Source organism: Rutidosis leptorrhynchoides, chromosome 2, assembly GCF_046630445.1.
Source record: "Rutidosis leptorrhynchoides isolate AG116_Rl617_1_P2 chromosome 2, CSIRO_AGI_Rlap_v1, whole genome shotgun sequence".
NCBI lineage: Eukaryota > Viridiplantae > Streptophyta > Magnoliopsida > Asterales > Asteraceae > Rutidosis > Rutidosis leptorrhynchoides.
In genome coordinates, this window is record NC_092334.1 from 498,092,795 (window position 1) to 498,236,973 (window position 144,179).

A 144,179-nucleotide genomic window follows, 5' to 3' on the forward strand; every position below is an offset into this window, starting at 1 on the left:
TGAACGTATTTTTCCAGTATTTAATCATCATCTTCATCAAAAATCACTTCAAGAATCAAGCTATAATCATCATAGGAAGAACACTTCACGAACACTTCAAAAATCCCTTCAAGTTTACTAATTTACTTCCAAGCTTTCTAATCCATTCCAAGTAATCATCTAAGATCAAGAAACCTTTGTTATATACAGTAGGTTATCTTTCTTATTCAAGGTAATATTCATATTCAAACTTTGATTCAATTTCTATAACTATAAACTATCTTAATTCGAGTAAAAATCTTACTTGAACTTGTTTCTGTGTCATGATCCTACTTCAAGAACTTTCAAGCCATCCAAGATCCTTTGAAGCTAGATCATTTCTTGTCACTTCCAGTAGGTTTACCTACTAAACTTGAGGTAGTAATGATGTTCATAACATCATTCGATTCATATATATAAAACTATCTTATTCGAAGGTTTAAACTCGTAATCTAGAACATAGTTTAGTTAATTCTAAACTTGTTCGCAAACAAAAGTTAATCCTTCTAACTTGACTTTTAAAATTAACTACACACATGTTCTATATCTATATGATATGCTAACTTAATGATTTAAAACCTGGAAACACGAAAAACACCGTAAAACCGGATTTACGCCATCGTAGTAACACCGCGGGCTGTTTTGGGTTAGTTAATTAAAAACTATGATAAACTTTGATTTAAAAGTTGTTATTCTGAGAAAATGATTTTTATTATGAACATGAAACTATATCCAAAAATTATGGTTAAACTCAAAGTGGAAGTATGTTTTCTAAAATGGTCATCTAGACGTCGTTCTTTCGACTGAAATGACTACCTTTACAAAAACGACTTGTAACTTATTTTTCCGACTATAAACCTATACTTTTCTGTTTAGATTCATAAAATAGAGTTCAATATGAAACCATAGCAATTTGATTCACTCAAAACGGATTTAAAATGAAGAAGTTATGGGTAAAACAAGATTGGATAATTTTTCTCATTTTAGCTACGTGAAAATTGGTAACAAATCTATTCCAACCATAACTTAATCAACTTGTATTGTATATTATGTAATCTTGAGATACCATAGACACGTATACAATGTTTCGACCTATCATGTCGACACATCTATATATATTTCGGAACAACCATAGACACTCTATATGTGAATGTTGGAGTTAGCTATACAGGGTTGAGGTTGATTCCAAAATATATATAGTTTGAGTTGTGATCAATACTGAGATACGTATACACTGGGTCGTGGGTTGATTCAAGATAATATTTATCGATTTATTTCTGTACATCTAACTGTGGACAACTAGTTGTAGATTACTAACGAGGACAGCTGACTTAATAAACTTAAAACATCAAAATATATTAAAAGTGTTGTAAATATATTTTAAACATACTTTGATATATATGTATATATTGTTATAGGTTCGTGAATCAACCAGTGGCCAAGTCTTACTTCCCGACGAAGTAAAAATCTGTGAAAGTGAGTTATAGTCCCACTTTTAAAATCTAATATTTTTGGGATGAGAATACATGCAGGTTTTATAAATGATTTACAAAATAGACACAAGTACGTGAAACTACATTCTATGGTTGAATTATCGAAATCGAATATGCCCCTTTTTATTAAGTCTGGTAATCTAAGAATTAGGGAACAGACACCCTAATTGACGCGAATCCTAAAGATAGATCTATTGGGCCTAACAAACCCCATCCAAAGTACCGGATGCTTTAGTACTTCAAAATTTATATCATATCCGAAGGGTGTCCCGGAATGATGGGGATATTCTTATATATGCATCTTGTTAATGTCGGTTACCAGGTGTTCACTATATGAATGATTTTTATCTCTATGTATGGGATGTGTATTGAAATATGAAATCTTGTGGTCTATTATTATGATTTGATATATATAGATTAAACCTATAACTCACCAACATTTTTGTTGACATTTTAAGCATGTTTATTCTCAGGTGATTATTAAGAGCTTCCGCTGTCGCATACTTAAATAAGGACGAGATTTGGAGTCCATGCTTGTATGATATTGTGTAAAAACTGCATTCAAGAAACTTATTTTGTTGTAACATATTTGTATTGTAAACCATTATGTAATGGTTGTGTGTAAACAGGATATTTTAGATTATCATTATTTGATAATCTACGTAAAGCTTTTTAAAACCTTTATCTATGAAATAAAGGTTATGGTTTGTTTTAAAAATGAATGCAGTCCTTGAAAAACGTCTCATATAGAGGTCAAAACCTCGCAACAAAATCAATTAATATGGAACGTTTTTAATCAATAAGAACGGGACATTTCACTTAATATGTTTATAGATTAGATAGAATGTAAAAGTTGTGTAACATGGCACATGATGACGGTAGGGTCTGTGAATCATCATGTTTCATTAGAAACTCAGCATGACTTACTGTAATATAATCACGTTGATCAAGTGTCATTATATTATACTAACTCATGCTTCAGTTCCCAACACTACTTCAACATCATTCATAATTTAAACTTGAAGGTTTACAGAATATAGAAACTAATAGTTTCCTTTATGACGTAATACAGATAACGTGAAAAGATAACTGATTTCAGATAAGGATAGTTATGAAAATATCTTCAGAAATATCGAAGATATTTATGACGATATTATGGAATTTCTAATATTGAAGGTTGGTGAAGAAAATTCTTTCGCAAGGATTTAGAATAAATAAGGAGCATGATATTCGCTGAAGAGTTCATCAGATACAGAATCATCTAAATTCGTTAAGTACATGTTTAGTCCTTGTGATTTGTCCACAGTCTCCTTCCTGATTTGCTCAATCCGTCTTTCAATTTCCAACTTTTTTTTGAGCTTTGCAAACATACTATTCTTTATCATCACTTTCGACTGTTAAGGTCGTTTACAGTTTTTGTTGCTTCATCGTCAGTTTTCAAAATTTAGAGTATTGATTCGTATACGGGGTGCTTTTCAGAATTTCTGAATTGAAGATTAAAATTCTAAGAGATAAATGTTATATGTATACATATAACTGTCGATATAGCAATGCTGCGAGATCCAAAATACTGATTGCTAATCTCCGATAATTGGTATGACAATTCTCGTTACCCAATACAGATGAGTATTTGCTAGGGTTTCAATGAATATGTATAGTGATTTTTCGGAGAGACTTACACCAGAGAATACTGATGTTGCGGGTACATTTACTGCTAATATGGTGGAACATAAAAGGTTCTCTGGTAATGATGATGAAAGGTAGTTTATAAATCAAGGTTATAATAAGTTTAATCCGAATGAAAGTCGACGTTGATTCGCTGAAGCTGTGTCAAAATTTGCTACTTTGGAAAGGGATTGCAAAGCTATTTTCCGTAATAACAACGTCAAAGGAGCTAGCACAGATACGTGTTAATCGTTTATTCAGGTTCTGAGTGGTTTCAAGTGCATAACTATATGCATTAATATTTTCTTCCGTAGATGAAGTGCGATTGGTTCATCCTCTCGATTGATGTGTTTTCAAGGATCATGAAAGGTTTGAACGCAGGTTGTAATCGTCAAGATACAAATGAGGTTTAAGATGAAATCAAGTGGCAACCATGAAGAATTGTTTAGTTTCATATGTTATAATCAATATTTTAATTCATTTTAATTGTCCAATGTTGGTAGTCCTCAATTGATAGTCCACAGTTAGCAGTTCAATAATTCATATATAATTTAATATAGTATATTCAAATTAATTAATACGTGTCGTGACCCATTGTATACATGTCTCAGACTCGATCACAACTCAAAGTATATATATTATTTAAGAATCAACCTCAACTCTGTATAGCGAACTCGAGCATTACAGCATATAGAGTGTCTATGGTTATTCCAAATAATATATATATATGACGTCGATATGATATGTCAAAACATTGTATATGTGTCCCGATAAAGTGCGTAAAATAAATAACAGAAATTAAATGACGATAAATAAAATTGCGAGAATTAAAAAATTGCGTTAATTAAATTGCGATAATTAAAATGTAACAGGGAATTAGGAACAGTTAGCTAGGAACAGTTAGCGTGGATTCTTAACAAAATTTCTCATAGTTAATTTATTTGTTTCTAACAAATTTTATTTTTGTCCAATGTTTTCTTCATTATGCTACTTGTTGGATTTTGACAAGTCAAAATCCAAATATGAAATTGAATGAAAATGGTTATTCTGTGGTGAACGGATTCGTATATCTGTGAATGTTATTAGGATAGTAAATGACTGTTGAATCAGATTCGAAGAATGTACAGTGTAACTTATTAATGTGAAATCTAAATATTTCTCGGGTATTACCTACCAGTTAAAATATTTTCACCATTAACAGTTTGTACAAAAGAATTTTTAATTACAATCTTTATGAAAACATATATACATATATATTTTCTTCAGATATAATTATGGATTTAATGAGTCAATATGATATTAAACTCATTTGATTTACCGTTAGAACAGAATATATAATCTGTAAAACATTAGAGATTACATAATCGCCATGTCAAACGAAGGTAAATGATGTAGACGTCATGTAAAACGATGATTATACTCGAGGTACAGAATGAGATGTTGAGGCATGGATTGTTGATGGTACTGGTGTTGTTATTGATGGTACTGTTGGTGCCGGTGATGTTGCTGAAGCTGGTAAATTTTGCACCATATTCTCCAAATTGATTACTCGAGCACGTAGTTTGTTGACTTCTTCTATTATTCCGGGATGATTATCGGTCGGAACGAGCGGATGAATAAGGTTTAGAATTGTGGATAGAATATAATCGTATCGAGCTACTCTGGAAATGAGGCTGAAAATGGTGTTTCGGATAGGTTCGCCGGTAAGTGCTTCAGGTTCTTCGCCAAGAGGGAAATTTGGTTGGTGGAAATGATCGCCTTCTTCACGTCTCCATTGATTAAGTCGTCTACGAACCTATTCCCAATTCATCTAGAATTGGTGATGACTGATTTGTTGATCCATTCCGGTTATACTGCTTTCGGAGCTTAGGTGAACATTTATGTCGGAATAGCTGTCGGATTTCGAAGAACTTGAACTAGTGGCGAGTTCCATTTCGTACGATTGAGTAAAGGGTTTTTCGGTATGAAATGATTTTCGGGTATCGGATGGTATTCTAATTACATAGAATATCTATATATATAGAACAAAAGATTTTGTAGATTACGGAGAAATTTACAGAATATGTCAGGCAAAGGTTACAGTAACAGATACGCTAAGATATGAATTTTTGTCTATACACTATTCATGCAATCAATGCAGTAAGATGTGTCTAGACTAAGAATGATAAGCAAGTGATTCCCTAAGAATGATAAGCAGGTAATTTTCGACTAGAAATGATAAGCAAAACTTTTGAAATGCAGCTAAGGTTGAAGTCCAGACTCATTAATGCATCCTAACAACTACTAGTTAGACACACTAATGCAAGACCTGGTTCGCTAAGACCACCGCTCTGATACCACATGTAATGACCCGTCCTAATCCATAAGGACAAATACAATAACATATGATTACATTGCGAGGTATTTGACCTCTATATGATACATTTTACAAATATTGCATTCGTTTTTAAAAGACAACCTTTCATTACATCGAAAGTTGACAGGCATGCATACCATTTCATAATATCCAACTTATAATTGACCTAATCTGTCATTTAATTAATAATAATCTCTATTAAACTCAACGACTTGAATGCAACGTCTTTTGAAATATGCCATGAATGATTCCAAGTAATATCTTTAAAATGAGCAAATGCACAGCGGAAGATTTTCTTAATACCTGAGAATAAACATGCTTTAAAGTGTCAACCAAAAGGTTGGTGAGTTCATTAGTTTATCATCAATATTCATTTCATCATTTTTAATAGACCACAAGATTTTCATTTTCATTTCTAATAAATATAATCTCATATCAGGCATTTCACACGACATAGAGATAAAAATCATTCATATGGATTGAACACCTAGTAATCGACCTTAACAAGATGCATATAGAATATCCCCATCATTCCGGGACACCCATCGGACATGATAAACTTGAAGTACTAAATCATTCCAATTTCCAGAATGGGGGTTGTTAGTTCTCGTAGATCTACCTTTAGGATTCGCGTCAATTAGGGGCCAGTTCCTTAATTTTTAGGCTACCAAGCTAAAAAGGGCATATTCAATTTCGATCATTCAACCATAGAATGTAGTTTCAATTACTTGTGTCTATTTCATCAAACATTTATAAAAGCGCATGTATTCTCAGTCTCAAAAATATATACTGCAAAAGCATTTAAAAAGGGTGCAAATAAAACTCACAATACTGTATTTTGTAGTAAAAATACATATGACGACATTGAACACTGAACAATGCAGGGTTGGTCTCGGATTCACGAACCTATATCATTTATATATATTAACACATATAATTGTAATCAATTAAATTCATATATTATATCTTAAATTATACATCTTATATATTTAATTTGTATATATTTAAAATAGTTAATATTTATATAGTTTAATATTATATTTAAAATCAATAATATGTTATATGTAAATATTTATATACATAATCTTAATATATATAATTATATGTAATATTATGGAAGTTGGAATATATATACTCTTATATAGAAATTATTTATTTGTTATAATAATATTGTTAATATAAAAGTAGTAATAATAATAACAACAACAACAACAACAACAACAATAATAATAATAATAATAATAATAATAATAATAATAATAATAATAATAATAATAATAATAATAATAATAATAATAATAATAATAATGATAATACTATTAATAATTTTTATAAAAATAAGATTAACAATAATAGTGATAATAACAATACTGATAATTATATTAACTATAAAACTAATAAGTTTACTACTAATGATAGTTATGATATTAATTTAGTTGTAATAATAATCCTAATGGTAAAAGTAATAATAATGATAATAAATAATAGCAATAATATCTATAATACTTAATAATAATAATAATAATAATAATAATAATAATAATAATATCTATAATAATAATAATAATAACAATAATAATAATAATAATAATAATAATAATAATAATAATAATAATAATAATAATAATAATAAATTTAAAAATGAGTAAACTACCTCAAATAAGTAAGCCTTTAAAAAAAATGCCTCAACCAGGTTCGAACCCAAGACCTCTCGTACCCCAATCAAACGCGCAACCATCTGCTCCACCTCTCATTTCTGTTTTTATTCGTACCTGTGATGATCGCTCCAAATCCATATGGACGAACACGTCATTCATCGATTTCATTGCGAGGTATTTGACCTCTATATGATACGTTTTGTAAACATTGCATTCTTTTGAAAAGGCACACCATAAATGAATATTTAAATCAAAGGTTTTCGACATCTGATGATTTCTACATATAGACAATCACCATAAATAATAGTTTACAATAGTAATTCGGTTGACAATGCAGTCAAAATAAGATACATGGTGATGATTTGGTGAATGCAACGTTTCCTTGATAAATATGCCATGTAAGACTCCATGCACATAGCTTGTCTAACATATAAGCAAACAGCGGAAGACTTCTAGGGAACCTGAGAATAAACATGCTAACAAGTGTCAACACAAAGGTTGGTGAGTTCATAGTTTTAATATTTTGCATAATCTGTACATAAAGGTGGATCACAAGATTTCAGTTGTTTCATCCAGAAACGTTTATCAAAATATTCTACAAGATTGAGCACCCTGGTAACTAAACTTTAACGTTATAATAAGTACCCCTATTTTAACATACATGCAACCAACATGTACAATACACGCAAACCAACGTGTACTAAACTCAAATAGCATACGTCTGTTTTATAGTTCAGGCTAGGGTTTCTATACCTGGAACAGACGGGGATGTCAAGCCCTATGGATCCATATACTACTACTCGTGCCCACCAGTTCTTATAACTGGCAGTAACTAGTTACCAAAGCTAAGGGATTTTCGGTTCAAACTCAGTGTAGAATTTAGTATGTACTTGTATCCATTGTGTTTAAAATAAAGTGCGTGTATTCTCAGCCCAAAAATATATATTGCAAAAGCATTTAAAAAGGGAGCAAGTGAAACTCACCTTAGCCGCATATAAAGTCGTTCACCAAAATGTGACCGAAACTCGGATTACCAAATAACCGTAGATCTCAACCTAGAGAACATATGTTGGTCAATAATTGTTTATCAAGCTAGGTCAGGTCATAGTGTATCACAATCCTAATGCTCGAGATCGACATACAATAGTTATCAAAAGTTATTTCAAAAAGTCAATCTGACTCCATACAATAGTTGAATGATCATGGAAATCGAATCATTTTAATATTTCACATAATTTTCCAATTCTTGTAAAATTAAACAATAGTTTTTATAAGGCTTTAAAATATGATAAAACAATCAGTTTTGACAATTGTTCAACAAAACGAGACGTGCCTTATATAAGATTTCAGTTACTCGGCTGGTAATATTTAAAAATCCATTTTATCAATCTCGTAAACAAGTTGTTTATATCTTAATTGCAGATTCAAAAGCAATTTCAATTAACGTCAATCATAATTCAGTTGATCATATCTTTTAATCCATTCATCGAAACTATTCGATATCTAAATGAAAAGTTATTGATTTTTCGCCAGCTTTTCAAAAACATGTATATCATATACCTTTTACCAGTAATATATGTATTTAATTCGTGATTCATTATAACTGTTTAACGATGAAATTTAGCATACAAGCATGTATAAATATATATACTCGAGCACTGGACATGGATACACAATTAATATATAAAAGATAAAATATGAGTGCTTACGTATCAATATTGAGATTCAATATTGTAGAAAAGTACGTAAACGTAACGGAGATGATAAACACTAGGTTTGACTTTACGAGCATAATCCCCAAATCATACCCATAACCTCCATAGCTATAACCCATAATTTTCTTAGCTCTATCCCGCTCGAAAAACCATTTTGAAAGTGACACGCTCATGACCTCGTCGTAGTATTTTATGTATAATACTACTACTAATAATAATACTAATACTAATATTAATAAGATTAATAATAATCTTTAATTTAATAATATTAGTAAATAAATAAAATAAATAAAATAAATAATACGGAGTAATATCTATAGATAGATAGATAAGAAACAAATGAATCAGAAATCAGAAAACAGACCGAGTTTAAATAGATGTGGCCTGTCCAGACTTCCCATGCGATCGCATGGGTCTGAGGCACAATGGCCATGCGATCGCATGGCCTCTTTTTCCAGATCACAATCGTTTTGTATTTTAGTTTGTCGACATATTTAAATATAATATATATTATATTTAATTTATATAATTATTTATATATTATATTTACATGCATAGTTAACTTGTAACTTTTGTTTCGATAAGTCGTACATCATCACTCGACTTATGTCCCGGTTCCGGTTTCTCGAACGCATTTTCGTACGCTTAGAAAACTAATACTTTTCGTTACGCGACGTGTACCTTTATCAAAAATTAAACTTAATCATTGACAAACTATGTCACTCGAAGTGTAGCTTTAATCAATTAAGTGTTTTGGTTATTTGCTTCTATAAATCATCGTCTCGTATTATATATATATATATATATATATATATATATATATATATATATATATATATATATATATATATATATTCATTTTAAAATAGTATTTTACTGTAGCAAAGTTACTGTAGCAAATAGTGATTTTCGAAAACACTGTAGCTTTTCGGGTACTGTAGAAATTCGAAAATACTGTAGCAAATTAGTGTTTTACTGGTTCATCTTAAACGTTTTAGTTAACTTATCTAAATATCAATCGAATCAATAATCGAATGTTACTATCGTTTACTAAATAACTTGAAATCATATATATATATATATATATATATATATATATATATATGCACATTAAATTATATATATATTGTTCGTGAATCTTCGAGAACAGTCAAAGAATAATTGATTACATGAATATAGTTCCAAAACTTTCGTGACTCAACATTACAGACTTTGCTTATCATGTCGAAAACATTAAATCATTTAAAGATAAAGTTTAAATTTGGTCAGAAATTTTTGGGTCATCACAGTACCCCACTTCCATATACGTATACTCTACCCAACTGAAATCTCATCTTATTTCGGCCCAACTACTCGATCTCAGGCCCAAGAAACAAAATAGCCCACCTATGAAAGGAGCCCAAGTTAACAAATCTATTTATTTGGTTAAGTGGATCCAAAAAACCCGATAGCTTTTAATATTAGTCGATGGGTTATGAGAGTTGTTGGATTTCGACAGAAGCGACATAAATTAAGAACGGTAGGTCAAAAGTTCATCTTCTCCATCGTTCAACATCATCCTCCTTCATTATTGTTCACCTTCGATTATTATCATTATTATTTATCTTTGACAGTAACCTTCATCAAATCATAAAACCATTCGATCTCGCTATCACTTTTATCATCATCATGTGATTATCATGCTTCATATCAATATTATCATATCATCTTCATGTTTCACGTAATCATCATCTTCATTCAGGTATCTCGTGCGTTAAACTTCAACAGAAATAGGAGCAGAAAAGGTAGCGAGTAACAGCAACATTTAATTTCATTGTAACATCGTTTTTACTACTGTTTTTCTGGGTTTGATTCGAACTAGAAAACAGGCGTATCAGCAGTTGAAGTAGGGCTGTTCGAAGGTGATTATTCGTGGTGGTTTATGGTGCAATTAAAATAGAATAGAAACAGAAACGGTATGCAACAGCAACTGTAGTTTACAAGCCCAACCGTTTATAGTTTGTGGCCTGCGGCCTGATGGAGAAAGATGCTGAATTCGATACAGGAAGCAGGAAAAAGAAATTGGGTGGAAGTGGTAGGGTATCACGCTTTCTTTATTATTGTTCCATCATTATGCATCATCATGATCATACATGAACATCATCATGTATATAAATATCACGATCATCATTTAATGATTATCATTATCATTATAATATATTATCATTATACATCATCAATGTCATCATCTCATTCATCGTATCACCATCATCTCGCTGTATAATCATCATCATTCTCGTTACTATAGCGGAACAGAAATAGAAGAGAAACAGCAATGTTCAACGAGTTGCAAGTGAAGGTTTTCGAATAACATAAGTGGGTTTTGGGTTGTTATGGTGATAGTGATTTATGGTGATTGAAGAAGGGGTTTATAGTGGGTTTTCCACTGCCAAACGGTAGCAATCGATCATGAACAAAAAGGATGTAGCAACAATGATAGTGAATTACAGGTGGGTTTTCGTTGAGGGTTAAGTTATGGTACGATGGAATTACGGTGATCAAATAGGGTGGTGTTTCAATGGTTAAAGGAGTGGTTACAGAAGTCGAGCAGTGAAGCATCAATATAGATGTGAGGGTGATTTGGGTCGTTGGTGGTGATTCATGGTGGAGGTTTAAGGTTAGTTGTAGATGGTGTGGAACCATGGTTAGTGAGGGTGGCGTTTGTTCATTAGTAACATGAAACATAAACAGGAATTAGTAGCACTTATCATGGTGTCTCTAAATTGTAGAATTAAGTGGCCTGGTTTCGTTTAACAGTTCATCGAGATGGGTTCGGTTTTCATTTGTTAATCAAATCAAAAATGTGTTGATAGTTAAACTGTGGTGGGTATTAGGTGTATTGGTGGTTAAGTGGTACTTGCAAGTAGATTGTAATCCTGATTGTGGTGTGATTCATCGGAGAAGTGGTGAAGGGTGATGAAGGTGATTTAAAACAAAAAGGTGATCAAACTAGCGGAACAATATAGAAGAAACTTATATATTTTTGTGGAACAAGTTGGTGATATTAAATTGAAGAAGATCTCTTGGGATTTTTGGTTGGTCTGTGAAAGTATGTAAGATTATTTAAAGCCAAGCAATAATAGTAATATCCAAATCTAATCTATGTCTATGAATCAATTATACGAACTTTACAGTTCATAAAGTAATCAATAATTAATAATATACTAAAACTAATAACATGTTAAATAATAAGAGACAAGATGTCTAACAGAAAGATTAAGACAATTATCTGTAGACATCCAAATTTAGAGGTATTATTTTGTGCTCCGTTGTTAATCAGTGGCGGATAAAAGTATTCAGAAAAATTCCATATTTGTAAATTAAGTATATTTATTTATTTTGGTCATTATGGTATAAAATTCGATCATTAATTTGTTAAATAAGAATTACATCAACTGTCCCTCTCATTTATGGTTAAAATATAAAAGGGTTAAAACTTAACAAATAGTTTCTAAATACATTTTTATTAAGCCTAAAATTTATTGAACTCATTTTCGGATCACCGTTTATTTTAAAAGGTGCATGAGTGGTTTTTGGTTTGCTAAGGGTGGTTGGCTCTTTGCTTGCGCAACAACTTCCACCCGGCATGCCCTCGAGTTGCTGTCCACAAGGTCTTTTGGCTCTTTTATTGAGGCAACGACAAGCGTCGTTTTAGTGGCGTCTTGACTGCAGCTCAGAGCCTAAATTGATTCTTAGGCATGCTTTAAACCCCATGAAAATCTGATTCTACCATTTTCATGGCGTCCCCCCTATATTTTATTATTATTACTATTATTATTATTATTATTATTATTATTATTATTATTATTATTATTATTATTATTATTATTATTATTATTTTTTATTTATCTTTGTATGTTTTAATTTATTTTTTAATTTCTATTTTCTAGTTTAAAAAAAAAAAAAAAAGAGTCTTTTTTTAGCCGGAGGTCCTCACGGAAGCAATCTCTCTACCCTGGAGTAGAGAGGGGGATGAATTTCCTTTACCATGGGTGGAGAATTCTCTCGACTCGTGGTAACAGAAACGACTTCTCTTCTAGTTTAGGGTAGAGGAAGGATTGTCTACACCTTACCTCCCCCATACCTCGCAGGCGCGGGATTGGGTATTGTTGTTGTTGTTGTTGTTGTTGTTCTATGTATATATAGATATGTTTTAAATAATAATTATTATAATATCCTATTTCATAACAACATTCAATATTTCAAATTATACTTCCAATTATTATATATATATATATATATATATATATATATATATATATATATATATATATATATATATATATATATACACACACACACATATCTATTTACAAATAGTTGTTCGTGAATCGTCGGAAATGGACGAAAGTCAAATGAATATATGAAACAGTTCAAAATTTTTGAGATTCAACCTAACAGACTTTACTTATCGTGTCGAATTCATATTAGAATTAAGTTTAAATTTGGTCAGAAATTTCCGGGTCGTCACAGAAATATCATTGTTATTATAAAAGATCATTATTATTATCATTCTAGTATTATTATTATTAAAAATTATCATTTGAATATAATTATTATTTTTATAAATATTATTATTATTACAGTTAATATTAAAAAGTATCGTTATTATTAAGATTATCATGATTAGAATTATCATTTTATCATAATTAATATCATCATTAGTAAATATAAATATTGTTATTAGTAGAATAATAATAATTATTATTATTACAAAATAATACAACTTTTACTTATTATTATTATTATTATCAATATTATTTTATCAAATAAATATGTGATACAAAGATATTTTTACCACACGTAATATAATTACATTAATATTACATACCACTATATTTTATGATATTAAGTGAACTTTATAAATTTTATTATTTAAGATATATAAAAGTATATTTTTATATAAATTTTTAAATATAAATTTTTATTAACAAATGACTTTTATTAATTACTTTAATAAAATCTGATAGATATATTTAAATATATAAAATGACTATATTTATGTTATATAATTTTTGGAAGTCATTTTGGATTAGATGACTTTTGTTGACTTTTGCATGATAATCTCGAGCATTAGGATTGTGATAAACTATGACCTGACCAAGCTTGTTAGACATTTATTTGACCAACATATACTAATATAGGTTCGTGAATCCGAGGCCAACCCTGCACTTGTTCAATGCCGTCATATGCATAAATCACTACGAAATACAGTATCGTGAGTTTCATTTGCTCCCTTTTTAAATGCTTTTGCAATATATATTTTTGGGACTGAGAATACATGCGCTTTTATAAATGTTTGACGAAATAGACACAAGTAATCGAAACTACATTATATGGTTGGATTATCGAAATCGAATATCGCCCTTCAAGTCTGGTAACCTAAGAATTAGGGAAATGGCCCCTAATTGACGCGAATCCTAAAGATAGATCTATTGGGCCTAACAACCCCCATTCATGTCTATGGATGGCTTTAGTACTTCGAGATTATTATTATACAGACGTCGATGTCTGTGGGGATATTCTATGCATTATGGTTAATGTCGGTTACCAGTTGTTCAATCCATATGAATGATTTTTTTTATGCAGATGGCTATATGCATGCATGATGTTTATGAGAAATGAAAATATGAAATCTTGTGGTCTATTAAAAATGATGGAAATGAATATTGATGATAAACTAATGAACTCACCAACCTTTTGGTTGACACTTTAAATCATGTTTATTCTCAGGATTGAAAGAAATCTTCCGCTGTGCATTTGCTCATTTTAAAGATATTACTTGGAGTCATTCATGGCATATTTCAAAGACGTTGCATTCAAGTCCTTAAGTTCATTAAAGATTATGATTAAGTAAATGACAGATTAGGTCATTTATAGTTGGATATTATGAAATGGTATGCATGCCTATCAACTTTCGATGAAATGAAAGTTTGTCTTTTAAAATGAATGCAATGTTTGTAAAATGTATCATATAGAGGTCAAATACCTCGCAATGTAATCATATGTTATTGTATTCGTCCTTATGAATTAGAACGGGTCGTCTCATTTATAACAAGAAAAATAGTAATTGTGATGATAAATGGAAGGTGATGGTGAGGGAATAAATGTAGTTCATTTATTCCGACCAAAGTTAAGTACATCAATGTGTTTGAAAAATAACGAGAAGTTTCTTAGTCGGAATCCGTCGAATCATTAAAGTAAATGACTTTAGCATTTAAATTCACTTAATACCTAAAATATATTATTAAACTGTTTCATTTAAACAAACCCGTGATTTCACGGGACATGTCACTAGTATATTAAATTAAATACTAAAAATATTACCATCATTTTTAATTGTTGGTTAGTGTTTTACTTCTTGTAATTTGACTTTAATAGCATAAATTATTATTAAATTTGTTTATTTATTAAATAGAAGATTCACAATATCCAATCTTTGAAAAAGTTGGTTTCTTTAACTTCTTTTCTTCTTTATTTCCTTTTTCTTTATTACGGGGTTTTATTATAATGACATTGAATTGATGATATTGATGACAGGTGGTTATTAGAAAAAAGACGCTGGTTCATATTTAGCATTATTATTATTAAGTATAAATTAATTAATATTCCAAGAATATAACAATCAGATAATATCTACGCAGTATGACACACGGAGCAGTGGCGAAACTAGGATTTTTTTTATCGGGGGCAAATTTTTTTTTAAACCGTAGCAATTTTTTTTGGACAAAATTTGAAGATTTTGAGGCAAAAGTTGGAGATTTTGGGGCAAAATTTGAAAGTTTTGAGGCAAAAGTTGAAGAATTTTGGGCGAAATTTGAAGGTTTTGGGGCAAAATATATAGGTTTTGGGGCAAAAAAAAAAATTCACCGGGGTCAAAGTCGAAAATTTCAAAATTTTTACACTGAAAAAAAAAAATCCACTGAGGGGCGGGCGCCCCCTGCCCCCACACAGTTTCGCCCCTGATACGGAGTATGTTTTAGTTTATAACTTACAAATGCGTTTTTTAAGCAAAGATTGAAACACATTAGATTAAATAGTGTTAGGAAAATTTTTCAATGGTAAGTTTGTGATGATGGTGTTATAAACTTATAATGTTGGCAAATATCATTTTTTCAATGGTAATATATCATTTTTTTTCAATAATTAGAAAAGTGCAAAGTTGGTTGACAGTCAACAGTAATATTAAAACGACATTAATTAAGTTGTTGGACTTTAAATTCCAAGTCATCCATATAATTCAACAATTAAAAGGTATGTGGGTTTTTAATTATTTATTTATGTGATTTTAGTTACTTTGCTTTATTGATAAAAAAAAAAAAAAAAAAAAAAACGTGTTATGGGCAAAAATTGAATCCATACTCCTTTCTTGTACCAAAAGGGAAGATAAGCTTATAAATAAATATAGGGGAATTGAAGTTTACACAGAAATCATTTAGATATTCTTTTATTTGTTATAAAGAAATTATAACTTGGTAAGGAATACATATTTAATTTTCAATTCCATCGCTGTTCTTTTCATTCAGAAACGTAATATGTAAATTCATTATCAATTAATTGAGTTAGATTGCTTTACGCGTTGCATTCAGTACGAGTTCCTTATCACAGCTGCTTAATTCGCTTGCTGCCGAAAAGCTACTGCCATCTTCACATCATGCTCAACCTACGGATCTCAACCCTTTTATCCCGCAAAAAATCGGCATATTCATTTGGAGGGCAAAACAAGACAAACTTCCCGTTAGAGTGGCACTTGACAAAAAAGGCATCGATCTTCACTCCTTAAGGTGCCCGGTTTGTGATGACGATATAGAAACCCTCCACCACACGCTTTTAACTTGCAGCTTTGCCAAAGACATTTGGGAAAGAATTCGAAAATGGTGAAAAATTGACCATTTGCCTCTTTCTAATGTACCCGAGATCACCAAATGCCCAAATCCACCTTTATCCTCAAATCTTGGTTTAACCATTTGGCAAGCCGTGGTTTGGGTCACTTCATATCACATTTGGTCACACAGAAATGCTCGTGTTTTCGGTAATAACTGTCTTAGCTTTTCAAAAATCATCACGGAAATTCAAAGCAAATGCTTTGAGTGGATAAGTAGTCGATGGAAAAAAGGCTCGTTGAATTGGCTAATGTGGATTACGGACCCTAAAAGCTTCGATGCAACACACTCAAGAGTAGGTGTTGGTTAAGGTAGGTTTTTTATGCCGGATCTCGTCGAATTATTACTTAGTAGGGTCTAAGTGGTTTTAGTCTCGATTGCTTTGTCGCTGCGCTTGACCAGCACTGTTTCTCGAGTTCTAAATCGGCTTGTCTTTTCAAGTTGTTCCTCCTTTGTAGTAACCGATGAGAGAAGGCTTTTTCCTACCATCATTTAACCAACCTAATTTTGTCCATATATATCGTGTAATCCATAGAGTTTCTTTTCCCTTTCGAGTTATAGTTATAGGTTTACATAGTCCCGATGTTTGTAATTAGTCCTTAGGACCTCCTGATTGTTCTCTCTTTTTTTAATAACAAAATTGTTGGCTTTTCAAAAAAAAGAAAAAAAAAGGAATACATATTTAATGAAGAGTTATTTTTCCGTAAACAACTATACTTTTCATGTTATAATATAATAATAATAATAATAATAATAATAATAATAATAATAATAACAATAATAATAATAATAATAATAATAATTATTATTATAATAATATAAATATATAAATTAAAATTAAAATTAAAATTATAAATATATATTAATTATAAGTTATAATTATAATTATTAATATAATATAATTGAGTGTTAATTAATTAATGAATAAAATAAATTACTAAATGGAGTACTTTATAGAAGTGGTTGCACAAGTCTTCATAAACAAGATTTCTACAAAATTAAAAGCATAATGAAATGTCCCGTTCATATTGATTATAAACGTTCCATATTAATTGATTTCATTGCGAGGTTTTGACCTCTATATGAGACGTTTTTCAAAGACTGCATTCGATTTTTAAAACAACCATAACCTTTATTTTATCGATAAAGGTTTAAAATATTACGACGATTATCAAATAATGATAATCAAAATATAGCGTTCTCACACGACCATTACATAATGGTTTACAATAATATTACACAACAATATATGTCTTCGAATGCAGTTTTCAAACAATATTATACAAGCATGGACTCCAAATCTTGTCCTTAATTTAGTATGCAACAACGAAAGTGTAGTGACCCGAACTTTTCCATGTTTATATATATTAAATGAAATTGTAATTTACATGATTAAGTGTTTTCAACATGTTAAGCAATCAAACTTGTTAAGACTTGATTAATTGAAATAGGTTTCATATAGATAATTGACCACCCAAGTTGACCGGTGATTCACGAACGTTAAAACTTGTAAAAACTATATGATGACATATATATAATTATATATATAGTTAACATGATATTATGATAAGTAAGTATCTCATTAGGTATTTTAACAATGAGTTATATACATAAAATTGAGTTTATTGAATTAAGAAACTCGAAACGATATATATAACGATTATTGTTATAACAACGTCTTACTAAATACATATGAATCATATTAAGATATTGATACACTATGTTTAATCATGATAAATGATAAGTAAACATGTCATTAAGTGTATTAACAATGAACTACATATGTAAAAACAAGACTACTAACTAAATGATTTCGAAACGAGACATATATGTAACGATTATCGTTGTAACAACATTTAACTGTATATATATATCATACTAAGATATATTAATATATCATAATATCATGATAATGTAATAATTTAACATCTCTTTAGATATAATAAACAATGGGTTAACAACATTTAACAAGATCGTTAACTTAAAGGTTTCAAAACAACATTTACATGTAACGACTAACGATGACTTAACGACTCAGTTAAAATGTATATACATGTAGTGTTTTAATATGTATTCATACACTTTTTAAAGACTTCAAGACACTTATCAAAATACTTCTACTTAAAAAAAATGCTTACAATTACATCCTCGTTTAGTTTCATCAACAATTCTACTCGTATGCACCCGTATTCGTACTCGTACAATACACAGCTTTTAGATGTATGTACTATTGGTATATACACTCCAATGATCAGCTCTTAGCAGCCAATGTGAGTCACCTAATACATGTGAGAATCATCATTTGACAACTAGCATAAAATATCTCATAAAATTATAAAAATATTAGTAATCATTCATGACTTATTTACATGTAAACAAAATTACACATCCTTTATATCTAATCCATATACCAACGACCAAAAACACCTAAAAATACTTTCATTCTTAAATTTCCTTCATCTAATTGATCTCTCTCAAGTTCTATCTTCAAGTTCTAAGCGTTCTTCATAAATTCTGTAAGTTCTAGTTTCATAAAATCAAGAATACTTTCAAGTTTGCTAGCTTACTTCTAATCTTGTAAAGTGATCATCCAACCTCAAGAAATCTTTCTTAATTACAGTAAGATATCTTTCTAATACAAGGAAATACTCATATTCAAACTTTGATTCAATTTCTATAACTATAACAATCTTATTTCGAGTGGAAATCTTACTTGAACTTGTTTTCGTGTCATGATTCTGCTTCAAGAACTTTCAAGCCATCCAAGGATCCTTTGATGCTAGATCTATTTTTTTCATTTCCAGTAGGTTTATCCACAAAACCTGAGGTAGTAACGATGTTCATAACATCATTCGATTCATATATATAAAACTACCTTATTCGAAGGTTTAAACTTGAAATCACTATAACATAGTTTAGTTAATTCTAAACTTGTTCGCAAACAAAAGTTAATCCTTCTAACTTGACTTTTAAAATCAACTAAACACATATTCTATATCTATATGATATGCTAACTTAATGATTTATGTGATGACCCAGAAATTTCTGACCAAATTTAAACTTTATCTTTAAATGATTTAACGTTTCCGACACGATAAGCAAAGTCTGTAAAACCGAATCTCAAAATTTTTGAACTATTCAAGTACCCTTCGGTTGTTCTCAACGATTCGCGAACCATTACATGTAAATAGATACATATATATACTATAACTTGAAAACGTAATAAAGTTTTAATTGTTTAATACCGTACATTAAACTTATTAGTTTAAATATTTATTTGAATATATATGATAAGTTGGAATATTAATTGTATGAATAACTTGCGACGTATATTTAAAACGTGTTTATGAATGTTGAAAATATATATTAACTTGGTCATAAAACGATTTGTTATTATATATATATATCAACAAATAGCGAGACAATGATTTATAGAAGTAAATGACCAAAACACTCGAAAGTTTAAGATACACTTTGAATGATATAGTTTATTGATAATTTAAGACTATATTTTGACAAAGGTACGAGTCACAAAACGTAAATTGCGAGTTTTCTAACCGTACAAAAATGCGTTCGAGAAACCGGAACCGGGACATAAGTCGAGTGACAACGTACGGGTCATCGGAACGAAAATTACAAGTCAACTATGCACATGAATTTAATATAATATATAATTAATTATTTAAATTATATATATTATATATATTATATAATAATATGTCGACAAACAAGAAAACAAAAATATTTTGAACTGGATCAGGCGGCCATGCGATCGCATGGCAAATACACTAAAAACCCATGCGATCGCATGGGCACCAGATTTCAAAAAGTTGCCTATAAAAGTCCAGTTTCTGCTCGAGTTCTTACACATATATTACTCCATGTGTAATATTATTATTATTTATTATTTATATTTATTATTATTATTATTATTATTATTATTATTATTATTATTATTATATTATTAAGATTATTATTATTATTATTATTATTAATCTTAATATTTTTAGTAATATTATACATAAAATACTACGACGAGGTCATGAGCTTGTCACTTTCAAAATGGTTTTTCGAGCGGGATAGAGCTAAGGAAATTATGAGTTATAGCTATGGAGGTTATGGGTATGATTTGGGGATTATGCTCGTAAAGTCAAACCTAGTGTTTATCATCTCCGTTACGTTTACGTACTTTCCTACAATATTGAATCTCAATATTGATACGTAAACACTCATATTTTATCTTTTATATATTAATTGTGTATCCATGTCCAGTGCTCGAGTATATATATTTATACATGCTTGTATGCTAAATTTCGTCGTTAAACAGTTATAATGAATCACGAATTAAATACATATATTACTGGTAAAAGGTATATGATATACATGTTTTTGGAAAGCTGGCGAAAAATCAATAACTTTTCATTTAGATATCGAATAGCTTCGATGAACGGATTAAAAGATATGATCAACTGAATTATGATTGACGTTAATTGAAATTGCTTTTGAATCTGCAATTAAGATATAAACAACTTGTTTACGAGATCGATAAAATGGATTTTTAAATATTACCAACCGAGTAACTGAAATCTTATATAAGGCACGTCTCGTTTTATTGAACAATTGTCAAAACTGATTGTTTTATCATATTTTAAAGTCTTATAAAAACTATAGTTTAATTTTACAAGAATTGGAAAACTATGTGAAATATTAAAATGATTCGATTGCCATGATCATTCAACTATTGTATGGAGTCAGATTGACTTTTTGAAATAACTTTTGATAACTATTGTATGTCGATCTCGAGCATTAGGATTGTGATACCCTATGACCTGACCTAGCTTGATAAACAATTATTGACCAACATATGTTCTCTAGGTTGAGATCTACGGTTATTTGGTAATCCGAGTTTCGGTCACATTTTGGTGAACGACTTTTTATGCGGCTAAGGTGAGTTTCATAAGATCCCTTTTACTCTCTACATTTTTGGGCTGAGAATACATGCAAATGCTTTATTAACCGATATACAATTTTTATATGTGTGAGTTTCATTTGCTCCCTTTTTAATTGCTTTTGCAATCTATATTTTTGGGCTGAGAATACATGCACTTTATTTTAAACGCAATGGATACAAGTACATACTAAATTCTACACCGAGTTTGAACCGAAAATCCCTTAGCTTTGGTAACTAGTAACTGCCGGTTATAAGAACTGGTAGGTGCGAGTAGTAGTATATGGATCCATAGGGCTTGATATCCCCGTCCGAGCTAGAGCACTAGCCTTTTAACGGACGTATGCTATTTGAGAAGCGTACACGTTGGTTTGCGTGTATTATTAAGATGATTATACAAAGGGTACAAATTATATATACGTTAAGTTTAGTTACCAGGGTGCTCAATTTCGTAGAATATTTTGATAAACGTTTCTGGATTGAACAACTGAAATCTTGTGATCCACCTTTATATACAGATTATGCGAAACACTAAAACTATGAACTCACCAACCTTTGTGTTGACACTTGTTAGCATGTTTATTCTCAGGTTCCTAGAAGTCTTCTGCCGTTTGCTTATATGTTAGACAAGCTATGTGCATGGAGTCTTACATGGCATATTTATCAAGGAAACGTTGCATTCACCAAATCATCACCATGTATCTTATTTTGACTGCATTGTCAATGGAAGTACTATTGTAAACTATTATTTACGGTGATTGTCTATATGTAGAAATCATCAGATGTCGAAAACCTTTGATTTAAATATTCATTTATGGTGTGCCTTTTCAAAAGAATGCAATGTTTACAAAACGTATCATATAGAGGTCAAATACCTCGCAATGAAATCGATGAATGACGTGTTCGTCCATATGGATTTGGAGCGATCGTCACAATTTAAAACCTGGAAACACGAAAAACATCGTAAAACCGGACATACGCCGTCGTAGTAACACCGAGGGCTGTTTTGGGTTTGATAATTAAAAACTATGATAAACTTTGATTTAAAAGTTGTTCTTCTGGGAAAATTATTTTTTTTATGAGCATGAAACTATATCCAAAAATCATGGTTAAACTCAAAGTGGAAGTATGTTTTTCAAAATGGTCATCAAGACGTCGTTCTTTCGACTGAAATGACTACCTCTTACAAAAATGACTTGTAACTTATATTTCCGACTATAAACCTATACTTTTTCTGTTTAGATTCATAAAATAGAGTTCAATATGAAACCATAGCAATTTGATTCACTCAAAACGGATTTAAAACGAAGAAGTTATGGGTAAAACAAGATTGGATATTTTTTGATTGTTGTAGCTACGGGAAATATTGTAACAATTCTATACAAATCATATCCTAGCTAACTTATATTGTATTATACATGTATTCTAATATATTATGTAATCTTGAGATACCATAGACACCTATGCAAATATTTTGATATATCATATCGACCCATGTATATATATTATTTGGAACAACCATAGACACTCTATATGCAGTAATGTTTGAGTTAGCTATACAGGGTTGAGGTTGATTCCAAAAATATATATACTTTGAGTTGTGATCTAGCCTGAGACATGTATACACTGGGTTATGGATTGATTCAAGATAATATATATCAATTTATTTCTGTACATCTAACTATGGACAATTAGTTGTAGGTTACTAACGAGGACAGCTGACTTAATAAACTTAAAACATCAAAATGTATTAAAAATATTGTAAATATATTTTGAACATACTTTGATATATATGTATATATTTGTTATAGGTTGGTGAATCGACCAGTGGCCAAGTCTTACTCCCGACGAAGTAAAAATCTGTGAAAATGAGTTATAGTCCCACTTTTAAAATCTAATATTTTGGGATGAGAATACATGCAGTTTTATAAATGTTTTACGAAATAGACACAAGTAAATGAAACTACATTATATGGGTGAATGATCGAAGCCGAATATGCCCCTTTTGCTTGGTAGCCTAAGAATTAGTAAACCGATCTACTAATTGACGCGAATCCTAAAGATAGATCTATTGGACCTAACGAACCCCATCCAAAGTACCGGATGCTTTAGTACTTCGAATTCGTTTTTATCATGTCCGAAGGATTTCCCGGAATGATAGGGGATATTCTTATATGCATCTTGTTAATGTCAGTTACCAAGTGTTCACCATATGAATGATTTTTATCTCTATGTATGGGATGTATATTGAAATATGAAATCTTATGGTCTATTATTATGATTTGATAATATATAGGTTAAACCTATAACTCACCAACATTTTTGTTGACGTTTTAAGCATGTTTATTCTCAGGTGATTATTAAGAGATTCCGCTGTTGCATACTAAAATAAGGACAAGATTTGGAGTCCATGCTTGTATGATATTATGTAAAAACTGCATTCAAGAAACTTATTTTTGATGTTATATATTCTTATTGTAAACCATTATGTAATGGTCGTGTGTAAACGGTATATTTTAGATTATCATTATTTGATAATCTACGTAATGCTTTTTAAACCTTTATAGATAAAATAAAGGTTATGGTTGTTTTAAAAATGAATGCAGTCTTTGAAAAATGTCTCATATAGAGGTCAAAACCTCGCGACGAAATCAATTAATATGGAACGTTTATAATCAATATGAACGGGACATTTCAGAAAGCTCTTAACAATTACCTGAGAATAAACATGCTTAAAACGTCAACAAAAATGTTGGTGAGTTATAGGTTTAGCCTATATATTTATCAATCGTAATAATAGACCACAAGATTTTATATTTCCATTTTTTGTAAACATCATCCCATACATAGAGATAAAAATCATTCATATGGTGAACACCTGGTAACCGACATTAACAAGATGCATATAAGAATATCCCCATCATTCCGAGACATCCATCGAACATGATATAATAACTCAAAGTACTAAAGCATCCGCTACAACAGATGAGGTTTGTTGGGCCCAATAGATCTATCTTTAGGATTCGCATCAATTAGTAGACTGGTTTACTAATTCTTAGGTTACCAAGCAAAAAGGGGCATATTCGGCTTCGATCATTCAACCATAGAAAGTAGTTTCACGTATTTGTGTCTATTTTGTAAAACATTTATAAAGCTGCATGTATTCTCATCCCAAAAATATTAGATTTTAAAAGTGGGACTATAACTCACTTTCACAGATTTTTACTTCGTCGGGAAGTAAGACTTGGCCACGGGTTGATTCACGAACCTATAACAAATATGTACATATATATCAAAGTATGATCAAAATATATTTACAACATTTTTATTACGTTTTAATGATTTGAGTTTGTTAAGTCAGCACTCCTCGTTAGTAACCTACAACTAGTTGTCCACAGTTAGATGTACAGAAATAAAGCAATATATATTATCTCGAATCAATCCATGACCCAGTGTCTACAAGTCTCAGACTTGATCACAACTCAAAGTATATATATTAATTTGGAATTAACCTCAACCCTGTATAGCTAACTCCAGCATTACTGCATATAGAGTGTCTATGGTTGTTTCAAATAATATATATAGATGGGTCGATATGATATGTCAAAATATTTGTATTCGTGTCTATGGTATCCTAAGATTACATAATATATGTTAAAATACATGTATAATACAATATAAGTTAGTCAAGTTATGATTTGTATAGATTTGTTACAAATTTCACGTAGCTACAACAAGCAAAATTATCCAATCTTGTTTTACCCATAATTTCTTCGTTTTAAATCCGTTTTGAGTGATTCAAGTTGCTATGGTTTCATAATGAACTAAAATTTATGAAACTAAACATAAAAATTATAAGTTTATTGTCAGAAATACAGGTTACAAGTCAATATTGTAAGAGGTAGTCATTTCAGTCGAAAGAACGACGTCTTGATGACCATTTTGAAAAAAATATACTTCCACTTTGAGTTTAACCATGATTTTTGGATATAGTTTCATGTTCATAAGAAAAATTATTTTCCCAGAAGAACAACTTTTAAATCAAAGTTTATCATAGTTTTTAATTAACTAACCCAAAACAGCCCGCGGTGTTACTACAACGGCGTATGTCCGGTTTTACGGTATTTTTCGTGTTTCCAGGTTTTAAATCATTAAGTTAGAATATCATATAGATATAGAACATGTGTTTAGTTGATTTTAAAAGTCAAGTTAGAAGGATTAACTTTTGTTTGCGAACAAGTTTAGAATTAACTAAACTATGTTCTAGTGATTACAAGGTTAAACCTTCGGATAAGATAATTTTATATATATGATTTGAATGATGTTATGAACATCATTACTACCTCAAGTTTTGTGGATAAACCTACTGGAAATGAGAAAAATAGATCTAGCTTCAAAGGATCCTTGGATGGCTTGAAAGTTCTTGAAGTAGAATCATGACACGAAAACAAGTTCAAGTAAGATTTCCACTTGAAATAAGATTGTTATAGTTATAGAAATTGAATCAAAGTTTGAGTATGAGTATTACCTTGAATTAGAGAGATATATTACTGTAAATAAGAAAGATTTCTTGAGGTTGGATGATTACTTAAAATGGATTTGCAAGATTGAAAGTAAGCTAGCAAACTTGAAAGTGTTCTTGATGTTTTCTTGAGTAGTTGTTTTGTATGTTGATATAGGTTACCTAGATTGAGCTAGATTATGAAGGAAATGATGAAGAAAACTTATAACACTAAGAGAGTAATTGAGAGAGAGTAATTTGATGCATAAAAATGGAAATCAAAGTGTGTTTGTGGTTGGTGAAATGAGGCGTGAAAATGGAGTCCATATAGGCTCCATTACTTTATTGTTTTGTTAGATATTTCATGCTAGTTGCCAAATGATTGTTCCCACATGTGTTAGGTGACTCACAAGGGCTGCTAAGAGCTGATCATTGAAGTGTATATACCAATAGTAAATACATTTAGAAGCTGAGTATTGTACGAGTATGAATACGAGTGCTTACGAGTAGAATTGTTGATGAAAATGAATGAGGATGTAATTGTAAGCATTTTTTTTAAGTAGAAGTACTTTGATAAGTGTCTTGAAGTCTTTAAAAAGTGTATGAATACATATTGAAACACTAAATGTATATACATTTTAACTGAGTCGTTAAGTCATCGTTAGTCGTTACATGTAAGTGTTGTTTTGAAAACTTTAAGTTAATGATCTCATTTAATATTGTTAACCCATTGTTTATTATATCTAATGAGATGTTAAATTATTACATTATCATGATATTATGATGTATGAATATATATTAATATGATATATACATTAAATTATCGTTACAACGATAATCGTTATATATATGTCTCGTTTTGAAATCCTTAAGTTAGTAGTCTTGTTTTACATATGTAGTTCATTGTTAACATACTTAATGATATAATTACTTATCATTTTATCATGTTAAATATAGTGTAACAATATCTTAATATGATACATATGTACTTAGTAAGATGTTGTCATAACGATAATCGTTATATATATCGTTTCGAGTTTCTTAATTCAATAGTCTCATTTTATGTATATAACTCATTGTTAATATACATAATGAGATACTTACCTATCATAAAATCATGTTAACTATATATATATATATATGTCCATATATATATATCAACATATAGTTTTTACAAGTTTCAACGTTCGTGAATCACCGGTCAACTTGGGTCGTCAATTGTCTACATGAAATATTTCAAATAATCAAGTCTTAACAAGTTTGATTGCTTAACATGTTGAAAACATTTAATCATGTAAATATACCAATATCATTATGTATATAAACATGGAAAAGTTCGGGTCACTACAGTACCTACCCGTTAAATAAATTTCGTCCCGAAATTTTAAGCTGTTGAAGGTGTTGACGAATCTTCTGGAAATAGGTACGAGTATTTCAACTTCATTTGATCTTCACGCTCCCAGGTGAACTCGGGTCCCCTACGAGCATTCCATCGAACTTTGACGATTGGTATCTTATTTTGCTTGAGCCTTTTAACCTCACGATCCATTATCTAGACGGGTTCTTCAATGAATTGTAGTTTTTCATTGATTTTAATTTCATCTAAAGGAATAGTGAGATCTTCTTTAGCTAAGCACTTCTTCAGATTCGAGACGTGATAGGTATTATGTACATTGGCGAGTTGATGTAACGACCCGACTTTTTCGACTTGCTTTTATGCCTTGTATTTTTGCGAAACTGCGTATTTGTGCATACTGTGCTACTTTATACTCTGGAATCTTAATATACATGGTTTACTTTCATTTATACATTAAAACGTGCCTTAGAGTACGTAGGATACTTAACTTGATCACCGGAAGCCATTATGACCGTTAGTGTCACTTGACGTTTCGAATAAACTGCGAACTGCGCACACGTTTAACTTTTATCATAATCAGAATATTATGACTATGAAATCTTAATTATTATTTTATAATAATAATTACTTGGGTTTATGGATGCTTAATTACGCGTAGTAATTTACTTATGCTTACTAGTTAGTTTTGTTGGACTTTCTACCTTGTTGGGCCTTAGCCCACCCTACACTAGTTAGTGGACTATTTAATTAGTCCAATTATTATTAGCTAGTGACCTATTAATATGTAAGACAAATTCCCATTTATTAGAGGGAACATACTAGCATTTATGTCAAGTATTATCCTTAATGTTGCATGAGATCCCAACATAAGCACCAACTTTAGACAACCATCAACCAAAAAGCAAACTTTTGTCCCCCTTGTCCCCCCCATTTCCAACGGCCACCTTCACCCCTCCCCTCCCTCATTAACCTATAAATACTAGCCTCATTCCATCCATTTTACACTTGCTTTCATTTGTAATTCACACACACACACACACACTATCTAATTCTATCTAGTTCTTTCTCTCTCTAAAAGTGTAAGTATTTTGAATTTTTCTTCTTCTTCTCCTTCTCATCATCACGAATTCATCATCATCATCATCATGGGTCTAGCTTTTTAGCTTTTGATCTTGATTACATCTTGTAGATTCAAACATGGATTTGAATCTTTCAAGAACATGGAAGATTCAAGCTTTCTAGCTTTGAATCTTCACCCACTTTGTAGATCTATATCTTTTAACTTTAAATCTTGTTATTTTGTTATAAAGATTCAAACTTGTGTTTGTAATCTTCATGTAACTTAAAGATCCAAGCTTTATGCTTCAAGATCTTCAAGAACAACCAAGATGCAAGATTTCTAGCTTGGATCTTCATATCTTTTGATGGATCTAAGTTTTCTAACTTACGATCTCATTATTTTGTTATAAAGATCAAAACTTGTGTTTATGGTCTTCATGTAACTTAAAGATCCAAGCTTTATGCTTCAAGATCTTCAAGAACACTAAAAGTTCAAGCTTTCTAGCTTTGTGACCTTAAAACTTGTGTGAAAGAGATTCAAGCTCTCTAGCTTAGGGTTCCATCACTTCATTTGACTTAGATTATGTTCATACTTGCTTGATTGAAGTAAAGTTTGTAGTTTAGTTGTAAATGTAACTTGTAATTGTGTTAAGACTAAGGATATGATGTAACCTTGGTTCATCATCCATCTAAGACTCTTAAATGAGTTATGTTCTTACTTGGTCTTAACATATTGTGCGTTGATGGTAGAATCTTGGTCAAGGTGATGCTAACCCATCAATTGAAAGCACCCGTTCTAATCCACCTGGACGAAGTCATCAACATTTGGATTTCTTATCATGTTGGTATGGTTTAATTAATGTAAATATTAATCTCATAAGTATAATTTGGTCGGAAAATTCCGGGTCATTACAGTACCTACCCGTTAAAGAAATTTCGTCCCCGAAATTTGATAGAGGTTGTTATGGATAACAATAAGAAGGTTTTCATGACAAATATAAGGTGATAATGGAGTTTTATCATCATTGAGTAATGTAGATAAAATGATTCGATTATGCGAAGAATATAAATGAGACTATCGTAAAAGAGTGAGATGAGTAAAATATATTCGTCTTAACCGATAACGTAGTTATGATTAATTTCTGGGATTTAAGGGATTTAAAGAGAATCTTACGTAATAAGATTTGGTTCTTTGGTGATTATGGAAATCAGGATCTTCTTTGATTATATGCAATAATCTGTTTCGATTGCTCTGTCGGATATTTCACTATAAATTCACCCCTTCGTTTCCTTATTTTCCACGACTCACACCTTCTATTCTTTCTCCCTTGATTCTTACTTTAAAGCATTCATCAATATGCTCCATCCAGTCCTGATTCTTGATATACTCCTAACTTTTATATCTGTCATTCTTCTTTTTCATCTACCACCAGAAGAATCTATTTACTTCTACTATACTCTTGTGTTTATAGTGTTACTAATTCTCCCGTGTCTCTATATTGCTATCTGCATCGATATACACGGTTTGTAATTTCGGGGTTATTATCGAAGTTTATATTCTTCATTATTTTTCGGAGCTTCATGCTTTCGTTTTCTCTTCCCGACTTCGAGTCAAGCGAGTAATGGTTCGGAATTCGTAGATATGAAATTCAGAATGAACATAGCTAATGCTCTAAGAAGAAAATGGTAATAGAACGATTTTGATTTGTTAAATTACCAGAATACCCTGGAGAAGACCGAGTCATCCAGAAAAATATTCTCTTGATATGTTTAGAGATTAGATAGAATGTAAGAGTCGTGTAAATGGCACATGATGACGGTACTGTGAATCATCATGCTTCATTAGAAACTCAGCATGACTTACTGTAATATAATGACGTTGATCAAGTGTCATTATATTATACTAATCAATGCTTCAGTTCCCAACACTACTTCAAAACATTCATATTTTAAACTCGAAGGTTTCAGAATTTAGAAACTAACACAGTTTCTTTTATGTTGCAGATATTACGGAGAGATAAATGATCTCAGATAAGAATAGTTGTGAAAATATCGCCAGAAATATGGAGGATATTTATAATAGAACATACGAGAATATCTTAGAATTTCTAATATCAATGGATGATGAAGAAGATTTGTCTGTGAAGGTTTAGAATGAGAAATAAGATGTTTGCTAACGATTTCAGCAGGCACAGAATCATTTGGATTCTTTGAAGGCAAACTTATTCTTTGTGATTTGTCCACGACTTTCTTCATAGTTTCGCATAATCCGCTTTTCGGTACTAAATTTTCTATCGAGCGTTCCTAACACTCCTTTCTTTATCATCAAACTTTTAGCCATTAAGATCATCTACAACATGCTGCTTCGTCAGCATTTTTAAAGTTAACTGATCTGAGTCATCGGTTATCAAATCGAGGTAGTTTCAGGAGAATTGTGTTTTTTTAGAATGATTAATCGCTGATGGTAATATTGTGGAATATAAAAGGTTCCCCAGTAACAATAAAGAGTACGCATATATATCGCGGTTATAATAAAGTTGTTTCGGATGAAAAGTCGGAGTTGACTTGCTGGAGCTGTGACAAAATTAGCTACTTTGGAAAGGGATTACAAAATGATCTTCGGTAATAACAATGTCAAAGGAACTAGAACAGATACGTGTCAAACGTTTACTCAGTTTCCGAGGGTTTTTCAGGTGCATAACTATATGCATCAATATTTTCTTCCGTAGATGAAGTGCGGTTGGTTTATCCTCTCGATTGAGGTATTTTTAAGAATCATGATAGATTTGAACGCTGATTGTAATCGTCGAGATACAATGAGGTTTAAGATGAAATCAAGTGGCAATCTTGAAGAAATGTTTAGTTTCATATGTTATAATCAATATTTTAATTCATTTTAATTGTCCAATGTCATTAGTCCACAGTCGATAGTCCACAGTAACAGTCCAATAATTCATATATAGTTTAATATATAATATACGAATTAATTAATACGTGTCGTGACCCGTATACGTCTCAGACTCGATCACAACTCAAACTATATATATTATTGTAGAATCAACCTCAACCCTGTATAGAGAACTCGATCATTACTGCATATAGAGTGTCTATGGTGATTCCAAATAATATATATAGATGCGTCGATATGATATGTCAAAATATTGTATACGTGTCCCGATATTTAAAGTGCGTAAAATAATTACAGAAATTAAATGACGATAAATAAAAGTGCGATAATTAAATTGCGATAAATAAACTGCGATAAATAAAATGTAATCAGTTAGCTAGGAACAGTTAGCTGGAACAGTTAGCGTGGATTCTTTACAAAATTTTTCATAGTTAATTTGTTTGTTTCTAACAGATTTTATTTTGTCATATGTTTTCTTCATATGCCACTTGTTAGATTCTGGGAAGTCAAAATTCAAATATGAAATTGAATGAAAATGGTTATTCTGCGGTGAACAGATACGTATATCGGTGGTTGTAAGTAGGATAGTAAATGACTATTGAATCAGCTTCGATGAATGTACAATGTAACTTATTAAGATGAAATCTAATTATTCCTCGGGTATTACCTACCCGTTAAAAAAAAAATTCACCATTAATATTTTGTACAAAATAACTTTTAATTACAATCTTTATGAAAACATATATACATATATATTTTCTTCAGATGAAATCATGAATTTAATGAGTTAATATGATATTAATCTCATTTGCTTTTCGGTTTGAGCTAGAATAAGAAATCTCTAAAACTTTTTGAGACCACATATTCTTCGCAGAATATCAATGAAGTTATGGATCAATACTTCATCGTTCATTATTGTTGGTACTCCTTGGTATCTATGGTGCGTATGATGTTGATGTTTGTGGGACAGATTATGATGTCGAGACGTGTGATGCGGATGTTGTTTGTTAGTGGTGATGATGGTATTGTTGATGTTATTGATGGTGGTGCTGATTATGCTGCTGGTGCTGCTGCTGGTGTTTGCAACCTTCGCACCATGTTCTCCAAAGCCGTCACGCGAGCGCGAAGTTCGTTAACTTCTTCTAGTACACCGGGATGATTGGCGGTTGGAGCGAGTGAATGAACAAGATTTGTAATATGGGATAGTATATAATCGTGACGATATACTCTAGAAATGCGAGAGAAAATGGTGTTTCGAATAGGTTCGTCGGTAAGTGCTTCAGGTTCATCCCCAAGAGGGCAATTTGGTGGATGGAATGGATCACCTTCTTCTTGTCTCCAGTGATTTAGTATATTACGAACCCATCCCCAATTCATCCAGAATAAATAATGGGAAATTGGTTGATCCATTCCGGTGACGCTGCTTTCGGAGCCCGAATGGAAATCCATGTTGGCATAACTGTCGGAATCTGAAGAATTCGAACTAGATGCGAAATCCATCTTGTATAATGGGGAAAATGAATTTTTGGTATGGAATAGATTATAGGAGTTAGATTTGGTACTCTTCAATACATAATTTACATATGTATATATAATACCAAAATCCCGTAAATTACGGAGAATCTTTGAAAAGATATCAGTCAAAGTTCGCAATAACAGATATGCTAAGATAAGAATTCATCTATACACTATCAATGCAGTAAATGCAGTAAAACGTGTCTAGACTTATGAATGATAAGCAGGTAATTTCCTAAGGATGATAAACAGATGATTTCTGACTAGAAATGATAAGCAAAACTTTTGACATGTAGACACGGTCGAAGTCCAGACTCATTAATGCATCCTAACAACTACTAGTTAGACACACTAATGCAAGACCTGGTTCGCTACGACCACCGCTCTGATACCAACTGAAAGGACCCGTCCTAATCCACCTGGACGAAGTCATCAACATTTGGATTGCTTATCATGTTGGTATGGTTTAATTTATGTAAATATTAATCTCATAAGTATAATTTGTTCGGAAAATTTCGGGTCATTACATCAATGAGTTGTACACTTGAAGCTTCAAGCATCAAGGATGAGAACCGTGATGAGCATCAAGTACTAAGAACCCCACCGGAGCACCTTACCTACTGTTTTTCGTATCTGATCAGACCACCTGGGCTACTGGAAAGTTTATTTTCAGTTAGTTCGGTTCAAGTATATGATTTTCCGTTTAGACCTCGTCTTAATCCGAGTTACGGTTTAGGATTTATGGCCTTTCGAAAGTCATTACACCCTATTAACCTTGTGCTGAAATTTCTGACCTACTCGTACTTAAATCATCACCACGGTCAAACGAAGACGAGTTTGGTTCTGAAAATTGGTCAGAAACTAGGGGACTCATATACGGAGCCATAGCCACTGATTACGCATCTTTTCGATTTACGTAGAGGTCGTAACAGCTGACCGAAGTCAGCCTATTGTTTCGATCTCTATTCTTGTCAAACTTACTCAGTTTTTATGATGATGAACGATGATGATGATGACACTTAAACTTATTTTATGCACTAATAGAACTTATAAAGACAACCTACTGACCTAGTAACCTTTGATTTAGGTTGACGACCTTTCGGACCGACTTACTACTTGCACACTTTCGTATCGACTTGTATTGCTTATTCACTGTGAGTTATAGCTTCCCTTTTTACTTATACTATTTTTGGGACTGAGAATACATACGCTTTTTATGTTTTACTTATTTGACACGAGTACTTAAACTTTACATATGTGTGGGTTATACAACGGCATAAAGATTTCCCTTAGCACGGTAACGTTTAACTTTTGGTTTTTGAACCGGTAGATGCGAATATTAGATATGGATCCATAGGGTTTGACATCCCCACTCGGGCTAGTCGCGCTAGCATTTAACGGGTGTTTAATACTTCAAGGACATACGCACTCGCCAGGTGTACTTTTAGGGGGTGATATTTATATTTACGTTAAGTCTAGTTACCATGTGCTCACGGTTATACATATACTTTTCATACTGTTTTGAAACATTGAAATCTCGTGGTCAATCTTATATTACTGTTACAATTTAAACTATAGCTCACCAACATTATTGTTGACGTTTTAAGCATGTTTTCTCAGGTGCTTAGAGGTTTGTTGCTTCCGCTGTTTAGACTTGCTGTCTTGATGTTTAGACTTACTGTCTTGATGTTTAGACTTGCTGTGCTAGAATTCCGCTGCATAATCTTAGAGATGTCTCAATCATGGAAGTTTTCTTTTGCATTCGTAGTTTATGTTATTTTCAAATAATGACTTTGTAACGACCTTTGTGTCACGTTATCTTTTGTAAACGTTATCTTTTATGAATGCAAAACTGGTTTTCAAATAGCATGTAGTACTTAACCGTGTAAAGATCCTGTTGTTGACGAATCATACACGATGGTTTTGTACGGGGTGTCACATTTGGTATCAGAGCATTGGTTGTAGGGAATTAGGTTGCATTAGTGAGTCTTGACCGAGTCGAGTAGGATTCGCTAATAGGACTAATCTACAACTTGCTCGTTTACTAGTTTCTTCGGACTGTTACATGCTACTGTTAGATCTTACTGCATGCTACTGCTTATTACTACTGCATGATACTGCTTACTTTTACTGCTATGTGAACTTGTTGTATGCTATTGCTTATTCTCCCTACTGCATGCTACTATCTGCTTTCGATTGCATGTTACTTCTGTTTAGTACTGTTAATATTGACATGCTATATACTGCTGTAGACGATCTAGGTTGCTGTAGTGCCTGATTACGTGCTTGCTTCATGCCTGCTATTCGCTGTACCGACTTGGAAAACTTACCTTTCCTAGTTCAGATATTTTTTTGAACCCTTTTCCCACACGTCTAACCCTAAGGATTGGTATTGTAATCCACCTGTTACTATCGTTCCACCATTCCAGGGATTGAAACGTTACTTCACGCAATCTAGGAAGAGTACCCCTCGGATTACACACCCGCTAAAGTTGATCCTCGGAGGAGGAGATATTGGAGGACTTGTCGGAGTAACCATACCCCGAGCTCACTCTAATTAGCCACATAAAACGTATGAACATTAGAAGGTTGTTCAGTTTCCGCAAGTTGACCCGTATCCCGTACGCTTTCATGACCGTCACTTATCTCTTTCATTCTTCCCCACTACTCGACGATCTAACGACACTTCTGGACTTAGGTCCCCAACACTCTTAGGGATTGGAGAAGTCAGGAGGAAATCTCCTTTCACAAGGTCGTAGTGTCTTCCACTGATGCTCAGCCATACCCAAAGACTTGGGAGTCATCTCAAAACATATCGTATTACTACTTGCTACATGTACAACTCGACGCGAGACCCAAATTGAATTTCTAGAAAGGAACCTAACGACGTTACCTGAACCTGAACATTTTAAAGAAATTTCGGGATATTTAGGCATTGGTGCATGACCTACGGAACCTACGCACCCACACCGAGAAACCGTGAGATTAATTATGTAGATTTGGTTTTGAGATAGCATAGATAAAGCACCGTTAGATGAAATTGAGTAGAACATGAAGTGATCACGTTACATTGACCATATGGAGTAATATTGGAATGAATGTACGATTTAGTACAATATAATGACGCCAGGCCAGCGTGATTATATTAAAGTAAATCATGCAGAAGTCTCAATGCTACTATATAAGGAATATGAAGTGATTCAAAGGAAATTTTGGTAGGAGTCACTTGAGCATACGCATTCTGGTCTGTTAGAGGTAGGGAAAGAATAACCACGTAGCCTAGATACTGTACAAGGAGGGCCTTGATTGCAGAATTGATAACCCGAAAATTTGTTTTAAATATTGACACCCTGGACACTTAAGGGAAAAGTTCTCGAATAGGGAAAACTTTGGGCTCACTTACGGTGGAGCAATCGTTATCTCAGCTATGGAGACTCGCATGGATCCTGATTTTAGTTAGGGTACGTTTCTTCACAACGATTTATCATCTCGGAATTGTTTAATACTAGAGCGATAGAAATCTTATATCTAAGAACCTTAGTGTGATGACTAATAAGCCATTAACAACCATGAGAGTTAAGTATTCTATAGGACAAGCTAATGGCAAGCTGGCAGAGATAGAGGAGTAATTTAAGGTAGTACCTTAAAATTAACAGGTGGATCATTGGAAATGACCTCATGTCAACTAAACTTAGAAGTTTTAAAGTAGTCGTTGGAAAGAATTAGTTACCGACGCACAAGCCGATGTTATTTGAGAAGATTGATAGAATTTTTCACGGCAGTGCGATAAGAATTGGTTGGAATAAACCTTAAGATTAACCTAACACCCATCAAGTTAGGAAGCTTGATGTAATGGTTGGAATGGACTTTAGGATTAACCTAATACTCATCAATTTAGGAAGCTTTGATGAAATAGTTGGAACGGACTGGCTTTCAAGGATGAAAGAGAAAGTTATTTATAGTGAGAAGACTATTCGTATACCTCGCGAGAATGGTGAGCCAAAAACCATCCGAGTTACTTCAACGACCCGAGATCCCACAATGAAAATGAGATGGGATGACAATGGATTTCATCCCGAAACTACCGAAAACAATAGACAGTTATGACACTATCTGGATTATCGTTGACCGCCTCACCAAATCTGCTCACTTTCTAACCATGAAAGAAACTGATACAATGGACAAAGATACATAAAGGAAATTGTATCCCGTCACTTCAGCAATTCAAAATCTATACTACCCAATAATCTTATTTGATGCTCATTCTTACGCAACTCTAAATCCTAACTTATTCCGAGGGATTTCTTATTTGATGATAATCACACCATCACCCTTCTTATGTCAATATTAGTCATACCAGTTCAAAATTTCCAAAATCAATGGGTAGTTAATTCCCATCCTCATACTCTCCCTTTCGTATCTCCCTTATAAGCAACAACTTTACACTTAAGCATTTTTGGTCGAAGGACTTATGCCCTACTAATAACCATCAACCACATTTAAATTCAATAGTTTTCGTTACCTCAAATATCACTCGAAATTTTCAAAAATCTTTTACTCAATCCTCATCAATCTTTTTCCAACTTGTAACCTTCAAAATATGAAAATTTTTGTTGCCAAAATTTTACACACACTATTTTACTGTGCGATCCTCCCAAAAGTTTTATAAAAGTAAATTTATTTTATTTGTCATTCGTGCAAATTTTTGAAATCATATATGTTATATAACATAAAGTAAATGATTACTTATTTTGACAAATACACATGAGATCTTACTTTCACTTTTACAAATCAAATCTTTTATTCAAAAGATATTTTACCTGGAATGGTACGTGTTGTACATAACCCTAGTTTACTAAGAACTTCGTTTCTTTTCTTACATCGTCACCTTAAACGAATTCTATAAAAATTTTTGTTGCTTGTTATATAAATTTTTTTTCGTTGCTTATTCGTATCCAAATCATCATGAAGACTTTACAACCGTCGAAACCGAGGGGTTCATGTGTGTGTATGTGAAGAAGGCACTTACTACCACGTCATGCAGAGCCTTCGGGCATCCATCAACACTTAAACCATTCAAAATTACTACGTTACCCCAGGGATCTTATTCGTCACACCTGTTGGAGCGATGCTCTATCTTACATAACTCAAAGTCCTGACCTATTCCAAGGGATTCTCATCTAGCGATATTAACACCATTAGTATTCCGACTTGAATATCAGCCATAACCTGTTTGGCATATTGCAAAGTCAAGCATCAATTAACTTCTCATCCTCATGCTCTATCCTTCATACCTTACTTTTTAGCAACGGCTTCGCACGTGAACATTTTTGGACCAAAGACTTAAGTTCGGATAATCATCAAAACTACATTTAATTCATTAGTTTTCATTACCTAGTAACATGTCAACCGATGATTTAAAGATTTTTCACTCGATCTTTTTCAACTCGTAACCTCTGAAATACGAAAAACTCTGTTTATTAAAATTTTTACACGTTGCTTATTTGTGCGGTCCTCACAAGATATATGGACAAATGAAAGTACTAAAAATTTTTCAGTCACTTATGCGATTTATAAAATCATATATGTATAAATTTACCCTTACTTATGTTGGGTTAGTACATACTAATTTATACCTTCAAGATAATTAAAAATCGCTCCTTTATTGAGTTGTTTTACGTCAAATAATTTTGTGCAAAATGGTACTCGTTATACATACTTCTAAATTTACCAAGAACTTCGTTCCATTTATGTTGTCGCATCAAACATTTAAAGGTTTTTCAAAACTTTCTCGGTTGATTTTATTAAAGGTTTTCGTATTAGACTACACCATGTAGGGATCACACTTCTTCTCTCCCTCCGTTAGGGATGAAGCTTACTATTAAAATCCTTGTTAAAAACGCTTGAGCCATTTTGGGTGGCAGATTTATAAAAATTTGTTAGGAAGTCTTGGCACTCAAAAAATGTTCCCTTTTAAGGTTAGACATGGCAAAAACGCGGGTCGATAAATCAGTTTTCCGAGGTACACTCAGTGGTCACCCTATCGTAGGAAAGGCATTAGGCGGGTTTCTACTCTCAATATATCCCAGCTAATCGCAACACTCTCGTAAACATCATCTCTATGAACCAGTATGTTGAGGTACAACAATCATTTTTGAAATTCTTTTCACTCGGAGAAAACCATTCTTTATGACCTAGGGTTCACATATCTTCTCATCCGCGCATCCCCTTGAGTATAAGGAAAAATTCAGGACGATCCGCTCGGAGAGTTCACTCTCGTTTAAGGACCACACCTTTCGTACAATTTTCTTTTGGAAATGTAGTATAAAATACTTTAAGAATCTATGAATCTTGTTATCCTCTTGGAAGAGACTGCTTAAAACGTCTGTAACACGGATATGGTTACTCTACACATTCCTTCCTTCATTGGTTGCAACTATATGTTGTTCTAGTCGATGTTAACCCTAACTTCAACATGTAACTGAAAGGATAAAGTTACATTATGGAATTGTGCTTCCATTCCATCTAAGGATAAGTTCACCTGCAGTATGGTAAACTGGGCGATATCCTTCATTGTTCGTTCAGACCGTCCTGAAGACACTATAAATATGGCTTGCATTGCATATAAGTCCGATTAGTAACTTTCAACTAAAATTTCAGTTCATTTAGTCAAATGAAACATTCTTAAATATCGGGTTCTTCATACCTATGGTCTCCTTCTGAAATTAAGGGATTAGTACAAAATCCGTAGCTAACACTATATAGACATCAAATCGCATGGTTAAGATCACCATGTTTTCCATTCTACCTATCAGCTTTGTATTGCGACATAAGCGCTCAATGTTTTAGATGAGTTTGGTAACATTCATGATGCATTCCATGCATCCAACTTACTGAAGATGCCTGTAAGGCTAAAAACATCATCTTTCCTTTTGTGGGTATATATTCAGATGACCTATTCGTGTTAGCAAGAAACGAAACCAAACTGTTGATCTCTTAGGACAAGAGACTTAATTAATGGCATATACCTATTCTTACTTTTATACACCCAAGTACCTTTCAAGGTAAATAGCTCACTTCTGAGCTCACGAGTCCCTCGGAACTTTGATACGCTCCTTCTTATCCAAAAATTGTACCATTGTTGGTCACTCCTCAAATTTCAGGACGAAATTTCCATTAACAGGTGGGTAATGTAACGACCCGACTTTTTCGAGTTGCTTTTATGCCTTGTGTTTTTGCGAAACTGCGTATTTGTGCGTACTGTGCTACTTTATACTCTGGAATCTTAATATACATGGTTTACTTTCATTTATACATTAAAACTTGCCTTAGAGTACGTAGGATACTTAACTTGATCACCGGAAGCCTTTCTGACCGTTAGTGTCACTTGACGTTTCGAATAAACCGCGAACTGCGCACACATTTAACTTTTGTCGTAATCAGAATATTATGAATACGAAATCTTAATTATTATTTTATAATAATAATTACTTGGGTTTATAGATGCTTAATTACGCGTAGTAATTTACTTATGCTTACTAGTTAGTCTTGTTGGACTTTCTAACTTGTTGGGCCTTAGCACACCCTACACTAGTTAGTGGACTATTTAATTAGCCAAATTATTATTAGCTAGTGACCCATTAATATGTAAGACAAATGTCTATTTATTAGAGGGAACATACTAGTATTTATGTCAAGTATTATCCTTAATGTTGCATGGGATCCCAACATAAGTACCAACTTTAGACAACCATTAACCAAAAAGCAAACTTTTGTCCCCCTTGCCCCCCCCCCCCATTTCCAATGGCCACCTTCACCCCTCCCCTCCCTCATTCACCTATAAATACTAGCCTCATTCCATCCATTTTACACTTGCTTTCATTTGTAATTCACACACACACTCTCTCTAATTCTCTCTAGTTCTTTCTCTCTCTAAAAGTGTAAGTATTTTGAATTTTTCTTCTTCTTCTCCTTCTCATCATCACGAATTCATCATCATCATCATGGGTCTAGCTTTTTAGCTTTTGATCTTGATTACCTCTTGTAGATTCAAACATGGATTTGAATCTTTCAAGAACATGGAAGATTCAAGCTTTCTAGCTTTGAATCTTCACCTACTTTGTAGATCTATAACTTTTAACTTTAAATCTTGTTATTTTGTTATAAAGATTCAAACTTGTGTTTGTAATCTTCATGTAACTTAAAGATCCAAGCTTTATGCTTCAAGATCTTCAAGAACAACCAAGATGCAAGCTTTCTAGCTTGGTTCTTCATATCTTTTGATGGATCAAAGTTTTCTAACTTACGATCTCATTATTTTGTTATAAAGATCAAAACTTGTGTTTATGATCTTCATGTAACATAAAGATCCAAGCTTTATGCTTCAAGATCTTCAAGAACACTAAAGGTTCAAGCTTTCTAGCTTTGTGACCTTAAAACTTGTGTGAAAGGGTTCCAAGCTCTCTAGCTTAGGATTCCATCACTTCATTTGACTTAGATTATTATCATACTTGCTTGATTGAAGTAAAGTTTGTAGATTTAGTTGTAAATGTAACTTGTAATTGTGTTAAGACTAAGGATATGATGTAACCTTGGTTCATCATCCATCTAAGACTCTTAAATGAGTTGTGTTCTTACTTGGTCTTAACATATTGTGTGTTGATGGTAGAATCTTGGTCAAGGTGATGCTAACCCATCAATGAGTTGTACACTTGAAGCTTCAAGCATCAAGGATGAGAAACGTGATGAGCATCAAGTACTAAGAACCCCACCGGAGCACTTTACCTACTGTTTTTTGTATCTGATCAGACCACCTAAGCTACTGGAAAGTTGATTTTCAGTTAGTTCGGTTCGAGTAGATGATTTTCCGTTGAGACCTCGTCTTAATCCGAGTTATGGTTTAGGATTTATGGCCTTCCGAAAGTCATTACACCCTATTAACGTTATGCTGAAATTTTTGACCTGCTCGGACTTAAACTGTCGCCACGGTCAAACGAAGATGAGTTTGGTTCTGGAAATTGTTCAGAAACTAGGAGACTCATATACGGAGCCATAGCCACTGATTACGCATCTTTTCGATTTACATAGAGGTCGTAACAGCTGACCGAAGTCAGCCTATTGTTTCGATCTCTATTCTTGTCAAACTTACTTAGTTTTTATGATGATGAACGATGATGTTTATTTTATGCACTAATAGAACTTATAAAGACAACCTACTGACCTAGTAACCTTTGATTTAGGTTGACGACCTTTCAGACCGACTTACTACTTGCACACTTTCGTATCGACTTGTATTGCTTATTCACTGTGAGTTATAGCTTCCCTTTTTACTTATACTATTTTTGGGACTGAGAATACATGCGCTTTTTATGTTTTACTTATTTGACACGAGTACTTAAACTTTACATATGTGTGGGTTATACAACGGCATAAAGATTCCCCTTAGCACGGTAATGTTTAACTGTTAGTTTTTGAACCGGTAGACGCGAATATTAGATATGGATCCATAGGGTTTGACATCCCCACTCGGGCCAGTCGCGCTAGTATTTATCGGGTGTTTAATACTTCGAGGACATACGCACTCGCCAGGTGTACTTTTAGGTGGTGATATTTATATTTACGTTAAGTCTAGTTACCATGTGCCCACAGTTATACATATACTTTTCATACTGTATTGAAACATTGAAATCTCGTGGTCAATCTTATATTACTGTTACAATTTAAACTATAGCTCACCAACATTATTGTTGACGTTTTTAAGCATGTTTTCTCAGGTGCTTAGAGGTTTGTTGCTTCCGCTGTTTAGACTTGCTGTCTTGATGTTTAGACTTGCTGTCTTGATGTTTAGACTTGCTGTTAAGGACCTGCTGTGCTAGAATTCTACTGCATAATCTTAGAGATGTCTCAATCATGGAACTTTTCTTTTGCATTCGTAGTTTATGTTATTTTCAAATAATGACTTTGTAACGACCTTTGTGTCACGTTATCTTTTGTAAACGTTATCTTTTATGAATGCAAAACTGGTTTTCAAATAGCATGTAGTACTTGACCGTGTAAAGATCCTGTTGTTGACGAATCTTACACGATGGTTTTGTACGGGGCGTCACAGTTGTTGAGGTAATTCAAGTCGGTAGGCTACTGGTCCGACACGATCTAAAATCTTTAATGGTCCAATGTATCTTGGATTTAGTTTCCCCTGTTACCAAATCGAACAACGCCTTTCCAAGGCGAAACCTTAAGCATGACCATCTCTCCAATTTCAAATTCTATATCTTTCCTTTTAAGGTCCGCGTAGCTCTTTTATCGACTTTGAGCGGTTTTCAACCGTTGTTGAACTTGGATGATTTTCTCTGTAGTTTCTTGGATTATCTCTGGACCCATAATCTGTATATCCCCCAATTCATTCCAAAAAATTGGAGATCTGCACTTTCTACCATAAAGTACCTCGAACGGTGTCATTTCGATACTCGAGTGGTAACTGTTGTTGTAGGAAAATTCTGCTAATGATAGATGTCGATCCCAACCATTTCCAAAATCAATAACACATGCTCGCAGCATGTCTTCAAGAGTCTGTATTGTCCTTTCGCTCTGCCCATCGATTTGTGGATGATAGGTAGTACTAATGTCTAGACGAGTTCCCAATGCTTGTTGTAATGTCTGCCAAAACCTTGAAACAAATTTGCCATCTCTATCAGAGATAATAGAGATTGGTATTCCATGTCTAGAGACAACTTCCGTCAAGTATAATCTCGCCAACTTCTCCATTTTATCATCTTCTCTTATTGGCAGAAAGTGTGCTGACTTGGTGAGACGATCGACTATTACCCAAATAGTATCATAACCACTTGCAGTCCTTGGCAATTTAGTAATAAAATCCATGGTAATGTTTACCATTTCCATTCCGGGATTTCAGGTTGTTGAAGTAGACCTGATGGTTTTTGATGTTCCGCTTTGACCTAGAACACGTCAAACATTCTCCCACATATCTAGCAATATCGGCTTTTATACCTGGCCACCAAAAGTGCTTCTTGAGATCTTTGTACATCTTTCTCGCTCCGGGATGTATTGAGTATCTGGTTTTAGGTGCTTCCTTAAGTACCATTTCTCTCACATCTCCAAACATTGGAATCCAAATTTTTTCAGCCCTATACCGGGTTCCGTCTTCCCGAATATTAAGATGTTTCTCCGATCCTTTGGGTATTTCATTCTTCAAACTTCCCTCTTTTAAAACTCCCTGTTGCACCTCCTTTATTTGAGTAGTAAGGTTAGTATGAATAATTATGTTCATAGCTTTTACTCGTATAGGTTCTCTATCCTTTCTGCTCAAGGCGTCGGCTACCACATTTGCCTTCCCCGGGTGGTAACGAATCTTAAAGTCGTAATCATTCAACAGTTCAATCCACCTACGCTGTCTCATGTTCAGTTGTTTCTGATTAAATATATGTTGGAGACTTTTGTGGTCGGTATATATAATACTTTTGACCCCATATAAGTAGTGCCTCCAAGTTTTTAATGCAAAAATAAAAGCGCCCAATTCCAAATCGTGAGTCGTATAATTTTGCTCGTGAATCTTCAATTGTCTGGACGCATAAGCAATTACCTTCGTTCGTTGCATTAATACACAGCCGAGACCTTGCTTTGAGGCGTCACAATATATCACAAAATTATTATGCCCTTCAGGCAATGACAATATAGGTGCCGTAGTTAACTTTTTCTTCAATAATTGAAATGCTTTCTCCTGCTCATCCTCCATTCAAATTTCTTCCCTTTATGCGTTAATGCAGTCAAAGGTTTTGCTATTTTGGAAAAATCTTGGATGAACCTTCTGTAGTAACCAGCCAGTCCTAAAAATTGGTGTATATGCTTCAGATTTTTCGGGGTTTTCCATTTTTCAACGGTTTCAATATTTGCTGGATCTACCTGAATACCTTCTTTGTTCACTATGTGTCTGAGGAATTGAACTTCTTCCAAACAAAATGCACACTTTGAAAACTTAGCGTACAGTTTTTCTTTCCTCAACAAATCTAGCACTTTTTTCAAATGTTCTTCGTGTTCTTGATCATTCTTTGAGTAAATAAGTATATCATCGATGAAAACAATGACAAACTTGTCAAGGTATGGTCCATACACTTGGTTCATAAGGTCCATGAACACAGCTGGTGCGTTAGTCAACCCAAACGGCATAACCATAAACTCGTAATGACCGTAACGCGTTCTAAAAGCAGTTTTTGGAATATCATCCTCCTTCACCTTCATTTGATGATATCCAGAACACAAATCAATCTTCGAGTACACTGACGAACCTTGCAGCTGATCAAATAAATCATCGATTCTCGATAGTGGGTAACGATTCTTGATGGTAAGTTTGTTCAACTCTCTATAGTCGATACATAATCTAAATATACCATCTTTCTTTTTGACAAACAAAACAGGAGCTCCCCACGGTGATGTGCTTGGTCGAATGAAACCACTCTCTAAAAGTTCTTGTAATTGGCTCTAAAGTTCCTTTATTTCGCTGGGTACGAGTCTGTATGGAGCACAAGCTATTGGTGCAGCTCCCGGTACAAGGTCTATTTGAAATTCAACGGATCGGTGTGGAGGTAGTCCCGGTAATTCTTTCGGAAATACATCGGGAAATTCTTTTGTGACGGGAACATCATTGATGTTCTTTTCTTCGGAATTAACTTTCTCGACGTGTGCTAGCACAGCATAGCAACCTTTTCTTATTAGTTTTTGTGCCTTCAGGTTACTAATAAGATTTAACTTCGCGTTGCTCTTTTCTCCGTACACCATTAAGGGTTTTCCTTTTTCTTGTATAATGCGAATTGCATTTTTGTAACAAACGATCTCCGCTTTCACTTCTGTCAACCAGTCCATACCGATTATCACATCAAAACTCCCTAACTCTACTGGTATCAAGTCAATCTTAAATGTTTCGCTAACCAGTTTAATTTCTCGATTCCGACATATATTATCTGCTGTAATTACTTTACCGTTTGCTAATTCGAGTAAAAATTTATTATCCAAGGGCAGCGGTGGGCAACTTAGTTTAGCACAAAAATCTCTACTCATATAGCTTCTATCCGCACCCGAATCAAATAAAATATAAGTAGATTTATTGTCAATAAGAAACGTACCAGTAACAAGCTCCGGGTCTTCCTGCGCTTCTGCCGTATTAATATTGAAAACTCTTCAACGGCCCTGCCCATTAGTATGCCCCTGATTCGGGCAATTTCTACTAAAGTGGCCCGGTTTTCTACATCCAAAACAAACTATGGCGGTGTTGTTTGTTCCGACATTATTCGTTCTTTGAATTTTGTTATGCATTGGTCCGTAGATCTCGCACTTTGTCGCACTATGACCATTTCTTTTACACCTGGTGCAAAATGTCATGCAGAACCCCTGGTGATGCTCTTCACACCTTTGGCATGGCTGTTTTTGATTTTTGTTACCATTGTTGTTATTGAGATTGCTGTTGGGATTGTTATTGTTGTTGTTGTTGTTGTTATTGTTGTTGAGATGGTTATTGTAGTTGTTGTTGGGACGTTTGTTGAAGTTGTTGTTGCGATTGATGTTGCGGTTGTTGGGGTAGTTATTGCGATTGTGGTTGTGATTGTTGTTGTTGTATTGGTGACTCTTGTCACTGGTTTCTTCCCACTTTCTCTTAACTTATTTCATGTTAGCCTCTTCGGCCGCCTGCTCTTTAATCCTCCCTTCGATCTGATTCACTACTTTGTGAGCCATTCGACTTGCCTTTTGTTTGGAGGTGGGCTCGTGTGAACTCACATCTTTTTGAATCCTTTCCGGTAACCCTTTTACAAATCGATCTTCTCTTCTTCGTCTTCGAATGTTCTGGGACACAATAGGCACAACTCTGTGAATCGTTGTTCGTATGTGGTGATATCGAAACCTTGCGTTCGTAATCCTCTAAGCTCTACCTTGAGCTTATTTACCTCGTTTCTGGGACGATACTGCTCGTTCATCAATTACTTAAATGCTGACCACGGTAGTGCGTAAGCTGCATCTTGTCCTACCTGTTCGAGATAGGTATTCCACCATGTTAACGCAGTACCTGTGAAGGTATGCGTAGCGTACTTTACTTTGTCTTCTTCAGTACATTTACTTATGGCAAACACCGATTTAACCTTCTCGGTCCACCGTTTCAATCCGATTGGACCCTCGGTTCCATCAAATTCCAAAGGTTTGCAGGCAGTGAATTCTTTGTAGGAGCATCCTACACGATTTCTTGTGGAATTAGTTCCAATTCCACTGCTAGAACCAGAGTTATTGTTGTTATTTTGCATTGCGGCTTGTACTGCGGCTATGTTTGCAGCAAGGATGTAACATCCCGTTTTTCCCGTACGTGACTAAAGGTACGTATTTAACCATTTGTACGTTATGATTCGGAAGCTTATGCGTAATTGTATAGATAAATGTATATATATAATTTATTGTGTGCTAGTTAACATGTGCGTATATAAGTGTACAAATGAGCTTGTGTAGTGTTAGGTCTCGTGAGACTTAGATGTGAGGCTTAGACGTGTATTGGGAACGAGAATGAAGGAATTAGTTGTGGAAACCTTGGAAATTTGACTAACTAGTCGAAGTGGCCAGACCCAGGCGTATGTCGCGCCGCGACAAACGGGTCCGCGCCGCGACCCATCAAGTGTTTCCAGATCAGAACAGGACTTAAGCATGGTGAATTTTACTTTGATTCGTCGCGCCGCGACGTTTAGGGCCGCGCCGCGGCAGGCCTGCTGGTCAGGTTCCGGTTTTAGGTTAAATTAAGAGATTTTGAGGGGCAAAATGGTAAATGGACGTATAGATCAGATGGGTGCATTAAATCTGGTCCACTAGTTCATTTATTTCATTTTCCTTTTTCATTTTCTTTCAATTTCTCTCCCAAAACTCTAACACCCATTTGGATTCAAAGTGAGATTGAGAGAGGAAGGATTTAGGGTTGATCCTTGGAGCAAGTATTAAAGTTGTTCCTTGTGACTCTAGCTACGTGGTGATAGTCTCGGTAAGTTCTAACTCTAAGTTTTGAGTTTTAATTGATTATGGCTAGGGTTTTGGTTAATAGAAGCTTGTATGACCCATTTGGGAGTAAAATGGGTGAATTTGGGTTAGGTTGTTGTAATGAAACCCTAATGGCCATAATCTAGGGTTTTGGTCTTGTAATTGTGAGTTTGAAAGTGTTAATGGTATTGTAAGCATTAAACACTTGTTAGAATTGAAAGAGATGTCATTTGGGTCAAGAATGTACTAGTTGACCTAGTTTGGGTAAAATGGGTGTAAATTACCCTAGGTGGATGTCAATTGAGGCTAGTAGACTTTAATGCACTAATGTTGGTAATTAAAGTCGAGTTTTGGCCATTAAGAGGGCGGTTGTGGTGTGGTTGGGTCATTTAATGCAAAAATTGAGTCATTAAATGCCCAAGTAAATGTAATGTGGTTGATTCCACTAGTTTATGTATTGAATTGGTACTTAATGTATTAGGTACTTGGCTTTGAAGTTTGGAAGCGATTATTCATCATCCTTGCGTCAAGGTGAGTGGAATAATTATGCGTGAACGTATATAATGTATTTATTTGTGTGGTATGAATGTGGAAGTGTACACCACATTCTAGGTAATGAGTAGTATTGTCGCGGTGCTTAAGACACTACTCCTTGTGTAATTGACTTGTGGGATTGTCGCGGTGTTTCAGACACCACAATTTCGCGAGAGTGGAAGTGTCGCGGTGTTCAAGACACCACTCATTGTATTGAATGAAGTGTGGATTCATCGCGGTGTTTAAGACACCACATTGTTGTAAGGGTGAGTTAGTCGCGGTGTTCAAGACATCACCCGGGGGACTAGTGATTACGCGGTGTATAAGTAACACTAGTGGATGTTATGAACTCCAACGGACTTACGTGTACCGTTCTCTTGTATACTTGGTTAACCATGGTTGTGCGAATTGTACTTAGCATATTATATTGTGAACTATATGCTATTATTGTTGCTAGCGTAATGTGGAACGTGAATAGTAGTTTATGCATGATGGATTGCATGTTTGTTGAATTGCTAGCTCGTATGTGGTATTGTGTAAGTGTATGCAAGTAAGTAGGTTATATATGATCATGTATAATTATTGCATTCACTAAGCGTTAGCTTACCCCTCTCGTTGTTTATCTTTTAGTTGCAGGTGAGGATAAAGGGAAGGGGATTGTCGGGCACTAGATGCCCTTGATGATGTGCTTGTAGGAGCTTTTGGAAGTTGGCCACCTTTTGGGTAGTTTAGTCCCAAACCATGCTCGTCGGGTCGTTTGGTTAATAAACTACCATTGTATTCGGTCAAACTTGTATTAACTTAATTAACGGCCATTGTGCCTTTTGTAAACATCGGTAATGGTTGTACGGTTTAATGAAACTTGTGAGTTGGTCTACATATTTAATTGGCGCATAAATGTGTATGTTATAAAAAAAAAAATTTATAGCGTACGGAGTACGGGTTGGGTTGTTTCAAGTGGTATTAGAGCATGGTCTAAGGGATTTAGGCGACTTGAGATAGGTGCCTAGACTTAGACTTTTATGTGTATGCGCTTTTAGGCGGGACTTGTACGACTTCGGGTCGAATCGGGAATTGTAGTGCGTAGGTTTATATGAACTAACCATGCACTAATTGATTTGTGTTGTAGATGGAATCATCGAGCGAGACAGACGTTGTACTAGCAAGTTAATGCGACGTGCTCGTGTAGCAATGACTAGCTACCCTTGCTACAGGTGCAAATCATGTCAAACGAGCGATGTATGATGATTGTTGAGCGAGATGGGGTGGTATGGTATATATGTGTCATGTCTTTGGTTTCGTTGTTTAATCTTTCCCGTTTTATAGAATGAAGATGAGAAACGGACACGACACCGATAATGGGGGCACGAGCGAGGACCCCGAGTTCACGGCCAAGGTTGAGGCCATCTTTCAACGCCAAAGGGCGAATTTTCTTGTTGATATTAAGAAGATGTTTCTAGACACTATTGAAGAACAAGTCGTCGATATGGTTAAGGAACAAATTAAAATTGTTCTTCAAGAAGAGAATGTGGGGAGGCGAGACTTTTTCTTTAAGAACTTCAAGGATGCTCAACCTCCTACCTTTGATGGTGAACGGGACCCACTTAAGAGTGCCCGGTTTATCTCCGATATGGAGGGGGCTTTTCGTACATGTGAGTGCCCTAACGATAAAAAGACAAGGTATGGTTGTAGCATGCTAAGAGGTGATGCCAAGCTATGGTGGGATGCAAAGATTCAAGTCTATGGCGAAGAACAATGCATGGACTTTTCTTGGGATGAGTTTAAGGTGGAATTTTTTGAAGAATACCGAACTTCGGCTGATCTCACTAGGCTTAAGGACGAGCTACGTTCTTTGAGGCAAGGGTCAATGGATTTGAACAGTCTCAAATCCGTGTTTTTGTCTAAGACTCAATTTTGCCCGGAGTATGTCGGGAATGATAAGATGTTAAAGGAAGATTTTTATCGGATCTTGAATGATAGTTATCAAGAGAAGATAAGTGTGAATGTGGTGAAAAGCTTTGATGAATTGTTTAACATGGCCAAGGGCTTCGAGGCGCTTGTGATGAGGAAGAATAGCCTTACCTTGGGCAAGAAAAAGTTTGAAGCTACTAGTCAATCTAATTTTTCTAGCAAGAAATTTAAGAAAGGCTCCGAGAGTGTGGGGAGTGTGAAGAAAGGTGCTTCGGGGGATTTCCCCTATTCTTGTCATAATTGTGGGCGAAGGGGACATATGGCCCGTGATTGCACCAAACCATCCTCTACTACAAAATTCACTTGTTACAATTGTGGGAAAGAAGGACACAAGAAGACCGAGTGTCCCGAGTTGGTTAATGATCATGTCAAGCGGTTAGAGAAGGCGGCGGGTACGGGCCGGGGTCGAAATTATTTGATGACTAATGATGAAGCTAAGCAATCGAACGAGGTTGTCTCAGGTACTTTCTTGGTTAACTCTAAACCGGCCAAGATATTATTTGATAGCGGTGCTAATTTGTCTTTTGTGTCACCTCGATTTGTATCTAAGTTAAATAAACCGCTAGTTAAGTTGAGTCGTCCGGTTGAAGTCGAAATAGCGGATGGCAAGACGGCGCTAGTGGTTGATGCTTGTAAGAATTGTGATGTTGTGTTTGGTACCGAAACCTTTAAAATTGACCTCATTCCGATGACCTTGGGTGAGTTCGATATTGTTGTTGGTATGGATTGGCTCGATCGTTATAGAGCCGATATTGCATGCCATGATAAGTTCATTCGTGTTAGGACCCCAAGTGGGGGAGAGTTGATTATTCATGGCGATAGACGGAGGGGACTCGTACCATTGTGCACGTATGCAAGGGCACGACGTTTTCTCAAGAGCGGTGCCTTGTTTTATCTTGCTCATGTAGTTGATACTCGTGATGAGCCACCACCTATTCGTAAGATTCCGGTGGTTAATGAATTTGAAGATGTCTTTCCGGATGAATTACCGGGTGTTCCGGAGGAAAGACAAGTCGAATTTCGCATCGAGTTGGTTCCGGGAGCTACTCCCATTGCTAAAACCCCTTATCGTTTAGCGCCGACGGAGATGCAAGAATTGCTTAATCAAACCCAAGAGTTGCTTGAGAAGGGTTTCATTCGACCGAGCTCCTCGCCGTGGGGTGCTCCGGTTTTGTTTGTGAAAAAGAAAGATGGAAGCATGCGAATGTGCATCGACTATAGGGAGTTGAATAAAGTGACGATCAAGAATCGTTATCCATTACCTCAGATCGACGATTTATTTGATCAACTCCAAGGTGCTACATATTTTTCTAAGATCGATTTACGGTCCGGCTATCATCAAGTGCGGGTCCGTGAGGAAGACATCGAGAAAACGGCCTTTCGGACGCGTTACGGGCATTATGAGTTTGTGGTTATGCCTTTTGGTCTCACGAATGCACCGGCGGCATTCATGGATTTAATGAACCGAGTGTGCCAACCTATGTTGGACAAGTCGGTAATCGTGTTCATTGATGACATACTCGTTTATTCCAAGAGTATGAAGGAACATGAACACCATTTACGTGAAGTGTTGAAGACGTTGCGAAGGGAGAAATTGTATGCTAAGTTCTCCAAATGTGAATTTTGGCTAAGGGAAGTTCAATTCCTTGGTCATATTGTGAATCAAGAAGGTATTATGGTAGACCCGGGGAAGATCGAAACGGTGAAAAGTTGGAGTCGACCGACTACGCCTACGGAAATCCGAAGTTTTCTCGGATTGGCCGGTTATTATCGTCGGTTTATTCAAGACTTTTCTAAGATTGCTTCTCCTTTGACGAAGTTGACGAGGAAGAATGTTAAATTTAATTGGGAAAATGGACAAGAAGTCGCCTTTCAATTGTTGAAAGAGAAGTTATGTCAAGCTCCGGTGTTGGTGTTACCGGAAGGGATTGAAGACATGGTGGTTTATTGTGATGCTTCGTTGAATGGGCTCGGGTGTGTTCTGATGCAAAGAGGTAAAGTCATCGCTTATGCCTCTCGACAATTAAAAGAACACGAAACGAGATACCCGACTCATGATCTTGAGATGGCGGCGGTGGTGCACGCGTTGAAAATTTGGCGCCATTACTTGTATGGTGTCAAGTGTACGATATATTCGGATCACAAAAATTTGAAACATCTTTTCACTCAACGAGATTTGAATTATCGTCAACGTAGATGGATGGACGTGGTGAAAGATTATGATTGTGTGATACTTTATCATCCGGGTAAGGCGAACGTTGTTGCGAACGCCTTGAGTCGAAAGAGTACACATCCGGCGATAAAGGTGGGATCGTTACGTTTGATTATCACTAATGACTTTCTTGAAAAGATGGGTGAAGATCAAATAGAGGCTTATGTTCACAATAAGCACACGGAACGAATCGTTGGCCAATCGGAGTTCATTACAATGGGCTCGCGTGGCTTGTTGTCCTTTCAAGGAAGGGTATGGGTACCTAAGATGGGGGATTACCGGCGAGTGCTACTTGATGAAGCACATAATGTAGCGACCCGACCAAATCGTCATTGACGGCGCCGTCTACTTAGGTCCCGTTACGTGGTCATAAGTCTTTAAAACAACGTTGACCAAAAGATATGTCGCATTCATTTCAAATGTAAAGGTTGTTCAAGTTTTACAAGAATAGTTCTACCACAAGTTACGATACCAAGTTTAAGTACAAATGAAACTTATGCGACACAATTTGAAAGTATCCAAAAGACGCTCCATGTATGCATGTATACTCGACATCCAATGCAAGTATCAAAATAATGAGCGGAAGCATGTATCATGTATCGTTCAAGGACCTGAGAAAAACATAGAAATCTGTCAACTAAAACGTTGGTGAAATCATAGGTTTAAGTAAGTAAGTACAAGTGAACCACAAGATTTGCATCAATGAAATAATAGTAATACATTCCAAAAGTTTGTTTCACGAGCACCCAATTATCAATGCTTAACGTTTCCTTCCATTGAACCCCATCACTTAGTGCTAGAACATACACTGTTTCTCGAAAATATATTTCATTCGTAAACGGTAGCGAACCGTTTGAATGAGGGTTTGTCAAACCCATATGGATCCATACAACATAAGTTCTCGCTTACACCCGGCAAGTGTAACTAATGATAATCGAATTGAGGATTTTGTTCTAAACTCGTATGTAGAATGTTTGTTTTCCTGTACTTGTGTTCACTTAGTTCAAAAGAATCGTTTATGTTTTCTCATCCCAAATATAAGTTCAAAAAGAGTAAAAGTGGGACTATGATCTCACCTTGAGTGCACGAGTAGTAAAGTACTTCAACAAGTAAACGTGTGCAAAGAACAATGCTAGTCTTGACCTAAACAATAGGTTTGTATCAATAACGGTAAACACGATAGGTCAAAGATGTTCAATTAGTCCTATGGCTCGTTACGACTCGATTATTTAGCATGTGAAATCAAATTGCCAAGTTTCATGCAAGATACAAGTATATAAATAAGTTAGGAAGGTTGCATAATCATTTGGTTAAGTTTGACAAAAAGTCAAACTTTGGTCGGTCAAAGTCAACGAAAGTCAACACGTTCGGGTCGGGTTCCGAACTATTTTTCTAATCTTAGAAATCATATACGAGCATGTTGGCCAAGTTACATGTTAATCGGAGGTGCGTAGCATGCCAAACATTATTCAAAAATTGACCAAGTTGGACAGAATTCTGGCCAGGCCATTTGGCGCGCCGCGCGGGGTAGGGGCGCGCCGCGCCACCCTCTGTGCAGGTCTGATTCTGTTTTTCCAAAGTATGCACGAGCCAAAACCTTTTCCAACCCAACTCTTGACCCGCAAACACTTATAATGCCTATTATATATCGTTGGAAAGGTATTTTGACGAGGAATACAACTAAGTACATTTCATCAATCAAACTTCCACTTACAACAACCAAAAACTGTAATTAAACATTCATAATCAAAGTTTAAGTTCCAAAAACGCATTTTATGATTCGGGCAACCAATTTACATGTACGTTATGCCGTTTCGAAGGTAATCAAACACACATTGCAACAAAACACTTAATAACAATATCTCATAGCATTTGACGCATCAAAAGTTCATGTAAAGCTCATCAAACCCTAATCCAAAATCACAAATTCAATAATCTTGCATATGAAACTAATCCATGTCAACCTACATACCAATTTGAAGCTAGTGATGTTAGGAACACAATTAAAACATGAACTTTCATCATTCAACAACATATGAACACCTAAAACTCAAGATTAAGCAAACATTCTTTCAATATGAACTAGTTACATCAAAATATCAAAAACGAGCATACAAATCACATAAACAAACTAGACTCGAGCCATAGACACTAATTAACAACTTTATAACTTAAAAAATCTCAAGAACACAAGAATTAGTGATTTTAGAAAGTTACCCAAAATTGATGAAATCGGTATGGAAACGAAGAGGAGATCACGAGGAGTTCAAATATGCAATTTGTTTTGATCGAATCCTCCTTGAACGAATTTAGATGATGATTGAAGGTTTGAGGGTTTGAGAGGAAAAGGTGAAGTATTATTTTGGGGGAGGTGATAGAATGAATGGAGGGGAAGGAGTTGACTAGTTGACCTAGTCATCTCTTTCTCCATTTGGCAACTTTAGTCCCTCAACTTAGGAAACGGGTACGGGAATTACCTAAACGAGATAATTCAAACGCGTATTAACGAGATGTGTTATAAACATATAACGGAACTTAAATAGTTAAACGGAAAAGTAAATGGAAAAAGGCGGGATGTTACATTACCTACACCTTAAAAGAAATTTCGTCCCGAAATTTAAGTAGGCGTAGTAGTCGTTGTTTCTTCCTCGAGATCTTGCGTTTCCGAATTCACGAATAGATGAGGATACTTCCTTTGCATTTGATCTTGTCTTTCCCAAGTAAACTCGGGTCCCCTTTTGGCGTTCCAACGGACTTTAACAATCGGGATTCGGCTTTGTTTCAATGTCTTGACGGAGGTGTCCACAATTTCAACCGGTTCCTCCACAAAATGAAGTTTGTCATCAATGGTAAGCTCCTCGAGAGGGATGACGATATCGGGTTCGGCAAGACACTTTTTCAAGTTAGATACATGGAAAGTAGGATGAACGGAGCTCAATTGAGGCGGAAGATCCAAACGATAAGCAACGGTTCCAATACGCTCCAAGATTTCGAAAGGACCAATATACCGCGGATTTAGCTTCCCGCGTTTCCCAAAACGGATTACACCCTTCCAAGGTGCGACTTTTAACATTACTCGGTCACCGACTTGAAATTCAAGATCGTTGCGTCGTTTATCGGTATAGCTCTTTTGACGACTTCGGGCCGTCCTAAGCCTATCTCGGATTTGAACGATTTTCTCGGTGGTTTCGTGAATGAGTTCGGGTCCGGTGATTTGCACGTCGCCTACCTCGGCCCAACAAAGAGGTGAACGACATTTGCGGCCATATAGCGCTTCAAAAGGTGCGGCTTTAATACTCGCGTGATAACTATTGTTGTAAGAGAACTCGGCGAGAGGTAAGTGCTTGTCCCAAGCTTTTCCGAAATCAACCACGCAAGCTCGTAACATGTCCTCTAAGGTTTGAATTGTACGTTCGCTTTGTCCATCGGTTTGAGGATGATATGCGGTGCTCATGTCTAAACGTGTTCCCAACGCTTCTTGCAATGTACGCCAAAATCTAGAAACGAAACGGCCATCTCGGTCGGAGATAATCGATAAAGGTACACCGTGTCGGGCTACGATCTCCTTAATGTAAAGTTGTGCAAGTTTCTCCATTTTGTCCGTTTCTTTCATGGCAAGGAAGTGTGCGGATTTGGTGAGACGGTCAACAATAACCCAAATGGTATCATAACCGCCCGTCGTTTTTGGTAGTTTGGTGATAAAATCCATCGTTATCCCTTCCCACTTCCATTGCGGGATCTCGGGTTGTCGAAGTAGTCCGGACGGTCTTTGGTGTTCGGCTTTGACTTTGGAACATGTCAAACACTTGGAAACATAAGTAGCTACTTCCCTTTTGATATTCGGCCACCAATATAGCTGTTTAAGGTCGTGGTACATCTTATTGGCACCGGGGTGAATCGAGTATCGTGACTTATGGGCTTCATCTAAAATAAGGCTTCGTAGGTCCCCATAACTAGGCACCCAAATTCTTCCGGCGAAATATCGGAGTCCGGTTTCTTTAACTTCGAATCGAGAGGTGAGGACGTTCAAGTGTTCGAGAGAGATGTTTTCATCCTTAAGAGCCTCATCTTGGGCTACCCGAATTTGGCTATTAAGGTTGGTGTGAATGGTGATGTTTAAGGCTCGGACACGAAGAGGCACCACTCTTTCTTTTCGACTTAAGGCATCGGCTACTACATTTGCCTTCCCGGGATGGTAACGAAGCTCGCAATCGTAATCGTTTAAAGTTTCAATCCACCGTCGTTGTCTCATGTTTAGTTGCTTTTGATCGAAAATGTGTTGGAGACTTTTGTGGTCGGTAAAGATAGTACTCTTGGTTCCATAAAGATAGTGTCTCCACATTTTAAGTGCAAAGACAACGGCTCCGAGTTCGAGATCATGTGTCGTATAGTTTCGTTCATGAATTTTAAGTTGTCGAGAAGCATAAGCAATGACTTTCGTTCGTTGCATCAATACACACCCAAAACCATGTTTTGAGGCATCGCAATATACAACAAAGTCATCATTGCCTTCGGGAAGTGACAAGATAGGAGCGGTGGTTAGCTTCGTTTTCAAGATTTGGAATGCGGATTCATGTTCGGTCGCCCAAATGAATTTCTTTCCCTTGTGAGTCAAGGCGGTTAGAGGACGTGCAACCAAAGAGAAATTTTCGATGAATCTACGATAGTACCCGGCGAGACCCAAAAATTGACGAATGTGAGTAGGAGTAGTAGGAGTCTCCCATTTGCTAATGGCTTCGATTTTCGATGGATCGACTTTAATACCTTGGTCACTTACAACATGACCAAGAAATTGAACTTCCTTTAACCAAAATTCACACTTGGAGAATTTGGCATAGAGTTGTTCTTGTCTTAAAAGTTCAAGCACAAGTCGGAGATGTTGTTCGTGCTCTTCTTCATTTTTAGAATAGATCAATATGTCATCGATGAACACAATAACGAATTTATCGAGATACGGTTTGCACACGCGGTTCATAAGATCCATGAACACCGCCGGTGCGTTAGTGAGACCAAATGGCATGACAAGGAATTCATAACTACCATAACGAGTTCGGAAAGCGGTTTTGGAGACATCTTCCCCCTTAACCCTCAATTGATGATAACCCGAGCGGAGATCGATTTTCGAATATACACAAGACCCTTGTAGTTGATCAAAGAGGTCATCGATGCGAGGAAGAGGATATCGGTTCTTAACCGTCAATTTATTTAGTTCGCGATAATCAATGCACATTCGTAGGGATCCGTCTTTCTTTTTAACAAACAAAATCGGAGCGCCCCAAGGTGAATGGCTAGGTTGGATAAAACCTCGATCAAGTAGTTCTTGGATTTGACTTTGCAATTCTTGCATTTCAGATGGAGCGAGTCTATATGGTGCACGTGCTACGGGTGCGGCTCCCGGAATAAGATCGATTTGGAATTCAACCGGTCGATGAGGCGGAAGACCCGGCAATTCGTCGGGAAATACATCGGAATAGTCACTAACAATTGGCACATCATCGATGTGCTTCTCATCGGACTCGACTTTCTTAACGTGGGCAAGGATCGCAAAACAACCCTTACGAAGTAGTTTTCTAACTTTAAGGCACGAAACGAGGTTGAGTCTGGTGCAACTCTTATCGCCATAAACAATCAAAGGTTCACCATTCTCGATAGGAATTCGGATTGCGTTAAGATCACAAAGAATGTGAGATTTCGTTTTGACTAACCAATTCATACCGATTATTACATCAAAGCTTCCTAGCTCTATGGGTATCAAGTCAATTTCAAATTCCTTACCCAAAATGTTTAACGTACACCCCCGGTAATATGTGTCGGCACTTAATAGTTTTCCGTTAGCTACTTCAATGGTATAAGTGGTATCTAATGGAAGAGGTGGAGTGCTAAAAGAATGAGTCAAAGTCTTGGATACAAAGCATTTATCGGCACCCGAATCGAATAAGCAAGAGACATAAGAATTGTTGAGAAGAAACGTACCCGTGACTAGTTCAGTGTCATCCCGGGCTTCCTCGGTGTTGATGTTGAAAGCTCGGCCGCGCGTATTGGTGTTATCTTTCCTTTTCGGGCATGCATTTCTATAATGACCCGTTTGGCCACATTCGTAACAAGTGCCCGTCTTTGGTGCATTGGGCCACTTTCGAGCGACGGGAGTGGCACTTTTACAATCGTTGGCCTTATGACCAACTCCTTGGCACCGGTGGCAAATTATCTTACTACATTCGCCAAAGTGATGTTTGTTGCATTTGTTGCAAAGAGGTAGGTTCCCGGCATAACCTTTCTTGCCGTCGGAGGTGTAAGGCTTCTTAGCAAAGTTGTTGTTGCTTGATTGGGAGGGTTCCCACTTTCTTTTGTTGCCGCCCGATTTATCCTCGGCCTTAGGTGCCGGAACTACGATTTCGTCAACCGTTTCAATTAGTTGGCGAGCCATGTTCATAGCGGCTTGATGAGTAGTGGGTTTGGATGACATCACCCCTTGTTTGATGCTTTTTGGAAGGCCGAGCATGTAGAGCTCAATCCTTTGAGATTCGGGGTTAACAAGATTAGGACACATCAAGGATAGTTCGGCGAAGCGTTGATTATAAGCTTTAAGATCGTTTCCGACCGCTTTCAAAGCTCTTAGTTCTTCCTCAAGCTTTCGGGTTTCTTCGCGCGGAAAATATTCAACAATCATCTTTTCCTTTAGATCGGCCCAAGAGAGGGCATGAGCTTCATCGGTACCCACCGATTGAACATAGGTGTTCCACCATGTTAGAGCAATTCCGGAGAAAGTGTGAGTGGAGTATTTGACCTTGTCTTGGTCCCGACAACCGCTTATGCTAAAGACGGCTTCCGTTTGCTCAAACCATCGGGTGAGCACGACCGGTCCCCCGGTTCCATCAAAAGTGTGAGGTTTGCACCCCATGAAAGCTTTATAGGAGCATCCCTCGTTTGAGTTTCCGGCTCCATTGTTGTTGTTGTTGTTGTTGTTGTTGTGGTTGTTATTATTATTGTTGTTGGATGAGTGACCGGCCATGGCCGCATCTACGGCGGTAGCTATCATCCGTTCGAGAGCTTGTTCGGGAGTTTCATTGCGGCGTACACGACGAGGAGCCATTGTTCCTTCAAGACACAAGAATATCATTGATTAGTATTCTCAATAATACTAACCGTGATATAGAATAAAGATAAAGAGAAGTTTTTTTTTTTTTTTTTTTTTTTTTTTTTTTTTTTTTTCGACTCGCCTTAAATTCTTTATGTCATAATGTCGGAACGTTCATACGAGTCACCGTAATATAATCCCGGAAATTATATTACCCTAATTCATATGTGCATTCGACATCATTTCATATAGTCAAGGTGGCGTGTCAATCAAATTAAACAACGTGAGATTAAGATGAACTAAGAGTAGATATGAGTAGAAACGTTCGAGTATAAATGCACAAGTAGTCAAGTAATTCCTACTTCAAGTCTATATGCCGGTTGTAGTCTAGACTCACCAATGTACCCTATGACTCGGGGTTGACACTAATGAACTCTAAATCCCTACAACCAACGCTCTGATACCATCTGTAGCGACCCGACCAAATCGTCATTGACGGCGCCGTCTACTTAGGTCCCGTTACGTGGTCATAAGTCTTTAAAACAACGTTGACCAAAAGATATGTCGCATTCATTTCAAATGTAAAGGTTGTTCAAGTTTTACAAGAATAGTTCTACCACAAGTTACGATACCAAGTTTAAGTACAAATGAAACTTATGCGACACAATTTGAAAGTATCCAAAAGACGCTCCATGTATGCATGTATACTCGACATCCAATGCAAGTATCAAAATAATGAGCGGAAGCATGTATCATGTATCGTTCAAGGACCTGAGAAAAACATAGAAATCTGTCAACTAAAACGTTGGTGAAATCATAGGTTTAAGTAAGTAAGTACAAGTGAACCACAAGATTTGCATCAATGAAATAATAGTAATACATTCCAAAAGTTTGTTTCACGAGCACCCAATTATCAATGCTTAACGTTTCCTTCCATTGAACCCCATCACTTAGTGCTAGAACATACACTGTTTCTCGAAAATATATTTCATTCGTAAACGGTAGCGAACCGTTTGAATGAGGGTTTGTCAAACCCATATGGATCCATACAACATAAGTTCTCGCTTACACCCGGCAAGTGTAACTAATGATAATCGAATTGAGGATTTTGTTCTAAACTCGTATGTAGAATGTTTGTTTTCCTGTACTTGTGTTCACTTAGTTCAAAAGAATCGTTTATGTTTTCTCATCCCAAATATAAGTTCAAAAAGAGTAAAAGTGGGACTATGATCTCACCTTGAGTGCACGAGTAGTAAAGTACTTCAACAAGTAAACGTGTGCAAAGAACAATGCTAGTCTTGACCTAAACAATAGGTTTGTATCAATAACGGTAAACACGATAGGTCAAAGATGTTCAATTAGTCCTATGGCTCGTTACGACTCGATTATTTAGCATGTGAAATCAAATTGCCAAGTTTCATGCAAGATACAAGTATATAAATAAGTTAGGAAGGTTGCATAATCATTTGGTTAAGTTTGACAAAAAGTCAAACTTTGGTCGGTCAAAGTCAACGAAAGTCAACACGTTCGGGTCGGGTTCCGAACTATTTTTCTAATCTTAGAAATCATATACGAGCATGTTGGCCAAGTTACATGTTAATCGGAGGTGCGTAGCATGCCAAACATTATTCAAAAATTGACCAAGTTGGACAGAATTCTGGCCAGGCCATTTGGCGCGCCGCGCGGGGTAGGGGCGCGCCGCGCCACCCTCTGTGCAGGTCTGATTCTGTTTTTCCAAAGTATGCACGAGCCAAAACCTTTTCCAACCCAACTCTTGACCCGCAAACACTTATAATGCCTATTATATATCGTTGGAAAGGTATTTTGACGAGGAATACAACTAAGTACATTTCATCAATCAAACTTCCACTTACAACAACCAAAAACTGTAATTAAACATTCATAATCAAAGTTTAAGTTCCAAAAACGCATTTTATGATTCGGGCAACCAATTTACATGTACGTTATGCCGTTTCGAAGGTAATCAAACACACATTGCAACAAAACACTTAATAACAATATCTCATAGCATTTGACGCATCAAAAGTTCATGTAAAGCTCATCAAACCCTAATCCAAAATCACAAATTCAACAATCTTGCATATGAAACTAATCCATGTCAACCTACATACCAATTTGAAGCTAGTGATGTTAGGAACACAATTAAAACATGAACTTTCATCATTCAACAACATATGAACACCTAAAACTCAAGATTAAGCAAACATTCTTTCAATATGAACTAGTTACATCAAAATATCAAAAACGAGCATACAAATCACATAAACAAACTAGACTCGAGCCATAGACACTAATTAACAACTTTATAACTTAAAAAATCTCAAGAACACAAGAATTAGTGATTTTAGAAAGTTACCCAAAATTGATGAAATCGGTATGGAAACGAAGAGGAGATCACGAGGAGTTCAAATATGCAATTTGTTTTGATCGAATCCTCCTTGAACGAATTTAGATGATGATTGAAGGTTTGAGGGTTTGAGAGGAAAAGGTGAAGTATTATTTTGGGGGAGGTGATAGAATGAATGGAGGGGAAGGAGTTGACTAGTTGACCTAGTCATCTCTTTCTCCATTTGGCAACTTTAGTCCCTCAACTTAGGAAACGGGTACGGGAATTACCTAAACGAGATAATTCAAACGCGTATTAACGAGATGTGTTATAAACATATAACGGAACTTAAATAGTTAAACGGAAAAGTAAATGGAAAAAGGCGGGATGTTACACATAAGTCCAAATATTCCATTCATCCGGGTGCAACGAAAATGTACTATGATTTGAAGAAAGATTATTGGTGGCCCGGCATGAAACGTGATGTGGTTAAGTATGTTGAACAATGCGTCACGTGCTTGCAAGTCAAAGCCGAACACCAAAAGCCTTACGGTAAGTTACAACCATTGGAAGTCCCGAAATGGAAATGGGAGCACATTACCATGGACTTTATTACCAAGTTACCGAAGACGGCGCGAACCCAATACGATACGATTTGGGTGATTGTTGATAGATTGACGAAGAGTGCCTTGTTTCTTCCCATTCGGGAAACGATATCATCGGAGACTTTAGCTAAGTTGTTTATAAAGGAGGTGATATCAAGACATGGGGTTCCGGTATCTATTGTTTCGGATCGAGATACTCGCTTTACATCTCGGTTTTGGAACAAGTTTCATGAAGATATGGGTACTCAATTAAAAATGAGCACGGCGTATCATCCTCAAACGGACGGTCAAACCGAGCGTACTAACCAAACGCTAGAGGATATGTTGAGGGCGTGTATTATTGATTTTGGTGGAAGTTGGGACGAGCACTTACCCTTGGTGGAATTTTCATACAATAATAGTTACCACGCTAGTATTGGGATGCCACCATACGAGATGCTCTATGGGCGAAGATGTCGAACTCCCATTTGTTGGGGAGAAGTGGGTCAACGAGAAATCGGAAGTTCCGATTTGGTTTTGGAGACGAATAGTAAAATTGAAATGATTCGGGCTCGACTTAAAGCGGCGCAAGATAGACAAAAGTCTTATGCCGATAAAGGTAGAAGAACGATTGAGTTTCAAGAAGGTGATATGGTGATGCTTAAGGTTTCTCCATGGAAGGGTGTGATTCGGTTTAGAAAGCGAGGAAAGTTAGCTCCTCGGTTTATTGGTCCTTTCAAGGTATTGGCACGTGTTGGTGAGGTTGCTTATCGATTAGAGTTACCCGAAGAACTTGCGGGAATTCATAATACGTTCCATGTTTCCCATCTTCGCAAGTGTCTTGTGGATGACTCGACTTGGGTGCCATTGGATGAGATTACTTTGAATAACAAGTTAGAGTATGCGGAAGAACCGGTTGCAATCCTTGATGAAAAGGTTAAGATGTTGCGGAACAAGGAAGTTAGAACCTTCAAAGTGCAATGGCGACATCGAAAGGGGTCCGAGTTTACATGGGAATCCGAAGAGTTTGCTTTGGTTTATCTTCCGGCTTGTCATGCGGCTTGGATCGCGAGGACGCGCTCCGATCTAAGTGGGGGAGAGTTGTAACATCCCGTTTTTCCCGTACGTGACTAAAGGTACGTATTTAACCATTTGTACGTTATGATTCGGAAGCTTATGCGTAATTGTATAGATAAACGTATATATATAATTTATTGTGTGCTAGTTAACATGTGCGTATATAAGTGTACAAATGAGCTTGTGTAGTGTTAGGTCTCGTGAGACTTAGATGTGAGGCTTAGACGTGTATTGGGAACGAGAATGAAGGAATTAGTTGTGGAAACCTTGGAAATTTGACTAACTAGTCGAAGTGGCCAGACCCAGGCGTATGTCGCGCCGCGACAAACGGGTCCGCGCCGCGACCCATCAAGCATTTCCAGATCAAAACAGGACTTAAGCATGGTGAATTTTACTTTGATTCGTCGCGCCGCGACGTTTAGGGCCGCGCCGCGGCAGGCCTGCTGGTCAGGTTCCGGTTTTAGGTTAAATTAAGAGATTTTGAGGGGCAAAATGGTAAATGGACGTATAGATCAGATGGGTGCATTAAATCTGGTCCACTAGTTCATTTATTTCATTTTCCTTTTTCATTTTCTTTCAATTTCTCTCCCAAAACTCTAACACCCATTTGGATTCAAAGTGAGATTGAGAGAGGAAGGATTTAGGGTTGATCCTTGGAGCAAGTATTAAAGTTGTTCCTTGTGACTCTAGCTACGTGGTGATAGTCTCGGTAAGTTCTAACTCTAAGTTTTGAGTTTTAATTGATTATGGCTAGGGTTTTGGTTAATAGAAGCTTGTATGACCCATTTGGGAGTAAAATGGGTGAATTTGGGTTAGGTTGTTGTAATGAAACCCTAATGGCCATAATCTAGGGTTTTGGTCTTGTAATTGTGAGTTTGAAAGTGTTAATGGTATTGTAAGCATTAAACACTTGTTAGAATTGAAAGAGATGTCATTTGGGTCAAGAATGTACTAGTTGACCTAGTTTGGGTAAAATGGGTGTAAATTACCCTAGGTGGATGTCAATTGAGGCTAGTAGACTTTAATGCACTAATGTTGGTAATTAAAGTCGAGTCTTGGCCATTAAGAGGGCGGTTGTGGTGTGGTTGGGTCATTTAATGCAAAAATTGAGTCATTAAATGCCCAAGTAAATGTAATGTGGTTGATTCCACTAGTTTATGTATTGAATTGGTACTTAATGTATTAGGTACTTGGCTTTGAAGTTTGGAAGCGATTATTCATCATCCTTGCGTCAAGGTGAGTGGAATAATTATGCGTGAACGTATATAATGTATTTATTTGTGTGGTATGAATGTGGAAGTGTCGCGGTGTTCAAGACACCACATTCTAGGTAACGAGTAGTATTGTCGCGGTGCTTAAGACACTACTCCTTGTGTAATTGACTTGTGGGATTGTCGCGGTGTTTAAGACACCACAATGTCGCGAGAGTGGAAGTGTCGCGGGGTTCAAGACACCACTCATTGTATTGAATGAAGTGTGGATTCGTCGCGGTGTTTAAGACGCCACATTGTTGTAAGGGTGAGTTAGTCGCGGTGTTCAAGACATCACCCGGGGGACTAGTGATTACGCGGTGTATAAGTAACACTAGTGGATGTTATGAACTCCAACGGACTTACGTGTACTGTTCTCTTGTATACTTGGTTAACCATGGTTGTGCGAATTGTACTTAGCATATTATATTGTGAACTATATGCTATTATTGTTGCTAGCGTAATGTGGAACGTGGATAGTAGTTTATGCATGATGGATTGCATGTTTGTTGAATTGCTAGCTCGTATGTGGTATTGTGTAAGTGTATGCAAGTAAGTAGGTTATATATGATCATGTATAATTATTGCATTCACTAAGCGTTAGCTTACCCCTCTCGTTGTTTATCTTTTAGTTGCAGGTGAGGATAAAGGGAAGGGGATTGTCGAGCACTAGATGCCCTTGATGATGTGCTTGTAGGAGCTTTTGGAAGTTGGCCACCTTTTGGGTAGTTTAGTCCCAAACCATGCTCGTCGGGTCGTTTGGTTAATAAACTACCATTGTATTCGGTCAAACTTGTATTAACTTAATTAACGGCCATTGTGCCTTTTGTAAACATCGGTAATGGTTGTACGGTTTAATGAAACTTGTGAGTTGGTCTACATATTTAATTGGCGCATAAATGTGTATGTTATAAAAAAAAAAATTTATAGCGTACGGAGTACGGGTTTGGTTGTTTCAAAGGAAAACACGGAAGTCTTCCTCACTCTTGTTCAAGTTCTGACGAGTCGTCGGTGCCATTTCCTTCAAAAATAGCCAAAAGAATTGAGTTAATCATATAGAATTTAAGAGTAGTCAATAGTATTTCGTAGCATAATATGAACTTATTTATAAAAGCTTTTTCTTCATATTAGCATTTTATGGTTTTAATTCGGGTAATACCTACCCATTAAGTTCATACTTAGTAGCTACTATACAATTCAACTACTATGCTTCTATATGAAAAAATTATTACAATAATGTTTCGCGTTCAAACTTTTATACAATATTTTACAAACATACAATACCACTATTATACATATAGGATGAAATATAGCACATAATAACTTTGCTACTCGGCAGCTATAAAGGCAATTCTAGTTAATACGCAAGTCGTTCAGCAAAGGAAATAAAGACACGTAATTCATATTTCCAGAAACAAGTCATGCATTCGGGTTTTACTAGTATTATTTCTCATCCTTGATCTTGTGGAAAATAACCGTTGTGACCGTTGGCTAGGCAGCATGTTGTAATGTCGTCAAAAGGACGAGGATTACGTAATGCCCAACAGCCCCATAACAATCTAAAAACCTTGTTTCTCACCTCAACTACTGAGTCCATAACTTGTGGGAAGGTTTTATTTAAAAGTTGTAACTCAATATTCTTTTTCTCAATTTGATGAGAAGCGAACATTATTAGCCCGTAAGCATAACATGCTTCTTTATGTTGCATGTTAGAAGCTCTTTCTAAAGAACAGAGTCCTATGTTGGGATATGTTGAGTCAAAATAGGTTCGTAACCCGTAGCGTAAAATTGCATCTAGGTTTCTCGCACTAAATGCCTTAAAGAAAACTTGGCATAACTTAAAGTCTCCCCAATGTGATATGCCCCATCTTTCAAAGGAAAGCCTATTATAAACTAAGGCATGCCTGGAATGTCTTTCAAACGTTCGACAAACTAACTTTGCCGTAAATAATTGTGCTGATGAATTCTGCCCGACTCTAGACAAGATTTCATCAATCATATCCCCTGGTAGGTCTTCTAAAATTTTTGGTTGTCTATCCTTAACGTCCATTTTTGTTTTATACTGTAAAATAAACAAGGATTAGATTCGTAAAAGATAATTAACAAATAATACAAGCAATTTTTACATAAATCTTAAAAGTACAAGCACACAACAATACATATATTAGACAGCATGATTACAACTCTCTATTCCGACTCACTCGTTTCTTCTTCTTCTTCGGACTTAGTTCGTTTGGATAATTTCCTAGGGATACATGGTGATCCTCTAATACGAGCCGTCATTTTCACAAATGGTTTAGAAAAACCTGGTGGCCTAGATGTTCCCGGATTATTGTTAAAATCTAAGAAATACGGGCATTTACGATACATATAAAGTTCATCGGGGTCAGAATCAGGTTTCTCTATTTTGATGCCCTTTCCCTTATTATTCTCTTTTGCCTTATTAAATTGAGTTGGGGTAATTTCTATAACATCATCAAAATTCTCGTCGGGATCCGATTCATCAGAAAATTGGTAATTTTCCCAATATTTTGCTTCCTTGGCGGAAACACCATTGACCATTTTTAACTTTGGTCCATTGGTTGAGGATTTTCTTTTATTTAATTGTTTTACTGTAGGTATTAATATTTCATCCTCCGAAACCTCTTCTTCTTCTTCCAGTTCCTCTTCTTTCGGTTCTTCCTCTTCCGGTTCTTCCTCGGGAATTTGTGAATCTTTTCAAAATATATTCGACTCTTCATTATTATTAGGTGAGTCGATGGGATTTTTACTAGAGGTAGACATCTATCACACAATATCAAACACGTTAATAGATTAATATATCACATAATATTTACATGTTAATAATATATAGTTTCTAAAAAAAATATTAAGCAATCGTTTTTAAAGAAAACACGGTCGAAGTCCAGACTCACTAATGCATTCTAACAAACTCGGTAAGACACACTAATGCAATATTCTGGTTCTCTAAGACCAATGCTCTGATACCAACTGAAATGTCCCGTTCATATTGATTATAAATGTTCCATATTAATTGATTTCGTTGCGAGGTTTTGACCTCTATATGAGACGTTTTTCAAAGACTGTATTAGATTTTTAAAACAACCATAACCTTTATTTTATCGATAAAGGTTTAAAATATTACGACGATTATCAAATAATGATAATCAAAATATAGCGTTCTCACACGACCATTACATAATGGTTTACAATAATATTACACAACAATATATGTCTTCGAATGCAGTTTTCAAACAATATTATACAAGCATGGACTCCAAATCTTGTCCTTAATTTAGTATGTAAAAGCGGAAGCTCTTAACAATTACCTGAGAATAAACATGCTTAAAACATCAACAAAAATGTTGGTGAGTTATAGGTTTAGCCTACATATTTATCAATCGTAATAATAGACCACAAGATTATATATTTCCATTTTTTGTAAACATCATCCCATACATAGAGATAAAAATCATTCATATGGTGAACACCTGATAACCGACATTAACAAGATGCATATAAGCATATCCCCATCATTCCGGGACATCCATCGGACATGATATAATAACTCGAAGTACTAAAGCATCCGCTACAACGGATGGGGTTTGTTGGGCCCAATAGATCTATCTTTAGGATTCACGTCAATTAGTAGACTGGTTTATTAATTCTTAGGTTACCAAGCAAAAAGGGGCATATTCGGCTTCGATCATTCAACCATAGAAAGTAGTTTCATGTACTTGTGTCTATTTTGTAAAACATTTATAAAGCTGCATGTATTCTCATCCCAAAAATATTAGATTTTAAAAGTGGGACCATAACTCACTTTCACAGATTTTTACTTCATCGGGAAGTAAGACTTGGCCACGGGTTAATTCACGAACCTATAATAAATATGTACATATATATCAAAGTATGATCAAAATATATTTATAACATTTTTATTACGTTTTAATGATTTGAGTTTGTTAAGTCAGCATTCCTCGTTGGTAACCTACAACTAGTTGTCCACAGTTAGATGTACAGAAATAAAGCAATATATATTATCTCGAATCAATCCACGACCCAGTGTCTACAAGTCTCAGACTCGATCACAACTCAAAGTATATATATTAATTTGGAATCAACCTCAACCCTGTATAACTAACTCCAGCATTACTGCGTATAGAGTGTCTATGGTTGTTCCAAATAATATATATAGATGGGTCGATATGATATATCAAAACATTTGTATTCGTGTCTATGGTATCCCAAGATTACATAATATATGTTAAAATACATGTATAATACAATATAAGTTAGTCAAGTTAAGATTTGTATAGATTTGTTACAAATTTCACGTAACTACAACAAGCAAAATTTTCCAATCTTGTTTTACCTATAATTTCTTCGTTTTAAATCCGTTTTGAGTGATTCAAGTTGCTATGGTTTCATAATGAACTGAAATTTATGAAACTAAATAGAAAAAGTATAAGTTTATAGTCGGAAATACAGGTTACAAGTCAATATTGTAAGAGGTAGTCATTTCAGTCGAAAGAACGACGTCTTGATGACCATTTTGAAAAAAACATATTTCCACTTTGAGTTTAACCATGATTTTTGGATATAGTTTCATGTTCATAAGAAAAATCATTTTCCCAGAAGAACAACTTTTAAATCAAAGTTTATCATAGTTTTTAATTAACTAACCCAAAACAGCCCGCGGTGTTACTACAACGGTGTATGTCCGATTTTACGGTGTTTTTCGTGTTTCTAGGTTTTAAATCATTAAGTTAGCAGATCATATAGATATAGAACATGTGTTTAGTTGATTTTAAAAGTCAAGTTAGAAGGATTAACTTTTGTTTGCGAACAAGTTTAGAATTAACTAAACTATGTTCTAGTGATTACAAGCTTAAACCTTCGGATAAGATAATTATATATATCTGATTTGAATGATGTTATGAACATCATTACTACCTCAAGTTTTGTGGATAAACCTACTGAAAATGAGAAAAATAGATCTAGCTTCAAAGGATCCTTGGATGGCTTGAAAGTTCTTGAAGTAGAATCACGACACGAAAACAAGTTCAAGTAAGATTTCCACTTGAAATAAGATTGTTATAGTTATAGAAATTGAATCAAATTTTGAGTATGAGTATTACCTTGAATTAGAGAGATATATGACTGTAAATAAGAAAGATTTCTTGAGGTTGAATGATTACTTAAAATGGATTTGCAAGATTGAAAGTAAGCTAGCAAACTTGAAAGTGTTCTTGATGTTTTCTTGAGTAGTTGTTTTATATGTTGATCTAGGTTACCTAGATTGAGCTAGATTATGAAGGAAATGATGAAGAAAACTTAGAACACTAAGAGAGTAATTGAGAGAGGGTAATTTGATGCATAAAAATGGAAATCAAAGTGTGTTTGTGGATGGTGAAATGAGGCGTGAAAATGGAGTCCATATAGGCTCCATTACTTTGTTGTTTTGTTAGATATTTCATGCTAGTTGCCAAATGATAGTTCCCACATGTGTTAGGTGACTCACAATGGCTGCTAAGAGCTGATCATTGAAGTGTATATACCAATAGTAAATACATTTAGAAGCTGAGTATTGTACGAGTACGAATACGAGTGCATACGAGTAGAATTGTTGATGAAAATGAATGAGGATGTAATTGTAAGCATTTTTGTTAAGTAGAAGTACTTTGACAAGTGTCTTGAAGTCTTTCAAAAGTGTATGAATACATATTGAAACACTACATGTATATACATTTTAACTGAGTCGTTAAGTCATCGTTAGTCGTTACATGTAAGTGTTGTTTTGAAAACTTTAAGTTAACGATCTCATTTAATATTGTTAACCCATTGTTTATTATATCTAACGAGATATTAAATTATTACATTATCATGATATTATGATGTATGAATATATCTTAATATGATATATATACATTAAAGTGTCGTTACAACGATAATCGTTATATATATGTCTCGTTTTGAAATCCTTAAGTTAGTAGTTTTGTTTTACATATGTAGTTCATTGTTAACATAATTAATGATATAATTACTTATCATTTTATCATGTTAAATATAGTGTAACAATATCTTAATATGATACATATGTACTTAGTAAGATGTTGTCATAACGATAATCGTTATATATATCGTTTCGAGTTTCTTAATTCAATAGTCTCATTTTATGTATATAACTCATTGTTGATATACCTAGTGAGATACTTACCTATCATAAAATCATGTTAACTATATATATATGTCCATATATATATCAACATATAGTTTTTACAAGTTTCAACGTTCGTGAATCACCGGTCAACTTGGGTGGTCAATTGTCTACATGAAATATTTCAAATAATCAAGTCTTAACAAGTTTGATTGCTTAACATGTTGAAAACATTTAATCATGTAAATATACCAATATCATTATATATATATAAACATGGAAAAGTTTGGGTTACTAAACATAAACTATAAATTTCTTATAATTTTTTTTAGGAGAACCGATAGGACAAATGTTTTGTTTTCAAATGACATGTTTATTTCTAACAGTGATTATTTTGTAAGAGTTGTTTTCCTATAAGTATAGGATAATCAACTCACTTAATATTCGAAGAGATCGATCTCTCGATTTGTATTGAATCTAATATGTTCACCCTGAGCTCGACCTTTTTTCAATAATGTACAAGCTCGAATTCGGCTCAATTTTAACTCGTTTATATACAATTATGATAATACTAATACTTATTATTATCCTTGTATACATAATATTATTGTAAAAATAATTATTAGTGTGTATATACAGTGTTGTAAATCTCCTTATTTTTCCCCGAGATCTCGTTTTTGGAAGGCCGCCGAGACGAGATGCTCACTCCCGAGATTTCTCGGTCAACGGGGTCAAAACCACGATTTCTCGATTTTTCTCGCCCATTTCTCGAATTCTCTCATAAAATCTCGTAATTTTCGAATTTTGTAGCTCAATTCTTCGATTTACTTATAAAATCTTGCAAAATGGATATAAATGTACATGTATATATATTTTTTTATATTTATATTATAAAAACTAAAAAATCGACGTAAGTCAACGCCCAAGATCTCCTTCAGATTTTTTCGAGATGCCGAGATCTCTTCAAAAATGTCCAAATGAGATTTTCCCGAGATCCGAGATCTCCAACCTTGTGTATATATGAAATACTCGTTTAGGCTTATGAGCGTACTCGAGGTCGAAATAATAAGCTCGAGCTCAAATTCGAATCAAGTTTTCAAAAACTTTAATGTTTATATAGGCATTTTTTTTTTTAATTCGAGTATTGACTTCTAAATTAATGAGATAACCATGTATGTAGATAAGTTATTAAAGGGAAAAAAAAACACAAATACTCCTTAGGTGAAGTAAGTTTTTACTAATCCATCTTTATTTATTTTTATTTTTTGGACACTTTACTTTCATTCTAAATATACAGTTTATTTTTTATATAAAATAAAATAATAATTTATAATGAATTAATATTGTAATAGATTTACAATAATAATAATAATAACAATAACATAACAACAATACTAATAATAATAATAATAACAATAACAATAACAATTGTTATAATTCAGTAGGCTTATAACTACCTTTAGTGATTTGATTCTTGATTAAGAATACTAATAATGAAGTGTAAGAACAAAGATGATAATGGAGAGAAAGAAAGAAACACTTTGTAAGTGTGAGAAATGGTGCAAGTTTAATGCTTGCATTCATGACTATTTATAGCAAAAATATCACAAGTTTAGGTAATACAATAATATTACTTTTGTGTATCAATAATTGACTATCCATTTATATATATATATATATATATATATATATATATATATATATATATATATATATATATATATTTATATATTATAACACTCCCCCTTGGATAGCAATTTTGTTTGTTGAAGATCAACTGTAAGTTACTGCCTCGTTAAAAACCTTGCTAAAGAAAACCCAGTGGGAAAAACTTTAGCTAAGGGAAAAAGAGTGCAGCATGGAGTTGACTCCCCCTCAAGTAGACATCGCTTCGGTTGTTACATCTTTTGAACATGTCTCATGCCAATGTTATGAACGTGTGTTCTGAAAATAGAAGTTGGAAGTGCTTTCGTGAAAAGATCAGCAGAGTTTTTGCTGGATTGAACATATCTCATTTCAATCTCGTTGTCCTTAATGAGATTTTGAGTGTATGAGAAGAATCTAGGAGGTATGTGTTTGGTTCGGTCACTTTTGATATACCCTTCTTTCATCTGTGCTATGCAAGCTGCATTATCTTCATAGATAATTGTTGGACTTTTATCGCGTTCTAGTCCACAAGAATCAGTAATGATTTGTGTCATTGATCTCAACCAAAAACATTCCCGAGTAGCTTCATGTAATGCAATCACTTCGGCATGATTTGATGATGTAGCAACAAGTGTTTGTTTTTGAGAACGCCATGATATTGCAGTACCTCCATTTAGGAATACATATCCAGTTTGAGATTTAGCTTTATGTGGATCAGATAAATAACCTGCGTCAGCATAACCAACCAAATCTTGTTTTGATTCGTTAGAATAAAATAATCCTAAATCAGTAGTTCCTCGAAGGTATCGAAATATGTGTTTGATCCCATTCCAGTGTCTTTTGGTAGGAGCAGAGCTGAACCTTGCCAACAAATTAACTGCAAAAGAAATGTCAGGTCTTGTACAATTTGTAAGATACATAAGAGCTCCAATTGCACTAAGATATGGTACTTCTGGTCCAAGAATATCTTCATGATCTTCACATGGACGAAATGGATTAGTTTCAACATTGAGTGATCTAACAACCATAGGAGTACTTAATGGTTTTGCCTTGTCCATATTGAAACGTTTCAAAATCTTTTCAGTATATGTTGTTTGATGTACAAGTAAACCATTAAGCATATGCTCAATTTGTAAACCAAGGCAATACTTGGTTTTTCCGAGATCTTTCATTTCAAATTCTTTCTTTAGAAGTTGAATGGCTTCATAGATCTCTTTATTTGTACCTATGATGTTAAGATCATCAACATAAACAGCTATGATCACATATCCGGATGTTGTTTTCTTAATGAAAACACAAAGGCAAGTAAGGTTATTTGTATACCTTTTGCTTATCAAGTAATCACTTAATCGGTTATACCACATACGTCCCGATTGTTTTAACCCATATAAAGATCTTTGTAATTTAATCGAATACATTTCTTTGGGTTTTGCATTTGATGCTTCTGGTACCTTAAATCCTTCAGGTATCTTCATATATATATCACTATCAAGTGATCCATATAGGTAAGCAGTCACAACATCCATGAGATGCATTTCTAAATTTTTAGAAACTGCCAGGCTGATTAAGTACCTAAAAGTAATTGCATCCATAACAGGGGAATAAGTTTCTTCATAATCAATTCCCGGTCTTTGAGAAAAACCTTGAGCTACAAGTCTAGCTTTATACCTCGTAACTTCATTTTTCTCATTTCTTTTTCGGACAAAAATCCATCTGTATCCTACAGGTTTCACATCTTTAGGAGTGAGAATGATGGATCCGAAAACTTTTCTTTTATTGAGTGATTCTAATTCAGCTCGTATTGCTTCTTTCCATTAAGCCCAATCATGTCTATTTTGACATTCAACCATAGATGTTGGTTCTGGATCATCATCATTATTCATGATGTCATATGCAACATTAAATGAAAATTTCTCATCAAGATGTTTCATTTCATTTCGGTTCCATAATATTTTTGAATATGCATAATTGATTGCAATTTCTGTATTGACATCATCAATCTCCTCTGCAGTAGGAGTACTGATTTGTGGTTCTTCTTGAACACTTTCTTTTACTTCATTATCAGCTGATTTTCTTTTTCGAGGATTTTTATCCTTTGAACCAATTGGTCTTCCACGTTTCTGACGTGGTAAAGATTCATGAGTGACGTTATTGCCAGCTTTTGGAATTTCAATTCGAGCTGGAGTATTTACTGCTGGTATATATGATTTTGTCACCTTTTTTGTATCTGTAAATGCACCAGGCAATTGATTTGCAAGTTCTTGTATATGCATTATCTTTTGAACTTCTGTCTCGCATTCTTTTGTGCGAGGATCAAGATACTTTAATTGAGGTTCACACCATGAAACATCATTTTCTTTATTTTTCATTTCTCCCCCTAATCTAGGGAACAATGTTTCATTAAAATGACAATCAGCAAAACGTGCTGTAAAAACGTCACCTATCATAGGTTCAATATACCTTAATATTGAAGATGTTTCATATCCAACATATATTCCCAACCTCCTTTGAGGACCCATTTTTGTACGTTGTGGTGTCGCAATTGGAACATACACTGCACAACCAAATGTTCTAAGATGGGAAATATTTGGCTCTTGACCAAAAGCAAGTTGTAGGGGGGAATATTTATGACTTGCACTTGGTCTGATGCTAATCAATGCAGTAGCATGTAAAATTGCATGACCCCATATAGCTACAGGGAGTTTTGTTCTCATTATCAATGGTCTAGCGATTAACTGTAAACGTTTAATCAATGACTCGGCTAAACCATTTTGTGTATGCACATGAGCAACAGAATGTTCAACAACAATTCCTATAGACATGCAATAGTCATTAAATGCTTGAGATGTAAATTCACCAGCATTATCAAGTCTCACCCTTTTAATGGTGTAATCAGGAAAATGAGCTCTCAATTTAATAATTTGGGCAAGAAATTTTGCAAATGCCACATTACGGCTTGATAACAGACAAACATGAGACCATCTGCTAGATGCGTCTATTAGAACCATGAAATATCTAAATCGTCCACATGGTGGATGAATTGGTCCACATATATCACCTTGAATTCTTTCAAGAAACATTGGTGATTCTTTCTCAACCTTAAGTGGTGAGGGTCTAGTTATCAATTTTCCAAGAGAGTAAGATGTACATGGAACCATTGTATCATGATGGTTTTTTCTATCCTTTAGTGGATGTCCATGAGTACATTCAATAACCCTTTTCATCATTGTTGATCCTGGATGGCCTAATCTGTTATGCCATAAACTGAATACACCAGGATCAATATATTTTTCGTTAACTACCATATGTATTTCTGGTACATTTATATGTGTATAATGTAATCCAGAACTAAGTCTTGGCAGTTTTTCAACCACATGACTCTTGTCAGTGATACTTAAATATTTCTCATTTTCTATTGTCACTGACTGATAATCATACCCGTTAAGGTATATGTCGGAGAAATTCAATAAATTTCTGCTTGACTTGGGAAAAAATAAGGCATCATTTATTAAAAATTTTGTACCATTTGGTAGTATGAAATTTGCCTTTCCTATCCCTTTTATCAAGTTAGCAGGTCCTGATATTGTATGTATAGTTCCTTCCGTTGGTTTTAGATCAATAAAATATTTCTCGGATTTAAGTATAGTGTGTGTAGTTCCACTGTCTGCTATACAGAGATCTCCACCACTTGATTTATGTTGTATTCCAGCAAAATTCATATTGAACTTCATATATAATAAATAAATAATGAGTACATTAATATTACACAATATTTTACACGCAAATAGATAGTACTGAAACATTTAGCAAACATAATGACAAAGACAGACGATATTAAATCGTTTATTTTTCGAAAGACACATAACTTAAACATTCAAGAAATCTTCATATAAATTAGATGGTTTCTCAGTGACTGTTGGATCGACGTTATCCACAAAGTTTACTTCCTTTTCTTTATCTTTCAGCGAATCCTGATACATCTTAACAAGATGTTTAGATGTTCGGCAAGTATTAGCCCAGTGGCCCATTCTACCACATCTGTAGCAAGATTCTTCAGAATTTTTAGAAGAATTTTCTTCAACATCTTGTTTAGTGGGCTTATTTTGTGGTTGATATTTATATTTTCGTGGATTATTATTTCTTTGACCACCACGGCCACGACCACGACCACGTCCTCGCCCATTACCATTACCATAAGGATGGTTTCTACCATAGTTATGGCTTTTGGCATGATGATGGTGATGGTTATTATAACCACGACCTTGCCCGCGTCCTTGTCCCTGTTTATAATTATTTGCAGTATTTGCTTCAGGGATTGCAAGTGTACCAGTAGGACGGGATTGCTGATTTTTCATTAATAGCTCATCATTTTGCTCTGCAACTAAGAGATATGAATTAAGTTCAGGATATGTTTTGAACTTTAGCATTCTCAAATTTCTTTGCACTGTGATGTTTGCAACATTCATTGTGGAGAAAGTTTTCTCCATCATGTCTGCATCACTTATTTCATGTCCACAGAATTTAAGTTGTGAACATGTATTATACAGAGCTGAGCTATATTCATTTACTTTCTTAAAGTCTTGGAACCTTAATGTTCTCCATTGTTCCATAGCAGCTGGAAGTAAAATTTCTCTTTGATTATTGAATCTGCTTTTGAGACCTTCCCATAAAACATGGGGATCTTCTACAGTCACATAATTATTTTGTAAGCATTCATCAATATGTTGATGAATAAAGCAACATGCGGTTGCTTGTTCTTTTTCAGAACAAGTGTTGTTTTCATTTATGGCTTCAAGAATGCCCATTGATTTAAAATGCATTTTTACTTTTATAACCCATGGCATGTAGTTGTTTCCAGTTGATTCTAAAGGAGTAAATTTAAGCTTTTCCAGATTCGACATTTTCTATTAAAACAAACAACATGATAAATTATAGTCACTTTATATTCATAAGTATATAAACATTAAACATAAATTTAATATAACATAAATGATAAGTAGGTGACAGTGTCGACCATATGTAATCAATCATTAATAAATGTTATATAACATAAATATAAATATTAGTAAACATAAATGATAATTAGGCGACAGTGTCGGCCATATAAATGTTAGATAATAGAAATATAAATGTTAGTAACATAAATGATAATTAGACGACAGTGTCGACCATATATTATTCAGGTGGTATAACCGACCATATATCATTTAGGTGGCAGAGCCAACCATAATTAGTATTAAGATTATCGTGCTGATAACGTGTTATAATTCAGTAGGCTTATAACTACCTTTAGTGATTTGATTCTTGATTAAGAATACTAATAATGAAGTGTAAGAACAAAGATGATAATGGAGAGAAAGAAAGAAACACTTTGTAAGTGTGAGAAATGGTGCAAGTTTAATGCTTGCATTCATGACTATTTATGCAAAAATATCACAAGTTTAGGTAATACAATAATATTACTTTTGTGTATCAATAATTGACTATCCATTTATATATATATATATATATTTATATATTATAACAACAATAACAATAATAATAATAACATTATCATAGTACTTCTTCCCATCTCTTTTTCTCATTTGTTGCAAATCGTATGCTACTGTAAATTCTTTTCGACTTCCACCCTCGATAGAAATGGATTAAAACGGTTGAGATTTTTTGTTAGTCTATTATCACAGTACTTCTTTCAAATTTAACGAGCCGAGCATGAAATTATGTTAATAGGAGATTGGTGACTCCTTGGTATCTCCTTTCTCGTGATCGAGCTTGCCTCTGTTATTATATCTTGTTTTGAGTTTTTTTTATCAATTTGATGAACAATTCACTTTTAATGCTATACAACCATTTTTAAAAAAAAAAAAAAAAAAAACATTAAAGGGAAGAGGTAATAGTCCCATCAAACCGCAAAGGAGGACAATAGTTCTGGTCGTGGATGTTGCTTTTATTTGGAATGAAAAAAAGGTGATGTCGGGCACCACCCACCGCATTTACCTACATTTTATCATGTTATTTTTCTACTATTGTCGGTGGATTTAACATGTACGTATTTTCTTTTTATTTTGCTGTCAAATCTATATATATATATATATATATATATATATACTAGTTAAAGACCCGCGATTTCGCAGGATTTTTGAAGAGTCATTTAAGTTATAAAATTAATTAAATATATAAATTAAAAAACTATTATTATGTTTAGATGAATATTAAACAAAATGTTTAGGGGCTTGAAATGTTTAAAGTATTAAAATGTACTAACAAACTATTATTATAAGTCTATGATGAACATTAAACCTTAAATTTCAAAATGTACTAACGAATAAATAAAAAAACAAAATTTTTGATTCAAATTAAATAAATCATCTCTGATATCATAATGTAGTTTTAGGCGATTGAATTAAGAATTGTGGATGGTTATCTCAGATTTTCGTTGTATTTTCCCACATATTCGACAATGTAGTTATTCTTGTTAGATGATCATGAATTGTGAATAATGTCATAACTCTTTGTCTTGTTCTTAGTACTTTGTGCATCCCTGAAAAAGTCTTATGTCGTAATTCGTCAGCCTATAATGAGTTAAAACATTATTTTTGTAATAAAATGCATAATATTGTAATATTTTTCAATTATTTAGAAGATGTATGAAATTTATGATTTAGTATACCTCATCCATAAAGTTGTGCATAATAGTAAACTTTTCAACTGTGACACCGCTATATTATTTTTTTTAAATACGTGGCGGAAGCATTTAATAATTGATTACCATTTACACGAACCAGTGTCACGTGACAACATACAAAATACATATTTTAAACGGAAGAGACGTAAATGTATGATGTTTACTAAAGAACCCATTTTAACTAATTAAAATCACATCAGAGTTGACTCCTGTCAAACATAACATTCAAATGTCCGTCTTCTCCCCAAAATGCATCATTTACAAAAGCTAACAACCTGCAGGGAGGAGATGGAGGGGAATTAACACGAAGCTAAGTGAGTACAATTAACTACAGACAATAGTATACAGGAACCGTCATACTAATCATGTCACAAAACTAACACACAAACATCACCCAAGTGCCATCTACAGAGACTCTGGCGGCTTGGCCAAACCATTAACCACCAGCTGATCGGACTGGGGCTTACCAGAAGTTCCTCCACCACCGTGTATATATATATAATCCACAAGCGACGGACGCGTCATTCACATATATATACACCTCGGTTGTCTAGGCTACCACATGAGGAACCCAACCCGCAGGTTGATCTCTCCTACCGAGGCTACCACACAATAGGGATGCACTGGGCTCCAGCAGACAAGCATCAACTAACATGCAGTCATCACAATGCACTAACTAACCACAACAATAAATATATCTAATGTGAAGACCCGTCCTAATCCATCCGGACGAAGTCCATATAGATTACAAACGATTCACAACAGTTGATTACATCGCGAGGTAATTGACCTCTATATGATAAATTTTACAAACATTGCATTCGTTTTTAAAAGACAAACTTTCGTTACATCGACAGTTGACAGGCATGTAAAGCATTTCATAATATATCCAAATATAATTGACTTAATAATAATCTTGATGAACTCAACGACTCGAATGCAACATCTTTTGAAATATGTCATGAATGACTCCAAGTAATATCCCTAATATGAGCAAATGCACAGCGGAAGATTTCTTTCGTACCTGAGAATAAACATGCTTTAAAGTGTCAACCAAAAGGTTGGTGAGTTCATTAGTTTATCATAAAGAATCATTTCAAAATTTTAATAGACCACAAGATTTCATACTTCCATTTCTCATAATCATACGTCCCATGCATAGAAACAAAAATATCATTCATATGGATTGAACACCTGGTAACCGACATTCACAATATGCATATAAGAATATCCCCATCATTCCGGGATCCTCCTTCGGACATGATATAAATTTCGAAGTACTAAAGCATCCGGTACTTTGGATGGGGCTTGTTGGGCCCGATAGATCTATCTTTAGAGTTCGCGTCAATTAGGGTTTCTGTTCCCTAATTCTTAGATTACCAGACTATATAAAAAGGGGCATATTCGATTTCGATCATTCAACCATATAATGTAGTTTCAATCACTTGTGTCCATTTCGTAAAACATTTATAAAAACAGCGCATGCATTCTCAGTCCCAAAAATATATATTGCAAAAGCATTTAAAAAGGGAGTAATGAAACTCACAGTACTGTATTTTGTAATAAAAATACATATGACATCATTGAACAACAGAACAATGCAGGGTTGGCCTTGGATTCACGAACCTATATTATTCATATATATATTAAAACATATATTTGTAATCGAACAAACATATATATTATTATTAGTGATATACTTTTATATCAAATATTTATATATTTCATTACATATTCATTTTATATATTTTAAGAATATAAGTTTTGTTAGGTTATATGTACTAAATACATTTTATTTATATATACCATTTGTTTGTTAAAACGGTATCTTTGATAATACTAAGATAATATTTGTAATGATAATATAATGATAATGGTAATACTACTAATAGTTTTAATGTTAAATCTTATAATAATAATAATAATAATAACAGTAATTTTTAATAAAATGAAAAATTTAATAATGATAATGGTTCCGAGAATGATGATTTATAATCTTATAATACTTATTACTGGATAATAATAATATTTATAACTATCTTGTTACTAATGGTAGTCTTAATAATAATACTTTTGTTACTAAAAATAATAAGTCTAAAATGATGCAAATGCTAATATTACCGATAATTGTAATGGTTTATATTACTTTCTTGATAACTATAATAATAATTTTTAATCATAATAATATTTATATTGATATTAATATTACTAATAATATTGCTAATAATACCTAATGACGTTACTTAATCAAAATGTTAGTATTATTAGTCAGAGTATTTATGTGAACATAATGATAATAATAATTCATCTATTATTAGTTAATAAATATAATAATCATAGTAATAATAACAATATTTTTAGTTATAACTTTACTTGTAATAATAATAATGATAATTGATAACTAACACTTATTAGTAATAATAATAATAATTGTAACACTAACAATAATAATAACAATAACCATAATAATAATAATAATAATAATAATAATAATAATAATAATAATAATAATAATAATAATAATAATAATAATAATAATAATAATAATGAAAATGAAAATGGAAAAGGAAAACTACCTCAAGGCCTTTTTAAAAAATTTATGCCATACCCGAGACTCGAACCCGTGACCTCTCGTAACCCAACACGATCCTTAAACCAACTGGGCTGTCGCCCATTATCCGAAATAACACAGCAAAAATTTATATTTAACCCGTATTGCTTATGCTTCCTTTTTCTTCTTCTTCTCTCAAGTACTCAATCGACCAAGCTCAAAATTAGCCTCAACACATTATGTCTCTACTTTAGGACTTTCATACGAATCATAATCAGTCCATATGAGTCTTTAAATTTCTTGAAAAAAAAAAAATAACAGAAAGACAGCCAACAGCGACGACTGTTTAATAGCAAAAAAAAATTAAATTTGATTTTTGGGACTTTTTGGTAAATGATATCTACATGAAATAGTTTCTAAATCATCATTGGAATATACAAGAATCATCAATTGAAATTAAAACACTAACAGGTAATCAAATTTTGTGATGAATCAAATGTTTGACTTTTTAAAATCAAATTTGACTTCTGAAATTGATAATCGATACTAAAAATTGAAACTTGTAAATTTACAGATAGATTAAATGAAGGTTTCCTAACATCTCTGCATTAACACAATTTGGAATTAAATAGGAAATCGAGACATTGTGAAAAAGTATTAAGAACAGGACACGTCGTCTGTTCTTGTTTATATCTGTTTTAAACAAAAAAAAATTGATACAGCAATTTTAATTGATACTGATAGGAGAACGTGCAGTTGCTTGAGTGTGTCCAACTTTGATTAAAATCCTTGGTTTAAAGCAATTTGATCGACACAAAATCATTTGTTCAGTACGAATATTAATAAAAAATTTAAAGTAAACTTGTGATTTTTCAACAGCTTGTACGATTGACTAAGTTGTTTAACATATTCATAGATAGAAACAAAATTTGTTATGATTTGATTGTGATGTAAATGGATTCTGCATATATATATATAACTGATTACATACAATTTTGTGTTAATAAATAAATAAGTATATATAATACTAGTAATAATTATATAAAATATAATAAAATTAATAATAATAATACTATCAATAATTCTATTAATAATAATAACAAATAATAATGATCATAAAAAGAAATTGATAATTTTATTGGGTTTAATAATAACAATCATAATAAAATGATAATAATAATAATAAAAATAATATCACTACTTTTATTAACAATAATAACAATAAATAACAATGATTCTAATAAGATACTAATAATCATATTAATGTTAATTAATAAGTTTAGTAATAAGAATGATAACATTAATAATCATAATATTTATAACTTTTAATATTAATTACATTAACAATAATTATATTACTAATACTTTATAACAACAATTATAATAATGATAATTCATAAATTACAATTATAATATATTCAATAAACTAATATAGGTATTGAGATTAGTATTGTATTAATAATTAATAATGAAAATTATTATGTTAATTATATTCTTAACTTGTATTTACATTTAATATATACAACTTATTTAGTTTATATCTTATTGTACTTATTTAATTTTAAATGTTTAAATTACCTTTTTATAATTTCTATCTATTATATATATACTCACATTTATATATATATATACATATTTGGTTACAAGAAATTGTTCGTGAATCGTCGGAATTAGTCAAGGTCAAATGGATAATTAATTACATGAATATAGATTTCAAAACTTTCGAGACTCAACATTACAGATTTTGCTTATCGTGTCGAAATTATATTAAGATCAAGTTTGAATTTGATCGGAAATTCTCGGGTCATCACATCTAACAAGCATGACAATCATAATATAACATGCTACTCTATACTATATTCTCCAGTTAGTCCCACTCACCGATTACCATTAAATGAGAAGGTGTTCAGCTGTCTAATCACTGAACCTTCTCTTTCTCCTTGTCTCCTGAGAAAGACATATACACAAGTTAGTTATAATGTCTCGATAACAACCCGACAACAAAACAATAACACCAAATACCAACACTTAAGCACTTAACAACTGGTCCACCAAACGTACGAGTAACACTCTCACTCGTACGTTTGAGAACACTCAACCGTACGGGTGACAACTTACTCGTACGTTTGGTCTATGACCGAACACCCATCAAAGAATTAAATGATCCGTACGGTTCACCACACGAGTGACCAGTGATTCGTACAAGTCATATCCCAACCGTACGTATCATCTTACCCAAAACAATAGTTCTCCATAACCACTCACTCACACGGTTCATAACACGGTTGATCACCCTAACCGTACGAGTGAAGGCTCACTCGTGCGAGTGATGAAGAACAGTAGCAACAGCTGCTTAAACGGGTTTCAACCCAAAATGTACAACATAAACATCAATTCATACAGTAAGTTAACACATATCATCATATATTCACAATATAATAAGTCTACATCATAAACTCGATCAATATCGACACTAAACGAGTACAAAACAAGACATACACAATAAAATCCCTTCTTCTGACCAAAATAAAGTTTGATCTAGCTTTTTAAAACCTTATCATTGTAAAGTAAACTTCAAGGTGAGTCCAACGATAGTTTATTCATCGAAAACGGAGTTACAATTTGAAAGTTACAGCCTTTTCAATTTTATCAAAAACTGACCAGTGCTCACTCGCGCGGACGAGACCTCACTCGTGCGAGTGAGTCCTCAACCGCGTGGTTGAGCCTCAAATGCGTAGTCACTCATACGAGTGACCTGTCAGAAGTGTGGGAGCTGTTAGAACATTTCAGCTCGCTGTTTTCGCGTTTTTTGACCCAAAAACTCGATTTTTGAAAGATCTAACACCAAAACCACTTCCAAAACATCATATAAACTATATAAAACACATTTCTAACATCAATTGAACATATCAAACACTTTAGATCAAGAATCAAGCTTAATTTCATCAAAAACCCCATATGAACACAAAAACTCAATTTGAGCAAGAATCACTAAATGAATCTATGAGAAGCTTGCCTTAAAATGATCACGAAATCACAGAGAATAATTTGCTAGCGTCGATTAATCCAAAACACTTAAGAATCAAAGCTAGGGTTAGATGGTGAGGAGAGCAAGGTATGGTGTGTGTGTTATTTGGGGAAGAAAATGCAAGAAACATCCAGATACTTGCATATATATGTGGGTTATAACCCATACCCCATAATACACGGGTATTTAACAGTTATCTGATATCTTTTGTACATCATTTGACAACCAAAACGAAGTCCAAAATAAACAAACAAACCTGTTCTGTGACCTTTGTCACAAACTGGTCCTAACCACATCATCAAATGATAATAAACATTAAATAAAAATAAAAGCATATAATAACACAACATATACTTAAGGGCAAACTAGTAATCTTACAGCTAGGCCCGATTGAGGATGTTACAAATCTTCCTCCCTTAAGAAGATTCCGTCCTCGGAATCTGGTCTACCACAACAAACAAAGTCACGGGTTCTAATCACATTCACTGTTCTCTAATCTAAGTGCTAATCAAACGTACGATACACATGTACTCTAACACACATAGTCGGTTAAATCACCACCAGGGTCTTTCACATCAACAAAATCAACAAATTACTCATTTTGTCATAGCATCTATTTCTTTTTACGCAGTTATCTTTCTTAAAAAAATTTAAGTACATGCAACAGATATTCATCTAATTCACTAAATTCCAATCATACAACACAATAGTCAGACAATTTACTACACTATTGACCATAGAATCACACTCTTCTCTTGCACACATAAGTAAGTACCATCGGTCAATCATATTCCAAAAACTGCGCAAGTCATTTTCTATCCGAGTTCTAAGATAAAAGGATAATAACTCATCAGTTCAATACCATCTACCATTAAACTCCTTTTAAACAGGAAACAACACATAGACAATACCTCGATCCGTCATCGATTCTAATTTCACACTTTTTCCCCAGTCATAGGTAACTGTTCACCATGTAACCCATCAATTATCACCAACATCTTGGTTTTCGTCAATTCTCCACAAAAAAAGTTCTACATTAGAACGACCATTGCATATCGCACATCATAAAGACGAATGGAAATCCACTTTTAATCCATCATATGTAAACCATATCATCAGGTTATGAGATTACCCATTAGATAACTCCATCGAATTTTCTAATTCAATTCATCTAAACCATCAATTCGTCGTCATCACATTACTTGAAAACACTTGTTTAATCAATTTCCGCAATTACTGAACCACAATGTTGACACTGGTTCACTAAACTTCCAAATTTGTAGTTACATACTCATTACTAACCTGGTATTTAAGAATTTAACCACAATTCTCGCAAGAATATTATTATATATACTCAATAATCCGTCGACTAGAATATATCTCTGATCATCTCTTCAACAATAAGAATTATTACAAACACGATTCTTAAACCACTTTCAATCATACCATCAATGATTTATACTAACGGATATCTACTTATACTGTTATGACAATGTTATTAACAAGTTATATCCATCAAATAACATCAGTATACAAATTGGACACCACACACTACCTCGGTAAGGTTATCACTTGGTTAAAACTCCATCAAGATTTGAAATTTAACAATGTTTAACGAATAATAAACCAATATCTAATTCCAGTCCAGCGATCAATACCAAATCTGAAAGTCAACTTCTGATCAAAATCCTCTGAAAAATCGCAATAAACCGACATTAAAGGAAATTCCACTAATAAATATCAATCATTATCCATCAAGTTTCTTTCTTTAAGAAGATTTCATATATACATAATCAAACTAAAGTTTACAATCCATCGAAACCATATATATACCAAACATCAATTATCATTTTATTCGTCACTTGCTACGTCTCCTCCGATTCCCGAAACTACTGCATGATTTACCATGATGTATTTTTGTTGGCCAGACGTAATACATCATCCTAAATCATATTTTCATTTCAAGTATTTCGGAGCAAGACCCTAATCAAGTCTGTCAATCTATCACAGTATGTTCCTCTGGTCACTGAAAGTTACAATCCACTAATACAAATTTATTCTAACGTAAAGTTTCTAACTGGATCACCTGATTACAACTATCTCGGTATACTAACGCACCTGTCACAATCACACTGTTCAAATTTACCCAATTGATTCACTTTTGCAAACACACTGGTAAATCCTGACATTTCTACTCAAATCCTCTACAGTTACAACTGTTAAATGAAGAAGTTATAGTTCTCTCAGAACATGATATCATCAACCAATAACTAACCCCATCATTACCATTCACATCCCTGGAGATTACAATCATCAAGTACAAATGTCACAAAACTCTCAAAGTATAGGAATATATTAAATCATTCCATGCAATTCCAACGATGTTCCAATCACAATTCTAAGTCACAAGTCACATATTCTCTAAAGAGTTTACATGGTTCACTGCCCACATTCCCGCCGTATATAGTCACAACTGTCAACTAACGAGATTTCACTACCGTTGGAAATAATCATGGTCAAACCATACCAATTTACTCTAAGAAAATACTAGCCACAATATTCCCAAAACATCGTCCGACACTTACACTGATCTTGAAGTCAACAGTACCATTATTATCCAATCTAAAGTCAAGTCAAAGTCTGTCTCTATCTCCTCAAGAGACCAAATAAGGAGAGCCTCCCCCAATAAACTTCTAAGGACCATACACAAGGTCATGTTAAACCAAAGTAGGAAGATAGTTCTACTTGACAACCCTACAGGTTCCACACAACAAGTCCAAGCATATAATATCACTACTAGGCCAGTCACCTACTGTTTCAGTCACAGTCTGTAAACCTACAGAGTACATATCATACGACCACAAACTAAGGTACAAGTCTCAGGTCAAGAAATAAGGGAACTACTACCTAAACAGTCCCTACTGGTTACTACGTGTGTCCAACCAGTCAACGGTCTATGGTAAAGAGAAAGACTTCTTACAAGTCTTAATTAATACAACCAAAGTACGCATAACAGTATCAGATCAACTCCGGACTAACAGGCCAATCAAAATCAATCATACTAACCAATACCTAAAGCATGGTGCTTAACAAATCTAACATGTTGCATACAATAAAAGTAACAAATCCAAACTAGCATGTAAACACGCTACAGTAACTAAGCCACTATGTACCAGCTAAACAGGAAACTTTTCTAAGGCCATTTAACAGTTTTCACTACAACATCAAACAATAATTATGAAGCATACATATCCACAAATGACGACTTACAACATGCACTAACAAATTACAAAATGCAATAAAACACGTACAGACATTTAAGTCGTCTTATCTATCACAAGCCTCTGTCAACATCTAACATGCTCCAACTATATCTTCTGTGGGTTTCTCCTCTCCCGTCCAACAACAAGAGCAGAAGATCACCCGGCTGATAAAGTCTGTGCCCCAAACCCCATCCCAGAATTCAATCTCTGATTTGCCGAACATTGTAACGCTTTGTGTCCCATAAGTTGATAAATCCTCTATATATATATTATCTCTGCAAAAATCCAACTTAGCCTCCTGATTTATCATACCACATCCCACATTTAACATCGCAAGAAAGAATCATATCCCGAAGTAGAACAACCTGTACCTGTCACTCCTTATCTTTTACAAAGAACCCATATCGTTTCATCTTAATCCTTCTACTTGATTAAATCCAATAAACTTCCTAATTCACTGATCGATTTAACCTAAAATACCCAATAGGTCGAGTACACCAACTCCGTCCAACAAATTTCTTTTCTTTATCATTATCATCATTTTATTACTTTTACTACTGGCGATGAATGTTTCTGTATCAGATAATAGTACGGTTGTCGAACTGTTGTCGAGGTTGCATCATCAGTAACTAAAATATTATCCACCATGATTACATTTGAGTGTCACGTCGTCTTTAAAAAGAATATAACTTTATAAATATCTGGAATCACTTTTGACAAATTGTTACCAAGCCATTTTAATAAGGATAAAGGTTTTAACGTTATCTTAAAATTTAGAATCTTTCTAGAAACCTTTTGACAAGTTATAAATTGTAACCGTTCGTGATTTAATTAAATATAAATAACTCGCAACGTGTATTTAAAATGTGTTTATGAATATTGAATATATATGATTTCAAATTAATTAAGTAAACGATAGTAACATTTGTTTATTGATTTGATTAATATTTAAATAAGTTAACTAGAACATTTAAGAAGTTAGAGTAAACGCTAGTACATAAATGAACTATACCTAGTTAAGTTTTAAAATGAAAACGTTATATGATGTAACGACCCGACTTTTTTGACTTGCTTTTGTGCTTTGTGTTTTCGCGAAACTGCGTATTTGTGCGTACTGAGCTATATTATACTCTGGGAACTCCCTACATGTTGATTACTTTCATTTATATGTTAAAACGTATCATTATGTATGTAGGATACTTAACTTGAACCCCGGAAGCTTTATGACCGTTAGTGTTACTTGACATTTTTAACGAACTGTGTACTGCGTACACGTTTAACTTTTATCATAATCGGAATATTATGACTACGAAATACTAATTGTTATTTTATAATAACAATTACTTGGATTTTTGGATGCTTAATTACGCTTAGTAATTTACTAGAGCACACTAGTTAGTCTTGTTGGACTCTCTACCTTGTTGGACCTTAGCCCACCCTACACTAGCTAGTGGACTATTTAATTAGCCCAATTATAAATAACTAGTGACCCACTAATAAGTAAGACAAATTCTCATTTATTAGAGGGAACATACTAGCATTTTTGTCAAGTATTTTCCTTAATGTTGCATATGATCCTAATATAAGCACCAACATTAGATAACCATTAACTAAAAAGAAAAAATTTGTCCCCCTTGTCCCCCCTTGAAACCCACGGCCACCATCACCCCTCCATCACCTCACCATCTATAAATACAAGCCTTACTTCACCCATTTCACACTTGATTTCATTTGTAATTTACACACACTTACTCTCTAATTCTCTCTCTAGCCTTTCTCTCTCTAAAAAGTGTAAGTATTTGATTTTTCTTCTTCTTCTTCCCTTCTCTCTCACGAAATAATCATCATCATCAAAGGGTCTAGCTTTTTAGCTTTTGATCTTGATTACATCTTGTAGATTCAAACATGGATTTGAATCCTTCAAGAACATGGAAGATTCAAGCTTTCTAGCTTTGAATCTTCACCTATTTTGTAGATCTAAATCTTTTAGCTTTAATCTTGTTATTTTGTTATAAAGATTCAAACTTGTGTTTGTAATCTTCATGTAACTTAAAGATCCAAGCTTTATGCTTCAAGATCTTCAAGAACAACCAAGATTCAAGCTTTCTAGCCTTGAATCTTCATTTCTTTTGTTGGATCTAAGTTTTCTAACTTATGATCTCATTATTTTGTTATAAAGATCAAAACTTGTGTTTGTGGTCTTCATGTAACTTAAAGATCCAATCTTTATGCTTCAAGATCATCAAGAACACCAAAGATTCAAGCTTTCTAGCTTTGTAATCTCATAACTTATGTGAAAAGGATCTAAGCTCTCTAGCTTAGGGTTCCATTACTTTATTTGATTAAGATTATGTTCATACTTGTTTGATTGAAGTAAAGTTTGTGATAATGTTAAAAACGAACATATATTTCATACTACCTCCGTCTCATTCCAATAGTCCAGTATTCCATTTTGGGCTGTCCCAAATTAATAGTCCACTTACATAAATAAAAAGGAAAGAAGATATTTCATTGGTGGATCTGGAGAGAGAAGATATTTCATTGGTGGAAAAATGAAGTTAGTGGGATTTCTTAAAACTGCGTGTTTTTTGTCTGTGGACTATTGGAATGAGACGAAGGTAGTAGCATTATCCCTCAAGAAAGACAAGCTTTTAGTTGCAATTGTTCTATTTACTAGTGATATTCGTTTAAATAATAAAAGGTGAAGACAAAAGACAGATGCGATGAATTGAAGACGTAAACGACCAAAAAGCTCAAAAGTACAAAGTACAATTAAAGTGGTTCCAATTATTGATGAGAAACGTCTCAAAATTACAAGAGTACAAGATTCGAAACGCAAAATACAAGATATTAAATTGTACGCAAGGACGTTCGAAAATCCGGAATCGGGACCAGAGTCAACTCTCAACGCTCAACGCAACGGACTAAAAATTACAAGTCAACTATGCACATGAATATAATATAATATATAATTAATTCTTAAAATTAATATATATATTATATTATATTATAAAAACCGCCGGCAGCTTAGGATCCTGGTTTGGTGAGCTGAAATTGTGGGCTCCGTACTCGCGGAGCTCTAAAGAGTAAAATCAACCGCACTCGCGGAGCATAGAATTCTATAAAAGCCCATGCAATTCGACGGTTATGATATGCCTTTTGTATTTATATATATTTTTCTTTCCCCATTTTTTATGTATCAAGTATCACTCCAAATCGTAATCTCAATTTGTAATTTTAATTTTAAGTTAGTGATAATAATAAGGATCGATTAGTCGAATGTTTTAAGGTTTTGTAAGTCGAAACTCTGTCCGTGTACCACTACGCTAATAACACCCACTGTAAGTTATGTTTATGTTATTTTCATTAATGTCTCGTAGCTAAGTTATTATTATGCTTATTTAATGTCGAAGTAATCGTGATGTTTGACTAAAAATATTAAAATTGGGTAATTGGGCTTTGTACCATAATTGGGGTTTGGACAAAAGAACGACACTTGCGGAAATTAGACTATGGGCTATTAATGGGCTTTATATTTGTTTAACTAAATGATAGTTTGTTAATTTTAATATAAAGATTTACAATTGGACATCCCTATAAATAACCATATACACTCGATCGGACACGATGGGCGGGATATTTATATGTACGAATAATCGTTCATTTAACCGGACACGGGAATGGATTAATAGTCTATAGAATTATTAAAACAGGGGTGAAATTATGTACAAGGACACTTGGCGTAATTGTTAACAAAGTATTAAAACCTTAGATTACACGCAGTCGATATCCTGGTGTAATTATTAAACAAAGTATTAAGACCTTGTTACAGTTTAAGTCCCCAATTAGTTGGAATATTTGACTTCAGGTATAAGGATAATTTGACGAGGACACTCGCACTTTATATTTATGACTGATGGACTGTTATGGATAAAAACCAGACGGACATATTGAATAATCCAGGACAAAGAACAATTAACCCATGGGAATAAACTAAAATCAACACGTCAAACATCATGATTACGGAAGTTTAAATAAGCATAATTCCTTTATTTTCATATTTAATTGTACTTCTAATTATTGCACTTTTATTTATTGTTATTGTATTTAATTGCACTTTTATTTATTGTCATTGTATTTAATTGCACTTTTAATTTTCGTACTCTTTAATTATCGTAATTTTATTTTATCGCACTTTTATTTATCGCAATTTCATTATCATTATTTACTTTATGCTTTAAATTAAGTCTTTTATTTATTTAATATTTTACATTAGGTTTTAACTGCGACTAAAGTTTTAAAAATCGACAAACTGGTCATTAAACGGTAAAAAACCCCCTTTTTATAATAATAATATTACTTATATATATATTTGTATTTTTATAAGATAAAACTAATATAGCGTTAAGCTTTATTTAAAAGATTTCCCAGTGGAACGAACCGGACTTACTAAAAACTACACTACTGTACGATTAGGTACACTGCCTATAAGTGTTGTAGCAAGGTTTAGGTATATCCATTCTATAAATAAATAAATATCTTGTGTAAAATTGTATCATATTTAATAGTTTTTCCTAGTAAAATATAAGCTATTTCATATACACCTCGCATAACATCAAGTATTTTTGGCGCCGCTGCCGGGGAACTTAAACGCCGAAAGCGCAACGCTAAAAATAAGAAAAAAAAGTTTTTATAAAAGTTTTTGTTAAGTTCTTTTTATAAAAATATAAGTTTTAAAAATAATAAAAATATAAAAATATAAAAAGAAAAAAAAAATAATATATTTATATTTTTAAGAGTTTATAATATTTATAAAGTAAATAAGTATTTTTATTTTAGTTTTAAAATTAAATTTTTATTTAAGTTATATTTATATTTTTTATATTTTATAAAATAGAAAAACAGAAAAAATACAAAAAAAAAAAAAAATCTGAACCTGAACCCTCCGCGACTCGCGGAGCTTTTGAACTGGGACTAACCGCACTCGTGGAGGTCCTCTGACAGGTCAAACATAGTACGCATTAATTACAGTTTAGGGTTTTATTAATAATAATAATTATTATTAACCCTAATTAGGTTTTAAATATTTAATTAATTTGTTTTAGTTTTAATTAATTTGTTTATTTAGTTTAATTAGTTTTATTAATTTATAAAAATAATATTTTTATAAAATAAATAATATAAAAATAATATTTTTATAAAAATTATAATTTTATAAACTTTAAGTTTATTTTTATATTTTGTATCTTTTTATTTATTTTAGCATAATTTGTATTTTTTTATTGTTCGTACTTAGTTTTAAATATAGTATTTGCCATAGTTATTTTTATTTCTAGATTTTTAGGCTTTGCCGTAAAATCCCTTAAGTGCTTTTTCTTTAGACTAAGATCTAGGTGCTTTAGAATTTTGCGACGCCTTTTTAAGTTTTAGTTCCTTTTTAAGTTATTGCCATTTGGGATATAGTATTTCTTTTAAGCTTTAATATTTTTAGACGCAACTTTTAATTTTTAGTTTTTAGTGCCTTTTTAAGTTTAGACGCGCTACTTTCTTATTTTTATTTTTCAACGCCTTTTATTTTTCGCCTTTTTATTTTTTCGACGTTTTTCGACGCGCTCTTTTTCTTTCTTATTTCTCGCCATTCTAGTTTTTAGGACTTAGAATTTTCTCTATTTCTTATCTAATATTTCTTTAAATTTCAAACGAAAAATTGTTTTAAGTGGTTAAATTGATAGACATTAAAATTTTCTGGTTCGTAGTAATATTTGGATTTGTTCGTGGACCGGGTTATTGGAGCCAAACAGTACTCAATTATATTGAGACCAAACGAATCCTGCCCCTCTGCTGCATCTTTTGGCTATTCGAAACGTGGGCAAAATCAGAAAAGTCTATTAATTTGATAACTTATATAATTTTTCTTTCTTTTTAAAAACTAATAGGATATTCAGTGAATGCACTGAGCAAAACGTTCACCACCTTTTGTACGTTCACCACCTGTAACTCGATCAAGACATCTAGCAAATATTGTCGCCGTTAATTTTTCTTTAGAATCGTCATCCAGTCGACCAAGTACTCCAATTCAAATTTCTGATAATCCATTTTTTGAACCCGACCTCACAATTGAGAATCCGGAGAATATTCAAGGACGATTCATAGATCCTGAACCACTAATCTTTTCTCCGGAACCACCAATCATTCAAACAGAGATTGTCGAGAAACGAACCATTAAATCAGAATCCTATAGTGATTCAGATTCAACAAATTCAATCATGGAGAATCTGGAACCTCTAAGTATGGAAGACCGTATGAGAGCTAAACGCACTGGCCAAGGTCACGCAATTACTCAACCTGACATAAATGTGCCAGATTATGAAATCAAAGAACAAATTCTACACATGGTAACTAATCAATGCCAATTTAGTGGTGCGCCGAAGGAAGATCCAAATAAACATCGTACCTTTAATAGGATCTGCACACTATTTAAAATAAGAGAAGTGGAGGATGAATAGATATATCTCATGTTATTTCCCTGGACTTTAAAGGAAGAAGCCAAAGATTGGTTGGAATCATTACCTGAAGGGGCGGTTGATACATGGGACGTTTTAGTTGAAAATTTTCTTAAAAAATTCTTTCCGGCATCTAAAGCCGTAAGACTTCAAGGAGAAATTGTTACGTTCACACAGAAGCCAAATGAAACTCTATATGAGGCATGGACAAGATTTGGAAAGTTATTGAGAGGATGTCCGCAACATGGTTTAGACACCTGTCAAATAGTACAAATATTCTACCAAGGATGCCACATCACTACAAGAAAAGACATAGATATAGCAGCTGGTGGTTCCATTATGAAGAAAACAGAAACTGATGCTTATAAAATTATTGATAACACTGCTTCTCACTCACATGAGTGGCACCAAGAAAAAGATATCGTTAGATCATCTAAAGCAGCTAGAGCCGATTCTAGCCATGACTTAGATTCCATTTCTGCAAAGATAGATGCTGTCGAGAGATGAATGGAAAAGATGACTAAGGATATACACTCAATACGAATTAGTTGTGAGCAGTGTGAAGGACCACATTTGACAAAAGATTGTCTCAGTATTGAACTAACAATGGAACAAAGAGAGAATGTTTCATACATAAACCAAAGGCCTGGAAATAATTATCAGAATAATTATCAACCGCCAAGACCAATTTATAATCAAAACCAGAATTATAACCGAAATGTTCCATACAACAACCAACAAGGTCCTAGTAATCAACAAGTATCCAATAATACTTACAATCAGCAAAGACCTAATTTTCAAAACAAACCACCATAAATCGATGATAAAAATCCGAATTTAGAAGATATGATGACGAAGCTAGTTGAATCTCAAACTCAATTTTTCACATCTCAGAAACAAACCAATGAACAAAATGCTCAAGCATTTAGAAATCAACAAGCTTCTATTCAAAATTTAGAACAAGAAGTAAGTAACCTAGCAAGGTTAATAGGTGAAAGAAAACCGGGAAGTCTACCTAGTGATACAAATGCTAACCCCCGAAATGAAACAGCTAAAGCCATTACCACAAGAAGTGGTATTACACTTAAACCACCTGAAATACCTGTAATTTCTGATGAAGCTCTTCATACTCAACAAGAACCACAACCTGAACAAGATAAGGAAAAAGAACCGGTAGTTGAAAAGGTTAATGAAGATAACACAGTTAAGACTAAACCTTATGTTAAACCATACCAACCACCACTTCCTTACCCGAGTAAAATGAGAAAAGAGAGACTTGAAGCCGAGCAATCCAAATTCTTAGATATGTTTAAACAAATAAATGTCAATCTTCCTTTCATTGATGTGATTTCAGGAATGCCTAGATATGCTAAATTTCTGAAAGATCTAATCACAAATAGAAAGAAAACGAAAGAACTCTTGGCTGTTACTATGAATGCTAATTGTTCAGCAGTGCTGTTGAATAAGATACCAGAAAAACTATCTGATCCAGGAAGTTTCACAATTCCATGTTTTCTGGGTAGTCTTAGTTCAATAGAAGCATTGGCAGACTTAGGTTATTAGAGTTAAAGCCACTTCCAAACCATTTGGAATATGCTTATTTACATGGTAAATCTGAATTACCTGTAATAATATCGTCTTCTCTTACTGAAAATGAAAAATCTCAACTCATTTCTGTGTTAAAAGCTCATAAACCAGCTCTTGCATGGAAGATTCATGATATTAAAGGAATAAGTCCTTCGTATTACACACATAAAATCCTTATGGAAGAAGGTCATAAAACGTATGTGCAACGCCAACGGAGACTAAATCCTAATATGCAAGATGTTGTTAAGAAAGAAATTATTAAACTGCTAGATGCAGGTTTAATTTATCCAATTTCTGATAGTCCATGGGTTAGCCCAGTTCAATGCGTACCTAAGAAGGGTGGCATGACTGTCATCACAAATGAGAAAAATGAGCTTATTCCTACTAGGACTGTAACAGGATGGCGTGTTTGTATTGATTATAGAAAATTAAATGACGCTACCAGAAAAGATCATTTTCCCTTACCTTTTATTGATCAAATGTTGGAAAGATTAGCCGGAAATAGTTACTATTGTTTTCTTGATGGTTTTTCCGAATATTTTCAAATTCCAATAGCACCCGAGGACCAAGAAAAAACCACATTCACGTGCCCTTATGGTACTTTTGCTTACAAACGCATGCCATTTGAACTTTGCAACGCCCCTGCAACCTTTCAAAGGTGCATGATGGCGATTTTTCACGACATGATAGAAGAATGCATGGAAGTTTTCATGGATGACTTTTCAATCTTCGCTGATACTTTTGAAACATGTCTAGTTAATCTTGAACGAATGCTTATTAGATGTGAACAATCAAATCTAGTTCTTAATTGGGAGAAATGCCATTTCATGGTTAAAGAAGGCATCGTTCTTGGTCATAAAATTTCAAAAGAAGGAATTGAAATGGATAGAGCTAAAGTAGATGCAATTGCTAAACTTCCACATCCCACCAATGTTAGAGGAGTTAGGAATTTTCTAGGGCATGCCGGTTTTTACCGACGTTTCATAAAAGATTTTTCTAAAATTGCCACTCCTATGAATAAACTCCTAGAAAAGGATGCTCCATTCATCTTTTCAGATGAATGCATCAAATCTTTTAATATTCTTAAAGAGAAACTTACTAATGCACCGATTATGATAACTCCAAATTGAAATTTACCGTTTGAACTAATGTGCGATGCAAGTGATTTTGCAATGGGAGCCGTTTTAGGACAAAGGATTGAAAAACGATTTCAACCTATATATTATGCTAGTAAAACGTTACAAGGAGCACAAACAAATTACACAACTACTGAAAAAGAACTCCTTGCTATTGTCTTTGCTTTTGACAAATTTCGTTCATATCTCGTTCTAGCTAAAACGGTGGTCTATACCGACCATTCTGCTCTTAGATACCTATTTTTGAAACAAGATGCCAAACCAAGATTAATCCGTTGGATCTTACTCTTACAAGAGTTCGATATTGAAATCCGAGATAAAAAGGGAGCAGAAAATCTCGTCGCTGATCTTCTTTCTCGTCTTGAAAATCCCAAATTAGAAGTTCTAAATGAATCGACCATACAAGACAACTTTCCTGATGAATATCTATTGAAGATAGATTATAATGAAATTCCATGGTTTGCAGACTATGCAAACTACTTAGTATGTGGATTCCTTGAAAAAGGGTTGTCGTACCAAAAATGAAAGAAATTCTTTAGTGATATAAAACACTATTTCTGGGAAGATCTACATTTGTTTAAAAGTTGTCCAGATGGAATAATACGCCGATGTGTATTCGGAGATGAAGCTAGTAAAATTTTAAACCATTGTCACACAGGACCAACAGGAGGGCATTATGGGCCTCAACTTACAGCAAGAAAAGTTTATGATGCTGGATTCTATTAGCCTACAAATTTCAAAGACGCACACCTTCTTTGCAAATCCTGTGATGCTTGTCAAAGGGCCGGAAAAATAAGTCAACGTGATGAAATGCCACAAAATGTCATTCAATTATGTGAAGTATTTGACATTTGGGGTATTGACTTTATGGGTCCATTTCCAAAATCTCATAATAATCTCTACATTCTCGTTGCCATTGATTATGTATCTAAATGGGCGGAAGCACAAGCTCTCCCAACTAACGATGCACGAGTTGTAGTCACCTTTTTAAAACGTCTTTTTGCAAGGTTTGGAACACCGAAAGCTTTAATAAGTGATCGGGGTACTCATTTTTGTAACAATCAACTTGAGAAAGTTCTTAAAAAAGATATGGAGTAACTCATAAAATCTCCACTGCATATCATCCACAGACAAGTGGACAAGTTGAAAATACCAACCGAGCTTTAAAACGTATTTTAGAGAAAACCGTAGGATCAAATCCGAAGGAATGGTCCATTAAATTAGAGGATGCACTCTGGGCTTTTAGAACAGCCTACAAAACTCCAATTGGAACCACACCTTTCAGACTCGTCTACGGAAAAGCATGTCATCTTCCAGTAGAAATTGAACACAAAGCATTTTGGGCTTTGAAGACATGTAATCTTGATTTACATGAAGCTGGACCTCTACGGTTAAGTCAATTAAATGAATTAGAAGAATTAAGACATGAAGCATACGAAAATTCGTTGATCTATAAGGAAAGAATGAAGAAATGGCATGATAAAAGAATCAGAAGTTCCAAAGAATTTAAAGAAGTAGACAGAGTTCTTCTTTTCAATTCACGATTCAAGCTATTTCCTGGAAAATTGAAATCAAGATGGTCTGGACCATTTATAGTCAAAAGAGTTTTCCCATACAGAACAATAGAATTAATAAATTCAAATGGGATTGAATTTAAGGTTAATGGTCACAGAGTTAAACATTACATAAATAGTCCGATGGAAGTTGACAACGAAGTTAATCACAATTTCAACACCACAGCTAACTAAGTGTGGGGAGAATCAAGTCTTTAAAGGATAATATGTATTTCTGTTAGAGTTAGATTTTCTGTTTTCGTGTAGTTCTCAAAAATGGAACCCGAATGGTCTTTCCCAAGCAAACCCTAAAGAACTAGTCTTCTCCCCCCATTCTGAATTTTTATTTTTTTTAGGTTTTACGAGATGAAGACTTCCTGTGAATTAAACCATGGTCTAATGCTACACGCTTTGATCACTAAACGTAATAATGACACACTTCCAAGTGAAATAGTATCATTAATCAGAGGTAAATTGGACGGAGTAAGAAAAGAATCCAGAAATGAAAATAATAAGCTACAGTTTGGTAAAGGAAAATCAAAATCCGCAGCGAAAAGAAGAGCACAACACCTTGAAAGATGTCACAAATGTGGAAAATGGTCACACGAAGGTAAATGTTCAAATAATCAAACCTATTCAAATACCGAATTTGTTACTTTATGTAGAGATGGACGGTTCATATGTTTAGAAGAAAAAACGTTGAATGCTCGAGGTTACGCCTATGTAGCTATGGAAAACCAATTAGTTCGACTATCTTATGAGTGGGCTAGAGCATATCACTAAGAATACTATCTCACAGGTAAGTTTGTACAGTTTTTATTTTTATTTTTATTTTTAACCTTTTGATAATAAACGCTAATTTGTTCGCTATAAAGTATTAAATTGGTATTCGATAAAATTAGGTCTTGCAACCGAAATTATTGATATCATACAAAAATTTATTACATCACTGCGAAATTTACCGTTTATTCTTAAGGTATAAATATCTTTAATCAATCAACTCAAAATGTTTCAAAAATTCGTCATGAGTTAAATTAGGTATTTGAACCAAAATTACTTTACCGAAAATAGGGGCGTATATTTTTGATAATATTTGATTGATTAAAGTAGGATAAAAGACCAAAAAGATTTTTAATTTTATTTTTACTTTGTTTTTAAAATTAATATTAAAATAATATTATAAACTTGTTAAAATTAATATATATTTAAAATTATAAATATTTGAAAAATTAATATTTTTAATATAAATTTGTATGAAAACAAAAATATAATTTAAGTTTGGTGTGAATTTTTAATATGAATTTTTAATTTTATGCATTTTAAATTTAAGTTTGGTGTAAATTTAAAAACAAAAATTTACTTTATTTTGCTAAGTTAAAAATATGATTTTTAAAATTCGTCGTGAGTTGAAGACTAGGTCGTTGAACCGAAATTGCTTTACCCGAGGGAGGGACGAGAACTTTTATTATCATTATTTTTAATCTTATTGAATTAAAGTTTGCCAAAAACATTAAAAAAAAACCCCAAAAATCTTTGCTTTTAAAGCAATGTTTTGAAATGACGAAATTTTAAAATTTTGTTGAGGGACGGACTAGGACATCGTTCCGAAATAACCTCGTCCTAAATAAAAGGAAAAACAAAATTTTAAATTTAATTTATGTTTTATTAGTATAAGGTTTTATAAAAAAAGAAAAAAACCACCGCGACTCGCGGAGGTTTAAATAGCCCCACCACTGCACTCGCGGAGGTAAAAAAAAACCAGAACCATATCTGGTCGAACAGACCAGTCCCCTTCACCACCACACCCATTTTCCACGAAAAACACACACAAAAACCTCTCAAAATCGAAATTTTTCACCAATAATCGTTAAATTTGTTGCTAAAATTACAATGAGGAGACTATTATCAAGGAATTACTCAAGGAAATCGGTAAATTTCCACACCTAAACACCATTTAATCCGAATTTTTAGTGTTCTTGAACAATTTCATACCTAATTCGATTTTGATGCTTTCTAGTGTAATAATGCTTAAATTGTTTGTGTATTATGCTTGTATAACCTAGATCGATGCTATTTAACATGATTAGAAGCTTTGAACTTCAATTTTTGAATAATCTAGGGTTTGTGTTCTTGAGGAAAATTAGGGCTTTTTGATATAAACAGGTTATGGCCGAATTCTGTTGTTAGTTTATGCTAAATTGAGTAGTGTAACATGTTTAGGTTGCTAAATGATCAAAACTTTGATCCTAAACATGATTTATGAAGATTAAAGTGGACTTTTTGAACCAAAATTGCATGAACTTGTTTTAATTGATATGAATGCCATGAGGAACTTATTTAATTGTTATAATGATTGTTTTTGACATGTTTTAAAAGATAAATGAGAAGGAACTTTGTATAAATTTTCATATATGTATATTTGTAAAAGTGTAGAATTGTTAATATTTTAAAAATGTGTATAGAGTTTAATGTGGATTAAACATATCATTGTAATTGTTTAGATTTATGACTTTGCTAAAACTAATGCATATTTGGATGCACAAAAATTGTGTTTGATATATTTTGCAGACTGAAAGGGGTGAATCTTCATCCCAGGCTCGCAATGCTCTTTCGGAAGATGCAGATCAACAGGAAATTAATAACCAATACCGAAAAGATATGCCTCACCCAATTGTTTCATATTCAAACATTCATGAGGCAGATTTACATCTGAATTTGAGATTTGATAGATATTAGATAGACTATCCAAAATATCAAAAGAACCTGCACAACCTTGTGTCTAATAATGTTGAGGTACCCAGAGTTATAGATTGGGAACCATTAGAGGTAGTGGAATTGGCCGAGCCAATCAGGGAATTACTTACTCAAAGGTATGGTAATTCTACTTTTAGTGATTGGATACGTTTATTCAACATGCGTAGACCTGTATATAGAGAATGGTGTATAGAGTTATTATGTACTATTGAAATAAATGATCGAGTAGATACTTTAACCGATCGTAGTTTTCTTAGATTTTTATTAGGAGGCGAGATGCGCCATATGTCTTTACTAGATATGGCTCGGGATTTACGTATATATACGCCCGAGGAGCTAGCATCTTATGATTGTCAGAGGTTAATAGTTTATGGTAGGAGGGTGGATGAGAATTTTGATACAAATGACGTATGGAGTAGGATGACTAGCCATCGCCGATTCCAGGGGGATTATACTCTTATCTTGATATTGATAGAGCTGAATTAAGAGTAATCCATAGGTTTTTAGCCAATTCGATTACACAACGAGGTAAGAATACGGAAAAGGTAAATGAACAGGATTTATTTTACCACATGTGTATTCGAGACCCACAGAGCGCTGTAAGTATACCTTTTTGTGTGGGTTATTATTTATTGACTATGGTTAGGGATATGAGGCGTGGTAGCATAATAGGAGGTGGTATATTTATTACTTTAATTGCTGAATATCTCGGTGTGGATAGAAGTCGGGGGGAATATTAATGGCAGAACCAGAACCCCGCGATAGAATAGATTTGCATGTTTATCATGGTGTTAAGGTCTTAGAAAAACGAAATAACGCGGCAGCACGTTATGATGGCAGGCATCCACAGGTTGAGAGAGATCAACAGCAAGGTCAACCGGGAGGGGGTAATCCAATGACGGAAATGCAAATTTTTATGTCTCGACACGAGTATGAAATGGCTAGACAAAAAGCATTTCAAGATTGGTAGTATCATCAAAGCCAAATCATAAGTCATTGTACACACGTAGGTAGAAACTACATTCCTATCGTTATGCCCGAATTTGCTCCTTGGACTTTAGAGAGCCGACCACCATATCCTACATATGACCCGGCCTAAGCATTTTACAGCATCTATGGATACGCTTGGGACCCATACTGGAACCATCCTCCTCATCCGTAATTTTCTATTTTTGTTTATTTTATTGTGATGTTACTAATTTTTAATTTTCTTATTTCTTATTTCTTATTTTATTATTATAATAGCTTTTATAATTTTCTAACTTTATTAGATTTTAATAATTTTTGAATGTGGTGTGAAAACCCAACTTCAAAAATATGTATATATGTGTTTGTAGTTTATCTCATGTACAAAACAGGGTAAAACAGCGCATTTTCAAAGACTGGCATTAAGTTCAGCAAAAGCTATTAATTTTGACGACAAAACGAAAAACAAATGTGATGTACCAACAGACGGAATGAACAAATGATGTGCACCATTTATCATTCAGTAAACAAACGCCAATATGTTTGGAAACGTTGGTAAAATTTAATTATTTTTCTACGCTAATCACCCTCAATAATTTAAATTGTTACTGATTTCTTGCAAATGAGGGCATTGCAAGATCTTAAGTGTGGGAAGGGGTTAAATTCTTTCGGATTTTTAAAATTTTTAACTTAAACACTTGGTTACCATTAAAAATACTAGTAACGTAGTAGTTGTATTAGAATCTAGTGCTCTCTGATAATAAAGAACAGCCCTAGTCTTATATATTGCCTATCCATTTCTAGTAAAATTTTTCAAAATTTTCAATTAAATGAACTCAAAATCATGTTTATACATATTTATGAACGATAAAACTAGGTGTTAACATCGAAATTATTGTTACCTCGGAAAGGACATAAATTGAGAAACAAACCAAAATGTTAGAATTCATTTAAAATGGAATAGAGGACAATAAAAAGGCAAATAAAAGAAAATAAAAGCCAAGTGTGGAAAAATTTACCAAGTTATCTTAAACATATGTCACATATTTCTGTAACAAATAATTGAAGATACTTTTGCTTTGGACTAAACTAAACAGTTTTACCCGATTTATTATAATATATTTGAAAGAAAGATGGATCTACACAATGAATCAATTCCATCGTTAAAAGGAAGTAAAGTCTTCCGAAAAAGAAACGCGCTTCTTGATTTAGGTCATGAAGTTGTCGTCCAGACTAGCTGTAGGTTGACGAAAAACCTAGAAAAGTCATCTCTAAAATCAGCAGAAAATCCACGGACCTCAGCATCAAACAGGATCACCAAGTGGTCAGACTTATCCTAACCATGAGAGGATTTGTCTTGTAAAATGGGGAGGACGCCGTGCAAATTAGCTGGATAAGACTAATGAATCAGATCCCCAGAAAGGATAATCTCCTTAAAGATCAAAAATCAGCTTTTAAGTCTGATATTACTCAATCCTAGAGATTGACCTTAAAGATTGAGAATTACAAACTAATGGAATTCGATGATATCTAAACTCGAGCTTGAACGAGAAAATATTTTGATCAAAATTACAAACCGATTTGTTTTTTGAAACCCATTTTCAATGCGTTCATTACCATTGAACGTAAAATCCTAGGAATTCACCTGGAATTCATTAGGTCACCTGAACTAAATCGGGTGTCAACCGTAAGAACGGTGGTTGCATAGCATGGTCAAAGACAGGACCTTGTGCCAGACCGAAGAAAAATTATAAGGGTGAGCTTTACTATTGCTCCTACCAAGGATAGTAATTGCATCTGACACGTTATAGACCAAAAACTTAACCGCATGTCAGGGGACATTGCCTTAACAGTTGCTTGTTCAACGCTTTCCTTTACAACTGGACGGTAGTTTATCGAAAGGTAATATACGGAGCAAGTATACTGGACGTGTTGCTTTCCCAATACAAGGTTAGCAAGTGGGTGACACAAAACCAAAGTTTTGAGCTAAAAATTTCAAATATGAAACCCACCAAACCCACAAAAGGAATTTGCAAACACCGGTGAAGGGTTATCCCGGAAAACTTATCTAGGGTAAAAGCTAGATTTAATTTTCAAAAGATCAAATGTTTTCATAAAGATCCAATTTCCTTAATGGATCTAAATTTTCATAGTCATGTGAGACTGTAAACCACATTGTTACTACCATTGTTAATACTGCTGTATAGAAATCACTGATGTACAAAGTGTGAAGAATAAAGAAGTGATTCTAGTATATTTCAAGACTATATTGCTTGAGGACAAGCAACGCTCAAGTGTGGGAATATTTGATAATGCTAAAAACAAACATATATTTCATAGCATTATCCCTCAAGAAAGAAAAGCTTTTAATTGCAATTGTTCTATTTACTAGTGATATTCATTTAAATAATAAAAGGTGAAGACAAAAGACAGATGCGATGAATTGAAGACGCAAATGACCAAAAAGCTCAAAAGTACAAAGTACAATTAAAGTGGTTCCAATTATTGATGAGAAACGTCTCAAAATTACAAGAGTACAAGATTCGAAACCCAAAATACAAGATATTAAATTGTACGCAAGGACGTTCAAAAATCAGGAACCGGGACCAGAGTCAACTCTCAACGCTCCACGCAACGGACTAAAAATTACAAGTCAACTATGCACATGAATATAATATAATATATAATTAATTCTTAAAATTAATATATATATTATATTATAAAAACCGTCGGCAGCTTAGGATCCTGGTTTGGTGAGCTGAAATTGTGGGCTCCGCACTCGCGGAGCTCTGAAGAGTAAAATCAACCGCACTCGCGGAGCATAGAATTCTATAAAAGCCCATGCAATTCGACGGTTTTGATATACCTTTTATATTTATATATATTTTTATTTCCCCATTTTTATGTATCAAGTATCACTCTAAATCGTAATCTCAATTTGTAATTTTAATTTTAAGTTAGTGATAATAATAAGGATCGATTAGTCGAATGTTTTAAGGTTTTGTAAGTCGAAACTCTGTCCGTGTACTACTACGCTAATAACACCCACTGTAAGTTATGTTTATGTTATTTTCATTAATATCTCGTAGCTAAGTTATTATTATGCTTATTTAATGCTAAAGTAATCGTGATGTTTGACTAAAAATATTAAAATTGGGTAATTGGGCTTTGTACCATAATTGGGGTTTGGACAAAAGAACGACACTTGTGGAAATTAGACTATGGGCTATTAATGGGCTTTATATTTGTTTAACTAAATGATAGTTTGTTAATTTTAATATAAAGATTTACAATTGGATGTCCCTATAAATAACCATATACACTCGATCGGACACGATGGGCGGGATATTTATATGTACGAATAATCGTTCATTTAACCGGACACGGGAATGGATTAATAGTCTATAGAATTATTAAAACAGGGGTGAAATTATGTACAAGGACACTTGGCGTAATTGTTAACAAAGTATTAAAACCTTGGATTACACGCAGTCGATATCCTGGTGTAATTATTAAACAAAGTATTAAGAGCTTGTTATAGTTTAAGTCCCCAATTAGTTGGAATATTTGACTTCAGGTATAAGGATAATTTGACGAGGACACTCGCACTTTATATTTATGACTGATGGACTGTTATGGACAAAAACCAGACGGACATATTGAATAATCCAGGACAAAGAACAATTAACCCATGGGAATAACCTAAAATCAACACGTCAAACATCATGATTACGGAAGTTTAAATAAGCATAATTCCTTTATTTTCATATTTAATTGCACTTCTAATTATTGCACTTTTATTTTTTGTTATTGTATTTAATTGCACTTTTATTTATTGTCATTGTATTTAATTGCACTTTTAATTTTCGTACTCTTTAATTATCGTAATTTTATTTTATCGCACTTTTATTTATCGCAATTTCATTATCGTTATTTACTTTACTCTTTAAATTAAGTCTTTTATTTATTTAATATTTTACATTAGGTTTTAACTGCGACTAAAGTTTTAAAAATTGACAAATCGGTCATTAAATGGTAAAAAACCCCCTTTTTATAATAATAATATTACTTATATATATTTGTATTTTTATAAGATAAAACTAATATAGCGTTAAGCTTTGTTTAAAAGATTTCCCTGTGGAACGAACCGGACTTACTAAAAACTACACTACTGTACGATTAGGTACACTGCCTATAAGTATTGTAGCAAGGTTTAGGTATATCCATTCTATAAATAAATAAATATCTTGTGTAAAATTGTATCATATTTAATAGTTTTTCCTAGTAAAATATAAGCTATTTCATATACACCTCGCATAACATCAGTTTGTAGCTTTAGTTGTAAATAGAACTTGTATTTGTGTTAAGGCTAAGGATATGATGTAACCTTGGTTCATCATCCATCTAAGACTCTTAAATGAGTTGTGTTCTTACTTGGTCTTAAGATATTATGTGTTGATGGTTGAATCTTGGTCAAGGTGATGCTAACCCATCAATGAGTTGTACACTTGAAGCTACAAGCATCAAGGATGAGAACCGTGATGAGCATCAAGTACCAAGAACCCCACCGGAGCACTTGTTTACTATTTTTCAGGATCTTATCAGATTCCTGGACTTCTAGAAAATTGATTTTCAGTTATTTCATTTCGAGTAGATGACTTTTCGTTAGCATCAAGCACCAAGTGTACTTTTAGGGGGTATTATTATTACGTTAAGTTAGTTGCCGGATGCCCACAGATAAGCATATACTTTTCATATGTTTTGAATACGATAACTCGTGGTCTACATTACTTTACTGATTACAAACTATAACTCACAAACATTTGTGTTGACTTTTAAGCATGTATTTCTCAGGTGCTTAGTGTAGTGACCCGAACTTTTCCATGTTTATATATATTAAATGAAATTGTTATTTACATGATTAAGTGTTTCCAACATGTTAAGCAATCAAACTTGTTAAGACTTGATTAATTGAAATAGGTTTCATATAGACAATTGACCACCCAAGTTGACCGGTGATTCACGAACGTTAAAACCTGTAAAAACTATATGATGACATATATATGGATATATATATATATATATATATATATATATATATATATATATATATATATATATATATATATATATATATATATATAGTTAACATGATATTATGTTATGTATGTATCTCATTAGGTATTTTAACAATGAGTTATATACACAAGAATGAGACTATTGAATTAAGAAACTTGAAAACGATATATATAACGATTATCATTATAACAACGTCTTACTAAATACATATGAATCATATTAAGATATTGATACACTATGTTTAATCATGATAAATGATAAGTAAATATATCATTAAGTGTATTAACAATGAACTACATATGTAAAAACAAGACTACTAACTTAAGGATTTTGAAACGAGACATATATGTAACGATTATCGTTGTAACGACATTTAAATGTATATATATCATATTAAGATATATTATTTCATCACATTATTATGATAATATAATAATTTAACATATCATTAGATATAATAAACAATGGGTTAACAACATTTAACAACATCGTTAACTTAAAGGTTTCAAAACAACATTTACATGTAACGACTAACGATGACTTAACGACTCCGTTAAAATGTATATACATGTAGTATATTTAAATGTATTTATACACTTTTGAAAGACTTCAAGACACTTATCAAAGTACTTCTACTTAACAAAAATGCTTATAATTACATCCTCATTCATTTTCATCAACAATTCTACTCGTATGCACTCGTATTTGTACTCGTACAATACACAACTTCTAAATGTATTTACTATTGGTATATACACTCCAATGATCAGCTCTTAGCAGCCCATTTGAGTCACCTAACCATGTGAGAACCATCATTTAATATCTAGTATAAAATATCTCACAAAATAACAAACTAATGGAGCCTATATGATTGCCCATATTCACGTGAAGGATGAGATACACAAACACTTTCATTTTGCAACTTACATGCATCAAAATACTCTCTCTCAATTGTTCTAAGTGTTCTTCATCATCTTCATCAAAATCTAGCTCAATCTAGTTCATAAATCCATACATAAACCAAGTTATAAAACAACTACTCAAGAACACACTAACAACACTTCCAAGTTTGCTAGCTTACTTTCAATCTTGCAAATCCACTTTGAGTGATCATCCAATCTCAAGAAATCTTTCTTATTTACTGTAAGATATCTTTCTAACATAAGGTAATACTCATATTCAAACTTTGATTCAATTTCTATAACTTTAACAATCTTATTTCGAATGGAAATTTTACTTGAACTTGTTTTCGTGTCATGATTTTGCTTCAAGAACTTTCAAGCTATCCAAGGATCCTTTGAAGCTAGATCTATTTTTCTTATTTCCAGTAGGTTTATCCACAAAATCTGAGGTAGTAATGATGTTCATAACATCATTCGATTCATATATATAAAACTACCTTATTCGAAGGTTTCCTAGAACATAGTTTAGTTAATTCTAAACTTGTTCGCAAACAAAAGTTAATCCTTCTAACTTGACTTTTAAAATCAACTAGACACATGTTCTATATCTATATGATATGCTAACTTAATGATTTAAAACCTGAAAACACGAAAAACACCGTAAAACCGGATATACGCCGTCGTAGTAACACCGCAGGCTGTTTTGGGTTTGTTAATTAAAAACTATGATAAATTTTGATTTAAAAGTTGTTCTTATGGGAAAATGATTTTTATTATGAACATGAAACTATATCCAAAAATCATGGTTAAACTCAAAGTGAAAGTATGTTTTCCAAAATGGTCATCTAGACGTCGTTCTTTCGACTGAAATGACTACCTTTAAAAAACGACTTGTAATCTATATTTCTGACTATAAACTTATACTTTTTCTATTTAAATTCACAAACTTAAGTTCAATATGAAACCATATCAACTTAAATCACTCAAAACGGATTTAAAACGAAGAAGTTATGGGTAAAACAAGATTGGATAATTTTTCTTGTTACAGCTACGTGAAAATTGGTAACAAATCTATATTAATCATATCCTAGCTAACTCATATTGTATTATACATGTATTCTAATATATTATGTAATCTTGGGATACCATAGACACGAATACAATGTTTTGACATATCATATCGACCCATCTATATATATATTTCGGAACAACCATAGACACTCTATATGCAGTAATATTGGAGTTAGCTATACAGGGTTGAGGTTGATTCCAAAATATTATATATACTTTGAGTTGTGATCTAGCATGAGGCTTGTATACACGAGGTCGTGGATTGATTCGAGATAATATATATTGCTTTATTTTCTGTACATCTAACTGTGGACAACTAGTTGTAGGTTACTAACGAGGACAGATGACTTAATAAACTTAAAACAGCAAAATGTATCAAAAATGTTGTAAATATATTTTGAACATATTTTAATATATATACACATATTTGTTATAGATTCGTGAATCGACCAGTGGCCAAGTCTTACTTCCCAACGAAGTAAAAATCTGTGAAAGTGAGTTATAGTCTCACTTTTAAAATCTAATATTTTGGGATGAGAATACATGCAGTTTTATAAATGTTTTACAAAATAGACACAAGTAAATGAAACTACATTCTATGGCTAGATTATTAAACCGAATATGCCCCTTTTTAGTATGGTAATCTAAGAATTAGGGAACAGACACCCTAATTGATTCGAATCCTAAAGATAGATCTATTGGGCCCAACGAGCCCCATCCAAAGTACCGGATGCTTTAGTACTTCGAATTCATCATATCCGAAGGGAGTCCAGGAATGATAGGGGATATTCTATATGCATCTTGTGAAGGTCGGTTACCAGGTGTTCACCATATGAATGATTTTTATCTCTATGTATGAGATGTATATTGAAATATGAAATCTTGTGGTCTATTATAATGATTTGATAAATATATAGGTTAAACCTATAACTCACCAACATTTTTGTTGACGTTTAAAGCATGTTTATTCTCAGGTGATTATTAAGAGCTTCCGCTGTTGCATGCTAAAATATGGACAATATTTGGTGTCAGCATGCTTGTATAATATTGTTTAAAACTGCATTCGAGATTTACTTTGTTGTAACATATTAATATTGTAAACCAATATGTATTGGTAGTGTGTAAGTGTGATATTTTAGATTATCATTTCTGGATAATCTAGGTGGTGACTTTTTAACCTTGTCGATAAAATAAAGGTTATGGTTTGTTTTAAAAACGAATGCAGTCTTTGAAAAACGTCTCATATAGAGGTCAAAACCTCTCAACGAAATCAATTAATATGGAACGTTTATAATCAATATGAACTGGACATTTCAGTTGGTATCCGAGCGTTGATCTTAGAGAACCAGAAATTTGCATTAGTGTGTCTTATCAAGTTTATTAGGATACATTAGTGAGTCTGGACTTCGACCGTGTTTTCTTTAAAAACGATTGCTTAACACTTTTGTTGGAAACTCTATATTATTAACATGTAAATATTATGTGATATATTAACCTCTTGTTTGATATTGTGTGATAGATGTCTACCACTAGTACAAATCCCATCGACTCACCTAATAATAATGAAGAGTCGAATATATTTTGGGAAGATTCACAAATTCCCGAAGAAGAACCGGAAGAGTAGGAACCGGAAGAAGAAGAGGTTCCGGAGGAAGAAATATTGATACCTACAGTAAATCGATTAAATAAAAGAAAATCCTCAACCAACGGACCAAAGTTAAAAATGGTCAATGGTGTTTCCGCTGAGGAAGCAAAATATTGGGAAGATTACCAATTTTCCGATGAATCGGATCCCGATGAGGATTACGATGATCTTATAGAAATTACCTCGACCCAATTTAATAAAGCAAAAGAAAATAATAAGGGAAAAGGTATAAAAATGGAGAAACCTGATTCCAACCCCGATGAACTTTATATGTATCGGCAACATCCGTATTTTCTAAATTGTAACAATAACCCGGGAATCTCTAAACCACCAGGTTTTTCTAAACCATTGTGGAAAACGACAGCTCGTATTAGGGGAGCACCATATATCCCTAGAAAATTAGCAAAACGAACCAAGACCGAAGAAGAAGAAACGAGTGAGTCGGATTAAAGAGTTGTAATCATATTGTGTAATATATGTAATATAGTGTGTTTGTGCTTTTATGATAAATGTAAAATTGCTTGTATTGTTTGTTAATTATCTTTTATGAATCTAACCCTCGTCTATTTTTACAGTATAAAAACACAAAATGGACGTTAAGGGTAGACAACCGAATATTTTAGAAGACCTACCAGAGGATATGATTGATGAAATCTTGTCTAGAGTCGGTCAGAATTCATCAGCACAATTAGTTATGGCGAAATTAACTTGTCAAACATTTGAAAGACTTTCCAGAAATGCCTTAGTTTATAAAAGGCTTTCCTTTGATAGGTGGGGTATATCACATTGGGGAGACCGTAAGTTACGCCGTGTTTTCTTTAAAGCATTAAATGCGGGGAACCCAAATGCAATTTTTCGCTACGGGTTAAGAACCTATTTTGACTCAACATATCTCAACATAGGATTTCGTGATTTAGAAAGAGCTTCTAACATGCAACATAAAGAAGCATGTTATGCTTACGGGTTAGTGATGTTCGCTTCTCACCAAAGTGAAAAAAAGAACATCGGATTACAACTATTAAATGAAACATTCCCACAAGTGACGGACTCAGTAGTTGGGGTAAGAAACAAGGTTTTTAGATTGCTACAAGGCTGTTGGGCATTACGAAACCCTCGTCCTTTTGACGACATTACAACATGCTGCCTAGCCAATGGTCATAACGGTTACTTTCCACAAGACCAAGGATGGGAAGTCGTCTTAGAAAAACCAGAATGCATGACTTGTTTCTGGACTTATGAATTACGTGTCTTTATTTCTTTTACTGAACAACTTGCGTATTAACTAGAATTGCCTTTATAGTTGCCGAGTAGCAAAGTTATTATGTGCTATATTTCATCCTATATGTATAATAGCGGTATTGCAAGTTTGTAAAATATTGTATAAAATTTGAACGCGAAATTTTATTATAATCAGTTTTTTCATATAGAGTTGTAGTAGTTGAATTGTATATTGGCTACTAAGTATGAACTTAACGGGTAGGTAATACCCGAATTAAAACTATAAAATGCTAATATGAAGAAAAATCTTTTATAAATGAGTTCATACTATGCTACAAAATACTATTGACTACTCTTAAAATTCTATATGATTAACTTAATTCTTTGGGCTATTTTTGAAGGAAATGGCACCGGAAACTCGTCAGAATTTGAACATGAGTGGGGAAGACTTCCGTGTTTTCCTTGCAGCAAACATAGCCGCAGTACAGGCTGCGATGCAAAATAACAATAACCCTGGATCTAGCAGTGGAACTAATTTCACAAGAAATCGTGTAGGATGCTCCTACAAAGAATTCACTGCCTGCAAACCTTTAGAATTTGATGGAACCGATGGACCAATTGGATTGAAACGGTGGACCGAGAAGGTCGAATCGGTGTTTGCCATAAGTAAGTGTACTGAAGAGGACAAAGTTAAGTACGCTACACATACCTTCACAGGTACTGCGTTAACGTGGTGGAACACCTATCTTGAACATGTAGGACAAAATGCTGCTTACGCACTACCGTGGTCGGCATTCAAGCAATTGATGAACGAGCATTACCATCATAGAAATGAAGTCAATAAGCTCAAAGTCGAACTTAGAGAGTTATGAACACAAGGGTTCGACATTACCACATATGAAAGACAATTCACAGAGTTGTGCCTATTGTGTCCGGGAGCGTTCAAAGATGAAGAAGAGAAGATTGACGCGTTTATAAAAGGGTTACCAGTAAGGATTCAAGAAGATGTGAGTTCACACGAGCCCGCTTCCATACAGAAGGCAAGTCGAATGGCTCATAAACTCATAAATCAGATTGAGGGGAGAATTAAAGAACAGGCGGCTGAAGAAGCCAACACGAAACAACTCAAGAGGAAGTGGGAGGAAAACGGTGACAAGAGTCACCAGTACAACAACAATAACAATTACAACCACAACCGCAACAACAATAGCAACAATAACCGCAATCCTAACAATAACTACAACAAACATCCCAACAACAGCAACAACTACAACAACCATTTCAACAACAATAACAATCCCAACAACAACCTCAATAACAACAAACAACAGAAACAACCATGCTTCAGGTGTGCAGAATACCATCCGAATGCATTTTGCACAACAGTTTGCACCAAGTGTAAGAGAAGTGGTCATGGCGCGGAAAAATGTGAGGTTTACGGACCACAGAACAACAAAAATAAGGAAACAAATAAGGTCGGAACAAATAATGCCGACGTAGTTTGTTATAAATGTGGAAAACAGGGCCACATTATTAGAAATTGCCCAAACCAAAGGAATACTAATGGGTAAGGCCGCGGAAGAGTTTTCAATATTAATGCGGCAGAAGCGCAGGAAGACTCGGAGCTTGTTACGGGTACGTTTCTTTTTGACAATACATCTGCTTATGTTTTATTTGATTCGGGTGCGGATAGAAGCTATATGAGTAGAGATTTTTGTGCTAAATTAAGTTATCCACTGACGCCTTTGGATAATAAATTTTTACTCGAATTAGCAAACGGTAAATTAATTACAGCAGATAATATATGTCAGAATCGAGAAATTAAGCTGGTTAGTGAAACATTTAAGATTGATTTGATACCAGTATAGTTAGGAAGTTTTGATGTGATAATTGGCATGGACTGGTTGAAAAAGGTGAGAACAGAGATTGTATGTTACAAAAATGCAATTCGCATTGTACGGGAAAAAGGAAAACCCTTAATGGTGTACGGAGAAAAGAATAACGTGAAATTAAATATTATTAGTAGTATGAAGGCGCAAAAACTAATAAGAAAAGGTTGTTACGTTATTCTAGCACACATCGAGGAAGTTAAACCTGAAGAAAAGAACATCAGTGATGTTTCCATCGCAAAAGAATTTCCCGATGTATTTCCGAAAGAATTACCGGGATTACCCCCACATCGATCCGTTGAATTTCAAATAGACCTTGTACCAGGAGCTGCACCAATAGCTCGTGCTCCATACAGACTCGCACCCAGCGAAATGAAAGAATTACAAAGTCAGTTACAAGAACTTTTAGAGTGTGGTTTCATTCGACCAAGCACATCACCATGGGGAGCTCCTGTTTTGTTTGTCAAGAAGAAGGATGGTACATTTAGGTTGTGTATCGACTACCGAGAGTTGAACAAACTTACCATCAAGAACTGCTAACTACTACCGAGAATCGACGACTTATTTGATCAACTACAAGGCTCATCGGTTTATTCGAAGATTGATTTACGATCTGGGTATCCTCAAATGCGGGTGAAGGAGGATGATATTCCAAAGACTGATTTTAGGACGCGTTACGGTCATTACGAGTTTATGGTTATGCCATTTGGGTTGACTAACGCACCAGCTGTGTTCATGGACCTCATGAACCAAGTGTGTGGACCATACCTTGACAAATTTGTCATTATTTTCATCGATGACATACTTATTTACTCAAAGAATGACCAGGAGCACGAAGAACATTTGAGAAAAGTGCTAGAGTTGTTAAGGAAAGAAAAACTGTACGCTAAGTTTTCAAAGTGTGCATTTTGGTTGGAAGAAGTTCAATTCCTCGGTCATATAGTGAACAAAGAAGGTATTCAGGTGGATCCAGCAAAGATTGAAACCTTTGAAAAGTGGGAAACCCCGAAAACTCTGAAGCATATACGCTAATTTTTAGGACTAGCTGGTTACTACAGAAGGTTCATCCAAGATTTTTCCAGAATAGCAAAACCCTTGACTGCGTTAACGCATAAAGGGAGGAAATTTGAATGGAATGATGAACAAGAGAAAGCGTTTCAATTGTTAAAGAAAAATTTAACTACGGCACCTATATTGTCATTACCTGAAGGGAATGATGATTTTGTGATATATTGTGACGCCTCAAAGCAAGGTCTCGATTGTGTATTAATGCAACGAATGAAGGTAATTGCTTATGCGTCAAGACAATTGAAGATTCACGAGCAGAATTATACGACACATGATTTGAAATTAGGCGCAGTTGTTTTTGCATTAAAGACTTGGAGGCACTACTTATATGGGGTCAAAAGTATTATATATACCTACTACAAAAGTCTTCAACACATATTTAATCAAAAACAACTGAACATGAGGCAGCGCAGGAGGATTGAATTGTTGAATGATTACAACTTTGAGATTCGTTACCACCCGGGAAGGCAAATGTGGTAGCCGATGCCTTGAGCAAAAAGGACAGAGAACTCATTCGAGTAAAAGCTATGAATATAATGATTCACAATAACCTTACTACTCAAATAAAGGAGGCGCAACAAGGAGTTTTAAAAGAAGGAAATTTAAAGGATGAAATACCCAAAGGATCAAAGAAACATCTTAATATACTGGAAGACGGAACCCGGTATAGGGCTGAAAGAATTTGGGTACCAAAATTTGGAGATATGAGAGAAATGGTACTTAGAGAAGCTCATAAAACCAGATACTCAATACATCCTGGAACGGGGAAGATGTACAAGGATCTCAAGAAACATTTTTGGTGGCCGGGTATGAAAGCCGATGTTGCTAAATATGTAGGAGAATGTTTGACGTGTTCTAAGGTCAAAGCGGAGCACCAGAAACCATCAGGTCTACTTCAACAACCCGAAATCCCAGAATGGAAATGGGAAAACATTACCATGGATTTCATCACTAAATTGCCAAGGACTGCAAGTTGTTTTAATGCTATCTGGGTAAAAGTTGATCGTCTTACCAAATCAGCACACTTCCTGCCAATAAGATAAGATGACAAGATGGAGAAGTTAGCACGTATGCACTCGTATTTGTACTCGTACAATACACAGCTTCTAAATGTATTTACTATTGGTATATACACTCCAATCATCAGCTCTTAGCAACACATGTGAGTCACCTAACCATGTAGGAGCCATCATTTAACATCTAGTATGAAATATCTCACAAAATAACAAACTAATGGAGCCTATATGATTGCCCATATTTACGTGAAGGATGAGATACACAAACACTTTCATTTTGCAACTTACATGAATCAAACTACTCTCTCTCAATTGTTCTTCCATTGTTCTAAGTGTTCTTCATCATCTTCATCGAAATCTAGCTCAATCTAGTTCATAAATCCATACATAAACCAAGTTATAAAACAACTACTCAAGAACACACCAACAACACTTCCAAGTTTGCTAGCTTACTTTCAGTCTTGCAAATCCACTTTGAGTGGTCATCAAATCTCAAGAAATCTTTCTTATTTACTGTAAGATATCTTTCTAATATAAGGTAATACTCATATTCAAACTTTGATTCAATTTCTATAACTTTAACAATCATATTTCGAATGGAAATCTTACTTGAACTTGTTTTCGTGTCATGATTTTGCTTCAAGAACTTTCAAGCCATCCAAGGATCCTTTGAAGCTAGATCTATTTTTCTCATTTCTAGTAGGTTTATCCACAAAACCTGAGGTAGTAATGATGTTCATAACATCATTCGATTCATATATATAAAACTACCTTATTCGAAGGTTTAAACTTGTAATAACTAGAATATAGTTTAGTTAATTCTAAACTTGTTCGCAAATAAAAGTTAATCCTTCTAACTTGACTTTTAAAATCAACTAGACACATGTTCTATATCTATATTATATGCTAACTTAATGATTTAAAACCTGAAAACACGAAAAATACCGTAAAACCGGATATACGCCGTCGTAGTAACACCGCGGGCTGTTTTGTGTTAGTTAATTAAAAACTATGATAAACTTTGATTTAAAAGTTGTTCTTCTGGGAAAATGATTTTTCTTATGAACATGAAACTATATCCAAAAATCATGGTTAAACTCAAAGTGAAAGTATGTTTTCCAAAATGGTCATCTAGACGTCGTTCTTTCGACTGAAATGACTACCTTTACAAAAATGACTTGTAATCTGTATTTCTGACTATAAACTTATACTTTTTATGTTTAGATTCATAAACTTAAGTTCAATATGAAACCATAGTAACTTGAATCACTCAAAACGGGTTTAAAATGAAGAAGTTATGGGTAAAACAAGATTGGATAATTTTTCTTGTTACAGCTACGTGAAAATTGGTAACAAATCTATATTAACCATATCATAGCTAACTCATATTGTATTATACATGTATTCTAATATATTATGTAATCTTGGGATACCATAGACACGAATATAATATTTTGACATTTCATATCGACCCATCTATATATATATTTCGGAACAACCATAGACACTCTATATGCAGTAATGTTGGATTTAGCTATACAGGGTTGAGGTTGATTCCAAAATATTATATATACTTTGAGTTGTGATCTAGCCTGAGGCTTGTATACACGAGGTCGTGGATTGATTCTAGATAATATATATTGCTTTATTTTCTGTACATCTAACTGTGGACAACTAGTTGTAGGTTACTAACGAGGACATCTGACTTAATAAACTTAAAAGAGCAAAACGTATCAAAAATGTTGTAAATATATTTTGAACATATTTTGATATATATATATATATATATATATATATATATATATATATATATATATATATATATATATATATATATATATATATATACATATTTGTTATAGGTTCGCGAATCGACCAGTGGCCAAGTCTTACTTCCCGACGAAGTAAAAATATGTGAAAGTGAGTTATAGTCCCACTTTTAGAATCTAATATTTTGGGATGAGAATACATGCAGTTTTATGAATGTTTTATAGAATAGACACAAGTAAATGAAACTATATTCTGTGGCTGGATTATTAAACCGAATATGCCCTTTTTTAGTCTGGTAATCTAAGAATTAGGGAACAGACAACCTAATTGATGCGAATCCTAAAGATAGATCTATTGAGCCCAACGAGCCCCATCCAAAGTACCGGATGCTTTAGTACTTCGAATTCATCATGTCCGAAGGGAGTCCCGGAATTATAGGGGATATTCTATATGCATCTTGTTAAGGTCGGTTACCAGGTGTTCACCATATGAGTGATTTTTATCTCTATGTATGGGATGTATATTGAAATATGAAATCTTGTGGTCTATTATTACGATTTGATAAATATATAGGTTAAACCTATAACTCACCAACATTTTTGTTGACGTTTAAAGCATGTTTATTCTCAGGTGATTATTAAGAGCTTCCGCTGTTGCATGCTAAAATATGGACAAGATTTGGTGTCAGCATGCTTTTATAATATTGTTCAAAACTGCATTCGAGATTTACTTTGTTGTAACATATTAATATTTTAAACCAATATGTATTAGTAGTGTGTAAGTGTGATATTTTAGATTATCATTTCTGGATAATCTAGGTGGTGACTTTTTAACCTTGTCGATAAAATAAAGGTTATGGTTTGTTTTAAAAACGAATGCAGTCTTTGAAAAATGTCTCATATAGAGGTCAAAACCTCGCAACGAAATCAATTAATATGGAACGTTTATAATCAATATGAACGGGACATTTCACTTAGACGATGTTGCTTCCGCTGTTAGACTTGCTATCTTGGTGTTATAGACTTGCTGTTATGGACTTGCTGTGTTAGATTTCCGCTGCATTACTTAGAGATGTCTCAATCATGGAACTTTTATCTTGCATTCGTAACTTATGTTATTTTCAAATAATGACTTTGTAACGACCTTTGTGTCATGTTATCTTTTGTAAACGCTATCTTTTTATGAATGCAAAACTGGTTTTTAAACAGCATGTAGTAATTGACTGTGTAAAGATTCTGTTGTTGACGAATCGTACACGATGGTTTTGTATGGGGCGTCACATTTGGTATAAGAGAATTGGTTGTAGGAAATTAGGTTGCATTAGTGAGTCTTGACCGAGCCAAGTAGGATTCACTGATAGGACTAATTTATAACTTGCTTGTTTAACTGTTTCTGCGGAACTTACTGCATGCTACTGCTTACTTTTACTACTATGTGTACTTGCTATATGTTACTGCTTATTCTCGCTACTGCATAGTACTATCTGCTGTCAATTGCATGATACTTTTATAGGATTTTGTTAATATTGCAATGATATGTACTTCTAGGATGCTGTAGTGCCTAATTACGTGCTTGCTATATGTCTTACTGACATGAAAAAAGTTATTTTTCCTTGTTCAGATGACAGACATGCTGCCCATGACCTTTGACTTTGAGAGTGACTCAGAGATGACTGTTGCCTCTCCTACTACTGCTGCTGACTCACTGCTACCCTTCGACGACTCTGGCAATTCACCTTATAGTGGACTTATGCTCGACCTGATGAACGTCTCAGATGTAGACGAGGATCCCGAGATGATTCCAGCACCACCCAGCCCTAGACTCCCGGAGCCACAACACCATTCAGGCGATGCTGTAATTCATGGGGGAAAATAGAGACGGTCCTTTCCGTAACGAGCATGGACATTGGGCTAGACGCCTTGCTGATGGACATGTCGTGCTGATCCCACCTAGCAGATATCGACTTATGATCACCGGCCGGGCAGATCCACCTTCAGATGATTCAGACGATTCATCATCCGATGACTCCAGCGAGGAGGATTCAAAAGAGGATTCCGAGGATGATTTCGAAGAGGATCCTGAGGAGGCGCCCGTGCAGCCGCCCTCTACCCTGCCGAAGAAGCGGTATCGATTCGATGGTATCATTATTCCAGGGATTAATGGAGGTAAACCGTTCTTGGACGTACGTGGACAGTTAGTTAGGGTTACCGCCCGTAAGCGGGTTGTGCCATATCCTGCTGATCCATTCGTGCGTAAGGTTACCCGTTACGCACCATCTACTTCTGGTGCTACACCATCTGCACCTCCTGCCCCACCAGCATCCCCCGTCGTCGAGGAACTGATGAGGGAAGTGCATATCCTCCGTGCTCGGGTACTGAGCTCGAGGAACAGATGTCCCACCTGATGGACATCATTTACCCACCATCACCGTAGGATTATTGTATTAGATTTCCTTATGTAACTCTGTTAGTAGTTTCATGTTTTACCCAAGTATTGTACGAACCTTATGTGGATGTATGCAACTTTCTTATTAATGAATAGAACTTAATGTTGTTTGAATTTTGTACGGTGTTCTATTTACGCTACTGTATGATGATTTTGTGGTATCTGTATCTGGTTGCTTTACTTAATTAATTGTGTGTGGTGTTGATTCCATACTGGGTGCCTTATGCTATAATATTATTGAACGATGGATTTTGACTTGAGTCGAAATTTTTGTTCAGAGGAACAATGGCAAACGGAAGAGCCCCAAGGGAAACGCCCACAGCGGCACATATTGAGGAAATGATAGCTGCTCGAGTAGCCACAGCTATGGCGAATGCCAACCCTGCTCCAGCCCCACCGGCCAACCCAGCTGTTCAGAATGGGTGTACCTATAAGGAATTCCAGAGCTACAAGCCCCACAATTTCAGTGGTACAGAAGAGCCAGTTGGGCTGACGAGATGGTTTGAGAAGTTGGAATCTGTGTTCCGTGTGAGTAACTGCTCCGAGGGGAATAAGACTATGTTCGCATCCTGCACTTTGTCGGATGACGTTTTAATTTGGTGGAACACACTAGCCCAGGCCAAGGGAATTGACGAGGCTTATGCTACACCATAGGAGGAGTTTAAGAGTGCTATGATCGAGGAGTATTGCCCTCGAACCAAAATTCAGAAGATGGAAGCGGAGTTTTAGGAATTGAAAGTTGTAGGGACTGACCTTGATGGCTATAACCGAAGGTATTTAGAGTTAGCTTTGATGTACCCCACGATGGTTACCTCTGAATTTAAGCGAATGGAACGATACTTGTGGGGACTTCCCAAGACCATTCAGGGAAATGTTACCTCTTCGAAACCAGCAGATGTCCTGGAAGCTATGCGCATGGCGCACACCCTGATGAAGCAGATCATCCGCAAGGAACCAGAGAAAGCGAAATTAGAATCAGGAGCTAGTAATGAGAAGCGTAAGTGGGAAAGTAACAAAGGGAAGGTCTTTGATCAAATCCCAGCTAAGAGGCATGAGGGTTTCAAGGGAAGCAACGACTGGAGGAACCCCAACCTGAACCCTAGCTCGAACCCTAACTACAAGGGTAGTCTCCCGCAGTGTAAGAGATGCTGCAAGCATCATACAGGGTACTGCAACGTGGTCTGTGAAAAGTGTAAGAGGACTGGGCACATTGGCAAGGACTGCAAGATCACCACCCCAGCTGTGAAGACAAACCCTATTGGACCAAAAAAGTGTTTTGAGTGCGGTCAACAGGGCCACTTCAAGAATGAGTACCCGAACAAGAAGAAGGATGCTGGATGAGCACGTGGGAGAGTTTTCAACATGAACGCCAGGGATGCCCGTGAGGATCCTGATTTGGTCACAGGTACATTCACTGTCAATAATCTACTTGCTTCTGTCTTATTTGATACTAGTGCCGATAGGAGTTACATATGTAGACATTTATGTTCTAAGATAGACTGGTCGTTAGTGCCTTTAGACGAAAGTATTCTGGTTGAAGTAGCCAATGGGAAGCTTGAGAAGGCTGACCAAATTGGCCGAGGAGGTATAATAAACCTAGCCGGTGTGGACTTTGAGATTGATTTGATACCCATCAAGTTGGGAAGTTTCGATGTGATAGTTGGTATGGACTGGTTGTCCAAAGTAAGAGCATAAGTTGTTTATGGAGAGAAGATTATCCGTATACCTCGCGAAGACGGTGTGCCATTGATCGTACACAGAGATAAAGGTAGACCAAAGTTAAACCTTATTAGTTGCATGAAGGCACAGAAAGTCATGAGGAAAGGGCGTTTTCCTATTCTGGCACATGTGAAGAAGTTAGAAACCGAGGAGAAGAGTGTTGATGATGTGCGGATTTTGAACGAATTTCTCGACGTCTTTCTAGAAGAGTTACCTGGATTACCGCCGCCGCGATCCGTGGAATTCCAGATTGATCTAGTACCAGGAGTTGCACCTGTAGCTCTTGTACCTTATCAACTAGCACCTTCCGAACTGCAAGAGTTACAGAGTCAACTGCATGAATTGTTAGAACGTGGATTTATCTAACCAAGATCTTCGACTTGGGGCGCACCTGTTTTATTTGTGAAGAAGAAGGACGGATCTTTCCGCATGTGTATCGCCTATCGCGAACTCAACAAATTGACGATTAAGAATCGGTATCCCCTTCCCGGAATTGACGATCTTTTCGATCAGCTGCAAGGATCAAGTGTTTACTCTAAGATCGATTTGTGATCCGGTTATCACCAGTTGAGGGTGAAGGAGAGCGATGTGATGAAGACTGCGTTCAGAACCCATTATGGTCATTATGAGTTTCTCGTGATGCCATTCAGTTTAACCAACGCACCTGCTATATTCATGGATATCATGAATCGAGTATGAAAACCATACCTGGACAAGTTCATTATCGTCTTCATAGATGATATCCTCATCTATTCCAGAAGTGAAGAAGAACATGAACAACATCTTCGACTAGTGTTGAAACTTTTGAGACAAGAACAACTTTATGCAAAATTCTCCAAGTGTGAGTTTTGGTTGAAGGAAGTCCAATTTCTAGGTCATATTGTGAGCGACCAGGGTATCAAAGTTGATCCCGTAAAGATCAAAGCTATCACAAGTGGGAAACTCTCACTACTCCTACTCATATCCGCCAATTTTTAGGCCTCGTCGGTTATTACAGAAGATTCATTGAAGGTTTCTCTCTGATTGCACGCCCATTAACCGCACTGACTCACAAAGGGAAGAAGTTCGTTTGGGCAACCGAGCAAGAGTCAGCATTTCAAACCTTGAAGCAGAAGTTGACCACCGCACCTATCCTATCTCTTCCCGAAGGCAGTGATGATTTTGTTGTTTATTGTGATGCCTCGAAAAATGGTTTTGGGTGTGTACTAATGCAACGAACAAAAGTTATTGCTTATGCCTCTCGACAACTGAAGATTCACGAGTGAAATTACACAACACACGATCTTGAGCTTGGAGCCGTTGTCTTTGCATTAAAACTGTGGAGACACTATCTTTATGGAACAAAGAGTACCATCTTCACCGATTACAAAAGCCTCCAACACATTTTGGATCAGAAACAACTGAATATGAGACAATGACAGTGGATCGAAACATTGAACGACTATGATTGTGAACTACGTTATCATCCCGGAAAGGCAAATGTTGTAGCTGATGCCTTGAGCCGAAAGGAGAGAACGGTACCTCTTCGTGTCCATGCCTTGAACATCACCATTCATTCAAACCTCAATAGCCAAATCCGAGTAGCCCAAGATGAGGCTCTCAAAGAGGAGAATATTTCTCAAGAACATTTGAACATCCTCGTTTCTCGATTTGAGGTCAAGGAGACTGGACTCCGGTACTTTGCCAGAAGAATCTGGGTACCTAGTTATGGGGATTTACGAAGCCTCATTCTAGATGAAGCCCACAAGTCAAGATATTCGATTCATCCAGGAGCCGGTAAAATGTACCACGATCTCAAGGAATGGTATTGGTGGCCTAATCTCAAGGAGGATGTTGCTACTTATGTTGGGAAGTGTTTGACTTGTTCGAAAGTTAAGGCCGAACATCAAAGGCCATCTGGATTACTTCAACAACTCAAAATCCCGCAATGGAAGTGGGAAGGGATAACTATGGACTTCATCACGAAGCTACCGAAGACGGTAGGAGGTTATGATACCATCTGGGTTATTATCGACCGTCTTACCAAATCTGCAAATTTCTTAGCCACGAAGGAGACTGATGTGATGACCCGGGAATTTCCGATCAAATTTAAACTTTAATCTTTATATGTTTCCAACATGATAAGCAAAATTTATAATGTTGAGTCTCAAAAGTTTGAACTGTTTCATATATCATGTGACCTTTGACTATTCCCGACGATTCACGAACTTTTTAATTGTAAAAAGAAATGCAAATATAAATAACTACACATGTAAATAATTATATTAAATACATCAATGAACTATTATATAAATTAGTTATTATAAAAGATAATTTTAAATAATTAAAACTTGTTACTTTAAAGAGATAGAGCATATTGGATATATATGGTTTCAAACATAATTTACCAACGTTATCAAAATATTAAAGGTGTAATGTTATATTTTGAGTTTAATGTTTAATATATATATATAATTAGTTATCTAAATAATATTTAAAACATAAATTGTATATATATAAATAACACGCAACGTACATATAAAACATGGTTATGAATATTGAATATATACATATATATGATTTCAGATTAATTAAGTAAACGATATTAACTTCTGTTTATGGATTCGAATTTAAATAAGTTAACTAGAACGTTTAAGAAGTTAAAGTAAACGCTAGTACATAAATGAACTATATCTAGTTAAATTTTAAAAATTAAAACGATCCATAATATATATATATATATATATATATATATATATATATATATATATATATATATATATATATATATATATGAAATAGGATATATTAAATTTGTTATACTATTATTATTATTATAACTAATAGTATTGTTATCATTACTAATAACATTATTATTAAAATTAGAATTAAAAATTATTTTTTTATTACTTATTAATATTATTTATTAGTTTATTGAATTCACTGATTATGGTTTAATCAATATTAATTAAAAACATTTTATTAACAATATTAACAGATTATTATATTTAATATATTTACTAATTATTATTTATTAATATTAAAACATAATTTATATAATATATATACATACGCGTGCAATGGATACCTCTATCTGTTCTTTTTATTTTTTTTCCTCTACTTTTCTGTTGTCCTGTGAAACCTGATTGACTAATCCTCACAATAAAACAACAATTAATCAATAATATATGCTACATCGTTCCTTCAATCACTGAGTTATATTAGCAGTTTGTTGTATGCAGCTTTTTTAAACAAATAAATTCAATTAAATGAAACCGTTCCCTTTGTTCTTCAACTCAAATCATCATAATTAAATTTCGAACCAATTTCAAAAATCTAGAAATACAGAGTTGTTAGGAATCATCTGAACGAACTTCCTGTAAAGTTTCAAAACCCAATTCCATATACCGAGTCTCAATTTCGAGGTCAAAGTTAAGAATCCAAAAGTCAACTGTTCGTTCTTCAACAAAATTCGATCTTATTTTGATGTTTCCAGTTAAATTGACGATGGGGGAAGTTTATAGGATTGATTTAAAACATATTTCGTGTTATAACATTTGTCCAATACGCATTTGAAATTGAAATCAAATTTTTTTTTTACATAGCAGCCGCGACTGCAGCTTGTATATACTTCTATAATTTTTTTTTCTCTCAATCTAATAAAGTTCAAATAGATGTTTTGTATTATATATAAACTCCAAAAATCGATATCTGTATTAAATGACAAGATAAAATTTATTTTGGGTCGTTAGATTTAGTGGAGAAGAAGAGGAAGGGAAGAACACAAAACAGTACGGTTTATATAAATAAATGTACGAGTATAATTTTGGAAAAACAAGGTTAGTGGGCTGGTGTTGAGTGTTTGACGGGTAACCGAGAGGTCTCGGGTTCGATCCTTGCTTGGTGCAATATTTTTAAATTTGGCTCCTAAGGTAGTTTTATTACTCTTAAATATTATTATTATTATTATTATTATTATTATTATTATTATTATTATTATTATTATTATTATTATTGTTATTGTTATTATTAATATTGTTGTGGTTATTATTATGAGTATTATTATTAGTATTATTAATTTATGGTTGTTATTGTTATGTAGTATAGTTATAATTACCAATATTAATATTATCATAGTTATAAGTATTAAAGTTATTATTATTATTATTAATATTATTATTAAGTGTTATTAATTACTAATATTATTATTATTATTCTTATAATTTTAGTAATTAGATTACGAAAATTATTATTATGAACCTCATAAAATTTATTATCATATTCATTAATATTAGTACTGGTATCATTATAAATATTAGAATTATTATTATAAACATAAGCATTATTAATAAGATTATTATTATTAGTATGTTATTAGTATTAAAAGTTATTATTTTTACAACTATAGCAGTATTGAAAGAATCATTATTAGTAAAATTATCATTTTATCTTTATTACTAAAAAAATCATTATTAGTAAAATTATTACTATTATTAAAGTTATTACCTTTATTAAAATTATCATTTTCAAAATTAACATCTTTATTATTACTACCATTATTACTATTATTATTATTACTATCTTTAATATAGTAATATTGTTAAATTAATAAATAAGGGATCCTTATATAAAAATATATTTAATACACATAACTTAACTATATCTTTAATTACTTAAAATATATAAAATGAATATATTTAATTAAATAATGAAACCTATAAGTTATTAATATTAAAAATTATATCATTAATAATAATATACATATATTTTTGTTCGTTTACGATTATATGATTTAATAGATATACAATTAATATAGGTTCGTGAATCCGAGGCCAACCCTACACTTGTTCATTGTCGTCATATGTATTTTTACTACAAAATACAGTATGGTGAGTTTCATTTGCTCCCTTTTTAAATGCTTTTGCAATATATATTTTTGGGACTGAGAACACATGCGCTGCTTTTATAAATGTTTTACGAAATAGACACAAGTGATCGAAACTACATTCTATGGTTGGATTATTAAATCGAATATGCCCCTTTTTAGTCTGGTAATCTAAGAATTAGGGAACAGACACCCTAATTGACGCGAATCCTAAAGACAGATCTATCGGGCCCAACAAGCCCCATCCAAAGTACCAGATTCTTTAGTACTTCGAAATTTATATCATGTCCGAAGGAGGATCTCGGAATGCTGGGGATATTCTTATATGCATATTGTGAATGCCGGTTACCAGGTGTTCAATCCATATGAATGATATTTTTGTCTCTATGCATGGGACGTATGTTTATGAGAAATGGAAATATGAAATCTTGTGGTCTATTAAAATTATGAAATGAATATTTATGATAAACTAATGAACTCACCAACCTTTTGGTTGACACTTTAAAGCATGTTTATTCTCAGGTACGAAAGAAATCTTCCGCTATGCATTTGCTCATATTTGAGATATTACTGGGAGTCATTCATGACATATTTCAAAAAATGTTGCATTCGAGTCATTGAGTTCATCAAGATTATTATTAAGTCAAATATATTTGGATATATTATGAAATGCTATACATGCCTGTCATCTGTCGATGTAACGAAAGTTGTCTTTTAAAAACGAATGCAATGTTTGTAAAATGTGTCATATAGAGGTCAATTACCTCGCGATGTAATCAACTGTTGTGAATCGTTTATAATCGATATGGACTTCGTTCGGATGGATTAGGACGGGTCTTTACATTTGGTATCAGAGCGGTGGTCTTAGCGAACCAGGTCTGCATTAGTGTGTATAACTGATAAGTCGTTAGGATGCATTAGTGAGTCTGGACTTCGACCGTGTCTGCATGTCAAAAGTTTTGCTTATCATTTTTGTCGGAAATCATCTGCTTATCATCCTTAGGAGATTACCTGCTCATTATTCTTAGTCTAGACACGTTTTACTGCATTGACTGCATGAATAGTGTATAGACAAAATTCATATCTTAGCGTATCTGTTACTGTAGATCTTGCCTGATATCTCTCGTAAATTTCTCCGCAATTTAAGGGATCCTGGTACTATATATATCTATGCATATTATGCATTGAGAATACATCCAACTATCAATTGCTGTCACTAAACTCTTCATACCAAAAATCTTTTCTGTGATCGCGTAAGATGGCCTCTACAAATCGACCACGTTCCTCTGACTCCGAAGACAGCGTGACAGGAGCACACCAACCAATTAACTACCATGATTACTGGATAAAATGGGGGTGGGTTCGCGACATACTCACCCTATGGAGAAGGGAAGAAGGTACTCCATATCATGAACCGAATCTACCACCTAACCTTGGAGTACTCGACCCGCTCACCGGCGAACCTGTTCGCAACACCGTTTATACCCTTTTTGCTAGAATTTTTCGTCTTGAGACTACCATTAACGGAACTAGAGAAGATATCCGATCTCTACCTCACACTGATAACCAACCAGGGTTAGTAGAAGAAGTTAAAGAACTCCGAGCTCGAGTGTTAACTTTAGAGAGCACGGTACATAAATTGCAAGTAGCAGCAGTATCACCAACACCAGTAACATCACCAACCTCAGCACCAACAGCACTAGTACCACCAACAACAACATCCGCATCACCAGCTTCGACATCTCATTCTGTACCTCGAGTATAATCCTCGTTCTACATGACGTTCTACATCAACTATCTTCGTCCTTCATGGTGATTATGTAATCTCTAATGTTTTAGAGATTATGTACTCTAGTTCTAGCCGTAAATCTGATGAGTTTAATATCACATTGACTCATTAAATCCATAGTTACGTCTGAAGAAAATATATATGTATATATGTTTTCATAAAGATTGTAATTAAAATTTTTATTGTATAAACTGTTAATGGTGAAAATATTTTAACGGGTAGGTAATACCCGAGGAATATTTAGATTTCGCATTAATAAGTTACACTGTACATTCTTCGAATCTGATTCAACAGTCATTTACAATCCTACTTATAACCACAGCTATACGAATCCGTTCACCATAGAATAACCATTTTCATTCAATTTCATACTTGGATTTTGACCTATCAGAATTCAACAAGTGGCATAATAAAGAAATAATGGACATAATAAAAATTGATTAGAAACAGACTAATTGACAATATGAAATTTTGTTAAGAAACCACGCTAAAAAAATCCTAGCTAACTGTTCCTAGCTAACTGTTAATTCCGTATTACATTTTATTTATCGTAATTTATTTATCGCAATTTAATTATCGCAATTTATTTTATCGCAATTTTAATTCTCGCAATTTTATTTATCGTCATTTAAATACTGTTATTTACGCATTTAAATATCGGGACACGTATACAAGGTTTTGACATATTATATCGACGCATATATATATATTATTTGGAATAACCATAGACACTCTATATGTAGTAATGATCGAGTTCTCTATACAGGGTTGAGGTTGATTCTATAATAATATATATACTTTGAGTTGTGATCGAGTCTGAGACATGTACACGGGTCACGATACGTATTAATTAATTCGATTATTATATATTAAACTATATATGAATTATTGAATTGCTAACTGTGGACTATCAATTGCGGACTACCAGCATTGAACAATTAAAATGAATTAAAATATTGATTATAACATATGAAACTAAACAATTCTTCAAGTTTGCCACTTGATTTCATCTCATTTGTATCTTGACGATTACAATCTGCGTTCAAACATTTCATAATTCTTGAAAACACCTCAATTGAGAGGATGAACAAACCACACTTCATCTACGGAAGAAAAGATGGATGCATATAATTATGCACCTGAAAACACTCGGAACCCGAGTAAACGTTTAACACGTATCTGTGCTAGATCCTTTGGCATTGTTATTAACGAAAATAACATTGCAATTCCTTTTCAAAATAGCCAGTTTTGTCACAGCTTCAGCAAGCCAACTTCGACTTTTCATCCGGATTGGTCTTATTATAACCTTGATATATAAGTTTGCCTTTCATCATCGTTACCGGGGAACCGTTTATATTCCACCACATTAGCAGTAAACGTACCAGCAACCTCGTTACTTTTTGACTTAAATCTCTATGATAAATCATTGTATTTATTCATTGGAACCCTATCATATACTCATCCGCATCTTGTAACGAGAACTGACATACCAATTACCGGGAATCAGCAATCAGTACTTTGAAAACTCACAGCATATCTACATCAACAGTTATATGTATAACATTCATCTCTTAGAAATATGAACTTTCATTATGAAATTCTGAAAAGCACTCAGTCTATAAATCAATACTCTGAATGTTGAAAAAGCTGAATGAAGCAGCAGAAACTGTAGGCAATCGTAAACGACCTTAGTCATTGGAAGCTTGATGATAAAGAATAATATGTTAGAAAAGCTCAGAGACGTTGGAACTGGAAAACGGATAAAGTTAACCATGAAGGAGACCAAGGACAAATACAAGGACCATACCCTATATTCAAAGAATCCAGATAATTCTGGATCCGTTGAAATCTTTAGAGAATATCTTGCTCTGAAGTCATGTTAAAATTTTGTGGAAAATCTTTCTCCATCAACCATCGAACTTAGAAATTCTAAAATATCATCATCAATATCTTCGATATTTCTGAGGATATTTTCATAAATATTCTCATTCGAAATTATATACCTCTTCGTGCTTCCTGTGTATCTTTATATTGGAAACATTCAATAGAAAATTTAGTACCGAAAAGCAGATTATGCGAAACTATGAAGAAAGCCGTGGACAAATCACAAAGAATAAGTTTGACTTCAAAGAATCCAAAGGATTCAATACCTGCTGAAGTCTTTAGCGAATATCTTGCTCCTTACTCTAAACCCTTGCGGACAATAGTTTCCATCATCCTCTGATCTTAGATATTCTAAGATATTATCGTATCTTTTATTATAAATATTCTCCATATTTCTGAAGATATTTTTATAACTATTCTTATCTGAAATCATTAATCTCTTCGAACTATCAGTGTTACATCATATAGAAACTGTTAGTTTCTATATTCTGTAAACTTTCGAGCTTAAAATATGAATATTATTAAAGTAATGTTGAGAACTGATGCATGAGTTAGTATAATATAATGACACTTGATCAACGTGATTATATTACAGTAAGTCATGCTGAGCTTCTAAATGGAACATGATGATTCACAGATTATAACGTCAACATGTGTCATGTTACATAACTCTTTCATTCTGATTAATTTCTGAACATATCAAGAAAATATATTCTTCATAGTCCCATTTTTTCCTTGAATTCTGGTAATTTGACAAGTCAAATTGTGCTATTACCGTTTCTTTCTTAGAACATTAACAATGTTCATTCTGAAACTTATATCTACGAATTCTGGACCATTACAAGAGATGCCCAATCGCAAGAAGAAGAAATGAAGGGACAAAGCTCCGAAACAGAAATTGGAGTATAAATCACAGCAAATAGGGGGGAGTATTAACTATGGATGACAGTGATTATAGGAGACAGGAATAGGGACATTGAAATATAAGGAAGAATATAAAGCCCAACAACAACACCGAAATTACAAACTGTGGATATCAGTGCGTATAGCAATATAAAGACACGGGAGGATTATAAATACAATAATCCCTAGAGCATAGTAGAAATAAACAGATTCATCCTGTGGAATTTGGAAAAGGAGAATGATTGTTACGACAGTCAGGATAAGGACAATGATTAGAATTGGATTAAGCATTTTCACAATCTTTTGGATTTGGGAATTGAGTATAGAAGTGGTGAAAACTAATGGAACGGAAAAGGTAAATTTATAATGAAAATATCAGATGTAGTAATCGGGACAAATCGTCGCATTTAATTATAGAGATCTTAATTTTCTTATTCGCCGAAGAATCAAATCTTTTAGATTTTGAAGATTTTCTTTATATCTCTTGAATTCCGGAATTCAACCGTGACTACGTCACCGGTTAAGACGAATCTACAATTACTCATTTCACTCGTTTGTGATAACTTCACTCATACGCTTCGAATAATCAAATTATTTTATCCATATTACTCAATAATGATAAAACTCTATTTATCAACTTATATTCGTCATGAAAACATTTTTTATTGTTAGTCATGACCACCTCACTCAAATTTCTGGACGAAATTTCTTTAACGGGTAGGTACTGTGATGACCCGGGAATTTCTGATCAAATTTAAACTTTAATCTTTATATGTTTCCGACACGATAAGCAAAATTTATAATGTTGAGTCTCAAAAGTTTGAACTGTTTCATATATCATGTAACCTTTGACTATCCCCGACGATTCACGAACTTTTTAATTGTAAAAAGAAATGCAAATATAAATAACTACACATGTAAATAATTATATTAAATACATCAATGAACTATTATATAAATTAGTTATTATAAAAGATAATTTTAAATAATTAAAACTTGTTACTTTAAAGAGATAGAGCATTTTGGATATATATGGTTTCAAACATAATTTACCAACGTTATCAAAATATTAAATGTGTAATGTTATTTTTTGAGTTTAATGTTTAATATATATATAATTAGTTATCTAAATAATATTTAAAACATAAATTGTATATATATAAATAACACGCAACGTACATATAAAACATGGTTATGAATATTGAATATATACATATATATGATTTCAGATTAATTAAGTAAATGATATTAACTTCTGTTTATGGATTCAAATTTAAATAAGTTAACTAGAATGTTTAAGAAGTTAAAGTAAACGCTAGTACATAAATGAACTATATCTAGTTAAATTTTAAAAATGAAAACGATCCATAATATATATATATATATATATATATATATATATATATATATATATATATATATATATATATATATATATATATATATATATATATATGAAATAGGATATATTAAATTTGTTATACTATTATTATTATAACTAATAGTATTATTATCATTACTAATAACATTATTATTAAAATTAGAATTAAAAATTATTTTTTTATTACTTATTAATATTATTTATTAATTTATTGAATTCACTGATTATGGTTTAATCAATATTAATTAAAAACATTTTATTAACAACATTAACAGATTATTATATTTAATATATTTACTAATTATTATTTATTAATATTAAAACATAATTTATATAATATATATACATACGCGTGCAATGGATACCTCTATCTGTTCTTTTTATTTTTTTTCCTCTACTTTTCTGTTGTCCTGTGAAACCTGGTCGACTAATCCTCACAACAAAACAACAATTAATCAATAATATATGCTACGTCGATCCTTCAATCACTGAGTTATATTAGCAGTTTGTTGTATCCAGCTTTTTTAAACAAATAAATTCAATTAAATAAAACCGTTCCCTTTGTTCTTCAACTCAAATCACCATAATTAAATTTTGAACCAATTTCAAAAATCTAGAAATACAAAGTTGTTAGGAATCATCTGAACGAACTTCCTGTAAAGTTTCAAAACCCAATTCCATATATCGAGTCTCAATTTCGAGGTCAAAGTTAAGAATCCAAAAGTCAACTGTTCGTTCTTCAACAAAATTCGATCTTATTTTGATGTTTCCAGTTAAATTGACGATGGGGGAAGTTTCTAGGATTGATTTAAAACATATTTCGTGTTATAACATTTGTCCAATACGCGTTTGAAATTGAAATCAAATTTTTTTTTTTACATCGCAGCCGCGACTGCAGCTTGTATATACTTCTATAATTTTTTTTTCTCTCAATCTAATAAAGTTCAAATAGATGTTTTGTATTATATATAAACTCCAAAAATCGATTTCTGTATTAAATGACAAGATAAAATTTATTTTGGGTCGTTTGATTTAGTGGAGAAGAAGAGGAAGGGAAGAACACAAAATAGTACAGTTTATATAAATAAATGTACGAGTATAATTTCGAAAAAACAAGGTTAGTGGGCTGGTGTTGAGTGTTTGACGGGTAACTGAGAGGTCTCGGGTTCGATCCTTGCTTGGTGCAATATTTTTAAATTTGGCTCCTAAGGTAGTTTTATTACTCTTAAATATTATTATTATTATTATTATTATTATTATTATTATTATTATTATTATTATTATTATTATTATTATTATTATTATTATTATTATTATTATTATTATTATTATTGTTATTATTATTATTATTGTTGTGGTTATTATTATGAGTATTATTAATTTATGGTTGTTATTGTTATGTAGTATAGTTATAATTACCAATATTAATATTATCATAGTTATAAGTATTAAAGTTATTATTATTATTATTATTAATATTATTATTAAGTGTTATTAATTACTAATATTATTATTATTATTCTTATAATTTTAGTAATTAGATTACGAAAATTATTATTATGAACCTCATAAAATTTATTATCATATTCATTAATATTAGTACTGGTATCATTATAAATATTAGAATTATTATTATAAACATAAGCATTATTAATAAGATTATTATTATTAGTATGTTATTAGTATTAAAAGTTATTATTTTTACAACTATAGTAGTATTGAAAGAATCATTATTAGTAAAACTATCATTTTATCTTTATTACTAAAAACATCATTATTAGTAAAATTATTATTATTATTAAAGTTATTACCTTTATTAAAATTATCATTTTCAAAATTAACATCTTTATTATTACTACCATTATTACTATCATTATTATTACTATCTTTAATATAGTAATATTGTTAAATTAATAAATAAGGGATCCTTATATAAAAATATATTTAATACACATAACTTAACTATATCTTTAATTACTTAAAATATATAAAATGAATATATTTAATTAAATAATGAAACCTATAAGTTATTAATATAAAAAATTATATCATTAATAATAATATACATATATTTTTGTTTGTTTACGATTATATGATTTAATAGATATACAATTAATATAGGTTCGCGAATCCGAGGCCAACTCTACACTTGTTCATTGTAGTCATATGTATTTTTACTACAAAATACAGTATGGTGAGTTTCATTTGCTCCCTTTTTAAATGCTTTTGCAATATATATTTTTGGGACTGAGAACACATGCGCTGCTTTTATAAATGTTTTACGAAATAGACACAAGTGATCGAAACTACATTCTATGGTTAGATTATTAAATCGAATATGCCCCTTTTTAGTCTGGTAATCTAAGAATTAGGGAACAGACACCCTAATTGACGCGAATCCTAAAGATAGATCTATCGGGCCCAACAAGCCCCATCCAAAGTACCGGATGCTTTAGTACTTCGAAATTTATATCATGTCCGAAGGAGGATCCCGGAATGATGGGGATATTCTTATATGCATATTGTGAATGTCGGTTACCAGGTGTTCAATCCATATGAATGATATTTTTGTCTCTATGCATGGGACGTATGTTTATGAGAAATGGAAATATGAAATCTTGTGGTCTATTAAAATTATGAAATGAATATTTATGATAAACTAATGAACTCACCAACCTTTTGGTTGACACTTTAAAGCATGTTTATTCTCAGGTACGAAAGAAATCTTCCGCTGTGCATTTGCTCATATTAGAGATATTACTGGGAGTCATTCATGACATATTTCAAAAAACGTTGCATTCGAGTCATTGAGTTCATCAAGATTATTATTAAGTCAAATATATTTGGATATATTATGAAATGCTATACATGCCTATCATCTGTCGATGTAACGAAAGTTGTCTTTTAAAAACGAATGCAATGTTTGTAAAATGTGTCATATAGAGGTAAATTACCTCGCGATGTAATCAACTGTTGTGAATTGTTTATAATCGATATGGACTTTGTCCGGATGGATTAGGACGGGTCTTTACAACTGATACAATGGAAAAGATCGCTCAGCTATACATAAAGGAGATTATATCTCATCATGGTGTGCCCTTATCGATTATCTCCAACCGCGACACCCATTTCGCTTCCAGATTTTGGCGTTCCTTGCAAGGAGCCTTGGGAACGCGTCTCGACATGAGTACCGCATATCACCCCCAGACCGATAGACAAAGAGAACGCACAATCCAAAAGTTATTTTTGGTGTATATATATATATATATATATATATATATATATATATATATATATATATATATATATATATATATATATATATATACTAGTGAAATGACCCGTGGACTCACGGGTTGGTTTAAACAAAACAGTTTAATGATATGTTTTAGGTATTAAGTGAACGTAAATGCTAAAGTCATTTAATTTAATGACCCATGGAACCACATGTGACAACCCGAAAATTTCCGACCAAATTTAAACTTGATCTTTATATGTTTCCGACACGATAAGCAAAATCTGTAATGTTAAATCTCAAAATTTTGAAACTACATTCATGTAATCAATTACCCTTTGACCGTGCTCGACGATTCACGAAAATTGATGTGTATATAAATATATATATTATATAGTTATATTAATTGAAAACGTTAATAAAGTATTAGATGTATAATACGTTACATGAACATAATTGTTTCAATATATGTTTAATATATTTACCGGTGAAATTAAAAGATAATATCAAATGATTGAATTATCAGATACATTGTGATATGATTTCGGGTCTCTGTTGTAAGGTTCACTGTGATTTAAGAAATCTGTTCTTTTGAACGATATTCGAAAAAATTGATAAAGTTATTTACAAGTAAAAACAACTGTGTCAATTAACGGGAACTAGACAGAAGTTAGTAGAGATTCTTGCTTAACTTTCAATGCATGCTTTACAATGATTACCTCGTGTCTCTTGATAAATTAATTATTTAGTTTTTATAATATTGAAAATGTTTTACGATATAGATGAAACCTTTTTGATTTGGAATATAACTGATTCTGGAAAACCAAATTATAATTATTCGATTTAGTTCAAATATATGAAATTATTCTTCGAAATAATAGACTTTTATTATTATAACGTTTCGATAAAGAGATTTGAATATAATTAGTTTTAGAAAATATAATAGTTATTCGATTTAGTTTCAAACGTACGAAAACGTTTTTCTATCTAAAAGAACTTTGTTACTAAAACATTTTGAATATATATAAGGAAACAATATTAATTTTCTCGTAATATATATAAGGATTTAAAATAAATAATATAAATGTCGAGAAGTAGAAACATATTATAAATCTTTAAGATTATTAAAGTTATTATCATTATCTTTTATTGTTATAAATTTTAGAAATTATATAAAACAATTTGAGTGTCACGTCTTCTTTAAAAAGAATATAACTTTATAAATATCTGGAATCACTTTTGACAAATTGTTACCATGCCATTTTAATAAGGATAAAGGTTTTAACGTTATCTTAAAATTTAGAATCTTTCTAGAAACCTTTTGACAAGTTACAAATTGTAACGGTCCGTGATTTAATTAAATATAAATAACTCGCAACGTGTATTTAACATGTGTTTATGAATATTGAATATATATGATTTCAAATTAATTAAGTAAACGATAGTAACATTTGTTTATTGATTCGATTAATATTTAAATAAGTTAACTAGAACGTTTAAGAAGTTAGTGTAAACGCTAGTACATAAATGAACTATACCTAGTTAAGTTTTAAAATGAAAACGTTATATGATGTAACGACCCGACTTTTTCGACTTGCTTTTGTGCTTTGTGTTTTCGCGAAACTGCGTATTTGTGCATACTGAGCTATATTATACTCTGGGAACTCCCTACATGTTGATTACTTTCATTTATATGTTAAAACGTATCATTATGTACGTAGGATACTTAACTTAAACCCCGGAAGCTTTATGACCGTTAGTGTTACTTGACGTTTTTAACGAACTGCGTACTGCGTACACGTTTAACTTTTGTCGTAATCGGAATATTATGACTACGAAATACTAATTGTTATTTTATAATAACAATTACTTGGGTTTTTGAATGCTTAATTACGCTTAGTAATTTACTAGAGCACACTAGTTAATCTTGTAGGACTTTCTACTTTGTTGGACCTTAGCCCACCCTACACTAGCTAGTGGACTATTTAATTAGCCCAATTATAAATAACTAGTGACCCACTAATAAGTAAGACAAATGCCCATTTATTAGAGGGAACATACTAGCATTTTTGTCAAGTATTATCCTTAATGTTTCATGGGATCCTAACATAAGCACCAACTTTAGACAACCATTAACCAAAAAGCAAAAAATTGTCCCCCTTGTCCCCCCTTGAAACCCATGGCCACCATCACCCCTCCCTCACCTCACCACCTATAAATACAAGCCTTACTTCACCCATTTCACACTTGATTTCATTTGTAATTTACACACACTTACTCTCTAATTCTCTCTAGCCTTTCTCTCTCTAAAAAGTGTAAGTATTTGATTTTTCTTCTTCTTCTTCCCTTCTCTCTCACGAAATCATCATCATCATCAAAGGGTCTAGCTTTTTAGCTTTTGATCTTGATTACATCTTGTAAATTCAAACATGGATTTGAATCCTTCAAGAACATGGAAGATTCAAGCTTTCTAGCTTTGAATCTTCACCTATTTTGTAGATCTAAATCTTTTAGCTTTAATCTTGTTATTTTGTTATAAAGATTCAAACTTGTGTTTGTAATCTTCATGTAACTTAAAGATCCAAGCTTTATGCTTCAAGATCTTCAAGAACAACCAAGATTCAAGCTTTCTAGCTTTGAATCTTCATTTCTTTTGTTGGGTCTAAGTTTTCTAACTTATGATCTCATTATTTTGTTATAAAGATCAAAACTTGTGTTTGTGGTCTTCATGTAACTTAAAGATCCAAGCTTTATGCTTCAAGATCTTCAAGAACACCAAAGATTCAAGCTTTCTAGCTTTGTAATCTCATAACTTGTGTGAAAAGGATCCAAGCTCTCTAGCTTAGGGTTCCATTACTTTATTTGATTAATATTGTGTTCATACTTGTTTGATTGAAGTAAAGTTTGTAGCTTTAGTTGTAAATAGAACTTGTATTTGTGTTAAGGCTAAGGATATGATGTAACCTTGGTTCATCATTCATCTAAGACTCTTAAATGAGTTGTGTTCTTACTTGGTCTTAACATATTATGTTTTGATGGTTGAATCTTGTTCAAGGTGATGCTAACCTATCAATGAGTTGTACACTTGAAGCTACAAGCATCAAGGATGAGAACCGTGATGAGCATCAAGCACCACGAACCCCAATGGAGCACTTGTTTACTGTTTTTCGGGATCTGATCTGATTCCTGGACTTCTGAAAAATTGATTTTCAGTTAGTTCGTTTCGAGTAGATGACTTTTCGTTTAGGCCTCGTCTTAATCCGATATACGTTTTAGGATTTATGGCCTTCCGAAAGTCACTACGCCTTTGTAACGTTGTGCTGAAATTTATGACCTACTCGCACTTAAACCGTCACCATGGTCAAATGAAGACAAGTTAGGTTCTGAAAATTGGTCAGAGGTTAGGAGACTCACATACGGAGCCATAGCCACCGACTACGCATCTTTTCGATTTGTATAGATGTCATAACAGCTGTCCGAAATCTGCCTTTTGTTTCGATCTCTATTCTTGTTAAACTTACCTTAGTATTGATGAATGATGATGATAATGATGATGTCGATGATGAAACTTAAAGTTAATTCATTCACTTTTAAACTTATTGGGACAACATACTGACCTAGTAACCTTTGACTTAGGTTGACGACCTTTCGGACCAACTTACTTGCTTACTTACCTCGTATCGACTTTTAGTGCTTATTCACTGTGAGTTATAGCTTCCTTTTTCTACTTTACTATTTTTGGGACTGAGAATACATGCGCTTTTTATGTTTTACTTACTTTACACGAGTACTTAAATTTACATATGTGTGGGTTATATAACGGCATAAACTTTTCCCTTAGCACGGTAACGTTTAGTCATTGGTTTTTGAACCGGTGAATGCGAATCTTAGATATGGATCCATAGGGTTTGACATCCCCACTCGGGCTAGTCGTGCTAGCATTTAACGGGTGTTTAATACTTCGAGGACATACGCACTCACCAAATGTACTTTTAGGGGGTATTATTATTACGTTAAGTTAGTTACCGGGTGCCCACGGATAAGCATATACTTTTCATACTGTTTTGAATATGATAACTCGTGGTCTACATTACTTTACTGATTACAAACTATAGCTCACCAACATTCATGTTGACTTTTAAGCGTGTATTTCTCAAGTGCTTAGACGATGTTGCTTTCGTTGTTAGACTTGCTATCTTGGTGTTATAGACTTGCTGTTATGAACCTGCTGTGTTAGATTTCCGCTGCATTACTTAGAGATGTCTCAATCATGGAACTTTTATCTTGCATTCGTAACTTATGTTATTTTCAAATAATGACTTTGTAACGACCTTTGTGTCACGTTACCATTTTATGAATGCAAAACTGGTTTTCAAACAGCATGTAGTAATTGACCGTGTAAAGATCCTGTTGTTGACGAATCGTACACGATGGTTTTGTACGGGGCATCACATATGATATAATAATTTCTATTATGTAAACGATCCTAAATTATACTTTGAAAGTATAAGTATTATTTGAAAAACTAAATATTATATTATTAAATAAATATTTCTAATATATATAAATTTACATTTCTAAATGAATATATATATATATATATATATATATATATATATATATATATATATATATATATATATATGTATATGTATATGTATATGTATATGTATATGTATATGTATATGTATATGTATATGTATATATATATGTATATGTATATGTATATGTATATGTATATGTATATATGGCGAAATGATGATTTAAAGAAGCAAATGACCAAAACACTCAAATGAATAAGTTACACTTTGAGTGGGATAGTTTTTCATTGATTTGAGTCTTGTTATGTATAAAGGTACATTACACGAAACATAAAGTACCAGTTTTCTAAGCGTACGAAAATGCGTTCAAGAAATCAGAACCGGGACATAAGTCAAGTAACAACGTACAAGTTATCGAAACTAAAATTACAAGTCAACTATGCACGAGAATAAAATATAATATTTAAATAATTATAAAGATTAAATATATAATTATATATATATTAAGGTGTCGGCCTAAATAATTCAGTTGTGAGCTGGCTAAAGAAGCCATGCGATTGCATGGGCGTTAGCCTTAGTCCCCATACGATCACATGGGGGTTAGGTGGTGGAAATGTTGTTTAAATTCGCTCGATTGCTGGTTCATTTAATTCATTCATATCTCTCACACATATATGTACTCCGTAAATTTATATTTATTATTATTATTATTATTATTATTATTATTATTATTATTATTATTATTATTATTATTATTATTATTATTATTATTAAGATTAATATTATTAATATTAATTGTATTATTATTATTATTATTATTATTATTATTATTATTATTATTATTATTATTATTATTATTATTATTATTACTATCGTGATTATTATTAAGGTTATTATTAATATTATCATCATCATCATCATCATTATTATTATTATTATTATTATTATTATTATTATTATTATTATTATTATTATTATTATTATTATTATTATTATTATTATTATTACTATCGTTATTATCATTTTGTTATTATTATTACTATCATTATTATCATTAAGGTTATTATTAATATTATCATTATTATTATTATTATTATTATTATTATTATTATTATTATTATTATTATTATTAGTATTAGTATTATTATAATAATTATTATTATTAGTATCATTATCATTAAAACTAATATTATTATCATCTAATTATTATGATTACTATTATTATTATCATTATTATAAATGCGATATAAAAGAGGACTAAAAGCTATTAAATGAATCGATTATGAAATAATAAGTATAAGTATCATGATGAAATTAAAATATTGTAAGATATTGATTTAGATAAAAAAATATTGTTTTCATTATTTTTATCATTATTATTATTAAAAGTATCATTAATATTAAAACTATTATTTTTATTAAAATTAGCATTTTTAATAGAAATATCATTGTTATTATAAAATATTATTATTATTATTATCATTTTAGTATTATTATTATTATTATTATTAAAAATTATCATTTTGAATAGAATTATTATTTTTATATTAAATAGTATTATTATTACATTTAATATTAAAAAGTATCGTTATTATTAAAATTATCATGATTAGAATTATCATTTTATTGATATCATCATTAGTAAATATAAATATTGTTATTATTATTAGTAGATAATAATAATTATTATTATTATTACAAAATAATACAACTGTTACTCATTATTATATTTATCAATATTATTTTATCAAATAAATATGTGATACAAAGATATTTTTACCACACGTAATATAATTACATTAATAATACGTACCACTATATTTTTATGATATTGAGTGAACTTTATAAATTTTATTACTCGAGATATATAAAAGTATATTTTTATCATATATAAATTTTAATATTAATTTTTATTTATTAATAAAAGACTTGTATTATTTACTCTAATAAAATCTGATAAATATATTTAAATATATAAAACGACTATATTTAAGTTATATAATAAACATGTATAGATTTTGAAAGTCATTTTGGGTCAAGTTGACTTTTGTTGACTTTTGCATATCGGTCTCGAGCATTAGGATTGTGATACACTACGACTTGAACTAAATTTTAGACATATATTGACCAACATATAAATATATATACTAAATATAGATTCGTGAATCCGAGGCCAACCTTGCACTTGTTCAATGCCGTCATATGCATAATTACTACGAAATACAGTATAGTGAGTTTCATTTGCTCCCTTTTTAAATGCTTTTGCAATATATATTTTTGGGACTGAGAATACATGCACTGCTTTTATGAATGTTTTATGAAATAGACACAAGTAATCGAAACTACATTCTATGGTTGAATTATCGAACCGAATATGCCCCTTTTTAGCTTGGTAGCCTAAGAATTGGTGTTTATTATAATTGCCACCAATTGACGCGAATCCTAAAGGTAGATCTATTGGTCTCAACAAGCCCCATCCGGGTTACGGATGCTTTAGTACTTCAATTTATCATATTCGATGAGGTCCCAGAATGACGGGGATATTCTATATGCATCCTGTTAAGGTCGGTTACCAGGTGTTCAATCCATATGAATGATTTTTATCTAGATGAATGATGTTTATGAGAAATGAAATGAAAATCTTGTGGTCTATTAAATTAATGAAAATGATTGTTTATAATAAACAAATGAACTCACGAACCTTTTGGTTGACACTTGAAAGCATATTTATTCTCAGGTTTGAA